Source organism: Phycodurus eques, chromosome 4 (assembly GCF_024500275.1).
Source record: "Phycodurus eques isolate BA_2022a chromosome 4, UOR_Pequ_1.1, whole genome shotgun sequence".
NCBI lineage: Eukaryota > Metazoa > Chordata > Actinopteri > Syngnathiformes > Syngnathidae > Phycodurus > Phycodurus eques.
The window spans coordinates 22202122-22335213 of record NC_084528.1 but is presented as its reverse complement, the minus strand read 5'-3'; the positions used below and the strand labels follow the sequence as shown (position 1 = coordinate 22335213).

The following is a 133092-nucleotide window of genomic DNA, read 5'->3' as shown; positions in this document are numbered from 1 at the left end:
TAAGTGAATTAGGCAGTGATCAGACGAGCCCAGGGCTGCACGAGGTATAGCACGGTATGCGTTTTTTACCGTAGTGTAGCAGTGGTCTAAAGTATTATTTTCCCTGGTAGGACAGTCGTTGTGCTGCTTGTATTTAGGGAGTTCGTGGTTGATTTTAGCTTTGTTAAAGTCCCCGAGAATAATGAGGGGTGAGTCAGGGTATTTTTTTTCAATTTCGTTGACCTGTTCGGCGAGCGTTAGCAATGCGGCGCTCGTGTTAGCTTGCGGTGTAATATAGACTCCAGCCAGTATAAACGATGCAAACTCACGTGGCGAGTAAAATGGTTTACAGTTCAGAAACAGCGACTCCAAATGCGGGCTGCAGTGTGTGCTGAGCACCGTGACGTCCATACACCATTTTTCGTTTATATGGAGGCATATCCCGCCGCCCTTCGTTTTTCCCGATGATTCCATGTCGCGGTCCGCTCGATGAATGTTGAAGCCGGGAAGCGTGACGGCGCCATCGGGTACAGCGTCGCAAAGCCAGGTCTCCGTGAAGCACATGGCCGCGGAACGTCCGAAGTCTTTACTGGTCTTTAACAGAAGATGAAGCTCGTCCATTTTGTTGTGTAGGGAGCGTACATTCGCGAGGTGGATCGACGGGAACGCCAATCTGTGTCCTCTCTTGCGGAGTTTCACCTGAATGCCGGCTCGTTTTCCTCTGTGGCGCCGCTTCCGCATCCATGCGCCGAAAACCGCGGACGCCGCTCCGGTGAGTAACTCGGGGAAAAAACTGAGCGGACTTTCGAAAGTTGGTGACAGAAAGTCCGGAGTAGCCTCCTTGATGTTTAGCAGGTCTCCCCCTTGTGTAAGTGAGTCGTGTAAGGTCTCCAAAGACGGACGAAAAACACAAAAACAAAGACAATACTAGAGAGCGCGTTACCGAGGCGGCCACACTGGTAGGCGCCATCTTGGAACTTACGCAAGGGAAGACTTGCTAAGCATTGTGGAGTTTACTTCGGACTTTCTTTCACCAACTTTCACAAACCAGCTTAGTTTTCTTCTTTCTTTCTGCCTCAAAGTCTGCGTGGACCAGCTTCCTCAAGTCTTCACAAAGATCTTCAATAGATCTCTGGAACTGTGTGAAGTACCATTCGGTTTCAAACGCTCCACCATCATCCCAGCCCCAAGAAACCTGCAATCTCGGGTCTAAATGACTACAGGCCTGTCACCCTGACATCTGTAGTCTTGAAGTCCTTTGAACGTCTCGTCCTGGACCACCTCTAGAGCGTCACCAGTCCCCTGGTGGACCCTCTGCAGTTTGCCTACTGAGCAAACGGGTCTGTGGATGACGCAGTCAAGATGGGACTGCACTTTATCGTACAACACCTCGTCAGCGCGGGGTACGCGAGGATCCTGTTCGTGGACTTCAGCTCAGCGTTCAACACCATCATCCCCAAACTCCTCTCCTCCAAGCTGCTCCAGCTCAGCGTCTCGTCTGCCGTCTGCCAGTGGAGTTACAGCTTCCTGACGGGCAAGACACAGCAGGTGAAGCTGGGGGACACCAGTATCTGCACCATTTGCACAATTGACACTGTTCCAGATTATTGCACACCTAGTCACTTTAAACTGCTTAAAATTGTTGAAGTCTCTGCGCCATTTGTACAATTGTCATTGTACCAAATTATCGTTCAATTAGTCATTTCAAACTGCTCTAAATTGCTAGAGGACTGCATCAATTGCACAATTGTAAAAAAAAAAAAAATTGTATCAGCATTACCACACTACCGGTAACTTTTCATTGCTCAGTGATTCTCCATATTGTTGTATGGTTTTTTTTTGTCTCAAAAGTATTTTCTGTCCATTGGCTGTCTGTTGTCGTACTAGAGTGGACCAAAAAGTGGACCAATGAAGCCAAGATGGAACTTCAAAGCTGTTTAGACTGCACAGACTGGAGTGTCTTTGAAAATTCAGCTGGCAGCCTGGATGAATATACGGACACTGTCACATCCTATATCAGTTTCTGTGAAGAGGTTTGTGTACCAACAAAATCATTTCGCACATTCAACAACAACAAGCCGTGGTTCACTGCTAAACTTAAGCAGCTTCGCCAAGCTAAGGAGGACGCATATGAGAGCGGGGACAGGGCCCTGTATAATCGAGCTAGAAACCAACTTACTAAAGAAATTAACATTGCAAAGAGGATCTATGCAGCAAAGTTGGAAAAACAGTTTAGCGCAAACGCGCTAAATCAGTCTGGCATGCATTCCAATTGCTGACTAATTACAAGCGAAGATCCCCCCAAGCTGAGAACAATAGCACACGAGCCAACGACTTGAATACCTTCTACTGCAGATTTGAAAAGGACAGTTTCACACCACACACCCACGCGGCCGCACCCGCGACCACAACCACAGCTCTGACTTCTGCGTTAAGCATCCATGAACAGGATGTGAGACGCATCTTCAAACAACAGAAGATTAACAAAGCGGCAGGCCCGGACCATGTGTCCCCATCCTGCCTCAAAGCTCAGCGTCTCGTCTGCCGTCTGCCAGTGGATTTACATCTTTCTGACGGGCAATTTTTTGACTTGAGTTCGTTGTCACATTTCTGTGGGGCCAATTATGTATTACTCGTGCACTCGCCATGCTGCACTATTTGCATATACTGGCCACTCATGCCAGAGTAGCATCTGCTCCATTTGCACACTGATTGAGGAGTATCTGTAACATTTGCACAACCAACATTATCCCAGATTATCACACTACTCGTCACTTTAAACCGCATACACTCCTTGAAGTCTCAGCGCCCTTTGCACAATGGTCATTGCACCGGACTATTGCAATATTAATCATTCGAACTGGTCCAAGTGCTAGAGGACTCTGCATCTTTTTGCACAATTGTTTTTTGTCAATGTCTTTATGTCTCCGACCACTCTACCAACTGAGCCATATGCCCCCTCATATGTGGATCTGTTGTTTCAGTACCGACCGCATCTCATGATCACATGCTCATTCACGCAGATGTAGTTCAGATCACGACCACTGTAATGTTTCTTTCGCAGTACTTTATCAAATTAACTTCCATATAATGTGGGTTGTTGTCTGGTATTTGAAAAAAATACTGTTCAGAATGCAGTGGATGGCTACGTTGTTGTTTTCATTCTGTCCCAAAATTTTTAACTTTACCTCATCCATGTCGCACTATAGACGTTTTCATAACGTGCAAACAATAGGCGCAAGGGCACTTCCGAGTGGCAGAATGTGATTGACTATCGCTGACTTGAAATGAAAACGATGACAACAACTTGTTGTGTTTAGTATAAGGGATAATATATTGTAAAACATTTCACATCTTTTCTATTTGGGAAAGTGCAACATAAATCGCTTTTTTTCTTTTTAGGAAATTAAATACGTAGACAAGTGCAACAAAACAGTGTGAGGAGTGTGAATGATTATGCTATAAAAACCCTATGGCATTTGTTGTGATTACATTTGCAGTAGGCCTTTTTCGTGCTGCACTGATATTTGGCATTTCAAATGAGATAAGTTTGACATACTGCCAAAAGCACATCGCTAGCCATGACGTCTGCTAGCTAGAGGCTGAGCTGCACTGTGTTTGTTTACGGCAGTTACACTTCCTGTCCCTAACCGAATAGTTCCTAGTGGGAACTCAATACAGAACAGAGGCGTACAGATTTGAACTCCTGGAACCTTCTTTCTTTGAGGTACTAACCACTGAATTCCAGTGCTGCCCACAATAGTCAAAATGTCAGGGGCAGGCAATAATGTGAAAGTACAGGTTGTTCTCTGTGTCATCGCGTAACAGATTTCAATTGTGAAGGTGACGATAAAAGACCTTCCTGTGATAAGGATCAAGGAAGGTATAAACTGTACTTCCCTCACAGTTCATTATCAAAGACTTTGTATTGCATCCTGCTGGAACATAAGTCATCGTTTTACCTTGATACCTTGTCTGATTTGGCTCATTTCTCAGCACAGTTCAACTGTTGGACCGTTGATCTCATTAGTAAAGGTTTTTCTTCAAGCTCGATTTAACTTCAGGTGTATTACCTTGCCTATAATTACATTCACCTTAGAGCCAAGAGCACAAATGATGACTTTAATAAAGTCCACTTTTTACACCATTTGCATGCATAAGCGGACTCGCAACTGACACGGAAAGATGCGCTTTGCCTTGGGTTTAGGGCTCCCCAGGAAGGCTTCTTGGCCTTTCTCCTTTCAGTTTGTTAATGTCACAAAAAAAGAACAAATAAAAAAAACATACTGCCAAGTTCAGAAGCACCACTTTGTCTTTGGCTGTAATCTTTACGGTATCACATCTCTTGGTCTCTATCCATGCACTTTCTACACCGCTGATCCAGATACAATCTTTTTGGTTAACTGTTACATCTGCTTAGAGCGTCAGCCTCACAGTTCTGAGGAGTGGGGTTCAATCCCCGGTCCTGCCTGTGTGGAGTTTGCATGTTCTCCCCGTGCCTGCGTGGGTTTTCTCCGGGCACTCCGGTTTCCTCCCACATCCCAAAAACATGCATTAATTGGGGACTCTAAATAGCCCGTAGGTGTGAATGTGAGTGCGAATGGTTGTTTGTTTCTATGTGCCCTGCGATTGGCTGGCAACCAGTTCAGGGTGTACCCCGCCTCCTGCCCGATGATAGCTGGGATAGGCTCCAGCACGCCCGTGACCCTAGTGAGGAGAAGCGGCTCAGAAAATGGATGGATGGATGGATGTTACATCTGCGACGATTCCCCTGTGATTCAAATTTCAAATTGCAACACAAATTGTGGCCAATGGTTGTCTATTCATGAAAAGTAGCTGCAGATCCCTGGAGATTGTGTGACTGTTCTATCACGTTCGGCCGTGTCGCTTGGTGTGCGGCAGGTCTTCATTTTCAATGAAACTGTACACAGAGAAACCCACCCAAGCATCGTGAAACCCAAAACCTCACAACTGTGGATGTTAACTACTAATGTACTGTGCTGCCCTTGTCATAGTCTAATACTGACAAACCTCTACAAATAACACATACAGCGGGATGGAAAAAGGACATATAAAGCATCCTCGTATTTCAATTGAGTGCGCTTGGCTGAGTTCACATTTCCTGTCTATTTTTCTGTCAATGTACGTATCAAAATGCTTGACTGGCAGCCACAGAGATCAAGTGATATGTGCAGCCGTGCTTTAAAATGCAATTCCCCCCCTCGCTTGGCACTGAGATGAGGAAAAACAAACAGGCTGTGGTGTAACTTAATTCTCAAGACAAATCAATCAGCGGGAGCGGTAGTCATTTCACGCTGCGGCCGGATAAATGTCACATTCTGAAATGGAGATGAGGTTTCAACAAAAGCTCCTCGATAATCAGTGCTGTAAATAATCCTGTTGTTGTTTTTTGTAGTATGGTACTTCAAGATTGTAACGCACCAAAGGTCGTAACACTTTTTAATTGAATATTTCGGGGAAAAATATACCTTTGCGTTTGAATTGTCGGCATACAGGATTATCGCGTGAGATGTCAAATCTCGCGGGAGTTCATTGTAGCTCAGTGGAACTCAGGTCAGGATTAATTGCGCATGTGTTATACTTTTTCATTGGCTTTTTGTAAGCCAACGATAGCTAAAGATTGCGTCTGTCTGTGTTTTGAAAATCATAATGAAAATCTGTATATTTTTACCAACAAAAGTTGGTTTAAACAGAAGTAAAAGTGTTCGAAGCAAGGCACACACGAACCGATTTTAATTGGGTTTAGAGACAACCAGGCCAAAGTCGAACATTTTCCCTCCGATTCCTGAATGTTTCTAAAGAATTATCCTATCCTAGTGATTTTTTGTTTTCTCCCTGATCTGCTCTGATAAGGTCATGGCTAGCTAAAATGCTTACATCGATTTTTATAATGACAGAGAATGCACATACATACATAAAAATAAATAAACAAACAAAAAAAAAATCACCCTATTTGTTCTTACTGCTCTTATGGTGTGCTGTATGGAGTTTGCATGTTCTCCCCGTGCCTGCGTGGGTTTTCTCCAGGCACCCCGGTTTCCTCCCACAACCCAAAAACATGCATGGTAGGTTAATTGAAGACTCTAAATTGCTCGTAGGTGTGAATGTGAGTGTAAATGGTTGTTTGTTTATATGTGCCCTGCGATTGGCTGGCAACCAGTTCAGGGTGTAACCCGCCTCCTGCCCGATGACAGCTGGGATAGGCTCCAGCTGTCACGTACGTGGTTAGGGCGAGGGCGAGTAACACAAGGTAAGAACATGGTGGACCCAATTGCAGGGAAGCAGGGAGGCAAGGCAGGAGTGCGGGAGTCTCAAAATAATATTTAATCTTAGAAAAGGGAAAACTGAACAAAGTCCCACAACAGATACCAATCAAATCAAAGTAACAAAGAAACACTCGAATATCTAAAACTGGAAAAAAACTATGACCTGTGAGTAAGACGTGGAATAGAAAGGGAAAATGACACCTGACAATGACATACCACAATGATAAAGACAACTGACGACTATGACATGGCAAAGACATGTGACAACGACAATGAACCGACAACTGAAAGAAACCAGGGAACTAAATACAAACAGATAGACGAGACAACGAGGAACACCTGGACAAGACATGAGTGGCTGGAGAGAGCTGATTGGTCGACACAAAGCAGACGAGAACAGGTGGACACAACAACTTAATGAGCACACGACAAACATGGAACACAGGAAAACATGGAACAAAACTAAACACAACCCAAACCAAAACACAGACCATGACAGTACCCCCCCTCTAAAGGAACGGATCCCAGACGTTCCCCAAACAACAACCAAAAAGTCACCAACCCAGGGTGGGCGGAAGGGGGCCTGGAGGAGGGTACAGAGTCCACCCCTCAGGTCAGTCTGGTGGCCATCCAGGCCATCCAGGGTGAGGTGCTTGGCTGAGCGGTTCAGGAGGTCGTCCAGGATGCCAAGCACCAGGGTCTTTACAGGGCCATTCAGGCGGACGGCCACGGTGCTGAAGCCAATGGTAATGCAGGGGCCAGGCAATAGGGTTGGGTGGCGGCCGCTGGACGAGCGCCGCCGGAGCTGGGACGGATGGCGGCCGCTGGACGAGCGCCGCCGGAGCAGGGACGGGTGGCGGCCGCTGGACGAGCGCCGCCGGAGCTGGGACGGGTGGCGGCCGCTGGACGAGCGCCGCCGGAGCAGGGACGGGTGGCGGCCGCTGGACGAGCGCCGCCGGAGCTGGGACGGGTGGCGGCCGCTGGACGAGCGCCGCCGGAGCAGGGACGGGTGGCGGCCGCTGGGCGAGCGCCGCCGGAGCAGGGACGGGTGGCGGCCGCTGGACGAGCGCCGCCGGAGCAGGGACGGGTGGCGGCCGCTGGACGAGCGCCGCCGGAGCTGGGACGGGTGGCGGCCGCTGGACGAGCGCCGCCGGAGCAGGGACGGGTGGCGGCCGCTGGGCGAGCGCCGCCGGAGCAGGGACGGGTGGCGGCCGCTGGACGAGCGCCGCCGGAGCAGGGACGGGTGGCGGCCGCTGGACGAGCGCCGCCGGAGCAGGGACGGGTGGCGGCCGCTGGACGAGCGCCGCCGGAGCAGGGACGGGTGGCGGCTGCTGGACGAGCGCCGCCGGAGCAAGGACGGGTGGCGGCCGCTGGACGAGCCTGGACGAGCGCCGCCGGAGCGGGGTCGGGTGGCGGCCGCTGGACGAGCGCCGCCGGAGCGGGGTCGGGTGGCGGCCGCTGGACGAGCGCCGCCGGAGCGGGGACGGGTGGCGGCCGCTGGACGAGCGCCGCCGGAGCAAGGACGGGTGGCGGCCGCTGGACGAGCGCCGCCGGAGCAAGGACGGGTGGCGGCCGCTGGACGAGCGCCGCCGGAGCAAGGACGGGTGGCGGCCGCTGGACGAGCGCCGCCGAAGCGGGGTCGGGTGGCGGCCGCTGGACGAGCGCCGCCGGAGCGGGAACCTGGCGCAGCTGCCGAGGAGCAGGAGCGGGAACCTGGCGCAGCTGCCGAGGAGCAGGAGCGGGAGCCTGCCGCAGCTGCCGAGGAGCAGGAGCGGGAGCCTGCCGCAGCTGCCGAGGAGCAGGAGCGGGAGCCTGCCGCAGCTGCCGAGGAGCAGGAGCGGGAGCCTGCCGCAGGTGCCGAGGAGCAGGAACGGGAGCCTGCCGCAGCTGTCGAGGAGCGGGTGGCGGCCGCTGGACGAGCGCCGCCGGAGCGGGAACCTGGCGCAGCTGCCGAGGAGCAGGAGCGGGAACCTGGCGCAGCTGCCGAGGAGCAGGAGCGGGAGCCTGCCGCAGCTGCCGAGGAGCAGGAGCGGGAGCCTGCCGCAGCTGCCGAGGAGCAGGAGCGGGAGCCTGCCGCAGGTGCCGAGGAGCAGGAGCGGGAGCCTGCCGCAGCTGCCGAGGAGCAGGAACGGGAGCCTGCCGCAGCTGCCGAGGAGCAGGAACGGGGCCTGCAGTCGCTTCCTCAGCCTGCCGCCATTGAGGTTTGGGAGTAGAGGGTACGGGAGTGGAAGAGTGCACAAGGTCTCGGAAAGGTGAACTAGGAAAAATGGCTGGTACTGAACATGGTGGCTTGGGGGCAGGTTTGACTGGACGTGACTTAATTGGAGCTGTGGAACAACGTGTGGGAACAGGTGAAAAATTAAGTGACTTGTGAACAGGGAAAAAACGAGGGGGCAAAAGTTGACCTTTACTTGGGCGCCTCCGTTGGCCACCACGCGGCGGTCCCGGGTAGATGGCCAAACGGGTGCCCAAGAAAAGGTCCGAGGGAAAGGTTTTGGACTCACTGGGGTTGGAAACGGGGAGACGTGACAAAAACTGACGAGGACGGGATAAAGTAGGGAAGGAACCAGAAAAATCTAAGTCTGTGTCAGAGTCAGAATCAGACAGAAGGTTAACTAAATCGGGGCCATCTTCACTATCAGAAAAATCAGAATCTAAAGAAACGTGGATGTAAAATAGTAGGGCATGGTGAATAACTAGGACAAGTGGGGGGACCCGATGAAAAGGACAGAAAAGACTGAACGATAGGGTTTACTGGAGGAGGGTAGGTATGGATGGCAGGCTGAGGACGGTGGGAGGCAGTTTGGTGGTGTCCAGGGTGACGCCATCTTTTTCCCGCTGGGTCCTGTTCTGGTCGGTTCATTCTGTCACGTACGTGGTTAGGGCGAGGGCGAGTAACACAAGGTAAGAACATGGTGGACCCAATTGCAGGGAAGCAGGGAGGCAAGGCAGGAGTGCGGGAGTCTCAAAATAATATTTAATCTTAGAAAAGGGAAAACTGAACAAAGTCCCACAAATCAAAGTAACAAAGAAACACTCGAATATCTAAAACTGGAAAAAAACTATGACCTGTGAGTAAGACGTGGAATAGAAAGGGAAAATGACACCTGACAATGACATACCACAATGATAAAGACAACTGACGACTATGACATGGCAAAGACATGTGACAACGACAATGAACCGACAAGAACTGAAAGAAACCAGGGAACTAAATACAAACAGATAGACGAGACAACGAGGAACACCTGGACAAGACATGAGTGGCTGGAGAGAGCTGATTGGTCGACACAAAGCAGACGAGAACAGGTGGACACAACAACTTAATGAGCACACGACAAACATGGAACACAGGAAAACATGGAACAAAACTAAACACAACCCAAACCAAAACACAGACCATGACACCAGCACTCTTGCGACCCTTGTGGGGATAATCGGCTCAGAGAATGGATGGATGGATGGAAATAATTAAATTTCATATACTGCAACTATAAAATTAAATCAATTTGTACAGGGGGGCAGAATTTGGCTATATTTTTTTAGGTGACAAAATTAGGTGAAAAAGACAAATTTAGCGGAAACAAAGATAATCAGACACTTCTCCCCTTCCGATCAAAGTCAGTGAAGGCCCGATAATTGGGTGACTGTAAAAGGTTATCCTTAACGCTTATCCTGTAGTCTGCGGTGTGATATGAGTGTTCAGAGCTGACGGTCGTAAATTACGAATTAGTTTAGTTAAAAATGTTAAACCTGTTCATTTTTATTGATGGCAAATCCTTGTGAGAGTGACACTGAAACCACAAAATGACTGTACCCATCATTGACTATGGAATGTATCTTGCTCATCAAAAGAAATTTATTCAAATCCAGTGTTGCCTTGTGATACGAGTTGAATTTGTTTCGTGACAACACTCATATCTCAAATCATCTTTCCCTATTGAAATGAATGGACATGCCATTAGACTATTACAACAAAACAACAAAAATGTTGTAATGTGTTTTCATGTAATGTGTTAAAATGGCACTCTATAATAATGTACTTTATAAAAACATTGAGTAATGAAATAATCAAATAGAATATAAGTAATGAAACAGTTTTGGCCACAGTTTTTGCTTCAATTCAGTGGAAATTATGCTGCTACTTCTGGTGTGTGTGAATGGGCCACCTGGGAGCAGTGTAATACAAACGGATATACATGGAGCCCATCAAAACTCCTGAGTAAGCCGCAGTAAAATTACATTGATTGTTGATTTTATATATATATATATATATATATATATATATATATATATATATATATATATATATATATATACACACACACAGTTTTATACATATATATATATATGTGTGTGTGTATATATATATATATATATATATATATATATATATATATATATATATATATCCATCCATTTTCTGAGCCGCTTCTCCTCACAAGGGTCGTGGGCGTGCTGGAGCCTATCCCAGCTGTCATTGGGCAGGAGGCGGGGTACACCCTGAACTGTCTGCCAGCCAATCGCAGAGCACATAAAAAACAAACAACCATTCGCACTCACAGTCATGCCTACGGGCAATTTAGATTCTCCAATTAATGCATGTTTTTGGGATGTGGGAGGAAACCGGAGTGCCCGGAGAAAACCCATGCAGGCACGGGGAGAACATGCAAACTCCACACAGGGGGGGCCGGGGATTGAACCCGGATCCTCAGAACTGTGAGGCTGACGAGGTAACCAGTCGTCCACCGTGCCGCCTCTCTCTCTCTCTCTCTCTCTCTCTCTCTCTCTCTCTCTCTCTCTCTCTCTCTCTCTCTCTCTCTCTCTCTCTCTCTCTCTCTCTCTCTCTCTCTCTCTCTCTCTCTCTCTCTCTCTCTCTCTATATATATATATATTAAAAAAAATCATTATCATCAGCAGCCATTTTCTATCCATTGCGGGATGAATTCCAACGACTATAGCAGTTTGCAATTTGTTGCCAGTGTATTCCAATGTGTTTAATTATTTAATCTGTCCATCCATATCCAAAATCCATCTAAAACCTTTTGTACTTCCATGAGTATTTAATTATAAAGTGAGTTTATTTCATTTTGCAAGCAGAATTGTTGTTGCATATTGACACTGTCCGATAGGGATTAATTTAAAAACTGTTTATTATTGTGGTTGTGGTCTGCACTGAATCATACTGAGAGGTGTTTCAAATAGTTTGACCTTTTTGTATAACTCACTTAAGCAGCCATACCTCTTTTATTTTACAGTTAAAATTATTTGTCCAGGTTTATCTTATGTTTATTATTACATATGATGTACTGTATATTATAGATGAAAAGCATATGACTGATTATTTTGTCTTTCTATAAATGCTGCAAATAGGGCTGTCACTTTAAAATATTTTGAGAATCAATTATTCTATCGTGCGCGCGCGAATGGTTGTTTGTTCATATGTGCCCTGCGATTGGCTGGGGACCAATTCAGGGTGTACCCCGCCTCTCGCCCGAAGATAGCTGGGATAGGCTCCGGCACGCCCGCGACCCTTGTGCCTTGTGGGGATAAAGCGGTACAGAAAATGGTTGGTGGGATGGATGGAATTATTCTATCGATTATTTCAGCGATGAATCAAACAATGCAATAAAAAAAAATTATGTATATGTACTGTAGTTTAGTGTTTAATAATTAAACAAAACCAAATGAACTATATATATATATATATATAGATGATATATTTAATATCATCAAAAGGTTCAGAGAATCTGGAGAAATCACTGCATGTCAGCGGTAAGGCCGAAAACCAACATTGAATGCCTGTGACCTTCGATCCCTCAGGTGGCACTGCATCAAAAACCGACATCAATGTGTAAAGGATATCACCACATGGGCTCAGGAACACTTCCGAAAACCAATGTCAGTAAATACAGTGGGGCGCTACGTCCGTAAGTGCAACTTGAAACTCTACTATGCAAAGCAAAAGCCATTTATGAACAACACCCAGAAACGCCGCCGGCTTCTCTGGGCCCTAGCTCATCAAAGATGGACTGATGCAAAGTGGAAAAGTGTTTCGTGGTCCAACGAGTCCACATTTCAAATTGTTTTTGGAAATTGTGGACGTCGTGTCCTCCGGGCCAAAGAACCATCCTGATTGTTAAGGATGCAAAGTTCAAAATCCAGCATCTGTGATGATATGGGGCTGTGTTAGTGCCAATGGCATGGGTAACTTAACATTAATGCTGAAAGGTACATACAGGTTTTGGAGAAACATATGCTGCCATCCAAGTCCTTTTCATGAACGCCCCTACTTATTTCACCAAGACAATGCCAAACCACATTCTGCACATGTTACAACAGCGTGGCTTCGTAGTAAAAGAGTGCGGGTACTAGAATGGCCTGCCTACAATCCAGAAGTGTCTCCTATTGAAAATGTGTGGCGCATTATGAAGCGTAAAATACAACAACGGAGACCCCGGACTGTTGAACAGCTGAAGCTGGACATCAAGCAAGAATGGGGAAGAATTCCACCTACAAAGCTTCAACAATTAGTGTCCTCAGTTCCCAAACGTTTGTTGAATGTTGTTAAAAGAAAAGGTGATGTAACACAGTGGTAAACATGACCCACCTGTTCCCAATTAGCATTTTCACCGTTGGGATGTTCCAAACAGGTGTTTGAGGAGCATTCGTCAACTTTCTCAGTCTTTTTTGCCACCTGTCCCAGCTTTTTTGGAATGTGTTGCAGCCATAAAATTCTAAATGAATGATTATTTGCGAAAAACAATGAAGTTTATCAGTTTGAACATTAAATATCTTGTGTCTTTGTAGTGTATTCAATTAAATATAGGTTGAACATGATTTGCAAATCATTGTATTCTGTTTTTATTTATGTTTAACACAACGTCCCAACTTCATTGGAATTGGGGTTGTATAATAATGTACTTTATAAAAATGTTGAGTAATTAAATAATCAAATAGAATATAAGCAATGAGACAGTTTTGGCCACAGTTTTTGGTTCAATTCAATGGAAATTGTGCTGGTGTCCAGGAATTGGCCACCTGGGAGCAGTATAATACAAACGGATATACACGGAGCCCGTCAAAATTCCTTAGTAAGCCGCAGTAAAATTACTTCTTTGCAGAGGATAAAGTATATAGGCCTGTGAGTACAGGATTTTTCTATTACTGTCTACTTGTGTTGCTCCACCTTTTGTGCTTAAAGGGTTACAACACTGCGACACTGATGGCTATTTGTTTTCCTGTCTATGCCGTTTTGCATTGTTTGTTAGCATTCAGCTAAACAGACACAGCAAAGCTATGTGATCGTTTTAAATATGCATGTAATTCTCTTTGTTTTGTTTAATTTGACAGTAAACTTCAACTGGGAGTGGTATGAAACAGCTTGAAGCCTTTTTTTTTTGAAGAAATAATCAATCTCTGCCAAACTCCTGCTTGGAGTTTGGCAGAGAGTTGAGTTGACTTCAATGTCACCATACAGTGCTCATATCGCAGATTTCTGCTTGCAAGTAAAAAATAAAAATAAAAAACTACGGTCACTCAAACCTCACGGCACGACTGTATTTTGAAAACATTTTTAATATTGCATTCTTATTTAATTTTATTCATGGTAATGTGGTGAGTGGTTGGCCAGCCCCAAAGCACCCACTACCGGCTGGCTGCCAATTTATAAAGAAATTAATTCTGTGAGGGAGGATTACTCTAAATAACTTCTTTGTTTTTTATATTTTTAAAAATAGATTTAACTGCAGTGCTATGGTATGCAAAATTGGATCAAATGTAATGTTTATATTAAAACAAAAATCCAAGAACCGGAGTCACATGCGGCGTCATCTGGGACGCGACTATTAAGCCTAAAATATATGTCATTAAATTAAAGAGAGTATTTAAAGACTGTTTTGTCACGTTTAACAGTGGTTAGCATCTTTTTACATTTGTACGGCAGTTACAAACGTAGAATATTACTTCAATAATTGTTTTAAACCATGCATATAAATATTATTAGGCACTGTAATTCAACTTGATACACAAAGTGAAACTATTTGAAGTTAAACGACTGTGCAGGACAGTTTTTCTTTCATCTGAGTGCAGAGTTTGTGGGCGAGGCTTCCACAGGTCCTGGCAGCTAGGAGAGTTGGATGCAAATATCACCTCTATCTCACGCTCTTTCACACACACTCCCTCACCCGAGTTGCAGCAGTTAGAGGCAGCTGACGCTCCAACAACTTTGGATTTAAAACCCACGGGAAAGCTTCATTAAATCAACATTAAAAAATAACAAATTGAACTGAAGACAAAAGGAAAAACATCAGCCTGTCTCATTCCAATGGGAATACAATTATTTTTAATTCTCTTTTTTAATCTGACTTTTTTGGGGTCACATTTTGAAATCATTCAATTCAATTTCTATTGTGGGCAGAGTTGTATTAATTAATGGGAGTATTTTTGTCATTTTGTTTTGTTTGATTCTTTTTTGCCAAACAAGCTGTGGATTTTTAACAAAAGGAAAATTTTAAAGTGTGACGAGTGGACCCTGGTACGCAGGTGGGTTGGTCCTTATTTAATATTTAGACTTTTTGCACTTTCATGAGTATTTAATTATGAAGTGAGTTTATTTCATTTTGCAAGCAGCATTGTTGTTGCATATTGGCACTTTCAGAGAGGGATTAATTTAACAACTATCTTAATTACGTTTGTTGTGGTCTGCACTGGATCATACTGAGAGCTGTTTCAAATAGTTTGAGCTTTTTGTATACTTCACTTAAGCAGCCATACCTTTTTTACAGAGCTTGCATTATATGTCCAGGTTTATCTAATGTTCATTATTACATATGATATACTGTATATTATAGTTGAAAAGCATATGACTGATTATTTTGTCATTCTATAAATGCTGCAAATAGGGCTGTCACTACCAAATATTTTGAGAATCAATTATTCTATTGATTATTTCATCGATTAATCAAATCCAGCCAGCCATCCATTTTCTGAGCCGCTGCCCAATGACGCCCAGCTGTCATTGGGCAGTAGGCGGGGTACACCTTGAACTGGTCACCAGCCAATCGCAGGCCACATACAAACAAACAACCAGTCGCACTCACATTCACACCTACGGGCAATTTAGAGTTCTCAATCAACCTACCACGCATGTTTTTGGAATGTGGGAGGAAACCGGAGCAGGGACAGGGAGAACATGCAATCTCCACACAGGCGTGGCCGGGGATTGAACCCCGGTCCTCAGAACTGTGAGGCAGATGCTCTAACCAGTCCTTCACCGTGCCGCCGATTCATCAAATCATTTGAAAAAATTTTATTTTGCATCAAAGTTTATTGTTTCATAATCAAACAAAACCAAATAAAGAATAATTCAGCAATATCACACGAGAAGGAGTGATATATTGATATCAATCTTTTGAAACTGAGAGCTACTTCTTGTGTACTGATTAATAGGAAGGGCTACTAGTTTGACATACACTTGTGAGGCTGCTTCAGGTTCGACAACATGCCAATTACAGGTTATTCATACTACGGCTGCAGATAATTATTATTTCCGTAATAGATGAAACTGACTATTATTTCTTCCAGTAAATAGGCAAAAATGTTGATAATTGTTTTCCAAAGTTTGAAAATGTCTTATTTTGATTAACCACAAAACTAATCAGTCTACCTTTATGGAGGACTACAGATATCAGAGAATAATTACTGTTGAGACAGTGAAAACAGAGGATTGGGACAATTGTAAGCTAAACAATGGCTGTAAACAATTCACTGATTTTCAAAATAGCTGTCCATTAAATCGATTAATGATCGATCAGTTGTCGATTAATTGATGAATTGTAACACATCTGGTTGCAAAGTCTGTGAGCAATAAACTTCATTCACTCACAACTAAGCTTTCAAACGGAGATAAAAATGGGAGGAAAGCCGAGAGTAACATGATAACAGTGAGCCAGAAGATTTGTTAGCTGAGTAGAAACCTACCACGATAAGTGTACAAGACAATCTCGAGTGTCGCTGTGGTCGTTTATAGAGACGTACTGGTAAGACTGCGGAAGAGGGTTGACAGTAAGAAAAATTAATGGTGCATGTGGCTGGCATCTTAATGTGAAACGTTAAGCCGCCTCACAAGAGTGGTCGTTTGGTTTGTGAATAAGCCGAGTCGGCTAGTTTGTTTCCATGTTTTCGCCCGTCCACTTGGCTCAGTCTGTGTCAAGCTGCCTTAAGCTCCCATTAAATTGCTAAAAGCGGTGCAAAACAGACTGAAGAGAACTGACAATAGTAGGATATCGGTTGCTAACCAAGTTAGTATATAGTACACCTTCTTGTTTCTTTTGGTCGAAACAGTGTGCAAAATTTTTAGAAGATATATTTACCTGTTATTGCTTTTTATGGGTTTTTACAGTATACATACTTACTGTCCGGCCCTCCCGTGGAGGAAAGGCGAGCCACAGTTGACTGCATTTTTCAGCTGTTTGAATGAATGCTGGGAGAACAAACACAATAGCCACATTCACGCAGAAGCTCCTGTTGGCTACAGCTCACGCTCAGACACTCACACGCAGACTTGAAGACATCACATGGCACACACCCAGGCCCCGCCTCTTAAAAGATATGGGATGCCATTTGTAAAGCTGCTCACGCCAAAAATAGCTAATTATTTTGTCAGATCTAGCTTCAAAACATGTTTAAAAAACTGGTGTGCATTTTTGAGAGTCACTTTTCTGCACATTTAGAACCATATTTGTCAACTTTTTAGTGAAATCCAAATATTAAATGTTACACCTAAATCTCAAATCTAAATGTTAAATATATATTTAAATGTTAAATATATATTTAACATTTAAATATATCTAAATATATATATATTTATATCTAAATATGATCTTAAATCTAAATGTTAAATATATATATATATATATATATATATATATATATATTGTAAAATATATATGTCTTAAATGTAAATCTAAATATACATGTTACTAAATCTTAAATATAAATATAAATGTTAAACCTATATCTAAATATAAATCTTAAATTATATATATTTAAATATGAAAATTAAATATAAACGTTAAATGCTAAATCTAAATGTTTAGGGTTGAACTTAATATTTTGTTAAATATACTTTAATATACAGTGCTTTCCACTGGTCTGCCCGCCTCAGAGTTCTTGCGCGCCGCCCGCTAGAGAGCGGACGTCAGCCCTGGAGGTAAATTTGGAAAAACAAGTGGCAAGGGGTGTGAGGGGAGAAAGAAAGAACTGTTGCTGCTGCTGTGGTTCTTTTTTTAAAGCACAAAGCGCCCCGCCCCCACTTCCCTCCTTGCGCCCCTGGCTCCCGCGACGTCCACACGAATGGCTGCTTTCTTCTTCGGTTGTCCAGCGCTGAAGGTGGACGGCGGCCGATGGCAGAGGCACTGCTACCGATGCCGGTGGCTGTGTTAGCTAACTTCCTTGCTTGAGAAAGGAGGCTGAGGTCCCAGCCAGTGAGGATTTCCAGAGGGAGAAGTGGCATCTTCCAGCTGCACCCAGCCATAACCCATTGCAGAGCTGTGGCGAAGAGGCACTTCTTCATAAAAGTGGCACTAAACACTCAAAGTACTCGTCAAATAAAGTTTTCCTAGCTGGTTTGTTATTTCAGGTAGTGATCATTTACTGTATGTTGAAGGGTCCATTTCCCTGTATAAGATGTTTGAAGATTTATATTTAAATATAGATTTAACATTTAGATATAGATTTAATATTTATATGTAGATTTAACATTTAGTTTTGAGATTTATATTTAAATTCACATTTGTATATATATATATATATATATATATATATATATATATATATATATATATATTTAACATTTATATTTAAGATTCATATTTAGATATATGTTTAACATTTAAATATATATTTAGCATTTAGATTTGAGATTTAGGTGTAACATTGAATATTTGGATTTAACTATAAAGTTGACAAATATTGTTCGAAATGTGCAGAAAAGTGACTCTCAAAAATGCACACCAGTTTTTTAAACATGTTTTGAAGCTAGATGTGACAAAATGATTAGCTATTTTTGGTGTGAGCAGCTTTACAAATGGCACCCCATATCTTTTAAGAGGTGGGGCCTGGGTGTGTGCCATGTGATGTCTTCAAGTCACACCATTTTTTTAAAAGACTGTTTGAAGCTAAATGTGACAAAATGTTGCTGTTATTTTCAGTGTGACCCGCTTTACAAACGGCACCCCATACACAGACACTACGACTTGTACTGCATTTAATGCTTGTGATTTTATTTTTTAAAAATGTTTTATCACGTCAAAATGTGTTTGCAACCTGTGGGAGGTGTAAAAGAATATTTAAAAAAAAAATAAAAGAAAGTATATGGTTTCTATAATCACGGATTTTCATTTTTTGCTTCTCTGGTGCTCTCTGGAACATGTCCACCATGAAAAATAGGGGTTCACTTTACCCTGCTTTATCTTCTACTTACAGGTATGTGTATGGTGTGCTATGTTGGTCTTTTGGAGTCCAACAGACACTATAAAAGCAGTACGACGTCTGTATGTGTACCCCATCTAAAGAGTCTAGTAGTAGTCATGTTCTCGTGCTCTATGAGGTACCAGAAGGTTTCATTTGAACTCCAATGAAAGTCTCAGTAGAAAGGCCGAGGCTGTATAGTACATACAATACATGTTGAGAACATGGGAAGATGCTTCAAGCCATGCAGACGCCACATCTTCTTCCACAAGTTTTCTAAATCATGCTTCAGGTTGGCTTTCTTATGAAGTTTACAAATATCAAAATTTGATGGTACATAAACTGAAACTTTGAAAACTTACCCCAGCTACACAACTTCACTCTTGTTGTACATGTTATTAGGATTCCCACATAGTTTCTAGGCAGGACACGCCGTGCTCTAGTATTACTGGCTCCAGGACATGTGCCGCTGCACTATGATTGGCTGTTGTATCCCTGTAGAACACTCCCTACTGCTTCCAGATGGGAAAAGATGTGACCTAATTGTGGTGGTGTTAATACAGTATGTTTCCCATTAACCCTACACCACCCTAAACCTAACCTTAACCCATCCTAAACCATCTTAAACCCTAAACCTAGCCCTAAACCTAACTGCAGCATACATCTTTGCTTATATCGCGTACAAATGTGACACATGTTTGGGATGGTCATGTCGTTACATCTGCGTAGCCTATCATTCCCGCGACGCAGGAGGCAATCATGTTGAAGTGGGGTGTGTCCTGGCCAGAAATTATGTGCGAATCCTAAAAATGCTTTGTGTCCACATGACAAACATCTGTGCCACAACAATTTCCTACTGAAGACGTGATAAACTTTGAAGGGAATGTTTTGGTCGCAGAAGAATGGATGGAACATGCTCCAAAATGGTTGTCAATAATGAAGATCAAAACTGATGAATGGAAGATTTGTGACTTTTGTATCTCAGGAATATAAAAAAAAAAGCACACGTCATTTTAGCAAAACCTATCACGCAAGTATAATGTGAATGTGAACTAATGTAAAACATAACACACACATAGGACACTACCTTTTGATCACAAATTATAACAAACAAATGACTCACTGGTGTAGAATGCGGCAGTCTCCAACTTAACTCAGACCTCCTTCTTCTCCTTCTTTGAAAGACTATCTTTAAATCATAATTGACAAATCTCACACTCACACCTATGGTCAATTTAGACTAGAGTCTTCCTTTAACCCAAGAAAGTTGTAGTATGGAATACCGGGAGAACAGGCAAACTCCACACAGGAGATTCGAATCCAAAAGCTCTCAACTGTGACTGTGACTACATGTACCACTGTGACTTGTGGAGGATTTACTTAGGGATAGGGTTAGTAGGTTACGGTTATGGTTGGAGTTAATGGGTTAGGACAGGGGTCCTCAGCCAAAGGGCCACGGACCGGTACCGGGCCACAGACTGTTTGGTACGGGCCGCACTTTAACCACACCTTAAACTAAACTTAACGTGAATTGGTTAGAGTTCTATAAATTCCAACTGTCTGCGAGGTAGTGAAGGTGTCTGAATGTGATTGGATGAGCGAGTTGGGGGGTGGGGCAAAGTGCAATGGGAAAGAAGAGCATGAAATGTGGAGGTGGAGAGCAGACGGTTGAACGGACAACTTCATTGTCTTCAAATGTTCATTGTCTCAACATAGAAGTTGTTGATAGACCAATGCTAGTCCTTTTTTCATTCTCTGAGAAGGTGCTGTATTGATCGGCACTATCGGAAAGAAGTTTTAGTTTGAAATTCAATTACATCCACCTGTGCCTGTGTCAAAATGCTCATCTTGATCACGCGATAAGAGAACAATGTAAGCCCGCAAGATAGCAAAATTGAATTAAAAATAAATAAATAAATAAATAACGCTTTTGGAGAGTTTCTTCAAACTGGGAAACTGGCCAAATAATGAGAAAGAAGAAGAACCGATAACTTCCATGATGGCGAAAGCTATATTTTAAAGACTATATCGGCAGTTCTAAATCCATCCACCCATCCATTTTCCGAGCCCCTTTTCCTCACTAGGGTCGCGGGCGTGCTGGAGCCTATCCCAGCTATCATCGGGCAGGAGGCGAGGTACACCCTGAACTGGTTGCCAGCCAATCGCAGGGCACATACAAACAAACAACAGTCACACCTACGGGCAATTTAGAGTCTCCAATTAATGCATGTTTTTGGGATGTGGGAGGAAACCGGAGTGCCCGGAGAAAACCCACGCAGGCACGGGGAGAACATGCAAACTCCACACAGGCGGGGCCAGGGATTGAACCCGGGTTCTCAAAACTGTGAGGCTGACGCTCTAACCAGTCGGCCACCGTGCCTCCCAGTTCTAAATCTTACTGCTTTATTGCTAGTTGACTCCGTTCTTGGTAATCTCTCTCCACAGGCTCGCAAATGAAGCCATCAAAATTGTTTGGCCACATGGAGCCAGGCATTAAAAGACCAGCCTTGGGAGTTTTTCGAAAAACAAAAAGATTACACCACTGGGACCAGAGACAAAGACAAAGCACTGTGCTCCCACACATTACAACAACTAAATTCAGATCAATGGAGTAATGGTGAATCATTTATTTAATCTACAATCTTAATCACGCAGTGCCTAATATAATTTTACTGAATTTATTTTTCTTTACTTCTTTTTGAAGAACTTTGATGGACCATCATAGGCTGGTCTGTCAAAATACAGTACAGTATGTCTTTAGGTGAAAATAGTATGTGTTGCAAAAAATGTTGGGGACCGCTGGATTAGTGGGTTAGGGTATAGGTGTTTAGTGGGTTAGCAGGGTGTTAGGATTAGGGGTAGTGGTTTAGGATTAGGGTGTTAGGGTGTGAGGGTTAATGTTAATGGTTTAGTATGTTAGGGTGAGATGTTTCAGTTAGGGTTAGGCTTTGGGGTTATGTTTAGGTTTAGCGGGTTAAGGTTACAATGTAGTCAAAAAGGGAAAGACAATCCCAACACGACAATCCCTCTTAATTTGATACTGACTAAAATGAGATCTAGTGAGTTTTGTGTTATTCTGCTTATTTCTGATCGAGTCATTGGTCAAATTCCAAGTTTTACACATTTTGGGGCATTTGAATTTCAAGGTACTACTGTAGGGCAGCATGGTGTCCTTGTGTTTGGCATGTCTCCGTCACACTTCTAAGGTTGGGGTTTCAAATCTCAGCTCAGGCCTTCTTGAGTGCCGGTTGCAAGTTCTCGCTGTGCTGTGTGGGTTTTCTCCAGAAAACACAACTCTCAAACTCTGAGTGTGAATAGTTGTTTGTCTATATGTGCCCGGCGGTGGCTGGCTGGGGTGCACTATGTCTTTTACCCAAAGTCAGCTGGGATAGGCTGGAATAAGGACAAGTGTTATAAAAAATTAACAGTACCACTGTGTTATTTCCTCCCCACGACATAATATACACATCAGCCACTAGGGTTCACCCACAGGTAGTCTTGAATTATTCAATAGATTCCTTTTCAGTGCTTGAATAAGGTCCCCTTCCATCCATTTTTTTTTTCATTTTTCATAATCGTTGATGTTCTTTTATCGGGTTTGCAAGATAATTCGGGTTGGAAATGTCCAGAATGTCCTTTGTCAAGCTATTCTAGTTGGTCTTTTACGCCTCGCAGTTGAAACAGCCAGATTTCTCATTAATGTGCAATATGTAAATAAGCTTTGCTCTGATTAAATCGCTCATCTTCTCCAATTTCATCCATCCATCCATTTTCTGAGCCGCTTATCCTCACAAGGGTCGGGGGAGTGCTGGAGCCTATCCCAGCTATCATCGGGCAGGAGGCGGGGTACACCCTGAACTGGTTGCCAGCCAATCGTAGGGCACACATAAACAAACAGTCATTCGCACACACATTCACACCTACGGGCAATTCCGAGTCTTCAATTAACCTACCCTGCGTGTTTTTGGGATGTGGGAGGAATCCGGACTGCCCAGAGAAAACCCACGCAGGCACGGGGAGAACATGCAATCTCCACACAGGCGGGGCCGGGGATGGAACCCGATCCTCAGAACTGTGAGGCAGACTCTCTAACCAGTCGTTCACCGTGCCGCCTCTTCTCCAATTTAAATATGGAAAACAGCTTGGCACTGATTGGTCCCTATGGCGTCTAATAGGATCTAGAAGCTTCGGGCGGCCAAACATTCATTAGGATGTTACATCCTTCGATGTCTTACTATTATTGTGAAGTACATTTCACCAAGTGTTGCATTGTTGGCCCACTAATAGGGAACGTGCTCTGAAAGGGGACGTGGGTGAAAACTAAAAGAGAGGGGGATATTTTGAGGTTATGCTTGTCATCCGCTCCCATTAATTTGAATTGAACCTACCACAACAATCATCGGTGGCGACAATGAATGCAAGCTTCGCTATTTTATCCACCACAGTTACATCAAAAATTATAAATACAGTTAAGTATTGCTGTAAAACACAACACATGTATACTATAGACTGTAATTTAGTGGCTGAGACTCGCTCACTTAAAACCCAGAAATGCCATGTTGCCGTTTAGCTGAGTGGGTGGGGACCAACCACGAAGTGGATAGGTACTGGAATATTAATTGATGAAACTACATCACAATGACGGTGATTTCACATTAATCCGTTTTGCAAGCTTTATGGCATTTATTGCCTTTTGCATTCAATCAACACACCGCATAGATGTCAAACTTAAACCACGGCACGACTCATTTTGACCTGCATGGTATGCATAAAACAGTAAAAAAAAATGAATAAGTAAAAATAAAAAAAAAATGGAAGGAGACCTTTAATGCATCTCACTAGGGTTTTACAAAGGAGGCAATTTAATCTCCTTTTTGATAGGCTTTACCAAGTCCTAAAGGCTCGATGTTGGTGGGCTTTTAAGACTAAAATAAAGTTTCTTTTTTTCCCCTCTGTCATATAAATGTGCACATGAACCTCATGCATTGAAGTCATCCCAGTAATTATGAGCCATGAGCCAGAGCCCCTTCGGTTATAGCCGGCTTTCTTTATCACTCATTCCTGGCTGTACCTTTGCAGTTTGGGTAACATTGTGCAAGGTTATAAAAGAGGTTCTGGCACATATGTAGAGTTACTCAACTGTTTTTCTCTTGCCATGCGCTGGTCGCCAGTTATCGTCCTTTCATGTAACAAATGAGTGCTGCATTTATTTTTTGCCTCTGTCATGTAAATATGACTTGGAGCAGAAGGATGACACTGATCCGCTTTCATTATTAAGACAGAGTACCGTTTAGCAACAGCTCAAGATTATCTCGGGACATTCTGAAGTTAATAGGGAAAATAATGTATGATGAATTTCATGTGCCATCCAGACTAACTCTGCAACATGCACGTTTCCATTACCATTTGTTAGTGGTCGTGTAATAATAATACAAATATAAAACCCAATTCCAAGGAACTTGGGACGTTGTGTAAAATGTTAATAAAAGAGAATACAATGATTTGCAAATCCCTTTCAACCTATATTCAGCTAGAATACTAGATATTTAATGTTCAGATTAATATGTTTCATTGTTGTTGTTTTCTTCAAATATTGACTCATTTTGAATTTGATGCCTGCAGCATATTCCAAAGTATCTGGGACAGGGGCACGTTTACCACTGGGTTACATCACCTTTCCTTTTAACAACACTCAATAAGTGTTTGGGAACTAAGGAATTCTTTCCCACTCTCGCTTGATGTGTAACTTCAGCTGCTCAACAGTCCGGGGTCTCCGTTGTTGTATTTCGCGGTTCATAATGCGCCACACTTTTTCAGTGGGAGACAGGTCTGGACTGCTGGCAGGCCAGTCTAGTACTCGCACTCGTTTACTATGAAGCCATGATGTTGTAAGACATGCAGAATGTGTGCAGAAAAACAAACAAACAAAAAAGAACATGGCTTGGCATTGTCTTGCTGAAATAAACAGGGACATCCCTGAAAATGACCTTGTTTGGATGGCAGCATATGTTGCTCTATAACCTTTAAGTGCCTTTGAGCATTAATGGGGCCTTCACAGATGCAAGTGCCCAATGCCCTCGGCACTAACACACCCCCATACCATCACAGATGGTGGCTTTTGAACTTTGCACTGATAACAATCCTGATGGTCCTTTTCCTCTACCCTTACAACTACAACTTCCATGATTTCCAAAAAAGAATTTGAAATGAGGACTCATCAGACCACAGCACACTTTTCCACTCTGAGTCTGTCCAATAATGAATAAACATTATTTAAATAAAACGATAATAATAATAATAATAATAATAATAATTAATTAATTATTATTGTAATGCCTTTCAACACACTCAAGGTGACCTTATTGAGATCTATATATAGATCATACATATATTATATCAGATGTATATGTATGCATCTGCATATACAGGTACGTGTATGTACATGTGCGTGTATATATATATATATATTTATATATATAATATTTCGTCACTAGGGACGCGGGCGTGCTGGAGCCTATCCCAGCTATCTTCGGGCGAGAGGCGGGGTACACCCTGAACTGGTCGCCAGCCAATCGCAGGGCACATAGAAACAAACAACCATTCACACTCACATTCACACCGACAGGCAATTTAGAGTCTTCAATCAACTGAGCACGCATGTTGCATGTTTTTGGTTTATATATATACACGTGTATCTTTAATCACACTTTAGGTGAGTGCACTTAGGAGAATCACTCATTATCTTAACGATCACTTCAGTATTGTTGTTGTTTTGGAATGTTTTGATGCACCCAAAGGCATGATGCCATATGGCAACAAGCACAACAACCTAATATGGTCCTCATTTTCTTTCATTATCTTGCTAGTGAGGAAGGACCACCCATCATCAGGGTCTTCATGTCTTCTTGGTGTCCTCTTCATACCCGTGCTGTAAATACACGTTGACCTTGCCACTAAAGATGTCCCGGGTGTGTTTTGACTACAATTAATATTCCAAAGATAAACACACTCTGGTCATCATCATTATCAAGTCCAAATATAGTTGTGTATGGTGTCTGTTTGTGGTTTGTTTGCAACGACAGGAATGATACAGTCATTTGTTTGATATTTTGCTAATGTTGCTAAGACTACATGTTATCTATGTGTTGATATGTTGTTGATAAGAGATGGCAAGCTTATAGTTCATACCGACAATACAAAGTCCCGATTCCTTACAAAATTTCACACATGAAGTCTAATTTGAGCTCACTAGCAATGCAGGTCAACAGAATATAGTCCCCCCCGTGACCCCCTGACCACATCATTCATTTGATTGGCCACTTGCTGTCAGGCTGTACTCATTGGGGCTGATACAGTATGCCAATAGCCCAATTGAAAAATGGTAAACGCTATTCACGCCCACTGTAGGAACAAGTAAAACAGCCACATGCTTCCACACACTAATCTGAAAACAGAACGGCAAGGATTACTGGATACGCTTGTTCAGTGGTGTCAAACGTATGGCCCGCAGGCCTGAATCGGCCCGTCACGGGGTCCAATCTGGCCCATGAGGATAGAGAACACATTAACTGTAAGTTTTCAATAAAGGTAACTTGCTGCTAATTTTGTCCACTGGAGGTTGAAGTGACAACCATTTAAATGACGTAAATGTCATTCTGAAATTGGCTGGTGGAAATTGGATTTGACACCTGATATTGATGCACTTTTGAAGGCTAAAAAGATGCCAAGTATCAGGAGCAAAGTAAGCCTACTTCATAGAAAAGGCTGTGCCACCTTTGCACTGTGGAGAATACAGTTCTGTGAAAATTAATACCTTCTGTAGAAATATTTTCTCACGGTAAATATTGCAAAATATCAGTAAGGTCAAATTGGGGTCAATGTGGTCCCTGAACTTAAATAGTGTTGACACCCCTGCATTAATGCCTCAAATAGTGGCGTCCTCTCTAATAGACGCTCTGCCTTAAACTGACCTCCTGACTAAATCTTGTTGTAACTTCAATTAAGTGCTCTTGATTGTCTGCTTTGTGTCTCTAACCCGTTCTTACAAATAAAGGCCTCCTCTCAAATAGACACATCCTTCATTGAAAGGCCTCTTCCTGTCACTTGGGTAAATAAATGCCTCAAGTCATTGATTGAGGAAGTACATTATGCATCCATCCATTTTCTGTAGCGCTTATCCTGTTCAGTGTCACGGGTGAGCTGGGTATACAATATTCCCTGAAAATCCATGAGTAATTGAGTGTCCACCCAAAAAGGTTCGTAATTACCTATAGAAACCACAAAATCTTTAATTAGACAAGGTTACGGCCTGACTAAATGAAGCTCCTCACCTCACTGCAACAGCTCGCCTTGGCCCGAAGATGACACAAGATGGCACCAAAGCAGTATTTTTACATTAGACATGGCTTTAACCTCAGCACAAAAGCAATGAATAGGTGAGACAATAGCAGAGGATAATTTCTGAATGCTGAAGCGCGAATATGCAGCTTGTTCACTGTAGAAACACTCAAATAGGGTTTGGAGTTAGGAGTTAGGACTTTGGGTAATATACAGTCTTCCATTAACATGGCTAGGTTAATTTAGAGACTTTAGTTAACCTGGTTAGGAGTTTGGGGTGAAGGGTAAGGTTAATATGGAGTCTTCAATTAACCTAACATGCATGATTTGGGGATGTGGGAAGAACCAGAGAATATGCCAACTTCCCACATAAAGGGCTGAGATTTGAACTCAGAACCTTTGACTGTGGGGCAGATGTGCTGACAACATACTTCATCATGCTGCCCAGACATATGGAATTAATGATTTTAGCTGCTAAAACCGTTTCTTAATTCTTTTCATTTTTCCTTCGCAGCTGTCATGAGGAGCATGCCTGCATCCTTCTATCAATATGTGAGCCGTCAATCAAGTTAATAAGACCTGTGAGCGCTGACCACCAACAAGGAAGAGGAAGTGTAACTACCCTTCAGCTTCATGGGTTGAAACGCCAGATGTTCGACAGCTTCCATCACCATTTTGCTTCAACAATGCATCAGCCACTAGATTGAAGGATACCGAAAAACAGAGGGGGTATAAAGACATCGAGATACACGACAAATCATCTATCCAACTCTGAGACGGGACGGGTTTACCTGCCCCACCTAATCCACAGGGGACCCCGCGTCGTCGGAAAACCAACAGGGACTATGCAGCTGGGATGGGCGGCGCTGGTGATGGTCTTCCTCAGCACCATGGGTGACAGTGATGTTGGAAACCTTTCCAAGACCAGAAAGCCCAGACGGGGTGAGTGACCAGAGGTGGCAAAAATAATCACACTCCTTGCTTAAGTAGAAGTACAAGTACTGGTGTACAAAAAGTACTCATTCAAATCCTTTACCTAAAGCCTGGAACACACAAGGATTTTTCAAATTTTAAAAGATTGTTTATCTGTTACAGATGCCACACATGAAGATAAAAAAAAAAAATCTGCCATTTAACAGTTTTGGTTGTACGGTGTGCGGTGTCCTCTGATAATCTCAACACAAAACACCACACATATAAAGATTCTGTTCCACCACCGATCTGGAATAAAGTCCTTCAAGACACAAATCTGGCATGATCCAACGTAATCTAAAAAAAACCAAAGAAATGACGATGAAACACTACTGGATATGTTGTGCCTATATTTCCCGAGAGTTGCCCAAACGACTGGAGGTGGGTGTGTTGTAGAATTGTGATGTCAATAAAAAGGCCTGCGTTTGAAAATACTTCTTGCTGTCTGGTGAACCCACTTAAACAAAACACGACACTGAGTAGGACATGTTTATTTCTATTTATGGCCACTTCCTTGTTCATCAGTCACTTCTTGATTGGCTACATTCCGTTTCACGTCACAATTCACGGTGTCATGACTCGGCAGATGTCGGCTTTCTCGGCATACGTCAAGATTTTTTGTCGTAAATATTAAACACGTTTAATCTTTAAGATTTTTTTTAGACTATTTTGAGAAAGAAAATGACTTTATTCTGGAAAGATTAAAAAATATTTCCTCTAATACGACTTTGCATATTTTTTTTCCATTTAAAAATACAATTGTATTCTTTTAATATCATAACTTCATTCACAAAAATTTGTACAATATTCCTGTATGCCTAATAGCATAATTGCCCAAGTCATTTTTGAATGTTTTGGAAAACAAGACAAAAACAAACAAACAACAAATTCATCAAACAAGAACAGTCCAGTCTACTCTACTCAAGTCTACTTTTACGGGTTAATATGACCTGGATGACTCAGAATCTACACAGGCATAAAGAAAAAAAACAACTATTTTTATCAAGCACGTGGGTATGTTTTATTGATATTGTGAGTCAAAATTGACTTAAAGCAATTAGCAATTATGCTTTCAGGGTGAGAATCCTGTTTGTAAACTGAATTGTTCAATAACTAAGGTGTTCATGAACCAAGGTTACACTGTAATGTGTGTTTTCAGTTAAATGCTGTTTCACATCCGACTTTATTTTGATGGTCGGTGTTGCCCGTCTGCCGCCGACCCTATGGCCAGAATGAGTCAACACTCGAGACAAAACACAAGATTTGTTTGGCACCATTTCAAGATGCTGCTGCTCGCATTTTAGCTCAAACCTCATGCCGTGGGTATTATTTATCTGGGAAGGAGTTCCTGACGTTCTTTCCTTTATGGGTTTGTCTCCGCGGGCCCATAATAATCCTGACATTAAAATATGATAGTTCAAAGGCGAATACTTTCTTCAAAGAATTTTCAGGAACTTACACCAGGCCACCAATGTGTGCGTCCCAAGTACGGGAAACGCACGATGCGTTCCGAGGAAGTAGTAAAACTTCATCACCGTGTTTCTTTCTGTTTGTCTTCTGTGAATGAATGAGCTGTTGACTATGAAGTTCTTGAGGTCAGAATCACAGACTGGTATTTCTTTGTTGATGTAAATGGACGGACAGATATGGGGTGTGACCGATTGACGTGGTTTCCTATCAACACAATGAGATTCCTTTTAGCATGCATCAATGTGACCGCGACCCATAGCCATTTAAGATTTTTTTTCAACAGATGTTTACCATATTTGTGTGCGTCAATGGACAGACACTTTTGTGAATCCACAAACTACTGTCAGTAGCCAATTATGACATTTTTTTCAGACAGATATTTCACAAACACATGCGAGATGCGACAAACTTGACATGGTGGTACAGATCAATGCAATAAAATTCCTGAGCGACCATGACCGTAGCTGACAAAGACTTTTCTTTTCCAGAGATGCTTACCATATTTGTGTGTGTGAATGGAATGATTATTACATTTTATTCTGAAAAGAAATGTTTATTTTCTTGAATAATATGCCATACAAAAGTTTCTCCAGAAAATATGACTTTATTCTTATAATATTAAGACATTTACTATTAGTTATTAAAGATATACAAATTTATTCTTGTAAAAATAAAAAATAAAAATGTATTCAGGAAGAAAAATATATTTTTTTCTTAATACCTGGTAATATGAATTTTTTTTCTTGACAAAATACATCTCATTATAAAAAGAATTTAAAAGATTATTCTGTAAAAACCTTTTTTTCATGATTGTTTTTTTTTTGCTTTTTTGCTTTTTTGGAAAATGTATGACTTGCAGCTTTGGAAAAAAATATGACACCAAAAAAAAACAAATTACTGGACCTTTTTGGGTGTTTTTACAATATGTTTATTTATTTATTATTATTTTTTATTTCTGCACATAAATGTTCTAAATGACAGTATTTGCGTTATGAATTTGGATTATGATTATGCTTATTTTACTCAAATAAACAGAAACCTTGAGATACGAGCCGTCTTTTGACTGCATCTTTGCTTTGATTTGCGAGCGCAAACTTGATTCAGTTCAACTCACTTTACAATGAACACCACTGTAACATTTAATCAAAAAAGAGGTTTCAAGCTATTTAATGCCAATCCCATTTGAAGTTTATGGTCAAACTAAGCATAAAATAAAGTGAATTACAAGTTGTGGATGCAAAGCCTCAGGAAAGTCAGCTATCTTAATGATAACAAACCTCCACCAAATGAATGGAAAACGCCGTTGACATGCTAACCGTTAGCATCAACAACCACTGTTTTAGAACCCTTAAAGAAACGGATGTTTGAACGCATTTGGTGGAGCAACACATTTAACAGATAATATAACATTACTCACAGTCATTTATTCTTCATCCTTGACAAAAAATGACAAATATTACAACAACTTCAAGTGCATCTCCAAAAGGCACACCCTTGCGCTTACACGAAAATAAAGAGGCAACAGCTTTTATGCTCGACTCCAGTTACGCCATCTAGGAAAATAGAACCCTAGATGATGGATGACGGGGTGAAAAAAGTACAAATTCTGATAATTTTAGCAGAGCTGTTGTTACTGGCTGCCACTTATAGGCGCTTCTTTCATCAAATCAGAGAAACAGATAATTTTGCTGTGGTCTCATTACTTTTTCCGGAGCTGGATTTTTTTTTTTCTTGAAAAAGAAAGTTTTTATCATATTTTGTTTCTTTTCAGCATGGCCCTAATACTCCTTCGTAAATGTCTGTCTGTTGTTGCCCCTATGCGTGGGAATGCCGGTAAAATATGAAAGAATCATGATGTTATTTTAACAGGTCAACTGTGAGCAAATGTCCCTTGTTAAAGCACTACAAATATACCTGGAGAGAATGTGATAATTTTTCATGTGGTGCGAGTGGACTCCGTTCATCATATTTGTTTATTTATTTTTCAGCATCAGTGGGTAATGAGGGCCTGCCATCTTGCCCCAAAGGCTGCGAGCGCTGCTCTGAGTACAATGGCTGCATCAAGTGCAAGGCCAAACTATTCATTTACTTGGAGCGCAACGACATCCAGCAAGTGGGCGTGTGCCTGACCTCCTGCCCCATGGGATACTTTGGCATGAGGAACCCGGAAGGCAACAACAGATGCACCCGTGAGGCCTGCTCGCTCAATCCCAGTATTTTTTTCAAATGTCAATTTGTTATTGTGAAAAACAAACAAACAAACAAAAAGCCTCAGTCTATTTATTTACAAAAAAAAAAAAAAAAAGTTGGTTTGTGAGGGCGGCATTCCTGTATTTTGCAGCCGAGGGGAGCCAACAGCTGAGTGTGCAGCTAATGTGCTTCTGCTTACCTCCTGGAACTATTGACTTTACACATCCATTGTTGTCTGCTTGTTTTTTTTTTTTTAGGGAACCTCAGTGTTTTCGATTTGGCCTTCATTTGAACAGCAAATACCAAAGAAAGCCACAATCCATGTTTTTTTCCCCCCATGTGGCTGCGTTTACAAATATTTTTTTTTCTGTTTTTTAGACAGATAGTGCTTATTATTATTATTATTATTATTATTATTATTATTATTATTATTATTATTATTATTATTCAGTAGTTGTAGTAGTAGCAGTAGTAGTAGCAGTAATAGTAGCAGTAGTAGTAGCAGTAAGAGTAGCAGTAGTGGCGGCACAGGGGATAACTGGTTAGCACATCTACCTCACAGTTCTGAGGACAAGGGTTCAAATCCCAGCCCCGCCTGTGTGGAGTTTGCATGTTCTCCCTGTTTTCTCCGGGTACTTCAGTTCCCTCCCACATCCCAAAAACATGCACGGTAGGTTGATTGAAGACTCTAAATTGCCTGTAGGTGTGAATGTGAGTGCGAGTGGTTGTTTTATATTTATGTGCCCTGCGATTGGCTGGCGACCAGTTAACTGTGTACCCCGCCTCTCACCCGAAGATAGCTGGAACTCCAGCACGCCCGTGACCCTAGTGAGGATAAGCAGTACAGAAAATGGATGGATGCTTGGATTAGTAGTAGTAGTAGTATTCATCTTCTTCTTCTTTTCCTTTCGGCTTGTCCAGTTAGGGGTCGCCACAGCGTGTCATCCTTTTCCTTGTAAGCCTATCTCCTGCATCCTCCTCTCGAACACCAACTGCCATCATGTCTTCCCTCACGACATCCATCAACCTTGTCTTTGGTCTTCCTCGAGCTCTCTTGCCTGGCAGCTCCATCCTCATCATCCTTCTTCCAATATACTCACTATTTCTCCTCTGGACGTGTCCAAACCATTGAAGTCTGCTCTCTCTAACTTTGTCTCCAAAACATCCAACCTTGGCTGTCCCTCTGATGAGCTCATTTCGAATTTTATCCAACCTGGTCACTCCAAGAGCGAACCTCAACATCTTCATTTCCGCCACCTCCAGCTCTGCTTCCTGTTGTCTCTTCAGTGCCACTGTCTCTAATCCATACATCATGGCTGGCCTCACTACTGTTTTATAAACTTTGCCCTTCATCCTAGCAGAGACTCTTCTGTCACATAACACACCTGACACCTTCCTCCACCCGTTCCAACCTGCTTGGACCCGTTTCTTCACTTCCTGACCACACTCACCATTGCTCTGGACGGTTGACCCCAAGTATTTAAAGTCCTCCACCCTTGCTATCGCTTCTCCCTGTAGCCTCATTCTTCCCCCACCAGCCCTCTCATTCATGCACATATATTCTGTTTTACTTTGGCTAATCTTCATTCCTCTTCTTTCCAGTGCATGCCTCCATCTCTCTAACTGTTCCTCCAGCTGCTCCCTGCTTTCACTGCAGATCACAATGTCATCTGCAAACATCATGGTCCACGGGGATTCCAGTCTAACCTCATCTGTCAGCCTATCCATCATCACTGCAAAAAGGAAGGGGCTCAGGGCTGATCCCTGATGCAGTCCCACGTCCACCTTAAATTCTTCTGTCACACCTACAGAACACCTCACCGCTGTTCTGCTGCCCTCGTACATGTCCTGTATTATTCTAACTCTCCAGACGTCCGCATGCAGTGCCACAGTTCAGACTGTGGCACTGCATGTATGACTTTTTCACGAAAAATACATACCTTTTTTATTAAAAACAAACTTTTAATTCTGGTAAAAAAACTTTTAATTCTGGTAATATTTTGACAATTCATCGTTAGATAATATTTTGACAATCAAGTTATCAATTCAAAAAAATGCTGCTTTTTCCTTGTAAGATTATGACTTTTCCATGAAAAATACACCTCATCTTTAAAAAAAACAAACAAAAAAGAAAAATCCCCCAAAATCAACTTCTTTCAGAAAAAAAGTACAACTTTATTCTAATAATATAATGACAATTTATCGTGGAAAAAATATATAACTTTATTCCCGAAATATTAAGCAGTTTTCGGGTCGGTGGGGTGTAGTGTGACTTCTGGTAAGAACATGACTTTTTATCATGGAAAAGGTCTTAAGAACTCGTCTTGTACAATTCTGACTTTTTTTCCTTGAAAATATGACTTTTTGACACAAAAACAAAAACTTTTTTGAACAAAAACATGACTTTATTACTTTTAACTTTGCTCTTGACTTTTTTCTTGAAAAATACAACAAAAATTAAGATTTTGTATTGATAAAATATGACTTCATTATCCTAATATTGTGTGTTTTTTGGCTTGAAAATTGTTACCGTAATTTAGTCTTGTCAGAACACAACGGTTTTCCCCCAGAGTATTATTAATATAGATTTTTTTTCTAAAAAAAACATTGACTTTCTTCATAATAAGACATTTTTAATTTAATAATAATGACAATAATAAAATCATTTCCCCCCCCCAAAAAATACAACTCCTGCCCTGCGAATATTTGTCATATTTGACGCTGAATGCGAAATGACAGTGGGCGTTCACTTTCACATGGGAATGAGTTTATTATTCATTGAAACAAATGTTGTTCTTTCAAACACTGCGCTGTGTTTAGATCGTGTGTCCTCCTGGCAGTGAGCCACACGCAGCATATCGAGTCAGTGCTCTTTAAGCTCATCACAGAAACACAAACATTCCATTGAAAAGTGCCAATTGGCATCATGGGCCAAAGCGTCGCAAGATTCCCAACTTTTTTGCTGCTCTTTTCCTGGAAGTCGGGGTTCCCAAAGCCAACGCCGGCTTCGTGAGGAAGTAGCGCTCGCTCGATCGTTTGCATCGTCTGCTGCTTTTAATTATATGCGTTTCAACACGTTGTTTGTTTGAGAAACAAAGCAAAAGCCACACCCTCACAAAACAACCTGTGTCCACTCTTGTATAAAGGTCCTGGAAGCGATATTTGAGTAAAATTTTGCAAATGTTAAAGTCACCTTGTAGAATATTATTAGCGAAAATCCGCGGATAATTGACATCCGTTATAATTGCATTAAAAAAAAATTGAAACCCCCCAAATTCTTGAATAGGTGTTGATAAACCGCCAATCAGTGTATTCAAAGTTAGTTCTCCCTTAAAAAAGAAAACAACTAAGAAAAACAAACAAAAAAGACAAAGAAAATCGAAAAACTAAATCCACTAATAGGTGAATCCTCGGGTGCCAAACCATGAGTATGCAGGCGCTCGCTGTATTTGACATTTGCTCTTCTTAATTCTATTCTTTGACAAATAGGTTTCAAGCTATTCAATGCCACTCTGAAAAAATAATTACACATTACACACAATTACACATTGTAGCTTTGCCTTAGAAAAATCTGTCTAACAAACAATGCAAAACACCATAGATGGGCTAACTCATAGCATTGATGTCACAGTGGTATAACCATTTAACCAACAAATATTCTAACACAAACGGTGAAGCAACAGATTGACATATAATAACAGAATACTCCCAGGCATATATTCTCTATCCTCTGCGAAAAACGACTAATATTGCTGCGGCTTACTGCGGAGTGATGTCTCCATTTATAGCTGTATGTCTGTATTATACTGTCTAACACACCAGAAGGAGCAACACAATGTCCATTGAATTGAAGCAAAACTGTGGCCAAAGCTGTTTATTTCTTCACATTCTATTTCATTATGTTATTACTGTATGTTTTTATAAAGTACATTATTTCTATTAATAAGGTATTTCCATTACTTTTAACAGGGAAAGATGATTTAAGATCTGAGTGTTTTAAGTTACGAGTGTTGTGACATAACAAATTAAACTTGTATCTCAATGCATTACTGTATATGAATATCTTTTTTTAGGTGATCAGGATAAATGTGTGCCTACCGGTACGCCCATATAAAGATGTTAACGTCAACTAATAATTTCTTCAGTTTTTATTTTGTCATAACGACTCATAAAGATGGTCAGGGTAAATGTAAATGACTATAAAACAATGTATACATTGCATTGTAATGAATCAGTGTAAAAGTAGACATTCATTTAGGAAATACAGGTGAATAAAAATTGCCAGAAATATAAGTCATGAAGTAAACTACAGATATTTGAAAATTCTACTTGATAACAGTACTGAAGTATTTGTTCTTTGTTAAATTACAAGGGTGCCTGTTTTATGACCGTGTTGTTAAGTCATTGAAATCGTTTTTCTGTCTTGCAGAATGTAAAATTGACAACTGCGACTCGTGTTTCAACCACAACTTTTGCACTAAATGCAAGGAGGGGTTGTATTCGCACAGCGGACGGTGTTATGTTAGCTGCCCTCCCGGCCAGCTCACCGCCAACGACACCATGGAGTGTGTGGGTGAGTCACCCAAAAACTCCCCAAAATAAAACTTCAAATCAATATTTAATGTCACAGATTACAAATAAGTCACGCTAAGAATGTGACAGCCGTGTTCCCGTGAGTGCGCTGCAAATGATTGATACCTCGTCAGTCAGTAACGCCTTCTGATTGGTTGTTTTTCCTAAGGCGATGTGTTTTCTTGCAAATCAAGCAAGAGGTCCAAGATGGGACCAGAGAGGGACGATTTATTTTTTTCACAGATCATTTTAATCGCGTATTACTGTCAAGCGGACAGTATTAACAATTCTTTTTTTTTAAATTGAAAACTGGCCAAAGAAAAAGCATGGGCGAAATAAACATTTTTTCTAAAAAACAATATAACAATATTAAGAGAATTCATCTTGAAATAAAATATAGCATAACCTTACTGCTGGAATATTAAGAATTGTTAAATCAGAAAATAGAACTTTAGAGATTTTGAATTTTTAACAAATATAACTAGTCTTGTGGAATTCAGATTTTCTTTCACCCCCCCAAAGAAATAACTTTTTCCCAAAAATACACATCTTTTCGAAGATATTTTTTTATCTAAAAAAGTAACATTTATTTTAGTAATATTATGATAGTGTATCTTGAAAAAATTTTTATAACCTTATTCTCAGAATTTTAAAATCAATTTAGCTTGAAAAATATGGTTTTATTTTATAAGATTAAAAATTCATTAAAATAAAAAAAAGGGCTTCATTCTCATAATATTCCAACTATTTTTCTTAAAAATATTACAATGTTTTGCTTGTAATATTACAACTGTAACTCACAGTTGTTGTAACTCCTGCTTCAAAATGTATTGCACAAATGTTAAATTATTTTTTTTATTTTAAAAACAAACAATTTTTAAAGATTAAAGGCAACGTGTTGAACTTTAAAGTAAAATATAACTGAACTGTACTTCGGCAGTGATTCTTTTGCATACCAGCAGAGGGAGTCCACATGCCACCACACTACGAGAATCACTGGTATATGACATTTTTAAAATTTGTCATTGGAGCAAAAATAATCACAAATTATGCCTAGCAATGAGTAATTACATATAATTAAAAAAAAAAAACTGCTGTTCCTCACTCACCTCAGGCCAGTGTTTCTCCTCTTCTTCTTTCCCAGAGTGCCAACTGTCCGAGTGGAGCCAGTGGGGTTCCTGCATGAAGAGGAACAAGACGTGCGGCTTCAAAAAGGGTTCGCAGTCGCGGGTCCGCCTACCACTGCAGCACCCCCGCAAGCGGGACCCCCCCTCGGGTGCCTTGCAACACTCTCAGCCGTGCACACCGCAGACCGAGAGGCGGAAGTGCGTCATGGCCAAGACGCCCTGCGTGAGCGGTAAACGCACACAGTCACATTACATCGCACAATACTCCATTTTCATTGATGGTTTTTAAATTTTACTTTAGTTTCTTCATTGAGCCTTTGTGGGTGGTCAGAATGTTAGGAACTGCTCCGTATGATACAGTGGAGTTGTACTGTACATTGGTGGAACACAATAAAGAACATATTGTTATTGTTTTTCTTTGGCTTTTTGGACACAAAGGTACCATCCAAAAGTGTGATAAGAACAACAGAACAGGACACGGAATTTAATTTAGTAAACTATAACCCAGGTCAAACATATGGCCCATTGACCAGAACTGGCCTGTCGGGGTGTCCAATGTGGCCCGTGGCCTGCATTTTTTCAATAAAAGTAACTGTTGTTACTGAAAACACTTAATATACACATAACAATTGCGTTTGACTTTTTCTTTGACTTTATTTTTGGCGTTTTCATGGTGACACCTGTACCATAGGTTAAAATGTCAATCAAGAGTGAGCATTATTATCTGTGTAAAAGCACCATTTTTGCATTTTTTTAAATTTGCAGTTGTTTTGCAATAAATGACATGTTTGCGCCTGATACGTCGTTGGAAGGTTAGTTTTATATATACAATTAATCTTCAGTTATAGTTGGAAACTTTAGAGAGGTGTAAACAAGTATATGACAGGGGTGAGTAAACTTCTGTGATCATCTTCCCATCATGATGCTGATCATCTCCGCTAAAATCGCCTACATCCTCAGTTTACCCAGATAATGCAATTCTACTGAAATAAATAAATAAATAAAAACTCCTAAATATATTATATTCAGTATTTGGTTCAGTTTTTGTGTGTGTTGTCTGAAAAAGTGAAAATTTACTTCGGCCATTATTTTAGGAAGGTGAAGTTATGTAAAAAAAAAAACTTTAACTAATGATGATTACTAACTAAACTAATTTATGTAATTTAAAAAAAACAAAAGTATTTACAATAAATCAATGAATGCATTATTTTATTGAGCTGAATGAAAACAGAAAATAAAAGATGTATTTTAGTACAATAATAATTCATCCTATCTTTTCAAGTAGCGTATATTATTTATACTTAATGTTATGATCATTTATTAAGCAATTATTTAATAAAATAAAAGAGTTTAGTTGTAAATCAGACCTTGGCAAAGTACAGCCCATGAACCACATCCAGCCCGTTGATAGTCTCTGACTGGCCCTCGCTGTCTTTGTGAAGTCAAAATAAAATGTAAAATCTGCAACGCTTATATTTTGAAAGTGGTGTTTTTATGTTGATGTGCATGTGTCGGTAGAACAAGCCAGCAAAAACAACGACTTGTCTTCAGTGTTGCCAACTTAGCGACTTTGTCGGAAAAGCTAGTGACTATTTAAAAAAAAAAACGAGGAGCAACAATGCCAACAGTGCTCCTCATGTTAGCAACATTGTCATTTTGTGCAACATGGAAAAAAAAAACCTGAGGAAAGCGCAACATCAATAGTTTGTCTTTTTATTTAGGAAAAGAAGTGTACCTAATATCGTGGCCGTGTGTAAATTTATTCCGTCTGGAGGGAAGTCGGCTGTTCGGTGGACAGCTGCCGTTGAGAAATTAGTTCGTGTGCGAATTCACCCGGGAAAGAATTTCATCTCGGGGCTTGAGAAAACAATTAGCGGTGAAATATTATAAACTTCATAAAAACCTCCCAGGTGTTGAATCTGCAGGAGGCTCTGAATGAAGCATGAGCAGGTGTCATCTGATGAGCCATCGCAGATGTCGTCCTTGTGCCAACATGCACAGATCAGCGTATTTCTTGTACGTTAGTTACAGTGGTTCGCGCCAAAGTAATAATTTTATTGCTTTGGTCTAAGCACAAAAAACAGTGAATAAACAAGATTTTCAGCTAATAACAGAAGATGGCTCGCTATCTTGTGAATGGCAAATCCCGAACATGCGCAGGTTCATTGTTATCTTATATTTTTAGAGAATAAATTTGTCTTTTCTAGAATAAAAAGTGTAATTCACAAGAATAAAGTTGTATTTTTGAAATTCACATTAAATTATGACTCTTCCCTCATTACAGTTGTCTTTAATGTTGTAATATTGCGACTTTTTCTTGGGAAAATACGATTTTATTCTCATAAGATTTAAAATCTGTCAAAAAACTGTCTTTACTTGTAGTAAAGATTAGTATTCCCCCACATATTTGTGATTTGCTACTCACCTATTTAGCAATTCGCTGAGTTTTTTTGTGAAACCGATTGTCATTATTCACTAAAAAACTCATTCTCTGTTTTTGTACTCAAGCCAAAGCCCTGTCAAAAATAAAGGTAGTGCTTTGGCACCATCTGGTGGCAACTTGGTGCCAAGGAACTATAGCGGTACCTCAACTTACGAATGATCCGATGTAGGAGATTTTCGAAACGAGAGCCGTCGCTCGGCTGAATTTTGCTTTAACTTGCGAGCAAAACTGATGGATGTAGCGAACTCGACTCAACTCATTACACAGCAAGCGGCAGTTTGCCAGAACAATTCTTTAAAAAAAAAGGTTTCAAGCTGTTTATTGCCACTCCCAATTGAAGTTTGCTGTCAAACTAAACAGAAAATAAAGACAATTACACCTTACTTATTTAAAACTACATAACAGGCCCTGCAAACGTCTGCTAGCTTAATGCTAAAACACAATTCCAAAAGCCACAGACAGGCTAACGAATAGCATCAATGTCACGTTGTTGTAAACCTTTAAACAGTCGATATTTGAACACAATTTTCTATCCTGGACCCAAAAGTCTGAGAAGCCCTGCGTTACATCGTCAGACCACGATTGAGGTGACGCCCCAGGGAGCAGCTGTGGCTTGTTCTGAGGTAGTGGAACACAGCGTGGGCAGAACTTGTATAACAGTGCGTGATGTAGTGCCATACACATCATCCTCTCTCCTTCATTCGGGGGCCTCAGGCGGGGGCAAAAATAAGCCCTTTCTCTGAAGGCGATATTCCATTTGTCAGCCATTTGTTGTTTGGACTGGATGGAGAAGGATGAGGTGCAATCAGGGCCGGCATAAATTGATGGAGCACACCTCTCCGACTCAAACCACCTCGACCACATCAGTTACTTGTTTGAGATGTCATTACATCTTTACACCATTAGTTAAAATTGTCTTATGAGGCTTCAACCCCATGAGCTTATACACTGCAGGATCAACTCCACTCCAAATGTGGTTGAACGTTTACATTTCATGAATTTATTAGTCCTTACTTCCAGCAGTAGTGATAATAGATTTTTTAGATTGGATTATAATTTTCTATTTTAACAGTGCTTTATATTAACCTTTTATTTGTACATTAAAACATTTCTTTCTTTTATTTGATTAATCGCTGAAATAATCGAAAGAATAATTTATTTTCAAAATATTTGATAGTGACAGCCCTATTTGCAGAATTGATAGAAAGACAAAATAATCAGTCATCTGTTTTTCAACTATAATATACAGTATATCATATGTAATAATAAACATTAGATAAACCTGGACATATAATTTAAACTCTGTAAAATAAAAGAGGTATGGCTGCTTAAGTGGGTTATACAAAAAGGTCAAACTATTTGAAACACTTCTCAGTATGATTCAGTGCAGACCGCAACCACAATAATAAACAGTTTTTAAATTAATCCCTATCTGACTGCCAATATGCAACAATAATGCTGCTTGCAAAATGAAATAAACTCACTTTATAATTAAATACTCATGAAAGTAAAAAAGGTCTGAGATGGATTTTGGATATGGATGGACAGATTAAATAATTAAACAAACTGAAATACACTGGCAAAAAATTGCAAACTGCCGTAGTTGTTGGAAATGTGAAGAAGAGGCCTTCATCCTGCAATGGATAGAAAAGGGCTTTATATATATATATATATATATATATATATAGCTATACACACACACACATATGTATGTATATATATATATATATATATATATATATATATATACACACACACACATATGTATGTATATATATATATATATATATATATATATATATATATATATATATATATATATATATATATACATATATATATATAAATATGCCGGCACGGTGTACGACTGGTTAGCACATCTGCCTCACAGGACTGGGGACCGGGGTTCAAATCCCGTTCCCGCCTGTGTGGTGCTTGCATGTTCTCTCCGTGCCTGAGTGGGTTTTCTCTGGGCACTCCGGTTTCCTCCCACATCCCAAAAACATGCGTGGTAGGTTGATTGAAGATTGAAGACTCTAAATTGCCCAAATGGTTGTTTGTTTCTATGTGCCCTGCGATTGGCTGGTGACCGGCTCAGGGTGTACCCTGCCTCCCGCCCGAAGATAGCTGGGATAGGTTCCAGCAGCCCCTGACCCTACTGAGGAGAAGCGGTAAATTTTTATTTCATATAGTTTTGTTTTGTTTTGCTTTTCAGTTCTTATTTTTAATTGTTAATTTAAAACCATGTATATTTTGACCTTTCTGTTGTCACCAGCGTGCGAAACACTCTCCAGCGCTTGGCACGTGTGCGCTTGTTTTCCAGGAGGCGCACGGAACCATAACAAGTTCATAACAGACATTCGTCAGTGAAGGGAGCTCGCCCGCCTCGGCTAAACAAAACGAGTGCAGCCTGAGTAATTACCACAAGGCACTCGACATCGTGTTCGCTTTCACTTCCAGGACCCTTTGACGATGTTTACTCATTGTGTTTGTGCATTTTAAAAATGCTTAGGGAGGCCAATGTGGTTAAATGAGCCAGTAGTGTTTTAATTCAAGACTGTTCAAAGTGTTTCTGCTTCACTTGTTTGCATAGTTTGTTTCCTAAAAAGAAGACAAACTATTGATGTTGCAATTTGCTAAAAAGAAAATATTTAAATTTTTGCTGCTAGCAGTTTGTGTGTGAACAGATTTGGAACCTTAAAATCAAGGTATAAACCGTAGATTTTACACCTCTAATTAGTACCATTCTTGCTTGTCTCATCAGAGAAGACTCGGGGAGGCCGTCTCGAGAACGTGCCAAGAATCAAAGAGGGCGGCAGCAGTGGCGGCGGCGGAGGTGGGAGGAGGCGAAAAGCCCAAAGCAGGACCACTGTCGTTCCCAACGTCACGAGCAGCTCCGTCACTTAAACTCGGAAGGATTGTGACGAGAAAAACCTACCGAGATGACGTTGACGTCAAGCTGACATCTTGATGAGAAAACAATGCGTAGGGCCGCTTCTAGATGCTGACTCCGCAGGTTTTCCCAGTCACCTAAGACGTCCGATCATGTGAAATCCGTTCCTCGTTGGCTCTGGATTGATGAAAAGATAAACAATGTGTCTTTTCCGTGACTGGGAGCAAATGGAAAGCAAATACACAGTGCAAGCCACTGAATATGAACAATTATTATACTGCTTTGTTTGCAACAGGGTTCTGATGTTTTTGCACAGTTGTGACTTTTTTACGTAAACATTTATACGTAGACAATATTCTCATATGTCTGTTGCTTTATGTGACCGTACATAAAATTACAAAGTATTTGTAAAGTTCTATCTATCTATCATAGTTCCAGTAGAAAGTCCAAATAAAAAGAGGAAGCTTGTTTAACTTTACTCGGATACCTCATTTAGCAGGATACAATCAGTCAGTTCACACCACATTTAAATACAGGTTTTCTCTTCGGCACTCGAGCAGTCAAAATTTTAAAACGATGTCCACCTTTCCGGGACTGTTTTGTCTCATAAACAACTCTGATTATATTGAGGGCTACTTAAAATCAATGCGTGTGAGGTAGATGAGATCAGAATCAGAATCAGAATCAGAATCAGAATCAGAATCATCTTTATTTGCCAAGTATGTCCAAAACACACAAGGAATTTGTCTCCGGTAGTTGGTCATAAAAAAGTCATAAAGCCTGAGTATATGTTTCTATTCGGCCCTCGAGAAGTCACAGAGTCAGCTCTCTTGTAGGCGTGATTTTGAAATTATCTCCAAATTTAAGGGACTGTTTTGTCTCACAAAAATCACTTTTGATTTTTTTTGTACAAGTTTTTTTTCGGCGTTGGAGCAGTCAAAAATTTTGAACTGATCTCATACTTCTGGGGACTGTTTTTCCTAAGTGAGCTTATTTTGAAGACTACCTTCACCAAGGAGCCAAGATCAAAAGTTATGCAACCTTTCATTACATGTTTCTTTTCAGCGCTTGAGCAGTCACAGTTTTCATTATGATCTCACACGCTCACGGATGTTTGTCTTCATAAAGATCTCTTATGATTTTGAGGGCGATTTAAACCAATGTGTTTGAGCAGCTAAGACAAGGTCATACAACAGCATGGGTAAATTTTTTCTCTTCGGCGCTCAAGCAGCTACAATTTGCAACTACTAATCTAAAAATTTCAGGGACTTTTTTGTTTAAAAAAAATACACTTTGAAGAATACCTAAAACAAGGTGATTGAAGGAGTTGGGATCAAAGGTTAGAAAGAATGAGTGGTGCATTTCTCTTCAGTGCTCGAGCAGCCACACTTTTCAAACCATCTCACAATTTTGGGGACTTTTTTTAAATCAACAAGAGCCCTGTTGATTTTGAAGTACGGGAAAAAAGTGGATAAACGAGTTGAGATCAAAGGCTCGTTTTGACGCTTGAGCAATCACAATTCTTAATTGATCCCCCCAAAAAACAACCTTGAACTTTCAGTGAATAGTTTCTCTCCCAGAGCCCTGTTTATCTTTGAAGGATATCCAAACCAAGGTGTGTAAGGGGGCTGCGTTCAAGGGTCATGCAGCATGACTACGTTTCTTTTCGGCGCTCAAGCATCTGCACATTTTAACCGAGTTTTAATCTTAAACTTTTTAGGGACCATTCCTTTTTTTTCTCATAGAAATTATGATATTGAGTTATATTTAGGCAGAGGTGGGTAGTAACGTGCTACATTTACTCCGTTACATTTACTCAAGTAACATTTGGGATATATTGTACTTGTCAGAGTGGTTTTTATGAAGGATACTTTTTACTTTTACTCGACTATTTATGTTAAGAAAAAACAGTACTTTTACTCTGTTTCAATAATCTACATGCCGTTCGCTACTTTAATTTATCAATAATTGCATGCGTGATCTATTTTTAGACTTCCGTTTTCAACTTCCGCGCCGTTGCTCCAATCCACCATGATTACCACAGTGAGGTTTGACTCAACTTCACCAATCAAACGACACAAGAAAGTTACATCTGCACACAAAGTCTTCTATTGGGCTTCGCGGGCCAATCAAAGTGAGTTGTGACAGCCGCAACAGACTACGAAAAACAACAGCTTTAACATGCAGCGTAGTTTTGTCGCTACCCAAACCTGGATATTTCAGCCCCCTTCTAACTTGAGAAAAAACCTTGCTGTAAGTTGCAGATGTTTTTGGTGTTGTTTTGGCTGTGCATATAGCAACATTAGCACTATTTTATGGTCACAAGTAACTGTTAAACATGCATCTTGTTCTCTCTCGCGCTCTCTCTTTAACACACACTTTCTCAATAAGTCTGGTCAGCAAACAGCTTGTTCATTCAGTCATTGTAGTGGGTAAAGCAAATAATGTTTCTGTAAGGCCCTATGCATGTGTTGTTGTTGTTTTTTTTACTTGAAAATTTAAATGGTGGCATTTGTGCATGGACTTTGAACATGAGCTCTGACTTTGAACATGAGCTCTGAACACATCCACATGCCCGTTGTAAGAGGGTTTACATCCTTGTGCAACCAGATCTTTTTAAAATTTTATTTTATTTCAACTTTATTTAACCAGGTAAAAGACCAGTAAAAACACAACATCTCTTTTGCAATGGTGACCTGGCCAAGAAGGAAACAAGTTAAACCTCAAGTCCTAGTCCAAGTTTTTTTCACTTGTTTATTTTCTCCTACCCTCTCAAAAATATACAAAATTAAAGCAGTTAAGGCAGCACGGTGAACGACCGGTTAGCACATCTGCCTCACAGTTCTGACGACCGCCGTTCAAATCCTGGCCCCGGCTGTCTGGAGTTTGTATGTTCTTCCCGTGCCTGTGTGGGTCTGGTTTCCTCCCACATCCCAAAAACATGCATGGTAGGTTGAAGACTCAAAATTCCCCTTTGGTGTGAATGTGTGCGCGAATGGTTGTTTGTTTATATGTGCCCTGCGATTGGCTGGCAACCAGTTCAGGGTGTACCCCGCCTCTCGCCCGAAGATAGCTGGGATAGGCTCCAGCACGCCCGCGACCCTTGTGAGGATAAAGTGGTATAGAAAATGGATGGATGGATAAATCAGTTAAGTTGTACCAATTCTAGGTCACATTAATGGTGGAAAAACTTTGAAAATGATTTATCTTGGTCAAAATTATTTTACAACACAAAAACCTGGCATTTGAACAGGGGTGTGTAGACTTTTTATATACACTGCAGGTTTGTTCCAGGTTTTGTAATCTGCCTGGTGAACCGACATTATTGTGCTTTTATTGTGCTGTTTAACAAGTAGAAACAACATTTGTTAGCTCCATTTCTTGGAGCTAAATTTGCCTTAATTTGTTATTTTACAAAGATTTGATTTCATAAAATTGTATTTATTATGTGATTAAGTGATATTGTTCAGCAATATCTGAATTTGCAGATTCATATTTTTATTTTATTTGATGTTCATATTCTGATTTTAAAAATAAATTAGAAGTTATTAGTTACTCAGTACCTGAGTAGTTTTTTCACAAGAGTAACTTCTTATGCTTACTCTTACTCATGATTTGGAGGACTACTTTTTACTTTTACTCGAGTCATATTATTCAAAAGTAACAGTACTCTTACTTGAGTACAATATTTGGCTGCTCTACCCACCTCTGTATTTAGGGCTGTGGGGGACTTAAAAAATAGTTCGACGCCGAATTACTGCCTCAAAGCTCCACCCGGACCAAAAAAAAAAGGAAAAGAAAGATCCTCCCGGAAACATGGTTGTGCCGCCGGATCCAATGTTTCACACGGACATTTATTGCAGACGGACGCATTATTGGGCCGCTGATAAACTTTGGCAAAAACGACAGAGGAGTGTCGGTAAGTACTTTTTTAAAGACACTATTAGATGTGTAATGTGCATATAACATGATGTATGAGTGAGCTGAATGGTAGTTGGTGTTTTTTTGTAATTACCTAAAAAGGTAATAGCTTGTGTGTTAATGCTAATCGCTAATGCTAATCGCCAATGCTAACCGGTTAGGAAAGGCTGATTTTGTTGTCTCAAATTCTGTACAGAGTTCATACCATACACTCAGTACAAACAGATGCAGTTTAAGGATAGAAGTCCAGCCCTCATAAATGAAAAAAAAAAAAAAAAAAAAAAAACATTCCGGGGATTACTGGAGCACTCGACGAAATATCTATAGGATAATAAATTCTAATAAGATTCGATTGTGACAACCCTTGTGACATTTAAATCAAGGTGCTTGAGGTAATTGGCATAAAAGGGTTATGCAACATGTGTCCATGTTTCTTTTCAGCACTCGAGCAATCACAATTTTCAACCAATGTCACGATTTTGAGGGCTTGCCCCCCCCCCCCATCCATCCATAAGAGCCCTATTGATTTTAACGGATCAAAGGTTTTTTTTCAGTTCTTAAGCAGCAGCAAACTTCAAGCGATCTTCAACTGATCTCAAACTTGGAGGTTTTGTCTAAAAAAAAAAACCTTGTTGATTTTAAATTACTTTTAATACACTGTATCATAACTTTGAGGCTAGGTCGAAACAGACATTTCTCGTTAGCAAATGAGGGGAGGACATTTTATGCACAGTAAATAACACGTTCATCTTCTCCTGCTAGTTCATTTCAACCAGACAAATGGCTCCCTCTATTTCATGCTCTCCTTCCACACTCCCAAAGTGTTCCAAGACAAATGAATGGTCAAGGTCTTACCACTAATACATTAAACTTGAACACCACCCTCTGGTTTAGTTGGAATGCGACATTAAAGATCTATGTTGTCTAAGTCCTGACACAAATGAGACAAAGCTTTGATTGTGCTGCTCTCTTTGGTACAGATTCAGCACTGCAGTTCCAGCAGTTCCTAAAGAATTAACAAGAACTGTCAAACACATCAAGGTAAACTAATGCGCATCAAGCAATTGTATTGTTTAAGATATGACAAAATCTGTGCCGCAATTAGGAGTCAATGTATGTGTAGTTAAAGAATTTGACCACATGTCGGCGCTATATGTGCATTAAATACAATCACCATTCTCAGAAACAAGACATGACATGCTATAGGTCCTGGCTAAAGATTAAAGTGCCCATAGGTCCATGGCTAAAGATTAAGCTGCCCATAGTATTACTGTTATGCAATTTGTAGTCGGAAATTGCTTTATAAGGCAACATAACATGGTAAGATGAAGGTATTAGAGGTGTTTTTGAAATAAATGGAAGACAGGGTGTCTAAATTGCATGTTGACAGCAAGAATGTTCAACTTCATCACATGAATTAAAATCATTATACTTACCTTGAACTGGGAGGATTAACAGAGACAGGCAGGGAACATCTGGGAATGATCCGGATGAGATCATCCACCTTTCCTCACCTTCTTTAAGCCCGCAGGATCTGAAGTGGTTTTAACACAGCAGTTCTATTTTATCAACTGGTAGCACTAACTAACTTTATTACCTGAGAGTCAAAGCTAGCCCAGATAAATCACCTATTTGAGGGCTTTCCCATTCTCAAAAACTCAACAGATTTTCTTGATAGATTAAACAAAAATTCAGCCCGGATTCGGAGCCAGTTTCACTTAGCCCCATGAAATTTGGTAAACATGTCTGTCATGAGTAGACGCACAAAAAAAGTCTCAAGAAGCCATGCTTGAAAAGACGCAGGAAGTCTGTCACTTTGTTGTGAAGCTGACATTTTAGTGTTATTCTGGCCTTTTTCGAGTGTCCGGGGGATTTTGTTTTAATTGCTACCTAATTTAAACTACGTATACTAGACAGATGGGTGACCCTAAATTATGAAGATTTTGAGTTGTGTCATTGCATGTAGGTGGAGCATTGTAGTGAAATTTGATGACTCGCCATAAAACATGAAAATCAACAAAATCAGCTGGAAAGAAAAAATTTGCCCACGATTTCACCAATTGACACGAAATTTGGTAGACGTATAAATGTACACACGGAAAAGACTCATGGACCCATGCCCGAAACGGAGCAGAAGGCAATTCAACAAACTCCGACTAAGGAATTCATCAAATGAGCCCGAATTGGACAGAGATATCCTATAGATGGATGGGTGACGCTAAATTGTGAAGTTTTTTTTTTTGCCTATGCTATTTAATGCGAGCAGAGCATGGCGTCAAAGATTAATGGTCGTTTTAAGGATTCTCGGAAAGTTGTAAAAATTAGCCAGTGACACCACTTTCACCCATCAACATGAAATTGGGTCGACAGGTCTATCATAACAGGACCCACAAAACACGTAGCTTGGTGCACATAACAGGACACACACAAAAAAGTCTCAAAGAACCGTGTCTGAAGCTAAACAGGAAGTCGCACATTTTGGTTTGAAATAGACATTTTAGGCAAATTCCAGTGGGTTGGAATTTGCCCAATTGAGCCCCAGTTGGAAGCTGGTATACCATCCATACATCCATCCATTTTCTGTACCGCTTTATCCTCACAAGGGTCGCCGGCGTGCTGGAGCCTATCCCAGCTAACATCGGGCGAGAGGCGGGGTACACCCTGAACTGGTCGACAGCCAATTGCAGGGGACATATAAACAAACAATCATTTGCGCACACATTCACACCTAAGGGCAATTTAGAGTCCTCAATCAACCTACCATGCATGTTTTGGGGAAGTGGGAGGAAACCGGAGTACCCGGAGAAAACCCACGGAGGCATGGGGAGAACATGCAAACTCCACACAGGTGGGGCCAGGATTTGAACACGGTCCTCAGAAATGTGAGGCAGATGTGCTAACCAGTCGACCACCGTGCCGCCCTGGTATACCAGACAATTGTAAAAGCTTTTTGCCTATGACATCTAAAGCAGGTGGGGGATGTCGTCAAATTTTGATGATCATTTTGAGGACTTTCAATAAATTAAAAAAAATAATCCCACAAGAGTTTCACCCATCAACATGCATTTGGGTGGACATGTCTATCATAACGGGAATAATGGAAAAAGCCTTAAGAACTCATGCCTGAAACTAGACAGGAAGTCAGCCATTTTGGGTTGGAAACAGCCATTTCAGGCATGGCGTCAACATTAGATGATCATTTCGAGGATTTTTGGGAAGTTCGAAAAAAATTAGCCCCCGACATCCATTTCTCCCATCATCACAAAGTTTAATGGGTATGTCGAGCATAGCAAGACACACGAAAAAGTCTCAAAGACCCATGCCCGAAACTAAACAGGAAGTCAGCTATTTAGGTTTCAAGCAGCCATTTCGGGTATGACATCAACAATTGATTAATCATTTCGAGGAGTCTTGGAAAGTTAAGATACATTAGCCCCCAGACACCCATTTTTCCCATCATTACAATTGGTGGGCATGTCTATCATAACAGGACACATGAAAAAGTCCCAAAGACCCATGCCCGAAACTGAACAGGAACTCAGCCATTTTGGTTTGTAGCAGGCACTTCGAGGCTCACTCCAGGGCTCCTATTTTGACGAACTCCTCCGTTGAGTATTTCGAGGGCTCCCATTAATGGGTGCTTGGCATAGTTTTGTTGAGGTTCTATTCAAGGGGTTGCCAGCATATGTTAGCATGTGTAAAACATGCTGGCTTTTCTCACTGACCCTTCCTCCTTCCTTCATCTAGTCTCCACCTTCCTGCCAATAAACCCCCCCCCCCCCAAAAGAAAAAGATGACCCCCCGCTGAAAGTGTCTACTCCAGATGTGAACATCCTCCCTCTCTTCCTCGCTCCCACACTTCTACGCCCTCCTCCTCTTCCTCCCGAGCTGCTCCAAGTTTTCCATTTCCTTTTTTGGTGAAAATATCTCAAACTGCGGCAGGGAGTGTGCATCTGTTATTCCATGTGTACTTCATCGAGGTGGCGAAACAGTGGACTCAGCATAAATATTGCAGTGTGTGTTATATATTTAGACAAACTAATTTAAAGCTTGTTGTCGCTTTAAGAGCTAACACACAAATATGTCGAAAACTTGTGTTCCTCTAAAATCACAAAAAGTCTTATGCCGTCATAAACTGCAAACAGCTATTTCAAGACAGAAAGCACACAAAGTAATCCACACAATTCCATTTATTTTCCACTCAAACGTACACACAAGCGCTCCATCACCACCATTGCAGGATTGAGTCCCGTCTATTAACATCGGGATTTATATGAAACAATGGCTTATTTCCCCATCATAAAGACAAGACAAACAAATGCACATTTGCCAACTCTGACTCACCAGCATCAAAGCTGAAATCGTGAAATATATTGATTTTTTTGTAATACTTTGTCACGTAGAATAAGAAAAAATAAAATAAAAAAAAAGTGTTACAGAAAAAACAAGAATCTCAAAAGTTTGTTGGTTTATTTTTTTTCTCCAACATGATGATTTCATTCGGTACTACTTAACAATAAGGGTACCCATAAGAAGATTTTTTTGTGTGTGGTTATTTATAGTTTTCAAATGCTTAAAAACTACTTGAGGCAAGAATCGATTGCTTGCCAAATCGTGAGCCCAGCTGCTTATGTTAGCCTCAAATGCTCATGGCAAGTTGGTTAATTATGAGATGTCTTATTATATATAATATATTTTTTCCCTCTACAAAAACTATAATAAAAACTAAATATAAACACATAAAGATAAATATAAAATAAAAACAACTACAAAACATGTAAAACAAATAAACTAATAAAAACTAAAATGAAAAACTAGAAGAAAAAACGAAATATAGAAACAAACACATATGAAAAGAATTATAAAAACTAAAAGAAAAAAATAATAAAATAAAATATATTTTAAACTAAAAGAGAATGAACTAAAAAATATCAATACTAGAAAAAATAAAAAGGACTTTGACCTGGCCAAATAGTGAACTGCATGTTTATTAATGATGTAAAAGACTTTGCAATAATTCACAAAAGCCTTTATAGGGTACACTTATCGTAAAATGGTATCATCCATTATTGGTTATGAAAAATTTGTTTTATGTATGTTGTTTTTTGGATAGAAATAAAAAAAAAACCCACAGAATTCTGAGATCCAGCGACAATCAGACAAATACAACAAATGAAAAAAAGTAAGACATGCATACTCAGACATTACATAAAAATAACGCAGCATCTTTTGAACTAAAATTGCCAGATGCTTGAAAAAGTACAATGTGAAGGAAAATAATTGGGAAATGCTCCAAACCAATAGAGGGCAGCAGAGTGCCAGAATATTTTTATTTCAGACACAATTCAGACTTTTTGGAATGGAAGCTAACCAAAAATGTCACTTGATGAGTGTCTTTTTTTTTTTTTTTTTCCTTCCCCGGTCTTGAACAACACTTGGTCCCAAATGTAGAGGACATATTTAAGTCGCTAGAATTCTTCTCACTCGCGAGCACCTCATGAGGAACAAACTAGTATTACAGGACAAAAACAAATTCCCTTGAAGAAATGGTGAAAAATGTCCACTTATAAAATTTGCAGAAAAATTAAAACTAAAAAACAAATAAGAACATAGCTTCAGCAATTAGATAAAAAAGTGGTTTTGTGCCAAGTTTTTGAATTGTGTGTGTTTTTTAATTTATGTGCACGCAACATGGTAGCAGGAGACTAGTCCAAAAAGTGCAAAGTATACCTTATTTTTTATAACAACAAACCTGCCATGAAGTTCTTTTTTCCTCTAAAGTTGATTTAGTATTCATTTTTGTGTCATTATAATCAGCAAGTTAGTCAAGATGCATAGAGGTAATGCATAGTGATAATTGTGTGTGACATTCAAAATGCAGTTACAGCGTTAAAACAGGAACCTTATTATTAGGGTGCCTCTTAGAATTGCTGTTTATTATTCTTCGGATAAATTAATTGCCTCTTGTGGGAGTCAACATGCCAGAAAACTCACCAACTATTGCAAGATTATATTGTATTTAAGGGGTCCTGAGCACAACACCCAAAAACTCAATCAGTAGCACCCCATGAAAACATATTCGTTTGACCGATTGACATGAAATTAGGTGGCCATGTCTATCATAACAGGATGCGTTAAAAAGTCTCAGGAACTCGTCCCCGAAATTGAACAGGAAGTCAGCCATTTTGGTTTAAAGCAGCAATTTGGGGCGAATTCCAGGCGGTTGAAATTCGACTCAGATTTGGGAATTCATCCTAATTAGCCCCAATTGGAAACGGGCATACTATACAGATACTTTTTATGCCTATGCCATCTAATGTGAGTGGAGCATAGCGTAAAAGTTGATCTTTTCGAGAATTTTCAGAAGGTTTGGTAAAAAAATCAGCTCCTGACACCAATTTCACTGAGCAACACGAAATCAGGTGGACGTGTCTATCAGAACAGGATGCATGAAAAAGTCGCAATAATTTTTGCCTGAAACTAAACAGGAAGTCAGGCATTTTGGTTTAAAGAAGCTATTGTGGGCGAATTCCAGGGCTTGAGCTCCTACTTAAATTGTAGATAGATAGGCGATGCTAAATTGTGAAGCTTTTTTGCCTACACCATTTAATGTGGGCAGAGTATTGTGTCGAATTTGATGATTATTCAAGGATTAGCCATGAAAACTAAGTAAAATGAAGATGTTGAGGTTCTCTCTAGGAGTGTACAGGTTGGATAAAATCAGATATTAGCTCATCAGAGGGACAGCCCAGGTTAGATGTTTTGTAGACAAAGTTAGAGAGAGCAGACTTCGATGGTTTGGACAGGTTCAGAGGAGAGAGGGTGAGTATATTGGTAGAAGGATGATGAGGATGGAGCTGCCAGGTGAGAGAGATCGAGGAAGACCAAAGAAACGTTGATAGATGTAGTGAGGGAAGACATGAGGGTATTTGGTGTTAGAGAGGAGGTTGCAGGAGAAGGCTCACATGGAAAAGGATGACACGCTGTGACGACCCCTACCGGGACAAGCCGAAAGGTAAAGAAGAAGCCATGAAAAATAAGTCCAAGGTCCCATTATTCTTAGTTAGTGAGGACTATAAACTGCACTGTTGTGTCTCTTGAAGAACATTATTGATATCAAATATTGTACAATATCGCATAACGTCATGTTGTTTTGAGGAACTAACTATATAACGTAGCTTCAAGGTGGTCCATTTTGGAAAAACTGCATTAGTTTCCCTGTTACCTTGCTGGGTATAAAGACTTTGGCTATGACACGAGTCGAGAAGAATTCCGAGGGGGAGTCTGGGGGGTATTTATAGGCTGTTATGGCAGTCGCGGCACAGGATGCGCTCGCCGTCGGGGAAGAAGCCGGCACCCACCAGCGACACAGAGCACTGCGTGCAGGTGAAGCATGGCTGGTGCCACTGGCGCTCCTCAAACGAGATGTACTTGCCTCCGCCGAACCCTGGAGAAAGAAAGAGTACATGGAGGTTATGAATGGTCGACAACATCAAAATGAATTATTACTATATTTTAGGTTGTGCAGGTTGAAAGGTAAATTGATGAAATCACGTTTTCCCTTGCCCGGATGCGGGTCACCCAGGCTCCCCTCTGGAGGCCAGGCCTGGAGGTGGGGCTCAAAGGTGAACGCCTGGTGGCTGGGTCTGCACCCATGGGGCCTGGCCGGGCACAGCCTGAAAGGGTAACGTGGGTCCCCCTTCCCATGGGCTCACCACCTGTGGGGCCATAGGGGTCGGGTGCAGTGTGACTGGGGGGTGCTTGAAGGCAGGGACCTTGGCGGTCCGATCCCTGGCTACACAAGCTGGTTCTAGGGACGTGGAACGTCGCCTCTCTGGCAGGGAAGAGCTGGTGTGTGAGGTCAACAAGTTCTGACTAAACGTAGGGCTCGCCTCCACACACAGCTGGGGCTCTGGTACCAGTCCTCTCGAGAGGAGTTGGACTCTCTTCCACTCTGGAGTTTCCCACGTTGAGAGACGCCGAGCACGTGTGGGTATACATATTGCCCCCCGGCTCGGTGCCTGTACATTGGGGTTCACCCCGGTGGACGAGAGACGGTAGCCTCCCTTCTCTTTCAGGTGGGGGGACGGGTCCTGTCAGTTGTTTGTGCCTATGCACCAAACAGCAGTTAAGAGTACCCACCCTTTTTGGAGTCCTTGGAGGTGGTGCTGGAGAGCACTCCCAGTGGGGACTCTATCGTTCTGCTGGGGCACTTCAATGCTAACATGGCCAATGACAATGAGACCTTGGGAGGAACGGCCCCACTGATCAGAACCCGAGCTGACTTCTGTTATTGGACTTCTGTGCTCATCACAGATTGTCCAAAACGAAGACCATGTTCAAGCATAAGGGTGTCCATATGTGCACTTGCCACAAGGACACACTAGGCCGCAGTTCAATGAGCGACTTTGTGGTTGTGTCATCGGACTTGCTGCCGCATGTCTTGGACAATCTGGTGAAGAGAGGGGCAGAGCTGTCAACTGATCACCACCTGTTGGTGTGTTGGCTGCGATGGTGGGGGAAGATGCCGATCCAACCTGGCAGGTCCAAACGTATTGTGAGGGTCTGCTTGGAACGTCTGGCGGAATCCCCTGTCAGAGGGAGTTTCAACTCAGAACTTTGCTCATGTTCCGGGGGAAACAGTGGACATTAAGTTCGAGTGGAGCTAATGTTACTATTCCCTAAACGCTTGGCCGAGAATGACAAGTGATGACGACGGGAATAACAGTTAGCTAGTTCACCCCTGGTTAGCGAGCAAGAAGCTAACTTAAGCGGTCGATAAAAACAACTGGCTAATCATAACAAGTGACGACGCATATACCAGTTAGCCAGTTGGTGGGTAGTTTGCGAGCTAGCGGCTTATGTTTGCGGTTCATCAAAAACTGATGATGTTAACAAATGACGACATGCACAGCAGTTAACTAGCCGGTGGCTGATGATTAAACTATTAACTAAGATTAGAAACTAGTAACTAAGATTAGAAGTCAGTCAAATGCTCTGAAGATAAAAATTGACAACCAGTTAGTCACATTTTCCCCATTAAATTTTCAGCTGTTTTCCAAGCATGCCTGCACCCAAAATGAGTGTGACTCACTTTAAATTAAATTTCAAACATCACGTAATCATTTCCGCACAGTGTGGAAACTGAGCTCCAACTCTCTGTGAAAGATTCCACAGCAGCTCACCGCATTCCTGACTTAACACAAGTGGGAAAAGCCATCAGGGAACCTCCGGTCTTTCGGCGCGACATGTTTATTTCTGGATGACGCGCCCATGAAAGATCCGCATATAAATCCCAGAGAAGTTATTTTCAAAAGTTAAGAAGGCAATACAAAGAAACCTTAAAGCAGCCTTTTATTGTACCCAGGCTCCCCCTACAATTGAGAAGAGTAAATGCCAATGGGGAGGAAATAAATTGATATTGCGATGTATCATACAGTTGTTTGTTATGATACAGTGTTGATATGCCAGCATTAAATATCGATATCAGAAGATTATCTCCTTCAGTTTCAGATACGGATCGTAAAGAATTTCCTTCTGATATATCGATAATTGGGCGGCACGGCATGGTTGCTGATGCTAATATCGCATTGTGAGTTAGTGTACTCTACAGTTCAAAATTTCTTCCAATAAGTATAGCTTAATTGTTATGTCATGATATTATTATGTTTGTGAATATATCGTAATATTATCCAGTTAGTTTCCCTGTGATTCAAATTTTTTTCTGCTTTAGTGATTTTTGCTTTCTTGCTGTATCATAATACCATTAAAACATTGTGAAATCATGCTGGAAGCTACTTTGCGATTCCGATTTTCTTCAAATATAACTATCAATTATTGCTTAAACGCTGTATTGTGATATTGTGTGTTTTCTCTGCGAGTTTGAGTTTCATCCCAGGTATAGATTATTGTAATTTCTTATCCATCCATCCATCCATTTTCTGAGCCGCTTATCCTCACAAGGGTCGCGGGAGTGCTGGAGCCTATCCCAGCTATCATCAGGCAGGAGGCGGGGTACACCCTGAACTGGTTCCCAGCCAATCGCCGGGCAGACACATAAACAAACAACCATTCGCACTCACATTCACACCTAGGGGCAATTTAGAGACTTCAATTAACTTACCATGCATATTTTTTTTGGGGGGGGGGGGTGTGGGAGGAAACCAGAGTGCCCGGAGAAAACCCATGTAGGCACGTGGAGAACATGCAAACACCACACAGGCGGGGCCGGGGATTGAACCCCGGTCCTCAGTACTGTGAGGCAGACGCTCAAACTAGTCATCCACCGTTCCACCGTAATTTCTTATGATGAAATCATATTGTGATATCGTATGATGAGGTGTTCTGGTTTTCTTCCATCAACTGGACGACTGCTTCATCGCTGTATCGTGATACTGTATATTGTTAAAATATCACTATAATTCCGATATTTAGGTAGGGCGATTACCAGCAACTACCCCCGCCAAGGGGTTGACGGAACTTGACGTGTTTCCATTTGGAAAACCAGGTACTACAAATTCGTAGTATTTGTTCAATTGTTCGCATGTGGTCTAACATGATTATACGACAACTACTAAACCGAAGCTTGTGCTTTTGTAAACATCAAGTGTAAACTTCGGACTAGTCCACAAACATTATAGACCATCTAAGTGGTCCCACTGTTAATAACAAGAATCTTGCCTGTGATGGGTTTGCTGCAGGCCTCACACTTCTTGGCGTAGAGGCTTCCGAAGCACTTGAGGCAGTACGGGCTGTCGTCACGCGAGGTGAAGTGCTGGCCGGCCAGCTGTGTTTTACAGCCGCTGCACACGAAACACTCCTTGTGCCACGGCTCGTCCCGGTAGGTCACACCGCCTTTCGCCAGGGTCTGAAAAGACGAGGATACGTCAGCGATCTCAACCCATGTGAATCATCAAGCGGCGTACACGCATATCAACAATCTGGTGTAAATTGAGCAATCTCCCCACCCCCTTTCGATCAAAATCAGAAAAGATCTGACAATGGGATGTCCTGAAAGATGATCCTGAATGATTGTGTGGGGTCTGGTGAGAGTGAGTGTTCCTCCTCGATCTGCTTTTAAATGCTCTTCAAAGCAATAAGCACACAAATACTGTTAATCTGGCAGAATTTGAGCATTTGCTCTCAAATGAAAGTGGTCACAATGTCCATCTTGGCAGGCTACTGCCATGACAGATGGACTTTAAAATGTGTAAAGACCATTATTATGTTACTATGTTTTTCCCCCTTCTTTTTTACATAAAGTTAGCACCTCCCCTCAGTTTTCGAGTGTATTTTAACCCAACCAAAGGGGGAACACCTCCCCATTCAGGTTTTGGGCGTTCCCTCACCTTTTTACAGCGCGTGCAACGTGGTGCGAACTTGTCCTCGTAGCACGGCACACAGTAGTGCTCATCCTTCTCAGGGATGAACGACTTGGAGCCGATGGGCTGCTCACAGGCGTGGCAGACAAAGCAGCCCTCGTGCCATGTAGAGCCTGCATACTCCAGCTTCCTGGTACCTGAGGGACAATAGAAAACATGCAAAAATCAAACACAACAACAAAAAAAACACTGGTGTGTGGTAACTTTCCTGGACTGCTTTGAATAATGTGCTAGAACTGCACAAATGCATGAAAAAGCTGGTTTGATTTATTGGAAATGAAAACACCGCAGGCCCCACACACTCTGTTGGAAACTGGCGGCTGGCCGTACAGGATGGATTAATGCAATTTCCCCCCCCCTCCCATAGTTTGTCTCACTGAATAATCCATCTTCTCCCACTTTGGCTTTTGTTTTTTTATTTATTTGATTTTACGTGCTGGTTCGTCCTACGATGACGCTGCGGTTTTGGGGTCGGACCAACTTTTTCTTCTCCATCCGTGGAAAACTCGCGCGTGTTAGAGTATTACATGATTGGAAAATAACAAAACAGATCATTCTTCCATTTGGCAAACCCAACATAAGGTACATGAGCAGGGTGGGCAAAGTATGGCCCACGAGCATTTACATTATGAAGATTGCTGTTCAGGATGCACCGATACAACATTTTGGAGACTGAGGGCTCTACTGTATTTTCGTGTACTGCGAAAGCAACTGTGCCGTAGTGCAAAAACTAGTCTATCTTGATTTTCGTGCATGCACACGTTTGCCAATTTGGCAGACAGGTCTGCGCCAAGCAAGGTGTATCGGCGCAGCAAGGGTGGCACTGGTATCTCTAATTCTTGTATTTATTAAAGTTACGTCTTGGGTGCTTTTTGTTTTAAAGCTTTGCTATTCACATTCGTTGATTTATTATACACTTGCATGCACAACATGTTGGCCAAAATAATTTCTCTTCCTTAAACCCTGTGTTGTTTTCACTGTTATCATATTTTTTGCTCATTACCTGTGAGTCCATTTGTTAAAACCACTTCATAGTGTAATGTGTGCAGGGTCCATTATGAACGCTCAAGGTACAAAATAGGTTTGCTTAACCAATAAAGAGTTAATGTAAAAGAGGCTTTCATTTTGACCAATTTTGGTCAAAGCAGCCAATGACTTTACATGTTCGTCACCAAATCATAGCACCGAATGAGCAAATAACCACTTCCCCACTCACCCGGCATGACGATCTTGTCGCAGGCGACACACTTGGATGAGAACTCGTTGCAGTAGCAGTCGTTGCAGAGCAGCGCATCCTCCTGGTTGGTGAAGGGCTCGTCCGCCAGTGAGCGGTCGCAGCGGAAACAGCGGAAGCAGTGCTCGTGGTAGTGTCGGTCCTCATAGAAGAGCTCCTGGAGCAGGGCGGCATGGGAACGGAATGCGAGGCATTTATATAAATAAATAAATAAATAAATAAATAAAATAAAGAGAATTTAACAACCCTTATTCATGGCTTGCAGAGTGTTTTCAGCAATAAGAGTGCGGGTCACTATTGGTTAGATTAAATCTAGCGTTGCATATTACAGTCATATCAATTGTGCAGTCACTTTAAGCTGCTACCAATTAAAGCTGTGGAGCCGTATTGTAGAACTTAATATTTCCTGCTGCTATTTATAAGTCGCACAGGGTTAAAGCAGTAGAGCTCAATGTGGGCTCACTATTTGGCAAGTAATAAGTCATGCTCTTCCTGTATTTAAAATGTCCATGAATACGTTTTCATGTGATGACTCGCCAATGAAAATAATGTGTCTCCAAATAAGGGTGTATGTTTGTACTTGATTTTTGGGACAAAGATTACACTCTACTTTTTGACCAAAAGTGACGAGTCATGGGAGAAGCTAACGGAGCAGTCTATATCTTCACTTTGCACAAACATCCATCAATCCATCCAGTTTCTACCGCTTATCCGAGGTCGGGTCGCGGGGGCAGTAGCTTTAGCAGGGACGCCCAGACTTCCCTCTCCCCAGCCACTTCCTCCAGCTCTTCCGAGGGGATCCCGAGGCGTTCCCAGGCCAGCCGAGAGACATAGTCTCTCCAGTGTGTCCTGGGTCGTCCCCGGGGTCTCTTCCCGGTGGGACATGCCCGAAACACCTCACCAGGGAGGCGTCCGGGAGGCATCCGAATCAGATGCCCCAGCCACCTCATCTGGCTCCTCTCGATGTGGAGGAGCAGCGGCTCTACTCTGAGATCCTCCCGGATGACTGAGCTTCTCACCCTATCTCTAAGGGACAGCCCGGACACCCTGCGGAGGATACTAATTTCGGCCGCTTGTATCCGGGATCTTGTTCTTTCGGTCGTGACCCACAGCTCGTGACCATAGGTGAGGATAGGAACGTAGATCGACTGGTAAATCGAGCGCTTCGCCTTTCGGCTTAGCTCCTTGTTTACCACAACGGACCAATACAAAGTCCGCATCACTGCAGATGCTGCACCGATCCGCCTGTCGATTTCCCGTTCCATTCTTCCCTCACTCGTGAACAAGAACCCAAGATACTTGAACTCCTCCACTTGCACAAACAGATGGACTCAAATACATGACACCACTAACAGATGATCGGATTAAAGTGTTTTGTTCACAAAAATTTAGTCAAAAGCACTTTAGCTGAAAGGTTTATCGAGTCAATGAGATTGAGGATATAACTAGTAAAGAAACAAAACATGGCTTAACAGAAGCAACGATGGACAAAAGTTGAGCAGGAACTTTACTGAAAAAAAACCTGTTGTTTTAATTCCTTGGTTTTAAGGTCACAGTTGGGTTCATATGCGGTACAGTAAGGGAACAAAATGCTTAACATAAAACTCTTTTGTGCAAATGGATTTAATGACATGAAACGGGAAAAAAGAAAAGGCTTAAAATCTTTTCTTTTGATACCAATGAATGAGGGCACAAGAAAATTTATGTACTGCCAAAAGCATATCGCAATCCATGACATCCGTTAGCCAGCGGCTAAGCTGCACTGAGTTTATTTACCGAGCCCTTTCCTAAAGTGTTCCGTGTGTACCGATGAATCAGAATGCGAATACAGTAAACCTTCGATATTAGCGAGGGATAGGGACAGATCCCTGCTATGAATAGCAAAAAACGTAATTGACGCCACCTCTAAAAATTTATACGATTGCCGATATCAATGATTCTCAAAGTGTGACACTGCGCATAATGTTTTAGTAGCTTACAATAATATTAAATATGCTTTTTAGGAATAAAACTTCTTTTGTTTTTGACTAACAGTTTGGCCTACTACGCTACTATATTTTAATGTTGGTCATGATGGTGCTATTTAGAGAGTATTTTTTTGAGGTGCTACTGGGTGTAAAAAGAACCACTGGCCTATATTAATAGTTTAAACTGTAAATATACCCCAAACTATGATCCAAAAACAAATATTGTTTAAAACTCATCGTACAACATTACCCTTAAAAATGAAAGGCTTACAGAAGATTTTATTTTGAAAAATTGCACCGTAAGTGCACATCTACATGCACATGTGGCGAAGACTCTCCGTAACTGGCACTAACAACACAGGCTAAACTTAGCTCCTCGTGACATACAAAAATCTTAGTCGCTCTGTTGCTCACTGCCACCTACTACCTTGACACCAGTTACTACTTTCAGGACTTTGGCGCCATCTTGTGGCATATTAGAGGATTATACAAGGAATAGTAGAAGATACATTCCACAGAAAAACAAATGCGAATCGTGAATCGCTTACTGTTGTTTTTTTACTCAAAACAAATCAATCCCATCCCGTCGGAATGGCCCCAACTTACCCGGGCGTCGTGACCGATCAGCTCCTTGCACTCATCGCACGTGTTGGAGAACAGGCTGTCGTAGCAGGGGATGCAGTAGGGGCTGTCGTCCGATTGTATGTACTTGCGACCATACAGGGACTCCTTGCAGTTGTCGCAGTCGAAGCGGTCGGCCATTGCGGTAGTCGGTCGGTCGGTTTGTCAGCCTGCCTGCGAAAGAGAAGAAAGGGGAAATGTTGTTTGAAGGTACTGACAACTCATACAGGACATGACATAAAGAAAAGGGGCAGGGATAATGATGAAGGCCTGTAATATTGAAAGTTGTAATTACTTAAAATGTGGCACTCTACAAATAAAAAAAATATCAGAAATGAAGACTAAGAAGATGCTTTTTTTCACTAAAAGAAAGTTCCTGGTACTGTTGTTTCAAGTAACTTAAAATGTCCCCTACAATATGTCTGAGAACAGCACTGCACCTCCAATACAGTAGGTGGCAGTAGAAAGAAAGCCAACGATATCCAGCAACGATTATACAATTTAAGGGACTTGGCAGTTATCATCAGGCTTGGATTCTTATGTACTATATCAAGCTTGGAGGAGCTGTGATTATCTGTGCTGTAATTAGTGCAGTATGATTATCAGTGGTGAATGCAAGTGTTTAATATACCCTGTCTGAATCTGGAGAAGATCCCGTACTTCCCTTATGAGTTGAAGGTTGAAGTGTAACCTCTTTAAATTTTGACCATTTCAGTGCTTGGAGTGCCGAGTAATAGGTTTGGTATTTCATCGCAAATCATCAAACTTCACCGCCAAGCTCCAATCACATTCTATGATGAAGAGTCATAAATTTTGCAATTGAGCATTGATTGAGAGCTGGTAAAAAATAATATAACTCGGCTAAGTCAACTTCAAAAATAGGTTGATGCAAAATTTCTGTGTCGAACCTCCACCGGCCCAAAAAAACAAAAAACAAAACAAAAAAATTTGTTTCACACAGACATTTATTGCAGAAGGATGTAGTGTGGGCCCAGTGATAAACCTTGCCAAAAAAGACTGAGGAGAGCCTGGAGAAAACCCACCCAGGAACGGGGAGAAGATGCAAACGCCACACAGGCGGGCTGGGATTTGAACCCCAGTCCCCAAAACTGTGAGGCCAATGTGCTAACCAGTCATACACCGTGCCTATTCATCCATCCAGCCATCCATTTTCTTTACCACTTATCCCCACTAGGGTCGCGGGCTGCTGGATAGTCGACTAATAATCGATAGAAGAATCGATTCTAAAAAGATCTGATAGTGACAGCCCTAGCACATTGAGGATCTGGCATTGATGGGGTGAATTCCCTTGTGAGGTGCTTGTTTAAAAATCCCATACAATGGCATCTTCAAACCAAAATAGCCAACTACCTGTACGTTTCACAGCATAGGTTCGTCATAGATTTTCATGTCTCCTGACATTGTGAACACGTGTGGTAGATTTCATGTAAATCGGACACACTTTGTGGCGGACTCCACTATTTTCCAGCATGGACCACCTCCAAGTCCATCCTGTCAGCATGTAACACTGGAGCAGCATGTGGTATGTCTAACAACACAGCAACCGTTCATTTGGCATGGGACGAAGAAGCGGAACAATGGCTTAAAAGAGCGCCAACAGTATCAGGTTGCCTAAATGACTGCACGACTGGAGGGGAGCCCGGCGATAAGTGATGCGGACCCTCCTGCGTTGCCACCGCACCACTGATGAGAACTGCTGCTTAATTTTAATGGTAATCAAGTGCTGGGAGGTTTCATCAAACAATGGTCTCACTTCTGTGTGAGGCTTTTTGTTGGCAGTCCTTGCATGTGCACCTTGTGAAAATTAAAGTTTGTTATTACTTCTCCCTTGATGATCCTCATGTGAAAGTGGTTTGTTTGTGTTAAATCATTTAATTATTGAAAGCAGTCGTTTATGTAAAATAAGGTTCATAAATTGAATTAAATGATTAGATGCAAGGTGTTGATGCTTTATCATTTCAATTTTAAGAACTTTGTATCATCTTGTGACATCCATCCATCTATCCATTTTCATCCGCTTATCTGAGTTCGGATCGCAGGGACAGTAGCTTTAGCAACCGAACCACTCCAGTGAGAGTTGGAGCTCATGGCTTGAAGGAGCCAACAGAACCACATCATCTACGCCTTGGCCTAGACATTCTGTCCATAAGTTATCAAAAGAATCTGTGACAAAGGGCGGCCTTGGCGGAGTCCAATCCTCACCAGAAACGAATCCGAATTACTGCCGGCAATTGGGACCAAACTCTGACACCGGTTGTACAGGGACCGAACAGTCTGTATCAGGGGTTTCGGTACCCTGTACTCCCGAAGGACACCCCAAAGGACTCCCCGAGGGACACAGTAGAACGCCTTCTCCAAGTCCACAAAACACATGTAGACTGGTTGGGTGAACTCCCATGCACCCTTGAGGACCCTGCTGAGGGTGTAGAGCTGGTCCACTGTTTCACGGCCCGGATGAAAACCGCACTGCTCCTCCTGGATCTGAGATTCGACTTCCCAATGGACACTCCTCTCCAGCACCCCTGAATAGACCTTACCAGGCAGGCTGAAGAGTGTGATCCCCCTGTAGTTGGAACACACCCTCCTGTCCCCTTTCTTAAAAAGGGGGACCACCACCCCAGTCTGCCAATCCAGAGGCACTGTCCACGATATTGCTGAGGTGTGTCAACCAGGACAGCCCCACTACATCCAGAGCCTTTAGGAACTGAATGTTATCCATGTGAAGGGCATCTTGTGACATCCATATTTAATTACAAACCCCTTTCAGGGATAGCGTCAATTATTTGCAAGTTTTCGCTATTCGCGACAAGGCTTGTTAGCTTTCCCCTTAGGGTGTTCATTGTACAGAATAAAATAAAAAAATCATCTCAAATCTTTTCAGGAAAGTGCATCAATAGGTTGTCTTCTTTTTTGGAAAGGAATACAGCAGACAAGAGCAACAGTAACAATTGATTAGTCTGAAAAAAAAATATATCTGCTAGCCAGAGCCTTATTTGTTTATGGAGTACACGTGTGGCTAGCTAGCGTATACGAATCTGTACCAGAAAATTTTAATATATGGACCATTACACCCCCTCATATTATTGTCTTTTTACATTTTTTTACAGAACTGCCAAGTTATCAAAAGGGGTTTTGTTTAAAATTGACAGCAAAAATGAAGTTCAGTCTGCAATTTTTTTTTTACACTTTTACTTAAGGAGTTGAATCAGTACTTCAACTTTTACCAGTCAAGTATCTGGACTTGTAAGTACAGAGTGTGAGAATTTTTGCCACTTGTGCCTGAGACATGACTCACATTCATTGTCTTTTTGCCAAATACGACTGAAAATTTGATCGTCTTCAAGTCTTAATTTCAGTGTTCACTTTTTTTACACCTGTGATAGTTTAAGCCAAGAACTGATTCCTTGTCTTAATGTTTTTTCCTATGGAAAACTACAAACAAATCAGAAGAATGGATTGTGTTTGACCTCAGTGGCTCCACTGTAGAGTAGGGATGTTTTCCTTGGCTTGATTCCTGTTATTGTTTGTAATTTGACTCCCGTCATGATGGCCAACATGACTGGACAGAACGTTCTGTATTTCACCACCGACTGGAGTCATTTGTAGTACATCATGTCTGAAAGGAATCTGCGCTCAGCCTGTGCCACGTTAGTCAAACTACTCTTGGTATTGGAATACATTTTTTTTAACAATCGGCGGCACGGTGGCCGACTGCTTAGAGCATCAGCCTCACAGTTCTGAGGAGCAGGGTTCAATCCCCGGTCCTGCCTGTGTGGAGTTTGCATGTTCTCCCCGTGCCTGCGTGTGTTTTCTCCGGGCACTCCGGTTTCCTCCCACATCCCAAAAACATGCATGAATTGGAGACTCTAAATTGCCCGTAGGTGTGACTGTGAGTGCAAATGGTTGTTTGTTTCTATGTGCCCTGCGATTGGCTGGCAACCAGTTCAGGGTGTACCCCGCCTCCTGCCCGATGACAGCTGGGATAGGCTCCAGCACGCCCGCGACCCTAGTGAGGAGAAGCGACTCAGAAAATGGATGGATGGATGTTTTAACAATCAATTTAGACACATTTGACACTCCGTCTATCAGAGAACCCCAGTCGCGCTGTCATCGACCCGCAAGATTAAATCAACACTGTATTGGGTCGAAATTGGAACACTTTGCATGATCTCCACATTGCCAGTACTGCCAGGTATGCAGCAGGGACATGCTCGCCAGATACGAAAACAAAAAAAGAAGCGTGACTCACAGAGCTGGAAAGGTGCGCTGACAACTTACTGTCATTTTTTATTTTTTTAAAGCAAATAAGGCTGCTGATAATACATAAAAACGAAAATTTTAAGAAAGAGTGAATTACTGTGGCCATCATTAAAACCTCTATCAAACGTACTAGTAAGTGGCAATCTTTTAAGGTGACATATTATTATGGATACTAATATCTTCAGTCTTATATATAAATAATTGGGTCTCTGACGTGCCCGCCCACCCAGCAAGGGTGAAATGAAGCAACCATCTTTCTATCTGCTTATTTCTAAAATTGTGTCTGTGAGCAAGCCATTCCGCACTTTCGCTCCACTGTGACATAACAGTGGGAATTTTGTACATATTAAAGGTCAAGTCCCCTTTCATCAAATTTTTTATTTTTTATAATCTTTGATGTCCTTTTATCGGGTTTGCAAGATAAATCTAGTTGGTCTTTTTTGCCTGGCAGTTAAGATGGTCGGATTTCTCATTTATATGCAACATGTAAATAAGCTTTGCGGAGATTGGATCGCTCATTAGAGGCTGATATTGTCATGAACGGAACAGAGGATAGGACCCAAAAATGCACGACTCCCAAACAAATGGACAGTTTCCAAAAAGAGAGGTTTAATAGACGGGCATAGGTCGGTACACAGGCAGGCAATCCAAGAGAGGCAACAGTATCCAAGAACATGAGGCAAAGAGGCAAGGTTGATAATCGGAACAGGGTCAAAGTCTTACTGTGAGTCTGTGACAAGGAATGCTGGAACGTGACGACAAGGTACAACGAACTGGCATCGAGAGGGAATGAGACACAAGGTTAAATACAATAAGTAATTTGGGTGAACGAGGCACAGGTGGTGAAGATGCTCACAGGAGCAGGTGTGTGTGAAACAGGGAGGGGAAGACAAAACCTGGAACACACACATACACACACACACACACACACACACACACACACACACACACACATGACAGATATTTTCTGGAGTTTCGACGTGTCCCATGAGCCGAACGTTAAGCAGAGTTGCACTGAGTTTTATGGAATGCACAGGTAAGAGTTAACTAATAGCGTTATCTTCTGATAAGCGGCATATACTGTACCTAATTGCTCGGTGAAGCAGTTGCAGCGAGAGGTATTTGCACTTGGTGCAAAATATACACTGTGTATGAACTGCTGCTTCCACGAGTTCAATCGCTTTTATTGTCTTTATGTACACTCGCTTTATTTTCTTCACACTCTGGATTCTTCTTACGCAAGTAAAAGCAAGAAGCCGGATGCAGCGGACACTCTCCGGTGAGATTCAGCTTGCTGTTTACAGTAAAGCCTCGTTCATCGTGGGGTTTACGTTCCAGACCAACGACTAAATTGCCCGTGGGTGTAAATGTGAGTGTGAATGGTTGTTTATGTGCCCTGCGACTGACTGCTGCAACTGGCTGGCGACCAGTTCAGGGTGTGCCCCGCCTCTCGCCCAGAGTCAGCTGAGATAGGTGCCAGCACGCCCGCGACCCTGCTGAGGATAAGCGTTACGGAAAATAGATGGATGGATTGATTTTAAAGCAAAACAATATAAATGTGATGTGCAGATATTATTTTTGTTCACTTGAGGTCGCCATCCTCACATTCTACAGTACTTTAGTCTCTTGACTATGACTGAATGGGTGACTTTAAAAGGTTGAACCTCCCTTGTTGAGGTTACATCGGAGTCAGCGAATGAAAGTGTAGAGTTGGCTGGCTGTTAAGTGGCTAAACTGTTAGCCACTCTGTGTTGAGTCGGCATCAGTTGTGGCAAACGGCAGGCCATGTGTGAATATGTGCTTGAGTTTATTTTGTTACCTTTGTTCAATAAAGCAATTGAAAGTGCACCGGTGGCTGTGTTTACACTTGACCTCTGATAAAGGGATTTCAATTTGTTCTAACTAGCTGTTGGGGGCTATATTAAATTAGCTAACAATGTTTACCGTGCAGTTGCGTAACTTAAGTCAGTTGTGTTTTGCATTGCACTTTAGCTTCTTTTATTAAGTGTGAAATGATCCCAAACTTTGGACATTCTCTGTCTTTTATGCACACTTTCTTCCTGGTGCACGCTTATTGCGCTGCAGTAACAGTCCATGTGGAAAAGTAATTACCGCAAAATCCTGCGATTCAGCAAAAAATCCACGATCTAAAATTAGATATGTATGTAAAATCCCCGATACAGTGAAGTCACAAAAAGTGAACCACAATAAGTGAGGGACGACTAATTTCAGCAGGACAAGGAATATGATGTGTACCTTGGGATATTTTGACAACAGCATTTAGCAGACATGTTGTTAGAGTTTTGAAATCATGAAAAAAGCATATGTTTACTTTACGACTTTGCCTAAACCATTAATAAAGGTTTATGCCAGTGACAGTTCATCACAAACACACACACACACACACACACAGACACACACACACACACAAAGTCAAAGAAAACCGAACACACATTTTTCCAGAAATTTGTGATTGAACTCCAAATTTGAACGACTTTTGAATGGTACAACTCAACAAGAAGTACGTCATTAAGCTTTTTGTCCTAATTCCTGTGACAGGACTATTTCCACCTATGACACCTGGCGTACCTGTAAAGGCCCATCAAGGCCATTCCCAGGGCTGGCTTTTCTCACCACAGTGCTTCCACAAAGCCTTGGCTTGTTTTTGTAGTTTTCCCAGAGAGCCGTGGCTCAGAGCAAGAATAACTAACAATCACATCCGATTAAGTATCCGTCAACCTCCTCGAGCAACAGATGAGAACGTCTCAAAACCTGATACGTAAATATGTTACTTTAGAAAACAAAAGGTCTTGTTTTGACCTGTTTCCATTTTGAGTTGGAGTGGCCAATGTGGGGGTAAATGAACTCCGGATGGCACAAGCCCCTGACCCCCTTCCACCGTCCACCAAAAAAAAATAAAAAAATTTAAAAAAGGCAGCGTGGGGGCTGGCCATGTCTTCAGTGTGGTGACCCTTGAGATGCTGGATCTGAGTCACAGTGAACTCTGTATTCCAGGCCTCACAGGGCTTTTTGGATCTCCTACAACTACTGTATATGCGCAAACTTCCCGGCAAAGCTCCATCTTCCTTCGTGTCCAGCGGTGACTCAGAACCTCGGAGTGCGTGAGGAACGTTGTAAAATACCAGAGCTATGACCGATTTTCAAGGAAATAAGAGCTGAGGAATCCACGCAAATCGACGTACAGAGTTTAATTGCAGAATCGCAGCAGTAAAACGGGGCTCAAGATCAAGAATTCCTTTCGGCGCAGTGCTCCCCAAGGGAGTTCATCCAAGATGGAAAGTCAGATATTTAATGCAGCTATATGGGCCAGTGTGATTGACTCTGCTAGATGGTGATAAGGTTTTCTTCTCCCTAAAGTGTTTGAACATTGAACATTAGTCTGCTTATTCACTACAAATGTGATTATATCAACTGGGAATTCACAGTCTCCAAAGAGTTAGGCTGGATTTACATAACGCGTCTCAGTGCACAATTATGATTTAGGGTGAACTCAGAGTAGATCAGTGATTCCCAACAACTGTACAGTACCTACCTAATTGGTCCGAAAATGATTATTTACCCCAAATAATGTATCTTTGCTCGTCTATTAATGCCAGTGACATATAGGGCTCTATTTTCGTGACCGCAGTAAATCCGGCGTGGCAGGTGGCATAAATCTGCTTGAAGCCGGGAGAGACCCGTTTTTAGTAATTTTCCAGACGTGCGCAAGTTTAAAAAAAAAAATAAAAAATAAAATAAAAAAAAAAAGGGTGGTGTGCGCCTTTGAATGCAGCCGTATGGCTGGCACAAGCCAGTGCAAACTGTAGGCCAGTACCAAGCCCGGATAAATGCAGAGGGTTGCATCAGAAAGGGCATCCGGCTTAAAACTTTGCCAAACAAATATGAGCGTTCATCCAAAGAATTCCGGCCGTGGCCCGGGTTAACAACGTCCGGCGCCGTTGGAAATTCAGCTACTGTAGGTCGAAGTCGAAGAAGAAGAGGTGGAAAGCGGGTTCTTCGGCAGAAAGAGAAGAGGAAAGCACAGAGCCGAGAACTGAATGTGGGGACTTTGAATGTTGGGACTATGACAGGAAAATCTCGGGAGTTGGTTGACATGATGATTAGGAGAAAGGTTAATATATTGTGTGTCCAGGAGACCATGTAGAAAGGCAATAAGGGTACAAGTTTAGGGGCAGGGTTTAAATAATTTTACCATTGTGTAGATGGGAAGACAAATGGAGTCGGGGTTATTTTAAAAGAAGAGTTGGCTAAGAATGTCTTGGAGGTGAAAAGAGTATCAGATCGAGCGATGAGGCTGAAACCTGAAATTGAGGATGTTATGTATAATGTGATTAGTGGCTATGCCCCACAGGTACGATGTGACCTAAAGGTGAAAGAAAAATTCTGGAAGGAGCTAGACAAAGTAGTTCTGAGCATGCTAGACAGAGAGAGTCGTGATTGGTGCAGATTGTAATGGACATGTCGGTGAAGGAAATAGGGGTGATGAATAAGTGATGTGTAAGTACGGCATCCAGGAAAGGAACTTGGAGGGACAGATGGTGGTAGACTTCGCAAAAAGGATGCAAATGGCTTTAGTGAACACTTTTTTCCAGAAGAGGCAGGAACATAGGGTGACCTAGAAGAGCGGAGGTAGAAGCACGCAGGTGGATTACATCTTGTGCAGACGATGTAATCTGAAGGAGGTTACAGACTGTAAGGTTGTGGTAGGGGAGACTGTGGCTAGACAGCATAGGATGGTGGTGTGTAAAATGAATCTGGTGGTGGGGAGGAAGATTAGGAAGACAAAGGCAGAGCACAGAACCATGTGGTGGAAGCTGAGACAGGACGAGTGTTGTGCAGCATTTCGGGAAGAGGTGAGGCAGGCTCTCGGTGGACAGGAGGAGCTTCCAGAAGACTAGACCACTGCAGCCAAGGTGATCAGAGAGGCAGGCAGGAGAGTACTTGGTGTATCTTCTGGTGGGACTGCATCAGGGATGAGCCCCTTCCTGATTGCAGTGGTGATGAATAGGCTGACAGATGAGGTTAGAATAGAATCCCCGTGGACCATGATGTTTGCAGATAACATTGTGATCTGCAGTGAAAGCAGGGAGCAGGTGGAGGAACAGTTAGAAAGATGGAGGCAAGCACTGGAAAGCAGAGGAATGAAGATTAGCCGAAGTAAGACAGAATATATGTGCATGAATGAGAGGGGTGGTGGGGGAAGAGTGAGGCTACAGGGAGAAGAGATAGCAAGGGTGGAGGACTTTTAATACTTGGGGTCAACCGTCCAGAGCAATGGTGAGTGTGGTCAATAAGTGAAGATACGGGTCCAAGCAGGATGGAACGGGTGGAGGAAGGTGTCAGGTGTGTTATGTGACAGAAGAGTCTCTGCTCGGATGAAGGGCAAAGTTTATAAAACAGTGGTGAGGCCAGCCATGATGTACGGATTAGAGACAGTGGCACTGAAGAGACAACAGGAAGCAGAGCTGGAGGTGGCGGAAAGGAAGATGTTGAGGTTCGCTCTCGGAGTGACCAGGTTGGATAAAATTAGAAATGAGCTCATTAGAGGGACAGCCAAGGTTCAATGTTTCGGAGACAAAGTTAGAGAGAGTAGACTTCGATGGTTTGGACACGTCCAGAGGTGAAATAGAGAGTATACTGGTAGAAGGATGATGAGGATGGAGCTGCCAGGCAAGAGAGCTAGAGGAAGACCAAAGAGAAGGTTGATGGATGTCGTGAGGGAAGACATGAGGGCAGTTGGTGTTCGAGAGGAGGATGCAGGAGATAGGCTTACATGGAAAAGGATGACGCGCTGTGGCGACCCCTAAAGGGACAAGCCGAAAGGAAAAGAAGAAGAAGAGTGCGCCTTTGTGGGAGTGGACACTGCCGACTTCATTCCCTGCCAATCAAAGTGGCTTCTCTCATTCCCTTTAAATGCGGCGCAATGAGTCTCGCATGGAGACATCTCTGTGCCGAAGAGGACGCAGTGATCCATGCATGACTGGAGCATTGTCGCTGCTTTTGTCCCATGTGGCAACAGACAACATGAGCGGATACCCTTATTAAATACAGAATGACCTGGTGATAACCGCTGGTGACTTAAATATGTTCTAAGTAGCGATCCCCACCCACGATCATCCGTATGCCCCCCGACCCATAGCTACGTTGCGGCCAGTGGGATGATTTAAAAAAATAAAACAATGATGATGATGATAATGTGTTCAATTAATTGATATTGACAATTATTCAGAGGGTTTGATGCCCACTGTTAACATATGAAGTGCATCTTACATCTACCAGTCATGTCCGCGGAGCTCAGACTCTGTCTGCCAAATTCAACAAAATCGTGTTAGACTAGCTGGGCCAAAATGTTAGATATGGTATTAGCAGGCCTCGGTGTAGATCATCTTTTTGCCACCAAATTGTCTCATCTGCCGAGTGCATGTCGGCGGACCCGCCCTTGTTGCGCCGGTATGGCCAGCTTGTCGCAGACACGCACTTGCAGGAAAAACAAAATACGCCAATTTTTGCATTCCACTGCAGATCAAAATAGAGCCCACAATGACAGGCAAAACAAATAAATAGTCTTAAACTGTAATTAAATATTAATTCAATTAAAGTGTATTGTACATTAAAGTAAAATACTAATTGTACTTGAAAAATGTTCAATATCCCACCCAAAAAAAAAAAAGATTAAATGCAAATGTACAGCATGGTACTAAAGAGTTAAATACAACTGAATTGTACTGGAATTAAGGTAAAAAATGTTCTGTACATGAAAAGCAACATAGTGTATTGTACTGAATTTTAAGAAAAAAAGTTCAGACAAGCTGTATGCATAGCTACAAGGTTCACACTAATATTTTATTATTATTTCATGTTTTAAATATGCATTTCATTAGTAATTCAGTGATGTTGATTAATAATTCAGTGATGCTTTTGTGTATTTATGTGTACCATAATACGATGCTGGGTAACTTCAATTTTCCTGACTATGTAGATTATTTCCATTTCTACAAATTGAACTGAACCTCTCGGTGGAAATGTGACAACGAACCAAATGTAACTCTGAAAGGAGACATATTAGGATATTTTTCCACCAATAAAAACTGTTCCCAAGGGTCTACATGTCTTTCTTTCGTCAAATTAGCCGAGGTATAAAGAATTACAGTACGTTCCGTTGAAATGAGCCTGTTTAGAGGGGGCGGTCCTCTATGGCTTTGCGTCACCATGGCAACAAGGCTGAGAACTAGAGGCTCCCTGGCAGCTACTTGGGCTCAAGTGTCAGAAGAAAAAAACAAACTTGCATTAAAAAAAAAGAAGTGTAAAAGCATGGATTGTATTTCCAATTATGGAGGCAGCACTTTATCGCCGAGCTGCCGAATTATGCTTGTGTACAGATCTGTGTTTGTGTCACATGCACCAAAACAAAGAAACTCCCCAGTCCTTGCAGAAAATCATTCTGCTTTGCCTTTTTGTCAGTGAGAGAGTAGATACAGTATGTCTGCAGTCGCTGTGTTTTTGCAAGACTCAGTCACGCCTGTTGCGGTCAAGATGATCTCTCTGTTGATACAACAGGCTGTCAGATGCTTTGTCTACTCGTAAAAAACGTTTTGGTGGAGAGGGGGTTGACTATTTTTACTCAACAGTAGGGAATGAGGAATGAGCAGCCAGGCTTTTTACCCGTTCCTGCAGGGAGTAAACACATTTGTAATCAAACAGAGTTTAAGAACAGTTTGGCTGCTGGCGATTAACAGGCTCGCTAGAGGGACCGGGCCTGACCGACGGGGCTATGCTGCTCAGTGACAGCATACATACAGTCTGCTTGCTGCTTTGTGGTTTCTTCCGATTGGCCCTGAACCTTTCCTTGTTTGCCAACTGGGAAGGGATTGTATTGACTCGTCTAATCCCTGAGCCTTGGCATTCCTCGTCTATTTTACGGACGGATATTTGAAAACAAATAAAACGTAGAAAAAGCCGGGAAGTCGCAAGGTTCATGGCTAAATTAAAGAGTTGCGAGGAAGGAATAACATGCTGAGGCTTTTTCGTTTTCCAGAAGCCGCAGTGGCAAGGCCAAAGTGCAACATGTGCTTGAGGGAAAAGGCCACAGACTCAAAACATGGAGCATGGGCGTGCCGGGTGAATTTCATTATGAGAAATCTCTTGTAAACACAGCAAGTCCACTAAAAATCTCAACGCTATTATCTGTAGACATTTATACTATATACATATTTATTCATATAATTACTGTAGTGCGATCAGTATTCGCCAGTTATTGATAACCACCACTTTGCATAATATAAAAAAAATAGAAAAAAATAGAACGACCAGAAATACCCACAGAGTCAAAAAAAACAAAACACGCTCAGTCACAAACGGTGACAATTTACCTGTCATATGATTAAATGGATCGCTTCTCTATCCAGTTACTAACGATAACCCCCACATTGCACAATAGAAATAAAAGAGAGAGAGTAAAACTCGAAAATAATCCAGTCAAAAAAAGAAGTCCAAGACACGCTTGGTCACAATGTACAAGACATATTATTCATGTAAAAGATTCTCCCTCCAGTCATTAACCCCCAACCTGCGCAATATAAATTTACAAATAATCCACAGTCAAAAAAGTTTACGGCACATGCGTAGTAACAAACGATAAGAAAAGAAACACGTAATAAGAACAGTCATGCTTTAGCTGCCGATGGCCATGACTCAACATGCAAACAGGTTCATGGGTTAGCCAACTACCAACCAACGCTACACTCTCATTTTCTGATGCCTATGTCACTCACCTGGACAGGGCTCACCTTTTACAGCCAAACACACTCAAAGTCATGGATACCAAGGGGAACGCTGAGTAGGTCATCACAGCATGTGACTAAAACGGACCAATCACGAGAGATGATCGCCGTGGCATTCTACGCGCAGCAACAATTTTTGCCGTGTGCGGTCACGTGATGCAATGCGGGCGTTGTCGGCCGCGCGAGTGCGGGAACATAAAGAGGCCTTTACATGTGCACACAATGTTCATGTCATGATTAACACAATCGCTCCTCTCTCCAATTATTAATGCTAACCACCACTTTGCATAACATAAGTAAAACAAAAGACTAGAAATAATCCACAGGCAAATAATTCAACGGCAGACTAGAACATGTGTGCGCGTAATGCAGGCATGTCATACTATAATAACTGTAAGGCAATCATTCCTTGTCAGTTATTCATAATAGACAGCACCTTGCATAATCATCATAAAAACGGCTAGAGATAATCCGCAGTCAAATCAGTCAATGGCACGTTCAGTCATGCATTGGCACCTGCCCGTGTGCAATGTTGATGTGAAATTGTGCTTTACATTCCATTATCAACATGGAAGTGACAATTTCCAGGTGACCAATCAGTGGACAGTAGACCATATTGAAATACTGCAACCACAATACAATGATATAGGTTTTGTTTTGGGATGCGTTAAAATGGAAATATTGTCTATATGTGCTCTGCCATTGGCTGGCAACCAGTCAGGGATTTAACCTGTCGCTCGCCCAAAGTCAGCTGTGATAGGCTCCAGCTCTTCTGGGACCCTCATTAGGGTCAAGCACAATAGAAAATGGATGGAGGGATACAATGAAAAACACTGAACTGAATTGAACCCTACTGCATGCTGGAAACAAGGATTATCGATCCCGATGCATAAAGAGGCCTAGACCATGCCCAGGACATATCATAACGGTCTGTAAGCACCACAGCTTTTAGTGTTCTTGTGGTTAGGTTTGCCTTTTTATGATTGAGCTCCTTTAAAAGACTTTCAATCACCTTTAAGTGCTTGGATGTTTTGGCACCGAACTGACTCACAAAAGCCCTCTTTAAAGAGCCAAACGTTATAAAGAGTCACGAAGGAAATCTCAGTGGGAGGAAACTGAATGCGAGGAAACTGAAGACGGGCACATTCAGAGGTAAATCAAGGCTGAAGCAGGAGCTTAAACCGGAAGGCCGGTCTTAAATCATATCTTAATGAAAAAGAACAGAGAAGAAGGCTACATTGGGATAAACACATACCATCACTTTGCGCTCTTGTCTGGTGCCTGGACATCTTCCAGAACACAGTCAAGCTCCTTTGGCTGACTTTTAGCTGGGTAAAAAGTTCAGAGCTGGACACATGAGTATATCATTTGACGGCCTTGATTGAGCACATACAAAATAAAGGATTATGTCAAGAAAACAACCACAAAAAAACACACACACATAAGAATGTTGACGTGTTACTTTTTCGAAAAGAATGGAGATACTGTATTTATTTCTCCAAGAGCGTGGAAGACGTTCCATGCGGTGACGAATGGGAAAAGTCAAGTGCGCAAAGATCTTAATGGTTCAGAACGTGTGTTTATGACTCACTGTCCTAGGGATTACGTGTATATTCTTCTTCTTGGAGACCGAGGCCTGGTTCTCTGGGACAAATGAGCGCAGTCATTCTCCTTAGCGTGACAAATGGCTCGCAGAAACGTACACTTAAAGCTTGTCAGGTCACATCGAATGTTCGGAAATTAGTCAGTTATAGTTTTGGCATAGGGGGTCTGGCCCCTTTATCCTCCCATTATTTGACAGAACCAACAGTGGTATCTCAAGACCAAGAGGAAATTAGAAATGAGGGGAGATCATTCATCAATGTGTTTTGATTTAAACGGTCATAATGGTCACTGGTCATTGCAATTGAACAAGTACATGATCGTCCAAAACGTACCACAAAGGTAATCCTGCAATTGGCCATCAATGATACTTGATTCCTATTGGTCCATCCATCCCATCCATTTTCTGAGCCGCTTATCCTCACTAGGGTCGCGGGCGTGCTGGAGCCTTTCCCAGCTGTCATCGGGCAGGAGGCGGGGTACACCCTGAACTGGTTGCCAGCCAATCGCAGGGCACATACAAACAGACAACCATTCGCACTCACAGTCACACCTACTGGCAATTTAGAGTCTCCAATTTATGCATGTTTTTGGGATGTGGGATGAAACCGGAGTGCCCGGAGAAAACCCACGCAGGCACGGGGTGAACATGCAAACTCCACACAGTCGGGGCCGGGGATTGAACCCGGGTCCTCAGAGCTGTGAGGCTGACGCTCTAACCAGTCGTCCACCGTGCCGCCTTCCTATTGGTCACTTGGGCAAATTCCCAAGTAGGAGTTTAAATATGAGCCATGGATTTCACCCAAAAAACAAAATGGCCGACATTTGGTCTAACTTTGGCCCTGGGTCCTTGAGATTTTGACGTGTACTGTTATGATAGACATCCATTTCTGAGCCGCTTCTCCTCACTAGGGTCGCGGGCGTGCTGGAGCCTATCCCAGCTGTCATCGGGCAGGAGGCGGGGTAGACCCTGAAGTGGTTGCCACCCAATCGCAGGGCACATACAAACAAACAACCATTCGCACTCACAGTCACACCTACGGGCAATTTTAGAGTCTCCAATTAATGCATGTTTTTGGGATGTGGGAGGAAACCGGAGTGCCCGGAGAAAACCCATGCAGGCACGGGGAGAACATGCAAACTCCACACAGGTGGGGCCAGGGATTGAACCCGGGTCCTCAGAACTGTGAGGCTGACGCTCTAACCAGTCGTCCACCGTGCCGCCTTATGATAGACATGCTCACCCAATTTTGCATTGATAGGTGAAACTGGTGTTGGCGGCACATTTTCTCCCAACTTTATAGGGGTAATACACAACCGTTCAGGACTCCGAAAGTACAGTACATAAATATATTTTTTTTAAATGTAGTTTTCGGGCATGTTGAGGCTGAATAAAGGCGCTCAATTTCTCGAAAGAACAATATAAACCGCAAGGATTCCAAAAGGGGTCTTCACACCGCCTTGGTGCTGACCTGACTTGAACAGGCTTCCTCTATCTATGCTATTGGACACAGCAATATACATCAGGAAGAAATCTTTCATTCAAGATGACAATACTGCCATGGAGTTGCCACTATCCTGATGCAAAAAAATTATTATATTGAGAGCCAGCCCAAGCACAGATATGGCTTGTTTACTTGTTAGCAAGTTAGCTGTAAGTTAACTGCTATCCACTCTTTTTTTTGTCAGTTGGGATAGGCTCTTGTCTCAACCCCTAAACGGAATAAATAAACAGGACCTGGGGTAGAGTGGGAGGCAACGGAGGTACGACATCGTAAACACACAGTAAGAAAATGACCGTCTGCGGCTGTAAAACACCACCGTGTCCTTTGTAATTTGCGCTAAATGAACCTGCAAGTGTCGTGGGACCTTGGTGCAACTGAAGGATGCTATGGAAGCTCAGAAGAACTGAATTTAAAGGATTGATTTTAAGGATTTTATTGGTCCTTCCAGAATTGGAGGTCATTTTCTGCCACCCCCTTACAAAACTGTATTGCGTTAATACAGTTGACTTGAGACAAAATGTAAATGTTGCTGTAGTAAAAGTGATTCCTAATTATTATTTAAAATATTGTAGCTCTTGAGCACCCTCTAAAATTGCTTTTTTTCCATATTGTCCCTTCCCTTCATCCTTTTGATGATCAACTTAACAAATATAACAGAAAACTGACTTTTAAATCGGCTTTTCTTTGTTACGATTTTGTTGGTCATCCTTGTTAATGTGATCACATTTTGTTATCACAGATATTTTAAACAGTAGAAATTATGCTCTGAAGTTGTATCTCTCAACATACACGCAACCCTTTTACAAAATAATTTTTAGCCATCTAGAGAGAGAGGAAAAAAACTACATGACTCGGCAGAAATGACATAATTGAGCTAAATGCTCTGACCAAGGGTACACCAAAGGTAAGTCCTCACTTCTATTATTTATTACTTGCTTTTTTTGGCTATTCGTAAATAGTGGGGTTTAACTGTATTCTTATCAGAAGCTAACACTAAATGTACACCCAATAAAACTCAATGCAGCGCTGCTTACTTTTTGGCTTTGACATGATGTCACATCAATAGGGGATGTGGATATTTCAGACAATGTCGTCAGTGTCCATTGCTTGAAAGTGGCTCTGGATCTTCAGCTAGCCTATCTAATCATGTCAAGGGAAGCGAATATCAGTGTGGGGAAGGTTTTCATGTAAATTAGTACCACTCTTTTGTAAAGGCGGGGCAGAGTAGAAGGGCTTGATATCAGACACTTTCAGAACAAAGCAAATAAAATGTGTTTAATTTCATACTTGATGGGTAGGCAGGTGCTCCAGAGACCCAATTGTTTGTCTTCAAACAATTAAAAAGTGAATTTTCCATAATATGTCCTCTTTAAAAAGATTTAAGAGTCCAGAAGAAAAATAGCATTACACTAATTTATTTATACTTGGAATAAGTACATTTGTCATAATCACACTTGACCCAAGACACTTGGGATACATTAGCACAAAAAATGCTGTTGTCTCAATGTCAAACAATAATAATCACAGCAGCTCTAAATCATACTTTTCCTGTCAAACCACCATGAAGGAAGTTTGGGGATCTGTGGAATGAACGTGAATTTATTTTTACACTGACTGCATTTTTGGCCTACATTTGTCTTCCTTTGAGTAAAAAAAAAAAAAAAAAAAAAAAATGCTGCCATGCATTAGTGCCTGACATCTGGTTTGCGTTGGAGAAACTATGCAGCGGACTCCTGTGTGCCTTGCAGATTTTGAGAGCGTCACTGCCTGGAGAATCCAAGGTTTTCTTTTTTTTCCCTATCTTTTATTTCCTGGTATAGTATGTTTAGAACCAACATAAGGACCGGAGAGGGACAGAAAAGACAGGAAATCTCAAAAGCAGACCAGAGGAAATTTTTAACAGGCCGCTAACTGGTCTACTGGATGTGCTTTGAGATGGTAAACGCACGAAGATGGTTCCTAACAAGTAGGATGGCGTAAAGCTGTCAGGCAAAAATATACTAGCACTGAGTTGAAATGGAAAAATTGGAGTAAAGGTAGTGAGAGTTAAATTTCTACAGTTCTCACTCACAGCTGATTTTAGAATAAAAAGAGGAAATATTTTATGTTTATTTCTTTAAATCTGAGGATCCTCTTTTTTGCCTAAAACCTGCAATTGTTTAACGGGGACATAATTTATTATATTATTCCATGCCCATGACACAATCAGCTAGGCTGGGTGAAGATACACAGCAGCTTTTAGGCAACGTCCGGAGTCTGAGGCTATTAGGTATTTGTGCTTGGTGATGTGTCCACATACACATATTGTAGTGTATTAACTGCTGCCTCCATGAGTTAAAAAGGTTGTATTGTCTTTACAGGTATTTTTTTTTACACCACACTCTGGGATCTGCTCTTGCAAATAAAAAAAAATAGGCTGTTTAAAATGTTGTATAAATTTTGATCTGCACTAATTACACTATAACAACCCTACCCAGAGTTTCTCAGACAATGACTTGGCAGCTAGAAGTCTCCAGTTCCAGATCGAAAGAGCCACTTTCAAGTTGCAGCCAAAGCGGTATCATGTCAACTTGAAATTTTCCAGAAATTTACCAGAAATCTTCCACCCCTTTGCAAACCTATGTATTTATGTTGGCTCTTAGAGGATCCCCTGTACTATGTATTTAACATAAATGTTGTACTGATGGTTGGATGATTTACACACTGCTTTCAAAATGTGAGAAAAATTGAGTATAAAACAGTGCCGAGTGCAGGGTTAAGTTCCTCTGAATATGATTCACCATCAAGCTTCATGGTGAAGCGCATGACATCAAGACTAACTGCGAGACACAGACCAGTCATTCGCCGGTGGTCTCCTGTTGTTGCTATTGCCGAGTCAGAACAAAGAGGCCTGGACGTAAAGGGGGTGCAGGGCTAAGGTCTCAAAGGCCCACCGACTCAGCAATCTGACCTGCATGCGGCACACACACTGACACAACTGCTTGCAATTACTTGTGGCTCGTGGCTTCAGTGATGGAAGCTGACCCTGAAGGTGAATGCCTCCACAAGAATTTATTTAGAAAGCATACATTACCACGTACCCCCCATATGTATAAGCAGTAAGGCTCTCAAACCCTCTGATTTGCTCATTAAAAAAGATTCCTTGGGAAATACAGTGATCCCCTTTTCATTGCAGAAGTTGTGTTCCACTCCCACCCGCAATTGGGAGTCTTGAATTAACATACAATGCCATCCTTTTGACCCTTCCAAAGAGACTTAATAATTCATCCATCCATCCATTTTCCAGACCGCTTATCCTCACTACAGTCGCGGGTGTGCTGGAACAGCCTCTAACAAATAACAAACAAAAGGCCTCATTTAGCCATGAGGTGGCTACACAACTTCTTTTATTTTTTAACAACTCAATGGACTATTAACGAGGGTGATTCCACCCAACGACTGCTGTTGGCAGGCAGAGGTCTCTCTGGAAGACATCTTAATGTCTGTCGTTTTGCCTCCCAAAAGAAAAATTGCATTTGTGGTTTGGGGCGTGCCTCTAATTTAGAGGATAAATAGTTGGGTTTCGACACCAACACCTAGGTTAGCTATCCTAACTATCCTTGCAGATTCATGAAGCCTGCTCAGATGAGAAGCAAAACATCTTCCAAGAGAACCACAACAGTCCAGTGATGATTGATTAAATGCCCTGAGAATGAAATGACCTGGGTGAATGAGACTATTTACAGACACATCTTCAATTAACCTAACATATGCGCTTGGTATGTGGGAGGAAGCTGGAGTACCCTGAGAAAACCCACGAACAAGCAAACTTTACTCAGGAAGGCCAGAGCCCGGATTCCAACCCTCCCTCCTCACTCCCATCTTGATGTTGTCCACATCTGCAAAACGGGTCACGTTAATGACACCCTTGAGTTTGGGAAAAAGGAGAAACAAAATCACATGGAGCTAGGTAGGGTGAGTTGGGAGGTTGCTCCAGTGTGCCCATGTTCTTCTCAACTAGGAACTGTCAGATGCTCAGAGAGTTGTCCTGCAGGATCTTTTTGTATACATGCTGGTTAATTGTCTGGCCTACACTGTAGGGGAAGACTTAGAATTTGTAGTTTGTGACACCAGTCCTGGAACTTTTCTTACACCCCTTGTATTCCTCTTCTTCTCTTAACACACCTCATTGAGGCTGATCCACCTTTAAAATAAGCGCTCAAAGAAGCTACCAAAAGCCAAAGAAAATGACACACAGCGTTAAGATGAAGAACTGAGATCAGTCTCTCCTTTTTCCTCGTTAACCTCAGAATAAGGGTTCATACCAAGAGACAAAGTCATTGTTGGCCTTGCAATCCACAAAGTCACCTGCCAAAATGCGCAACCAACAGGATGACTATCTTCAAAGTAATTTCCAGTACGCGCGGACCATTCCTCCCCCTTCTCGCAGGCACATCACCGTGGTAACGTGCAAACACCGTCCTCACACCACACAGTCATAAAGTCCTTGGCCGGTGACGTTCGCCGCTCATTTCACAGCAAGGCACTTGGCCCACCGTTTTATGCGGGATGCTGTGGCCATGCACAAACCGACGAGTCGTGCCATAAAAAAAAACACACACACAAGCACATTTATCAACACATCCTGAAACCTGCGATGCATATTCAGGGAAAACTGGAGACGCATAAATATGTCAGTTTAGCAAGGCGGGCTGTTAAACCTTGTGGAGTTAAAGTGTAAAATCTTTCAAGCTGAAACATCCCCGTGGAGCACTTCCAAATCATTAGGATACAATTCTGAGGATTTGCTTCGAGGGCTAAACCTGGGCCTCTAGTATACTGAACTCCTGCATAGTCAATTTCACTATTCACAAATTCACTTATTTGCGTTTTGTTCTGTGGAACCAATCCTTTGCCAACCATCGATCCATCCATCCATTTTCTGTGCCGCTTCTCCTCACTAGGGTCGCTGGCGTGCTGGAGCCTATCCCAGCTGACTCTGGGCGAGAGGCGGGGTACACGCTGAACTGGTCACCGGCTAATCGCAGGGCACATATAAACAAACAACCATTCGCATTTACATTCACACCAACAGCCAATTTAGAGTCTTCAGTTAACCTACCATGCATAGTTTTTAGGATATGGGAGGAAACCGGAGTACCCGGAGAAAACCCACGCAGGCACGGGGAGAACATGCAAACTCCACACAGGTGAGGAGTTTGAACCTGGGTCCTCAGAACTGCGAGGCAGATGTGACAACCAGTCGACTACCGTGCCGCCAAATCCTTAACTATTCACTGAAAATCTCACCTAAAATGGCGCAAAGTGTTGAGGTAATACATCACCACTGAGAGACTAAGATCTTGGTATGTCATAGAGAAGCTAAGTATAGCCTGGGTTGTTAGCAGAAGTTACGGAAAGTCTTTGAAATGAAATAATCTGTAAACCATTTATTTTGAAGGGTAATGAGCTGAGATTGAAAGTTTGTGGTATATTTATGGTTTAAAATATTAAGAGGCAATTATGAATCATTTTAGGAGGGGAATCAATTACTGGGCTTGGTCCCTATCCCCCACGAATAGCGGTGGTTCACTGTAATACTTCATAATGAAGATCTGTAGCCACTAGTACACATTTAGGCTATGATGCAAGCGCGTGAACACACAGAGGTTTAAGTAGAAAAACAAACACAACAGTCCGAAGGGTGGTAGTGGGGTGAGGGGGACAACACAGGAATAAACTACAGACAGACAACAGCTGCATACACATGCACCAACCATTTGTTTAAAACGCCTTTGTTGGGACTTCCTTTTGGACAGAACCACTAATATTTACTTTGCTGGCTTTTGTTATCATATAGATCAGTGGTCTTCATCCTTTTTACACTGAGTATCACCTCCAAAAATACTTGGCTCTCGAAGTGCCACCATACTGACTGAGTTAAATACAACTGAACTGCGCTTAACAGATGTACTGTTCTGGTTCTGGAAAAAAAGGTGAAGCCACTGTAGCATTATGTACAGTTTGAACAACTATTTCAGTGATTCTTTCGCGTAGCACTAGAGGCAGCCTGCATACAACGCATTGGGAATCACTGACAGATGAATACGGTACGATCAAAACAATTTGATTAAGGATCTTCTGTTGCCACTCTTCCACTGCAGAGTATTAGTCGCCAGAATCAAGAAAAGGTTTCAGGGTAAAGAAAAAAAAGATAATTATTCAGTATTTCTGTGGTTGGATTTTCTGCCCCATAGTCAACGGTTCTGGGTTTGAATCTCAGCTCAGTCCTTTCTGCGTGGAGTTGATTTGTTCCGGGGTTTGGGGTCACTGGAAACAACAAAAACTACACCAGTTGAAACGAGACACGCTATCAAACCTTAACGGGTTTCATGGTATGTAGTGATTATTCTCAAGGACACTGAGGGCAGGAAAACACAGTGCTGCCGCAAAGTGGCGACTACGTGGTATAGCACTTTAGCATAAAAAAGATTAGCTGTTAACGTGTTTAAATTATTTCCTTGGAGCCTCAAATATTAATGGCACAATGGTGAGAACCAATGAGGAACCAGCAGTGGTTAGTATCACAAATTGGCTAAAAGCACGGGCTGCTAACCCACTGGCCAGTGCTACTATTAAGGCTTTCAAGGAGTAACTTTTGACTAACATGCTTTTGCACAGCGCAAACTAGCATCTGTTAAATTAGCACTTGTTTTCTTTTGCCATTTCTAGCTGTGGATCCTCAAAAATTAATGGCATGATTATGAGAACCAGTTAGGAACCAGAAGTGGTTTGCTTCACAACTTTACCAGCTAAGAACCCAGACTGACCAGGTATAGGGGGTCTTGGGTTTACAACAGTCCCGACATACGACGTTTTGAGGTTACGGATGGCACATAATGAACTAGCTTGCAAAGCGGTGTAGGAATACTTGGTCACATGGCACAAGAAGCCAAATTTAGTTACCGTGTAGAATAGTTATATACTACACTGCGTTCCGACTTACTTACAAATTTGGGTTTTGTGTTTTAGCCATAGGAGTGTAACTCTATTGTAAACCAGGACCCTCTCTACTACAAAAAGTACCTCGTCAATATCGAATTTTAGCTTAACAATCATAACAATTAAGGTTTAATTAAAGGATGTAAAGATATGAGCTTGTGTCACATGCCTACGGGTCGCCAGGTCGACCTGGTTCTCTCATTCCGTTTTACCTGTTTTATGGTCTCCGGGCTTTCGCCATTGTTTTAATTTACCACATATCTGCTTGTTTGTCTATACGCCTGCGATTGGCGCATTTCAATGATTGTCCGACCTGTCTGCTTATATCAGATTTCCCATTCATCTGTATTTTTATTTAGACTCGCACTGGAGAACATCCGATTCCATGTTTTGTCCATGACGCATAAGCGAGGAAGGCCACAGGGCAGAACAAAATAGGTTCAAATGAAAACCGTAAATGCAGGCTTTATTGAGTCAATCACCAGATTTTGTGGTGACAGGGTGGAATATGTAAACATAAAAAATGACCTCAAAGTGATTACTGCTATCAAAAAGCAAAACTCCCTTCGGTGTACAATAGATCACAGCAGATTTATCAGCGGTTTTGTTTTGGTCTCCAGAGGCGCGAGTACCGAGACTCTGACTTTGTTGACTTTGCCAAAGCGGAATTGCAATCCATCAACTCCTTATCGCTCCATTGTCACATGCATTTTCTTTATCATGCAAGCATGCAAAGCACCATTCATCTTCCTCACCTAATTCATTACTGGTGATAAAATGCAAAAGTCCCTGCGTCTTAAGAAAAAAAAAAAAAAAAAAAAACAGGTGCTTGAGTGAACACTAATGGTGGCAGGGGTCTCTGTTTGGATATATTTACTACCACATTTGATTTTTTAAATGAAAGGACGGGCCAGGTCATTCATAAATTACGGGGGGAAAGTTGTGTCTGGAAAATATGATAAATGATGATTAAGTAATTATTTTTACCTTTTATTATTTCCACATTAATCATAGTTAATGAACCAATTATTTAATACAAATAAATAAATAAATACATAGTAAATATACAGTAGAGAGTGCCTATACATAATAGCAAACGTTTGCGAGTAGTGTTTATAATTGCTTATATTAATACTTTAAACCCTAAATATTGTACACCCGAAATTATCCATCCATCCATCCATCCATTTTCTGAGTCGCTTATCCTTACAAGGGTCGCGGGAGTGCTGGAGCCTATCCCAGCTATCATCGGGCAGGAGGCGGGGTACACCCTGAACTGGTTGCCAGCCAATCGCAGGGCACACATAAACAAACAACCATTCACACTCACATTCACACCTACAGGCAATTTGGAGTCCTCAATCAACCACCATGCATGTTTTTGGGATGTGGGAGGAAACCGGAGTGCCTGGAGAAAACCCACGCAGGCACGGGGAGAACATGCAAACTCCACACAGGCGAGGCCCGGGATTGAACCCCGGCCCTCAGAACTGTGAGGTAGACACTCTAACCAGTCGACCACCGTGCCACACACAGTTGAAACTATGAGCCCAAAATACTATAATTTCACATTCATTTTAAAACTAGCCTTAAGAATGGTTTACAGATGATTTGATTTGTAAAAAAAAGAAGAAAAAAAAATGCATATGTCACGGCTTCGCAAGCTGTAAAAATACCAATTACTACTCTCCTATTAACCAGCTCTTTGGCGGCAGTTTGTGACATATTAGGACATTCCAGAAAGAGCACAAAATACAGCCACAGCCAACTGATACTTTTGAACAATTAGATCCCTGTCGTGCCATGGAAGCTTTCTGCTGACCATGGCGTGTGCTGTAAAATATGACTACAAACATGTCAAGAAAAGCTTACCAAAACATCTAAACTTCATTTGGGGTTAATCAGAGACACTTTATATTGGGGGTGTCAAACTATTTTTTGTGGCTGGGTAATAAAAAATGCTTGCAATCTCTCAATATTATAAATAGTGAAGACAGTTTGCAATTTTTGAACATATTTTAGCAAGAAAAATGAAATAGACGCACATGATTTGTTTTCGCGGGCCACATAAAATTATGTGGTGGGTCGGATCTGGCCCCCTTGAGTTTTACACCTGTGCTTTAAATAGTGGCAGATGTGTGGTGACTCCATTCAACATGGGTTTGAATGTGATTGGTTAATTCTGAACAGCTGTAATCCCAGGTATAAGCGGGTGTGCCCATTTGTGCAACCATCCACATTATCTTAGTTTATTTTTGCTCCCTCTCTTGAAAAGATTTCAAAAAAAACAATTGCGTTGTACAGGTTGCAGGTCACATAATGGTGGAAAAAGTTTGGAAATTATTTACTGTTTTTTTTTATAAACATACATCACAGAAACCGGGCATATGAAGAGGGGTGTGTAGACTTAATTATGTCCTCTGCATGTAAACTAGTTTATTTTACTGATCATTTTTATTTTAGTTGATTGAAGACTCTAAATTGCATGTACGTGTGAATGTGTGTGCGAATGGTTGTTTGTTTATATGTGCCCTGCAATTGGATGGCGACCAGTTCAGGGTGTACCCCGCCTCTCGCCCTAAGATAAGGGATAGGCTCCAGCATGCCCGCGACCCTAGTGAGGATGAGCGGTACAGAAAATGGATGGATGGATTTTTATTTTATTATTTACAATGAATCAATTGACACATTATCTAATGAGATAAATGAGTAGGAAAACATAGGAAACTGAAGGAAAAACGGGACTTTGGATAATGTAAATGCCCGGTGGGCTGCGTTAAAGAACAGAATGGATTGTATGTAACCCACGAGCCATACCTTGCCCACCCCTGATTTACCTCATCTCTGTCCCGACCCTGACGCCTCTTTCCTCTAAAAGGGCTTTCTAGGTTCCAAGGGATTGTACGATCCTGTTGCACAAGAAGGTTCAAAAGAAACACTTTGGTTAACACTCCCCCTGACCAATCAACCCGCAGTCATTGATTATCATCATGCATGACTTGTCAATTCGGGTACTTGGCCTCCATTCTTTCAGCAGCGGTAATTAAACCCTAAACTGTTTCCACTCACCATGCAAAAAGGATGTGGGGCGGCTGACGTTGGTTGGGAGGAGGGGGGGTTGAATACTTCCACAGTGAAGTCATGGCGCTTGTGTCATAGACCCTCTCTCTCTTTGCTTTGCTCATCGTCTGGCCCTTATTTTACTCATTGATCTCATTTCCACGGCCTGCGTTGGAAGTGATTTTTTATTTTTTTTTCCCCCAAAGCTGGGATGTTTTGGCCAATTAAAGCGGGGGTGGGGGGCTGGAGCCAGAATTGCTAACGTCTGAAGCAAAGACATGGAGGTGAAAAAAATTTCGTGATGTTTGCCAGACCTTTGAGAGGAATGCGGATCACAATGTTTTTCTTTTGCACACCATTGTTTAAGAAAAACCCACAAACCAAACATTTAACTAAAGACTCTTGCAATAAGATAACAACAAGAATGTGGCTAAAAGATTTGCCACTTGTTTCCAGTTTGGTTTCTTCTCCTTCTACTGCAGAAATGTGTTACATCTGTACTGTATTGACCTATCTTCGTCTCTGTTGGTGTTCTGGCCCACTACCCAAAAGGTATTCACTCTATCAAGTTGCCAGTCAGAATGGGAGTGTGTTGCCATCACATGATTCCACTGAGACCAATTCATTTGGACTCCTGCACACAAAAGCTTCAAATTGATTACTGAATCTCTTAAAAAAAAGAAAAAAAAAAAACATTTAATTAAAAACAATATTTAAAAAAACCTGTAAAGTGAATTTAGAGTGGTTTCTAAATACACTAGTTTAAAAAGAAAGAAAGAAAGAAATGCAGCACAAGAGTCATAACAGTAAGACCTGAAATGTCTGTGGCTGCGTTCAGATAACCGGTACGACTTCCCACATTCAGATAATTAGATGCAAGGTTATGTCAATGTCAGCGTCTGGTGGGGGAAGGTCGGGAGAAATTAGTCTTGGGTGTTGAAACTTCACAACCAGGTTTCGAGCTTTCTGCTAGCTCTCCCTCTCTACATCAGTACCTTATACATGAAGAATAATACAATAATTGATTCTAAAAATATTCGATAGCTGCAGCCCTTATGTTAGGTAGCCCCCTTCACACTGCTTTTCTCACCAATTGGCACATCAGAGTCATAAAAATAAATTTAGGACTAGTTTGGCTCTTCCTTTCATACAAGCTTGCCAGAACAGGACAAGTGCACTTTCACACAGCCGCTGCATCTTTGCGCATTTCCATTTTTTTGTGAATTAAGCAAAAAAAAATGTATTTTCATTTATTCATGGTCTCTAGGATGAAAGCTAATAACTTGTCCATCCATCCATTCATTTTCTGAGCCGCTTCTCCTCACTAGGGTCCCGGGCGTGCTGGAGCCTATCCCAGCTGTCATCGGGCAGGAGGCGAGGTACACCCTGAACTGGTTGCCAGCCAATCGCAGGGCACATAGAAACAAACAACCATTCGCACTCACAGTCATGCCTACGGGCAATTTAGAGTCTCCAATTAATGCATGTTTTTGGGATGTGGGAGGAAACCGGAGTGCCCGGAGAAAACCCACGCAGGCACGGGGAGAACATGCAAACTCCACACAGGTGGGGCCGGGGATTGAACCCCGGTCCTCAGAACTGTGAGGCTGACGCTCTAACCAGTCGGCCACCGTGCCACCCTAATAACTTGTATTTAGGGATATTTTAGTTAATATAAATTTGGGGGGAAATCTTTTATTGAAAAAGATTTCAAAGAGGTCTTTGAAGTCATTTTATTGCAAAACTAGACACCTCAAAGAAAAAATATTTTCAGCTCTGATGGGCAGTGTGAAAGGAGCTGTGGTGATTGACTTTCACTCCTTTCATAATGCAGCTCATCAAGCGTTCCAGTGTTTGCGCATCTGTGACTTTGTGGCTTTGACAAACAGAATTTAGCAACGAGCGGTTTGCGGTCCACCGGCCGGCCTGCGAAATACAATCTACGAGTGATTACTTTCAAGAAATGTGGTGACAGCTGCTAAGCGAGCAAGCCTCCTCCTGCGTCGTTTACTCAGCGAGCGCCGCCTTCTCCATTATTCAAAGATTTCACTTAGTCTGCAGAAATTCCAGGAACTTTTCCTCCTCCCCCCAACCGACACACATGAAAAAAAGCTACACCATACTATGTGAAGTGCGACACAAAGCTCGGGCAGATGGTTACGGTGAAATACGGCACTGTTTGACATGGTGTGTTCACAACCTGCAATTCATACTGAGCTTACACGTATTCCATGTAACCCACTTACAAGAGGTTTGTGAATGAAAAAAAGTTGGTTGAAACTTGGTTGCTCATGCAAACTCCATGGTGCAGGACTTGCATTTGACGTATCTGTACTTCTACTTAAGAACAGAGTACTTTTGCCACCTCTGGTAGCAGATACAAGTGCTGGAAATAAGGATCCCTAGCTCAGTTCAAGACCTTCTTCGCCTCAAGTGTGCTAAGTTGTTGAAACCTCTCCAGTGTGAAGAGATGGTACGCGCTGAGTAAACTCCATGGTGCAGGACTTGCATTTGACAACTATTAAGCTTATTTTTTCCCCCTGACACGGTGATGACAGACGCCCCTGCGGGCAACAACCATGTGCCCGGGCCACTCCTCTCTGAAAGTCATCCCTTCATTCTCCCCTATTAGCGCCCTCAGTGAAGCCAAGAAAATCCCTGTTTAGCTTGTCCCTGTCGTAAATCTGAAAAGCATCCACTAGTAGAGGAACTAAAGTCCTTTTATAGCCACGCCAAGGACAATTTCTGCCATTTATGGAGGCTAAGACCAAGATCGCATGAAGGTGGGGGAGACGGATAGAAGTGCGAGAACCATGGTGTGTGCCCGATTTACAACCAAGCGAGCAACTTAAATGCGCATCTCGGCGTGCCGCACAGAGCTTGTCAAAGCATGCCCCTCACCGCGTACCGTATCTCAAACAAAAAGTGAGAGCACAAAACCAAGAGCTTGTAAATACTTGACTGAAAGTGCGGCGGCCCTGGAAGGGATGCGGCGAGAACACTTCTGGTTTAGAAGTCACATTCTGGTTCTAGTTTCATCATGCCGAGCTGCTATTGTGCTGTCACTGAGAGGAACACTCATGCTCCAGCAAACATCACATATCTCAGGGAATCAACCTAATATTTTTGTATTTTTTTAAAAATATTTGTTTATTTTTAAACATTTTCATCCATCCATTTTCTGTACCGCTTATCCTCACTAGGGTCGCTGGTATGCTGGAGCCTATCCCAGCTATTTTCGGGCGAGAGGCGGGGTACACCCTGAACTGATCTACAGTCAATCGCAGGGCACATATAAACAAACAACCATTCACACTCATATTCACACCTATGGGCAATTTAGAGTCTTCAATCAACCTACCACATATGTTTTTGGGATGTGGGAGGAAACGGGAGTTCCCGGAGAAAACCTGCGCAGGCACAGGGGGAACATGCAAACTCCGCACAGGCGAGGCCGGGATTTTTCAAACATCTTAATTTTTTATAAAATGTGTGTGTTTCTAATAGGTCCAGTAATGTTTTTTCCCCCAAAATATTTTGTCTAATTTTGTACCATTTTTCTATATTTTTCTAATTCCTCTTTTTTTTCAACATTATCTATTTTTCCATATTTTTCATATTTTCCATTTCCATCAGATATTTTCCCCAAAATTGTTTTTTTCTAATTGTTCCAATCTTTATTTTTCCAATATTTTTCAAATTGTTCTATTTTCATTTATTATTATTATTATTATAGGCGGCACGGTGCACGACTGGTTAGCACATTTGCCTCACAATTCTGGAGACCGGGGTTCAAATCCCGTCCCCGCCTGTGTGGAGTTTGCATGTTCTCCCCGTGCCTGCATGGGTTTTCTCCGGGTACTCCGGTTTCCTCCCACATCCCAAAGACATGCAGGGTAGGTTAATTGAATACTCTAAATTGCCCATAGGTGTGAATGTGAGTGCGAATGGTTGTTTGTTTCTGTGTGCCCTGCGATTGGCTGGCGACCACTTCATGGTCTACCCCGCCACTTGCCCGAAGATTGATGGGATAGGCTCCAGCACGCCCGCGACCCTAGTGAGGATAAGCGGAACGGTAGATGAATGAATGAATGAATTATTATTATACTCTGAGATGCTGTTTGGTGTCGAGGCACCAGCAACAGCCAGGACACGTACTCCCACTCGAAGGCGGACGGAGGCTAACCTCTTGCCCACTGGGGTAACCCCAACGTACAGGCTCCGAGCCAGGGGGCAATATGTGCCCACATGTCCTCAGCACCTCACATGGTGGGCAAGTCCAGAGAGGAAAAGACTCCAACCCACTCTCAAGAAGACTGGTACCGGAGCCCAAGCTCTGTGGTGAGGCGAGCCCGACTATATCTATTTAGAATTTCTCAACCTTGCACACCAGCTCTAGCGTTCCACATCGCTACAGTTGGTTTCTGTAGCCGGGAATCTGACCAGCAAGGTCCTCGCCTTCGGCTGTGCCCAGCTCACACCGCACCCGACCCCCTTGACCCTTCCCACAGGTGGTGGGTCCATGGGAAGGGAGACCTACGTTGCCTCTTTGGGCTGTGCCCGGCCGGGCCCCATGGGTGCTGACCCAGCCACCAGGCGTTCGCCATCGAGCCCCACCTCCAGGCCTGGCTCCAGAGGGGGCCCATGTGACTCACGTCCGGCCGAGGTAAAACATTAGCCACATATTTTTCTCATCATAAGGGGTCTTTGAGCCATGCTTTGTCTGGTCCTGCACCTACGACCTGTTTGCCATGGGTGACCCTGCCACAGGCATAAAACCCAGACAACTTAGCGCCTCGGATAATTTGCACACACAAACCCCTTCACCACGAAAAGGTGACAGGTCAAGGAGGGGCTAATATTTTTATATTTTTCCAAAATTTTTCAAACGTTCATCTAATACATTTTTTAAAGGGTTTCCTTTAGTTATACCCTGTGTTTCCTTATCTGCAGTATTTCTGGCGGCTTAATGATTTCCCGGTTAGGCAAGAGTTGCACAACAAGGACGGAATTCTGACAACAAAAAAAAACACAGATGCACGTTGAAACGTCTTGCTCGGCATTCTCGCAAGTGCCACATGATTTCACAGTCTGACTTCTGGTCCTTTGCAGCTGTGCGCGCCAACACTCAATGTTGCTTGGGTAAGCAGTTAACACGACTCGTTACTCAAGTTACCATAAGGCCATATAACAGCAACATCCAGTAGGGGTGCAGTGGCATTTTGTAACAAACAAGATGACTGAAAGCTATGTTAAATTCCCACCGTCTTGTCACGTTTAAAAAGTGACTCATGGGCCTTAGTTGAAGCCTGGATAACACATGTTCTACCAGTATTGCAAAATTAAGTAAATAGGCAAGAACATCTCACGGGGGAAGGACAGTGACAACGCTACTCTCTCGGTATGAAACAGTTTACGGTCAACCAAGATAATATTTGGTTGGTCCGTACTTCAGATTAAAAAATTTTATCATCGTGACTAGGTTTGCAACTAACGATTATTTAAATAATCTATTAATTATCTTTTTGCTTAAGCGATGAATCGGATTTTACAAAAAGGTTTTAATTTCTATCTCTATATTTAAAAACAAGACATTATTTCAAATTGACAGTGCAGAAAATGTACACAAAAATAAATAGGTTATGATTCAGTTCTTGTATGGTCTCCCCGTGCCTGCGTGGGTTTTCTCCGGGCACTCCGGTTTCCTCCCACAACCCAAAAATATGCATGGTAGGTTTGATTGAAGACTCTAAATTGCCCGTAGGTGTGAATGTGTGCGTGAATGGTTGTTTGTTTATATGTGCCCTGCGATTGGCTGGCGACCAGTTCAGGGTGTACCCCGCCTCTCGCCCGAAGATGGCTGGGATAGGCTAAAACACGCCCGCGACCCTTGTGAAGATAAAGCGGTACGGGAAATGGATGGATGCATGGATGATTCAGTTACTGGCTTGGTCCATAAAATGTCAGAAAATAAGCAAAAATGTTGATCATTTTTTCCCAAAGTAAAAGCAGGTATGTTCAAATGACTTATTCTGATTAAACACAAAAATAATCTTTTGGGTTTCATGAAGGACTACAGAAATTTACTGAGAGGCTGACATTCTGAGGATTTGGAAGAAGTTAAACAAGGTCTCGAAAACAATTACTGATTATCAAAACACTAGTCGATTAATTTGATAATGGATGAATTGTTGATTAATTTATTTATTGTTGCACCTCTCATCATGACTGCCATATCAGAATCATCTTTATTTGCCAAGTATGCCCAAAAAACATACAAGGAATTTGTCACCGGGAGTTGGAGCCGCTCTCGTACGACAACAGACAGTCAATTGACAGACAACACTTTTGGGACATAAAGACATTGACAAAAAACAGTCACTGAGCAATAAAGGGTTGCTAGTTATCTGGTAATGCCGGTACATTTCTTTTTTTGTTTTTTTGACAATTGTTCAAAAAGTTGCAGAGTCCTCTAGCACTTAGAGCAGTTCGAAAGACTAATATTGCAATAGTCCGGTGCAATGACCATTGGTATTTAGGATCTCTAAGCTTAGTAGTAGTGTCTTTTGACTTCTCGCATTTTGACTGTCCTGCAACAGCAAATCAAAAGAGAAAGAAGACGCAGTGATATTGTGATATTTTAGTGATTATTTTTTTTGTCTAGGATTTGTTTAATTTTTTTCAATGGTCAAAATTTTTTCTAGCATTTTCTACTTTTTGTGCAACATTTTTTCCTTATACATATTTAGTATTTTCCATGTTTCTTTTCTAATATTTGTGTATATTCTAATGCATTAATTCAGTAGATTGTATTTTTTGTCTATTTCTATATTTAATTGTAATATTTTCCACATTTAATAAATTTCTGCATTTTATTTTTAGTCTAATATTTTGTAAGTTCTCCAATATTTTGAATTATTAGCGCTTATCCTCGCTAGGGTCGCAGGCGTGTAGGAGCCTATCCCAGCTATCTTTGGGCGAGAGGTGGGGTCCACCCTGAACTGGACGCCAGCCGATCGCAGTTTTTTTGTTTCACATTTGTTTTATTCTTATTCTTATTCTTAACTTTTCAGTTTTTCATGTAATATTTCTTTCTTACTATTCTTTATTTTCTATATGTAGTTCTTGTATTTTATGTTCTTATTTTTCACATTTTTCACTTTTTTTTATATTTTTGAATATATTTCATTTTTAATCCAATCATTTTGTATTTTTTTTCCTCAATCTGATTCCTTATTTTCTTTATCTCTGTTTTATGTAGTTTTGTTGTTGTTGTATGTTTAGATATATAGTATTTTTGTAATATTTTTAATACCCTTTTGGCTCTTATTAGACTGTGCAATTGTACCTAATATTTGGAATCCTGACATATTTCTTTTTGCAGTATCGTGATAATAGTGCTCGCTGTTGATAAACTGCTGAAATGAAATAATACTTATCATGATCATTTAGCTACACTAATCGTGGAATGACATTTTCTTAGTGTTTCATCTCTCCTATGCTCATGCAAATAAAACAGCATTGACTCATACAATAATGTCATATACAGTAATAGCAGAGCAGACTGGGTAGTAAAATCCTTGAAAAACTAAGGTCAATAAACTCGTAATCCCCTCAATCCAGTATTAGCCAGCGGGGGGGGGGGGTTGCTTTCTTTGACTAGTTATAACAATGTGGTGTAACAATGTCATGCACAATTTGTTTCCTGGCAGGGACGGGGGGGCAAAAATTGCATCGTTTGACCTCCTTTATGCGAGGAATTCTCTGCACCCAGCAGTATTTTTCCTCCATTAGCCGTAGGTTGTGCTATGATTAGGCCATTAGCCGCGGTCCGTGGTGACTATTACGCGTCAAATTACAGGTTGAGTATGAAAACACTGCAAATTATTTGTAGACTTGCCTCAAGACAAGTTATTTGTAACAGCTATCCCAGCATGTTTTCATATGATAACATAATTTATACTGTGGTTGCAGACATACCTAAGCAGATCTCTGTACATACACATGCTAAATCAGAGCAGGGACCTTTTTTAGCCCCTTTCCCACAAAGAATATTTGCTTTTTACACACAGAATGTGGCAAAGAGGGGGCATATATTGCCATAACTGTCTCCAAAGCTTGAGACATTGCCAGTTTTCCTTTGAACACCTCACTAGGGAGGCTCCCAGGAGGCATCCTCACCAGCTGCCCTAGGCACTTCACCTTGCACCTTTTGGAGCTCTACTCTGAGCCCCTTCCAGATGTCTGAGATTCTCACCCTATCTCTAGTGTAGACACCCCACGGAGTGAAATCATTTCGGCCGTCTGTATCCGCAATCTTTTTCTTTTGGTCACAACCCACAGCTCGTGACCATAGGTGAGGCTGGGAATGTAGACAGACCGTCAAATAAAGAGCTTTGTCTTTCGGCTCAGCTCCTTCTTTCCCACGGCAGACCAATACAGAGTCCACATCACTGCAGACGATCCACCAATCCACCAGTTGATCTCCCACTCCATTCTTCCCTCACTCGTGAACAAGACACCAAGATACTTGAAGTCCTCCACTTGGGGCACGATCTCCTGTGATTCCACTTCCCGGCGGACCATCCTCTCCTGAACTCCTGAATAGACCTTTCCAGGGAGGCTTAGAAGTGTTGACCCCTTGAGTTGAAACACCCTCCGGTCCCCCTTATACACCTGGTTCTCTTTTTTCCCTCAGCTCTCTGAAGCTGGGGAAATTTCCAGGTTGTCTTGGTGTCCACCCATTCCGTGTCGGTACCTTTCACACAGAAGAGCATCACTGGAAAATCTGGCCTTGACGGGCAGTATGAAAAAGGCTTCCCTTTATATTGTCCATCCATCCATCCATTGTCTGAGCCGCTTCTCCTCACCAGGGTTGCGGGCGTGCTGGAGCCTATCCCAGCTATCATCGGGCAGGAGGCGGGCTGGTTGCCAGCCAATCACAGGGCACATATAAACAAACAACCATTTGCACTCACATTCACACCTATGCGCAATTTAGAGTCGTCAATTAACCTACCATGCATGTTTTTGGGATGTGGGAGGAAACCGGAGTGCCCGGAGAAAACCTACGCAGGCACGGGGAGAACATGCAAACTCCACACAGGCAGGACCGGGAATTGAACCACGCTCCTCAGAACTGTAAGGCAGACGCTCTAACCAGTCTCCACCCTGCCGCCCCTTTATATTGTGACCCAGAAAAAGGATTGATAAATCCTGGCTTGAAGGGGCTGCGTAGAAGTGGCAAAAATTCCCTCCTTCCTTCAGGCCAAGCTGCAGAGAAAACAGTCACAGCTGACTCATCGACAACACAGTGAATCAACAGACGATTCCCGCATCCAAACATCTGTTTTATGTGAGACAACTGATGGGGAAACACTGATTAAATGTAAGCCATTAATTAAGTGTCTTGCACGTGCGCCAATTTACTGACAGTATTCATGGTGACAAACTGAAGCAAGGAATGAGCTACATTCACATGCAGTTTTCTTAAAATTGACACATCAGAACTGAACAAGTAGACCCACCTGTGGCTTTCACACAGACCAGCGACATTGAAAAAAGATGGTTTTGAAGAGACGTATTCATACGTTTTCACAAATCCATCTATTTAGTGCCAAAGACGTGTTAATACGTATTCTGTGTTAAAAATAAATAAATAAATTATGAGATTGTGGCCATATCACAGTCCACTTCCCCCGAAACGTGGTCTGCCAACGGATATTCGGACTCTGATTACAGACATCCTGATCGGGATTCATCCTTATCTGGGAGCAGCAGGGCGTCATCCCCAGAGCCCACAGAAAGTCACGGAAGAGGTAAGGACTTGCTTACGTTCATAGCCTGAGCGATTACTCCTTTTACCATTTTTATCATGCAACATGCACAAGTAACCATGACAGTTTGTCCTACGATACTACACGTTTACAAATCATGCATCCTGTAGACGAAAAACATGGAGCATCTATAGCTAGAGTAATTGAATAGATTTTTTTATTGTCCTTCTTTTATTTATAGACAGTAGTGCAAACATAAAATTTTCAGACGTGTGTAATGTATAATTTATTTTATCTTTCCTCATCGCACTGTAGCAACATCATAAATATGTTATGTTAATTGTACATATTTCTACAAATTACAGTTGGTGCATGCAGCAGCAGATGGACATCCACACCTGTTGGCAAGAAAGCTGGAAAAAATATATTTTTCTCCACACTGCAGCTATAATATGTTTCATTTTTATGCTAATTGTTTATTTTTTATCATTTACAGTAGCTGCATCAAGCAGTGGTGAGGCTGTTCATGGCTGGTCGTCTGCTGACTGGGAACCCACGAAAGTCCCACAGGCACGCACCCACACATCCAACCACACGTGTGCACGCGCAAACCCACACACACATACGCACACACACACACACACACACACGCGTACGCACGCACACACACCATTGACAGGCATGTAAAAGGGCTTTCATTACAGTTCTGAGACAATCTCGAAAGCTGGGACATTGCAGAGTGCCCTTAGTACTCTCATTCTGTGTCGGTACACAGTGACAGTACCTTCACACAAACAGGCTCCGATAACCTCCAAAGCCAAAACATTTGCTGGATTGTTGTTTTCTCTCATTCCTTGCACACAGAATATAATCAGTGGAAAAATGCCACCTTTTGACGTGTATGAAAGGGGTTTCTTTTAAATCTCTGAGACTACCTCCAAAACCCCATTTAGTCCTCCCATTCCATTTCAGTACCTTTTACAGAACAGCAAATTGGGGAAAAAGTGGCTTTGGTGGGCAGCATGAAAGGGTCTTCTGTTACACCTCTGACACTGGGGAAATTGTCAGATCGCCTTTGTGCCCCAATTCCATGCGACTTTGAAAATTTTAAATTTGAAAATTACAAAACAATTGCAGCATGGTGGTAATAAAAACGAAAAAGGTAGCTTTGACAGGAACCGTGAAAGGGTCTTCTGTTACAGCTCTGATACCACCTCCAAAACCGTGAAATTTCCGGGTTGCTTTGGTTCCCTCATTCCATGTCGGTACCTGTTACACAGAATGGTGTAGTGGGAAATAGCTGGCTTTGAGGGACAGTGCGAAAGAAGCGTCAGAAACACCTCTCATACCACTTCCACAAGCCAGAAAACTGTTGGTACCTTACACACACAACAGCGGCGTAGTACAAAAATGAATGCCAAAAAGCTGGCTTCAACGGGATCTGTGAAAGGCTCCACTGTTAGTACCTCAAAAGCCAGATTTCCATGTCGCCTTAGGTGGCCCAATCCATGTCAGTAACTTTCACATAGAATTGCAAGACAGAATGCTGTCAGGGAAAAACTGGACTTGATGGCAGTGTGACACTACCACCGAAGTCGGAAATTGCCAGGTCAACTTCAATGTCAGTACCTTTCAATGCAATGTCAGTACCTTTCACACAGTACATCAAAATGGGAAAAAAAGCTAGCTTTAAGAGGTGTGCAAAGTATCTTTCTTCTTAAATAAACATAAAATCTGCCCATATTAAACAAGTGTCTGTAATTATGATATACCCTACAGTTCCCATAATTTGTCATTTCCAGCAAAAACAGCGTTTCTTTTAAAATGAGCAGATAAGTGCTAGGTAAAGGCCTGTAATTACATCCCATGAGAAACCTAATTACAACACAAGCGCAGTCAATGACTTTGTAAACTATATAACGCTTATGCTCCTTTTAACTCCGAAGCGAGTGCTGGAAAGGATGAGAGGATTGTCGAGCGGGTCAGGGGGTGTTTTACCTCCCACGGGGGCGCCCCGGCTGGACGGATCATGTTACGTTTACCAACAAGAGCTTCCACAAAGGAAGTCTCGCGCCCTTGTGGTAACACCCCACAGCACCTGGCCATGCTCACCCACACAGGAAGCCTGAGGTCACTTCCCCCACTTGCAGGGAATGCAGACGCACTCCTGCCGCCAGCCACGAGCCCCCGCACACAACCGAAGAAAAGGTGGAAAAGAATCTGCACTAGAATCAGTGATTCCTGACATAAAATAAAGTCGCCTTGAGCCTAGATTCTTAGGCTTAGTACAAGGCGTAGCAAGGCATGTAATCAAATGGAAGTAGCTGACAAGTAATGATTTTTTTTCATGAACATAACCGCGTTAGGGATACGGATATAGTTAGGAGTTAGGGTTGGGTTTAGGTTTAGGGAAGAGGGTTAGGTTTAGGGGTACGGGACAGGGCTAGAGATAGGGTTGGGGGATAGTTTTAGGAGTTGGGAATAGGGATAAGGTTATGGTTAGGTGGCGTGGTTATGGATAGCGATAGAGTTACGGGTTAGTTGTAGAGTTTAGTGATTAGAGTAACATTAGGGTTAGGGATAGTGAGTGCTTAGTTTTAGCAGTCATGGTTAAATGTTGGGGATAATGTTCAGGGTTATGGATAGTTCTGGGTTTGGTTTAGTGGTCAGCGGTTGAGAAAAAGTTAGGTTAGGGTTAAGGGTTGGGGGACAGAAATAAAGGGTCAGGGATGGGGATAAGGGTTAGGTTTAGACGTTTCGGGGTTACTGATGGGGATAGGGATATAATTGGTATTAGGGGTTAGGGATATAATTGTTATTAGAGGTTACGGTTAGCATGAGGGATAGATTTAGGAATAGAGTTGAGGGTTATGGCTAGGTCTTAGGTTATGGATAGGTTTAGGTTCTGGGGTCAGAAGCAGGAAAAGTCGTTGGGGATGATGGTTAGGTGAATGGGTTATGGCAAATACTGCATCGCGCAGCCTCTTCAATAAACATCCCCCACATTGCCACTAACAGTTGAAGTCTCAACTACAAATGCAAACACACCCACTTGGTCACACTGCTGTAGATCTGCAAGTGTGGATGTAGTTGAAACAGATGTTTTATGTAACATGTACTTCATGGTAGTCATTCATGTCATCTCCTTCGTTGAATATTCAGTTGTGGGAACTCCATTGTTGAATCCACGCCATCCATGATGGCCAACACTAAAGTTTTTCGCCTTATGGAGTCAATAAAGACCAATTTCAACTCCCACTTTATAACCACCTGCAACCACTTGACGGCCTTTTGTCTTTTGAGGGCTGCTTTCAAATGATGCCAACCCATGACCCGGCCGCCTGCCAGCTATTCAGTGTCTGGCTCGCTTCCAGCCACCATGCGGGGCTGACCCTTGGAAAACGCTGAAAGAATATGAGCAGCAGAGGAAGAGGAGACAGAAAAACACATTACAAAGCTTCCAAGATGCTAAAACGGGGACAGAATGACAGGCTTTTGGCAGCAAGGCCGGCAGTCCAGAGTGGTTAAAAAGCACTCAAAGTTCTTAAAATGTGCGCTTTCTTTTCTTCATAACAACAAACAGCAAGCTCACAACACCCAAACTGTTATACGTTATTTCGATGTCATAAGCAGCTAGCACTAATAGCTAGTAGGGGTTGAAATGACTAGTCGACTGGTAGATTATATACAGTAGCGAATACAGACCCTGCAATTGTGTTATTTTATTTTTTATTTATTTAACCTTTATTTAACCAGGCTGCTCTCGTTGACATTAAAGATCTCTTTTTCAAGAGGCCAAGACAAGTTACAGACATACAAGGAAAGACAAAGTACAGTTTATAAAGCTCAACAATTTGGATTCAACCATCAATGAATCATATCATATCAATCAATTGTTCAAGCAGATGAGCTAAAACATCGACATTCTATAGAAACTGCTTCCAATTCTTTCATTATATATTTAAAAACATTTAAGGACACCAGTTCCTTGATCTTTAAGTCATTCTGTAACAGATTCCAGGTTGAGGGTGCAGAGTATCCAAAACCCCTTCTCCCAATGTCTGTCCGAGCTTTTGGAACAGAGAGCATGAAGAGGTCCTGAGAACTGAAGTTGAATTTGAAGTTGTTAGTGTTTTACAAGTTCCGACTCTCTTTGAAGCCATGAAGGTATCTGAATGTGATAGGACAAATGAGTCGGTGGGTGAGGCCAGAGCAACTGAGGACAGGCGGGAAAAATGAGCGCATGATCGAGCTTATTTGGAGGCGAAAGCAGCGCGCAGCAACTTGACAACTGAAAAAGAATATCAATGATGTCATTGATTAATCGTCAACTCTACTATCATCACCTTAGTGTCGTGCGTTGACCACAAAATAAAATCTGGATTTGTTCACCCCCTTCTAGCTAGCCCTTATGTAGTGTTTCACCAACCTTTTTGGTGCCACAGACCGCTTTCACATAAAGGGACAGGACAGACAATGACATCCTATGTGTGTAACTTATGTACAGCCTACTCCGTAATTTTTGGGGGGTCAGCGCTTAACCAAGATAGGACGTTGGAAATCGAAGCAAGGAATTCAGTGGTTTTTAGCAATTTAGCAATGTATTGGATTTTTTTTTTTTTAATTACTGGATTTAAAAAAAAATACAAAAATAAGGTGAAAGCCACTGAAACATTATCTCCAGTTTGAACATTTAATTCAGTGATTGCATTATGCCATATCCCACTTCCTGCCTCAGGATGAAAGTAGTTCAGCCCAAGGGCCTTCTCCTGCACGCCTGCCCGGTAGCTCGTGTCACACTAACGTGTGTCGCGCTATGAGGAGTTTTGTATTGTACGTGCACAAACATTGAGACATAATAGCAGAAAATAAAGAATTATTAAGAAAAAGAAAACACCAAGGCTGAGAAGATGTCCCCTGCACTCTTCACAGGAAGTGTTTTTTTTGTTCCTGATGAGCCAGTGCAAATTTGACTAAGCTCTGACACATTACCAAGCCTTGGCGTGCCTGTGCCTGCGTTTATTGAGCCAAATGTTACCATGAGGAAGGAAACAATAATACCAAGTGGTTGTCGAATGAAAAGCATGTACAGTATCTCCAAATTTCTCCAAGCTTTTTTTCCCTTTTGATCAGAAGTTTTCATATTTTGGATAAAATGGATTAAAAACATTATTTTAATTGTAAAAATGTTTTGTAAAAGTGAAAAACAAAACAAAAAAATTCAAGGATTCAATAATTCAAGGATTTTTATTGTCAATGCTTCATACAGTATATCCAGGACATAATCTTTCACATAATCTTGTAATTTTTCAGGCTGAACATTTTCTGTGATTTTAGAAAACAATAATGGAAAAAAAAACCAACAATCTTTAAGTTGAAAAAAAATATTTTGAGGTTTTTTTTATAACATGGAATGAAAAAATGGGTCTAAAAACTGTTTCAAAATATATAATATAAATATAAAAGGTAACAATATTTAATCCAAAAAAATCTATAAAATATATATATATAAAAAAAGAAAAGGAAATAAGAGAACATGTTTTTATTTTAGCCCCAAAACATCTTTTATTTTTTTTTAAAAATGACATTATTTTTCTTCTCTCAAAAGAGAGGAGGGAGTTTCTTTACCACCCAAAAATATTTTTTAAATAAAAAAAGGGCGGAAAAACATTCATGTTTCAAAGAAAAGGAATGAAGGACTTTATAATGTATTTTGTTTTCTTAAATTAGAAAACGTTCCTGTAGTAATAAGAAATAACGCTCCACGTTTTTTATCTTAACATTCTCAGTATCTTTAATAATGTCTATATGCATATTATTTTTAATAATATTTATAATATTAAATGAATGTATTTTTTTTGTCAAATTAACTCCCGGCATCTTTAGTTTTTTTTCCCCAACCTTCTTTTTTTTTTTTATAAAACAGGAAATAAGTCACAACAGTTGGAGATACAGTACATGATTTCTGCGGGTGTGGAAAAAAAATAAAATAAAATCAATCACAGTCATAGATCGATAACTTTGCAATCATGCCACAACAACTAAAACCAACACAATAAATCATGAGGATAATTACCATAATATTGTGCCTTTAAGGTCACCTCCATTGGGGAAGTCTAGTTTGAATGAAGTTTACTTATTATATGCATGTACTATTAACAATAAGTGTGTTACACGTGAACCACGAAGAAACACAAGTAAAAATCGAACTTTCCTACCAGGTATGAAGCGGGAGCTGACAGCGTGCCGCCCGGGTGTCACGTAGCCGTCAGTCGAGCACTGCGGGGCGGGCTTCGGTGTGGAGGACGCTCCGGTCCGGTATCGCCCGCCGCCTGCTGCTGGTGTTGCAAGAGAAAAAAAAAAAAAAAAAAAAAAAAACTTTCTGCGAGTGTGTGCTGGACAAAAGTTGCCGGCTCCCTTTTTTTTTCTTTTTTTTTCTTTTTACTATTCAGGAAGTGACTCACAAGAGCCCGCCCCCTTCTCCCCTGTCACCCCCCGCCCCCCTTCTTCCTCCTCTTCCTCCTGTGTGAAGCAAATTGTTTGTTTGTTGCGAAATTCTAAATTTTATTGTCATATGCACAGTATAAACACAACGGTAACACTGAGCAGTGGAATTCCTAATTTGCTAGTCTCCCTCCACTTATACAAAGAATATAAAAGACATTCTAGAAGCTAGTTTAGCAAAGACTCAGGCTTTCGACTTCAAGTATTGCAGGTTGATGTGAATTGATGTGTAATTGGTGATGATATGAGAAACTAGAGGTTGGCTGTAAAAGTGTTTGCATGTGTGCAACTGCACACTCACAATTCGTTATTGCATGTATTCATATGTATATTCCATTTGAATTAAATAGCTATATTAGCGGTTTGAAAGGGAAGAGGAAAAAACGGTGAAGCGATTTACGTACAGTGGGAAATAAACTGCTAAAATTATCATTGTGTAGCATTTTCTTAACGTCTGGATAACCTTGATAATAATTTGTTGTGTAATATATATATATATATATATATATATATATATATGTGTTGAATGTGTTGTTGAATTACATACACCTGGTATGCATTTAGCATGCAAAGAAACTGTTAATATTCATTATATGTTGGCAGTTATGAAGGTTATTTTGACGAGTCAAGCTCAAATTCAAGTCTTGTGTATTTTGATATCATCATTTCTTCTCTTTGTACATAAAATACAGTATGTATGAGCAGGATTGTTTCAGACCACTGTTCTTTTTCACTTTTCTTTTATTTACCATGAAAGCGGGCGCTGTGTTTCACTTCTGTCATGACTCAATCAGGCCGGGCCGAGTGTGCTTATGTGTCATCCGTGCGGAAGGAAAGGTACATTACGGCTCATTTGACTCATTACGGTTAAACACAAGAACATGCTGGATGCAGTGGTGTTGACAGATGCCCCACCCCGTTTGATAACATCGTTACAGAGTTAGTCATGATGACATGAAATCATTCTAGGATCCAGCACACCGTACAACATCACTGGCTGCTGTTTGCAGTCAAGTAACAAGTCACCGAGAATGGTTCACTGTTTGTTTTTCAGGCAGGTGCTGCACTTCATCTGCATATTGGTATCGTCAGACACCTTGTGCAGTCACCCAACACTGTGAAAACTAAGCACAAGTGAACACCATATCAGTTCCAAGATCAGGAAAAAATAAAATTTTTATAAACACAAGGAAAATGAGCTCGTCCAGCGTGCTAATAAAAGAGCTAATATACTGTAAGGATCCAACACTTCGGCTCTGTTTCTTCTTTCTGGGGCTTCGGTTTGGTTTGTCTTGAGATTGAGGATTTATGTGTCTGTTATGTCCGTTGCGTCCTGAAGCTCTTCTTCGCTTCATCACTCTGCTTTATTTGCATAACAGTTTGTTGATCGCTTTTACCACACGACTGGAGACTTTAAATTGCTTGAGATTCTCTGCATCATTATCACAATTGTCGTTATATCGGGATTGTCGCACTCCTGGTCAATTTACATCCCCAAATGATTCTTTGTACTTGTGTGGAGAGGTAAACCGATATAGTTTTTTTCAGAGTCTATACCAATTGTTAGTAGTCAAGGAGGCCGATACCGATTTGGAGCTGATGTTCATTTGCTGTAAAAGGGAAAATATTGGCCTCCAAATTTGGAATAATACAACCTTCAACACTAAACTTTGTTTGAAAGTCTTTTAGCATGTTTATGAAACAGCTTTTTAGATTTGCAAAATGTTGTTTTTTTGTTGTTGTTTTTTTTTGTATCTTGGACAATAGACATCTTTGTTTTAAAATTACAACAAACAGCAGCATGTTCAATGAAAACTTAAATAAATAATAACTCCCTAAAGTTTTCTAGAATAAGCAAAGTTTTCCAAAATTTCATCCATCCATTTTCCGTACCGCTTATCCTCACTAGGGATGCGGGCGTGCTGGAGCCTATCCCAGCTATCTTCGGGTGAGAGGCCGGGTGTACGACCTGAACTGGTTGCCAGCCAATCACAGGGCATATACAAACAAACAACCATTCGCACTCACCATTCACACCTACGGGCAATTTAGAGTTTTCAATTGACCATCCATGCATGCTTTTGGGATGTGGGAGGAAACCGGAGTACCCGGTGAAAACCCACACAGCCACGAGGAAAACAAGCAAACTCCACACAGGTGAGGCCTTCTCCAGCTCAGCGTCTCACCTGCCATCTGCCAGTGGATTTACAGCTTTCTGACGGGCAGGACACATCAGGTCAGGCTGGGGGAGGCCACCTCATCCACATGCAGCATCAGCACTGGGGCGCCCCAAGGTTGTGTCCTCTCTCCGCTGCTCTTCTCTCTCTACACGAACGACTGCACCTCAGCGAACCCGACTGTCAAGCTCCTGAAGTTTGCAGATGACACCACTGTCATCGGCCTCATCAAGGACGGTGACGAGTCTGCATATCGACAGGAAGCGGAGCGGCTGGAGCTGTGGTGCGGCCGACACAACCTGGAGCTGAACACGCTCAAGACTGTAGAGATGATCGTGGACTTCAGGAGGCATCCTTTGCCACAGCTGCCCCTCACGTTGTCCAGCTGCCTTGTGTCAACCGTCGAGACCTTCAAGTTCCTGGGAATTACAATCTCTCAGGACCTGAAGTGGGCGAACAACATCAACTCCGTCCTCAAAAAGGCCCAGCAGAGGATGTACTTCCTGCGGCTTCTGAGAAAGCACGGCCTGCCACCGGAGCTGCTGAGACAGTTCTACACAGCGGTCATCGAATCGGTCCTATGTTCTTCCATCACAGTCTGGTTTGGTGCTGCTACAAAAAAGGACAAACTCCGACTGCAACGGACAATCAAAACTGCTGAAAGGATTGTCGGTACCCCCCTACCCACCATTGAGGACTTGCACGCTGCCAGAACTAAGACAAGGGCGTGCAAAATCCTCTCGGACCGTCTGCACCCCGGTCACCAGCTCTTCCAGCTCCTTCCCTCAGGTAGGCGCTACCGATCAACGCAAACTAGAACTAGTAGACATTCCAACAGCTTCTTCCCTCTTGCGATCAACTTCTTAAACACCTAACCTATAATTCCATTACAACAAGCTGGCAATTTTTTGACTTGAGTTCGTTGTCACATTTCTGTGGGGCCAATTATTTATTACTTGTGCACTCACTGTAGTTGTCTCGCCATGCTGCACTATTTGCATATACTGGCCACTCATGCCAGAGTAGCATCTGCTCCATTTGCACACTGATTGAGGAGTATCTGTAACATTTGCACAACCGACATTGTCCCAGATGATCGCACTACTCGTCACTTTAAACCGCATACACTCCTTGAAGTCTCAGCGCCCTTTGCACAATGGTCATTGCACCGGACTATTGCAATATTAGTCGTTCGAACTGCTCTAAGTGCTAGAGGACTCTGCATCTTTTTGCACAATTGTTTTTTGTCAATGTCTTTATGTCCCCAAAGTGTTCTGTAAATTGACTGTTGTTGTACTAGAGCGGCTCCAACTACCGGAGACAAATTCCTTGTGTGTTTTGGACATACTTGGCAAATAAAGATGATTCTGATTCTGATTCTGATTCTGATTCTGAACCCCGGTCCTCAGAACTGTGAGGCAGATGTGGTAAACAGTCGACACCGTGCCACCTAAAAAATGTCAATACAACTAAAATGTTAATCTTTCACTTATATTTGTTTTCAAACAAAAACAAAAAACTGCAGGCAGTTTACTTACAGTATGTGTTCATGTTAATATAATGGCTTGTTTGCTGGCTAGAGTGGTTTCAACTACCAGAGACAAATTCCGTGTGTTTTTATAACATATTTGGCCAATAAGGATGATTGTGATTCTGATTCTTTCCAAATTCTCAGGCTTGCCGCACACCGAGTGACGCAGCTGAAAGCGACTGAACTGGACAACCGTGACAAAAATACAGTCGCTGACATTCAGATTTCACATATCTGGCGAGTGACACTCAAACATACTGTATAACCAACTCGCTGCCATGGAAAAACTGCGACAGCCGATGTTCTGAGGCACCACATACACTGTACAAACAACATGGCGCAAGAAGAATTGGATTGGCCTGGCCACTGTAGCTATATTACAATACAAATAAACTTAATTTTATCCAAAGTACAGATACCTGAAAAAAAAATCTACTTGAGAAGTGGAATAGAGTATTTCTGCTTTGTTACTTCCCACCACTGCTGTGATGTACAAACAAGCATTGCGGCATTCTTTTCTTTGGTTTTGTAGCATTCAGGCGCAAAGGTTTGAGTGTCCATAATTTCTAGTTAGCCGAACACTAATTATTCTATTAACTAAAGATTCACTCCTAAAATATCACATAACATTATTAGCCTTGTCAGACATTTATAAATCAACATCATACCCACACACTATATAGAGTATATTTATAGTCGATCGATGAGGACTGAGGACTACGCTGACATCTTTGAGTCCAAAGATTGTCTGAACTTAATACTTAAACATCAGTCTTTTCAGGCACGGTACATTTAAAATAAACTGTCTCTGTGCCAAACAGCGACATGTTGAAGATGAAGAATAAAGGAAAAGCCAGCCATCATCCGGAGTGGAAAAAGCAATAAAATGCTCTGTCCATTTGTAAGAAGAATATATATCTCCTGGTGAGCCTCAGAGAGCCTTCAGGCATGAAGCTGCTGTGTGAAAACAGGAACTAGTATGCAATCTTGGCCAAGGCTTAGTCTTATTTCTCTTTGGTGGTGGCTCCAGCCTTGGAGGGACTCAAATTGATATTTTAGGAGAATGCAAAACAAGAGAGCTTGAAAAAGATGTCAAGCGCTTCCTCCTTGACCTTCACACTTGAAAGGAGGGGGCACGATTTCTGGATGTTGGTGGTTGGTGTGCAGTCTGCTAGGACCATGAAGCATCAAACCAAAATGCACTTGTTTTTCTTAAAAGGAAAAACAAATAAAATTTCAGAACATTGAGGCTCTTCCTCATTATATTTCAACTTCTTTGGCATATCCTTCCACCTTGATTGTCATAATATTGAAACTTTATTCTCCTAACATGACCTTTTTTTTTCCTTGTAAAAAGTTTTTCTCGTAACATCCATCCATCCATTTTCTGAGCCGCTTCTCCTCACTAGGGTCGCGGGCGTGCTGGAAGCTCTCCCAGCTGTCATCGGGCAGAAGGCACGGTACACCCTGAACTGGTTGCCAGCCAATCGCAGGGCACATACAAACAAACAACCAGTCGCACTCACAGTCACACCTACGGGCAATTTAGAGTCAACAATTAATGCATGTTTTTGGGATGTGGGAGGAAACCGGAGTGCCCGCAGAAAACCCACGCAGGCACGGGGAGAACATGCAAACTCCACACAGGGGCCGGGGATAGAACCCGGGTCCTCAGAACTGTGAGGCTGACGCTCTAACCAGTCGTACACCGTGCTGCCTTACTCGTAACATGATGATTATATTCTTGTACACTTACGTTTTTTTTCCTTCAAAATCACTTTTTTCCTCATAACAATTAGACTTTTATTCTTGTAACTTTACAATTTCATTTAAATTACAAACACCTAGTTTAACCCGCCTCCTCGCAGAGTTAGACCAAGTGCAGCACTGGATTTGCGCTAGTCACTAAAATAGAGCCCAAAGAGTGCATTCTCATTAAAGTATAACTTTCTTTCATTTTCGTACCTTTATAACTTTATTCTCATAACATTCCGACTTTATGTAATAATATGATTTAAATATAATAAAATTTTTTTTTTACTTTAAGTATTAAAATTGTATTCTCATAACATTATGGCTTTGCTTCTCGTAAATTACAACTTTATTCTTGTAACATTACGACATTTCTTCCGTTCTTAATGCTTCAGTTTTGTTACATTGTGACTATTCTCATACGACTTAGAACTTTATTCCCGTTAGCTTGCAATTTTTTCCTCATAAAATTTACTTTTCTTGCAATACTAGTACGTTGCAACTTTTTCTTCATTCAACTTCATTCTTGTAACCTTCTGACCTCAATCTTGCAACTTTACAACTTTATTCACAAAACATTGACTATTGTAATTGTACATCATTCCCATAATATTCTGAATTCATCCTCATAAATTTGACTTTATTGTCACAGTATTACTTTTATCTCGAAACATTACTTTTTTCTTGTAATATTCTGACTTTTGTCTCGTACAATTACGACTTGTAACATTACGACTTCATTGTCATCACACTACGGCTGTTTTTTTTAACTTTATGACTTTTTATATGTAAAATTACAACCTATTTCTCATAACATTATGATGTATTTGTTGTATTCGAACTTTATTCCTCGAATGCACGTTTTTGTTGAAAAAATACAACTTTTATACTCATAACATTCTGACTAGCCTTATAACATTACAACTTATAGTACAATCTTATTCTCCTATATAAAAAAAAAAAAAAAAAAAACATCTTTACAATGTTGCCATAAGTTTGCATTCAGGCTCCAAAAGGCTGTTGTCATGTAAATTAATGACAATTTTTTTGCCGTTTAAGTGGCAATTTTGACATTAACTTTTTAAGATTGAGACTTTATTTATTGCATAGAGTATATGGTGTATTTGGGTTTGGCCTAGTCGATACTGTTCTTAATTTATTTTGTGCTGAAAGTGGTAAATGGAACATCTCATGTATTCCACCAAAAGAACATATTCCCGGCTGTGGATACTACTTGAACGTAATGAACTGTTATGAGCATCATGACCCCAGTCGACTAATGGAGCAGACCGTTAAAAGCAGTAAATCAATAACGCAAAGGTGCGACTTGTAACACCATGTGTCTCTAATGGCCATGAGGTATTTGCTGTTGTACAACAAAACGTCCGTTCTAATGACGCGTCATCAAAACACCAACGTGACTTTTAAATGCCAACTTTTCTCGCACTTGATCCCGATGCCACCCATTGCGTATCCACATCACAGTGCAATACACACTTTCAAAACTCAAGCCGGGAAAATCAGCACTACATATGCACTTAATTGTAGACAATTTCTGCTTTACAAGATTCTGCGGTTTTAGAGGCTCTCTCTCTTGGTGAGAAAATCCCATCCAGGGAATGCGCCTACCGGAGCGGCCGGCAACCAGCGGGCATCGAACCAGTGGCTGGCAAAGGCCAACGAGCTGTGGAACAAGTGTGTGAGTAGGCATTAAATAACCACAATGTAAATATACTCCAAATGTCAGGGTCGCACTATGATTCCGAATCGTATAGTTATGTCATCATTTTTTTTTTTTCCCCATTAGGGCGTACCAGGTTGTGTGAAGGACTTAGTGTATTTGAATCACTGGTTATTACTCTTCAGGCGAATTAATCGCCTTTCGGGGGAACTCTACATGCCTGTAAACTCACCAATTTTTCCAAGTGTGTATCCTGTTGAAAATGTACTGTATGTATTTTAGGGGTTCCGAAATCACTCGGTAGCAAAGCAAAGCAAATTTATTTATATAGCACATTTCATACACAAGGTAACTCAATGTGCTTTACATGATTACCAGCATTTTAAAACAAAGAAGAAAAAAACAGCTTATAAACATTTAAAACAAAGACAAAAAAATATATAAATACAATTAAAACAGTGTACAGTGCAAGAAATATAATCTATAAGCGACTCCTAGCGACTCCTGGAAAGTTTTAAATAATCAGCCGGTCGGTGAACACCGGTTTCACCGATCGACACTAAATTGGGTGCACAGCTCTATCATAACAGGATGCATGAAAAAGCCTCAAAGAACCCATGTGTGAAATTGAACAGAAGCCAGCAGCAATTTTGGGCAAATTCCAGGACTCAAACTTTCACGAACTCCAACTAGGGAATTCAACCAAATGAGCCTCAGTGGGAAGCAGGTACATTAGAATACTAGATAGCTTGGCAACCTGCAATTGAAACTCCTTTTTACACCTTTGCCATCTAATTGTAGCAGAGCATGGCCTAAAAGTTTGATGAGCTTTTTAAGGCTTCTCGGAAAGTTTCACATTTTTTTGCCCCCATAACTGGAAAGAAAAATTACCTTTTCAAAACACGTAAAAAAAACATTAAAAACAAGACATTTTTACCCCCTAGAATAAGTGAAAACAAATCTGCCAATGGCAACTACATTTGTAGTATAAATTGACTTAAGATTCTTAAAATAAGATATTGTATCTTAAAACAAGTCTTTTTGTCTTGCTTAAAATTTTGAAACAAAATTCAAAACGGTCTTAGAATAAATACAGTAAGATGTTTTCACGAGAAATAAGATTCACTAGGTAAGATTCTACATTTTTGCAGTGAACACCTGTTTCACCAATCGTCACAAATCTGAGTGGACGTGTCTATTATAATAGGACGCAGTAAAAAGTCTCAAGAACCCATGTCCAAAATTGAGCAGGATGTCAAACATTTCGTGCGAATTGTAGGGCTCAAACTCTGAATAAGTCCTATTAAGAAAATTGTCCAAATGAGCCCCACTTGGAGGTATTCTAGACAAATAGGCAAAGTTAAAAATTGCAAAGATTATTTTTAACTATGTCATTTAATGTCAGCGAACCATGGTGTCAAATTTTGTTTGAAGGATTCTCTGAAAGTTTGGAAAAAAATATTAGCCCCCAACACCTGTTTCAGTGATCAGCATGAAACTGGATGAACATGTATCTATACCTGAAATTGAACAGGAAGTCAGTCATGTTAGTTTGAAGCAGCCATTTTGGATACATTTCTGGGCTCGAACTTCGGCAATCTCCGACTAGGGAATGAGCCCCAAACAGAAGCTGGTATCCTCGACACATAGGTAACACTAAATTGTAAGCATGGCATCAAAGTTCAATCCTTTTGAGGATTCGCCATGAAAAAAGGGGTGCGAGGGTCTGTGCATCGCTGCTCGCAGCTTTCATTCTCGTGTTATTTTCGATGTGAGTTGGTCACTAGCGACGAGCCCTCCTGCTCATACAAGCGAGACATACCAAAGCCCTGAGCTCACACCACACTTGCTCTGATCCAACAAAAAGTCAACACTGATATTTCCTCGGCGTTCACTAAAGAAAACCGAGCGTCTCTGCATTGGCTCCACATGCTCTTTTCCACCATTACGCCAGACATTTTTTTTTCCTATGTGTAAAGCCAGCAGCAGAGTGTTTTAGTGCGCAACTTCTTTTTACACTTGTGTGACTGACCACTGTGTGTGACTGACCACTGAGAAGAATTGTTAAAAATGGCATTACACCTTTGTCACTAGTTATTCTGGCAATTAAGACTGTTTTGTTTTTAATGACTGAATAGTGGGTTTGACTTCTTTTAACGCTACAAAATTTAAAAAGTGACTTAAAACATGTATGCTTAAATCCTTCATAAAAGCTCATTTTGACAGAAAGCGGCAAGACTAAAGCGTCATTTTATGCGTCATCAATTGTTATTAAAGTTAAGGTTTTTCTTAATTACACTGGGTAACTTATTTTTTTTACACTTGCATGACCATTGAGAATGTTAAAAAATTATTTGACATAACTTGATGATTCACATTTCATCTTTCTCATCTGTCAGTTAAGAGCGAGGAATTAATTTTTTTGACGTCTTGATAGTGCGGTTGATAAGATTGAGGCACATCGGCATGGAGATGCAGAAAAGGCATAACAGCCCTGGCCTCACATTCAAGCTACAGTATATTCACTTTACACACTGCAAAATAGAACAGCTTATGTCATGCGCTGCCATCTGGGTCTGCCTAAAAATGCTCGCATTTCAGCCTACAAGAGCCCCACTTCGAACTTGATTCTCTTTTTCTATTTGTTACTTGGTGAGCCTATTGTACTGCTTCACAAGTGTAAGCAAAAAAAGTTGATTCCAGACCATTTCTTGTGTCTTTAAAGTTACTCATTACTCAGTACTTTGCCCACCCCCTGCGTTAAACTGTTGGTATTCGCCCCCCTCTCAACATTTAACATGTAAACTCCTATGACTTCAAGAGCAAGGGCTCTGATTAAAGACATTATAAGTGGGCCTGAAACGTATGCGCGAGGTTTCGGGGGTTATTAGCCGGCAGCGCTGATGACAAACAAAGCATGTGACATCATGTGGAAACACTGATCCCATTCACTGGTCTCATCAACCGCAAACATTCTGCATGCTGGGCAAATTTCACACATGTAACAGACATTCCTCGCGGTTGTAGTGAGATGCCATTTAGGGAGGCTGGGGGGTGACTTTGTTGGGATATCACAGACTTGGGAGACAGGGTGAGATGAGCTCACTGGTGCCATTGCAGCTTCTCTCAAATATATTACACCAAATAGTCCCCCCCATGCCACAAGTCTTATCTCAGAGGATGCTGCATCTTATAAAAATGTCATACATATTTATGTTCCCTGCCTGCTAGGTCATACTCTTTTATTTCCTGTTGTTTATGAGAAACATCAGGGCTCATTCCACTATGAGTGGAATTACTTGAAACATGAGGGGGTGAAGACAGAATAAGAAGTTGTGAGTAGAAAGAGGCCTAACCAAAGTTGGATTCTAAAATCCAAATGTCTCTGGACATTTGAAAGTAATTTTACAATTAATAATTTTTATGAATCATATGAACTTTTATTTATCTTTTTATTGCCAACAAAACGTAACTAAAATGTCAAATATATTGTAAAACGTTGTAAATATAATGACAGTAATGGTTAAATATTGTATTGTTTAATAATCATTTCCAGGCAAACTGATATATTACAAAATTGAAATCATGAAATGTTGGACCTGGTTTTAGTTCTGAATAATACCTTAATCATGCTAGTAGCATTGAGGGTTATTTTGAAGAAAAACCCCAGCTGAAAACTTTAATGGGCCTGCTACTTGTTTCAAATCTGTAAAGCGAAATTTGTAGATTCATAGAATATTGTGGCTTGCCCTGTAGAGCTATTTTAACTTGGGGCCCCAACGAAACATCAATTCTTACAATGAAAAGGTAAGCTTTTTTTTTACAGTTAGATATTTTTTTCTTATATTTAAAGAATACCTTAAAATGTATTTTTAAAGTGAAACATTATAAAAAAATAATATTGATGTTTAATTATTGTATTGTTTACATATTTTTCAAAATGTCTAATATACTTTGCTTATGCCCACGTATCTTCTTCTTTAACCCAAATTTGCCTAAATGCAGTCTTTGAATAGTATTTTTTGTGGTCAATTGACCATTTTATGGTCAATTGTAACCCTTACAATTGAAACCAAAGGTGTTTTTTTTTTTTTTTGCAAGACAAAACTGTGAAACAGGGACCTCTCTCGCCTTTCATGCGCTACTACAGAATTAAACAAGTGACTTTAAACATTTCTATTATACTATAGCGCATAGTTTAGAAAATGTTAAAAAAATATGATTTAGTGCGCTGAAACTCACAATTAACAATCAAATGGTTTTAGGAATGTTTTTTTTTTTTTTAGTGGCGAATCTGTGAACAGGAAATGAGGAAACAGGAAACTGCGTGTGCCAGTTTAAAAGGGAAACAACTTTTGTGGAGGGGCACTCGTGCTCGGCTTTAATAAAGACTCAAATTGAACATTTGAAAGGGTTTGTCTTATTAAAGTAGCTGTTTGGGACACTTCTCAAACATGTCGTCGTTCAGGAAAGCGCTGAAATCCCGACAAAGAAACCACCATGAAAGATCCCAGGTGAACTTTTCGTTCCGGTAGCTTGGGCTAGCGGCTAGCCGACCAAACTAAATCGTGTACACCCTTGACGACTTTCAACATCTTAACCGATTTTTAAAATGTGAGAGACACCATACATGAGCAGGAAAATAAATGCGTTTTGTACTTACTGCTCTGCCAGTGTGTGGTGCAGTGGAGATAATGTTAAAACGCTGTGAATGTGTTAATTTTCGAAGATTAATTGATTTACATGAGACCACCATTAAGACAGATCTTTTAAAGACTGTTCCAGTAATATAATCATCATTTAACTGTGATAAATATTATTTAAAAAGTTATGAATCTGTAAAACCGGTCAGAATACACCAATTTCTCGCCAACTTCTTCATACTAGACTGACAATGGAGCTCAAGATTTTAGATGCCATCTTTATCTGAGTTTCAAACAATCATCACATTCTTAATCCTCATCCTATTTTCAAAAGTATCATAGGAAAGCTTGGTAAGCACAGAAACTGACAATATACACTAATGATAAACGTAAAGTACATTTAAAAAATTATAAGACATTTTGCAAAATAAAGGTCAGGAGCCAAACAGTTTGCACATGGTGGTCTCATTATGTGTGGTTTAATTTGTTATGCAAACATGCATTAGAAAAACAAATTAAGATTCAAGGACAAACAAACACTCCATAAATTAAAATACACAGTATGGAATAAATATAGCACATTTAAGAGTCATTTGCATTGGATAAAATTAATGAAATCAACATTGGAAGTGACATAAAATATGTGCCCTCAATGCAGATTGACAAAACATCACAAGCGACCTGCCCAGCAGCTGTTCCAAAAAATGTCACATTTGGCAGAAGCATAGAAAAATACACAATCCAGATTGTTTTATGGATTTGAAAAATTATTTTACCTGATGAATAGTGGGAACATAGTGAAACATAAGCGCAGCGGTTCCATTGCTACTCAAATTGAGCGATGAAGATTGTAAATCATTGAGTGACACACATACCTATAGTAACGGTTTTTCTTTCATCAGCCTGAATTTAGGAAGCACTTGGGCTTACTGGAGAAGAAGAAAGACTACAAACAACGTGCAAAGTAAGTTAAATGAAGTCGAATAACGTTTCAAGCCAAATAACTCTTCAGGATGTATATTGATTGGTTGTGTTGGTCTGTAACAGTGACTACCATAAGAAGAAAAACACACTCCTCGCTTTTCGCAAGAAGGCTCTGGAGAAGAACCCGGATGAGTTTTACTACAACATGATCAATTCACAGCTGCAGGTAACATCGACCACAAACGTGTTCTTACCCTTTGACGGTTCCCTGAGGTTTAGCTGATGATGTGTGATGTTGACAGGACGGAGTCCACCTGTCCAAAAAGCAGAAAGATGATGAGTCGGAGGTGACGGAGGAGCAGAAGAGAGTGATGACGACACAGGATATTAAATATGTGGAGATGAAGAGGGTGGCAGAAGCGAGGGTAAGTTCCTACATAAAATCAAATGAATGATAAAGTGTGATAACCATGGAGCTGAAAGTGGAACCTAGTATGATGCGGGGAGGCCACTGCTCTTTCCTGAAAACAAATAACAGCAAATCACCAATGTTCGTCTTTTTCATGTTCCATTCCGAAATGATCATTCTCTGTCAACTAATCAACAGATTGCAATGGCTCTAGCCCCTTTATGTACTTGACCGCTATGGTCTAACATGCCCTTGACCCTTGCATATCTTTCATTTTTCAGAAAATTGAGAGGCTGAAAGGAAGTCTCCATCTTCTGGATGCGGTCAGCAAACAGAAAAACAAGCACACCTTTTTTGTGGATTCCAAAAAAGAAGGTAAATATTCACAATCGTGAGCAGGGATGCTCCCATTAAGGGTTGCTAAGGTCCTGCAAGATGAGGACTATTCAGTTTGACCATGGAAGCTAATGAGAGTTGATTGGAAATTTGCAGTAAATATTCATAAACTATCATTTAAACCCAATAATGAACAAAGTGTTTATTTTTGGCAGTTAAAAATCTTAGCCTTAAGACTATTTTTTTTTATATTGGACCTATCGGTGTGATGTAATTTTTTTCCACAGTCATAAGAGGTGATGCAGGCGAACTGCAATCTAATTCAGTGTTGTTTTTTTTACACCAAGGACAACCTGGGAAAAAAATGGCTCTCCATTTACCATAACTGATGACCAACAATACAATACAGGCACCTAATAGGCCTAAATATTTATATATTTAAATAAAGACATTGGTTGTTATCCTAAAGTTGTAATATTACAAGAAAAATCGAAGTAATTTTCCATGAATAAAGTCATATTATGAGGTGGAAAAACCAATTGTATGACAAAGTTATGATATGGGAAAAACAACACCCTAAGGTTTAAAGAAATAGTCAAAATTTAATGAGGAAAAAGATAAAAATGATCAGAGACTAAAGACAGAATACTACAAGAAATATCAAAATATTTTACAAGTGGGAAAAAATCTAACAAAGTTGCTATGCCTCATGAAAAATATTTGTAATTTGACAGTCAAAATATAAGAAAATAATAAAAATTTTTGAGAGTTTTAAGCTAAAACTGTACTGATTCATTTAAAATGTATAGCATCCATCCATTTTCTGTGCCGCTTATCCTCACTAGGGTCGCGGGCGTGCTGGAGCCTATCCCAACTATCTTCGGGCGAAAGGGAGGGTTCACCCTGAACTGGTCGCCAGCCAATCGCAGGGCACATATAAACAAACAACCATTCGCACTCACATTCACATCTAGGGGCAATTTAGTCTTCAATTAGTCTACCATGCACGCTTTTAGTATGTGGGAGGAAACCGGCGTGCCCGGAGAAACCCCACGCAGGCATGGGGAGAACATGCAAACTCCAATGTATAGCATATAAAAGGTAAATAAAAATTGTGCCTAAATAAGTTTAAAAATAAACAGTTCTTACATATTAAATGCAAATGTGTTGAACTTTGTTAACTATAAATGAACTATAATTGGGCAGGGATTAATTTGCAGACCATTAGAGGTACCTTTAGTGGTACTGGCTAAATCATTAAACATAAGATGTTGGACCAAAGTGATACTGGTACCACACTGAGAATTACTGATCTAAATAATGAAACATGAGATGTTAGACCTGAATTTAGTGGAAAATGCTTCCTTAAAACTGAAATTCTTCCAATACTAAATGCTAACAAATAGCTTGCTCACCTATAGCGCGACCGGGAACCCGGTCTCTTGTCTCAATACGAGTAAGATGGCATCTGGAATGTGAGAAAAGACATTTTTCTGGACATTTTTCATCATTCCCTGTAGTCTGGTAATATTTTGATTGGGAATTGATCAAGTGCCACGGTGCACAACTGGTTAGCACATCTGCCTCGCAGTTCTGAGGACCCAGGTTAAAATCCAGACTTTACTGTGTGGAGTTTGCATGTCCTCCTTGTGTCTGCGTGGGTTTTCTCCAGGTACTCCTGTTTTCTCCTACATTCATAAAACATGCATGACAGGTTAATTGAAGACTACTAAATTGCCCATAGGTGTGAATGTGGTTGATTGAATTATTGTTTGTCTGTATGTGCCATGCAATTGGCTGGCGACCAGTTCAGCTTCTCGCCCAGATAGGCGCCAGCACACCTGCGACCCAGGTCAGGATAAGCGGTACAGAAAATGGATCAATGGATGGATGGGTGGGAATTGATCAAATTGATCATGCTTATGAGTTGGTATGCTACCAGATATCCACAGTCACCAAATGTCTCAGTGAACGTCGGCATATGTGTATTACAGTACAGTCGTTCGACTTGGCCAACCACCTGAACACCGTCCCCGAACTGCTGGATCGAGTGTACAACAGACCCACAGTGGCCACGCTGATGAACGAGCGCATCCTGGGAGCCGTGGAGCCTCGCAGTCAAAAGGTTTTTCACTCATAAAAAGCTTCCTGTGTTACGACGCCTTCACATTCTCCCACACGGGCGTTGCAGAAGCTGTCCAAGCAACGCAAGCACGAGTACAAGCTTCTTGCCCAAAGGATCGACCGGGAGAGGAAACTGTTTGTCATCAGCCAGAAGCTTCAGACGCGCAAGGACCTCCAGGTGAGGACTCGTAGCATCTAATGTCCCCATTATCAGCTTCACACTGTTTATCTATTGCGGCTACGCTATATCGCAGATTATTTATTTATTTCTTTGTTTATTTATTTATTTATTGGGGGATGGGGGGTGGAATGTATCTGTTTGTCTGTCAAGGAAATCTGTAGTTTATAACAAAAAAAATTTTCTCCGAGAGCCACGTACAGAAAAACGGAAGGATGCTTGTGTCACTTTAACGGTCCCATATTTTGGCTATTTAGACCTCCTAGAGTGACTTTCGAACATGGGGTTAGTGTAAAAGTGTCAATTTCATTTTAAAAAACACCTTGGTTTTGTCATACTGGAGTCCAGAAAAAGCCCTGACAGCTACTTCCGTTTGACACAGTTTTGTATCCGCTTCGTCCATATTTGGCTCAGACTGCCCCCTTTTCTCTGATTGGTTGTCTCCATGTAGAACAGCCAACCCTCACTACTTGCGAGAGCAAGGAGAGGCGGGGGCGGATCAGACTGACTAATGAATTGGAAAAAAAAAATGCATGGAATCGGAAACTTTACTTAAAACGAGTATTTCTGAAACTATGAATTTCAGGAGTGACCAAAGTTGGATTTACATTACGTACTTCAAGTGATACAATTCCAATATTTTTTCCTCTCAAGTGGCACAATTCAAGATGTCAGCGATAACAGCAAAAAAACAAAACAACAACCTGGTATTGGCTATATTCAGAACGGAATTAGGCCTCTTCAAAATGTGGATTAAAAATAACTCGTCTCAACGCCTAGTTGATGTTTACAGTTAAACTAAACATAAAACAACACTATTTAACCAAGCCACATAACTGCCTTACGGAAGTCTGTTAGCTTAATGCTAACGCAAAATGCATAACGATCATTAACGTATCCCCCGCCATAAACGGGGGTTCACTGTCATTGTAAAATGAATGTTTGCATGTTTCCCACAGGATAAAAGCAAGAAAATCAAAGTTAAGAAGGAGACGCCAAATGCTCCGGCCATCTACAAGTTCGAGACTAAGAGGAAGCGCTGAGTCGCCACTCAGTTGACGAATCGAGTCACCACAAAGTTGACCAATCATGGACATTATCCTTCAAAAAATGTCACAACACATTTTGTACATACATATTTGTTCCCAATTAAATATTAAACATTATAATGACTCAATTGTGATTGGTTTGTCAGAATTAGGAATTGAAAATGGGAACCCCTGGCAATGTAGCTGTAGGTTGTCTTTTGTAGCGATAGATGGCGACATTGGGCTTTGTGACAATTGGGTCATGTCGCCCAAAATGAATGCTGATTGGACACAATATTAGGTAGGCATTCTCAATCATGAGATGGAAAAGCCACAGAACAAAAGTTAACCTAAATATTAGCAACCGCTTTCAGTATTATGAGATACAGTTGTACACCACTGTAATAATAAGTATGTTATTTTAAAAAAAAGACCATTATCTTTTAAAGGCAGATTTAGTGATATAACTCTTCCATTGATCTCATTAGTTTAGAGTGCTGCTGTACTGGAACCATGTCCACAATTATTACATTTTTGACAGATGTAATAGGATTTATTCATCATGATGAGCCGTACTAACATTGTGCGTGTGTGTCCACCTGCTGTACAGCTTTTATACAGTCCGAGGGTGAGCTCAAGTCCAACAGCATATCACGAGGATCGAGGTGTGATTGATCGCCGCGGTGGCAGCGGCTTCATAAATGCGGCCGATCCATCAAAGTCTCCCGGGAACCCCTGTAAGGGAAAGGAGAGAGAGAGAGTGAGGCAGAAATGTCAGCAGAGAGAGAGAGAGAGAGAGAGAGAGAGAGAGAGGAAGCAGAGGCCTCGGTCCAAACATTGATGATCAGACTAAAGGTGAGTTTATGATGGGACAGAGAAGGGAAAGAGTGATGTTGGGTATCTACAAAGACTTTAGACTGAAGAAAAAGCCTGGCATCTCTCCTACTTTATTAAATTTTACTTACAAAATCATCAAAAGAAAGAATTGAGCCGTGCTGTACCATTTTTCAGACACCGTCCATCCTTTAAGCCAGAATAAATGTTGCAAAAGAAAGCCAAAAAAGAAGCAAAACACCTGCGTTCAGCTCTTCATATTCTCAGAGGTACATGACTCTCACGTGATATGTTGGTGTCTCGCGTAACATATATGGCATTGGTTCATTTTTTGGAATAAATGTCACCAATGAAAAGCCAAACGTGCAAGTGAATCCCTTGAGGTGCTTGAGCGGTCAATATAAATTCTCATTCAATATGGTGGTGCCTTGCATGATGTCGTGCCAGGTAAAGCCAAAGGAAAATATAAACAAGCAAGTCCATCTTTTGGAATAAGTGTTGGGGGGGGCTAAACACACATGCAAGTCTGTGTTTTGGAATGAGTGTTGCTAAAAAAATAATTAAAAAATGCTACAAAAAGACAGAAAAAAACTAAACAGTCAAGTCTTTTTTGAATGCGTTACAAAAAGAGCCATGAAAAGCCAGAGATGAAGCTTAACACATGAATAATAAATCACAGCAAAGCCAAACAAAAATCTTAAAGCACAAGTCCAGCTCTTGAAATGAGTATTGCCCCCCATAAAATATATAAAAATATATATGAAAAGCTTTAAGGTAAACGTGTCAAGTATCACCCAAAAACAATTTTAAATGACAAAGCTAAACAAGTACATCTCTTGGATTGTTTTGCAGGGGGGGGGAAAAGCAAGGAAAAGCTAAATATGCAAGTCCATCTTTTGGAATAAGTGTCACAAAAAGGCTGTTTTCATAGATTTTCCTTTAAACATAACTAAACAAAGAACAGCCTTCTATTGTATCCTACTTAACCAAGCTTCCCTCTCAAAAAGCGACTATTTACTGGGGTCAGTGTCACTGACCCCCCTCCTTCAAGTCGCCCGTCTACTTTAAGCCCCCCCCTCCAAAATGTCAAAATGTTTAAAACTTTGTTAGCAAAAATTCGAAGTTATTAACCTTATGAATGGTGACAATGGAAACACTGGAGGAATGCTTGTTTATATCTTTAAAATCAGAAGGTCACCCACTGCCACCATTGCTTCCCAGCGTAAGAGTCCCATGGCTTGATGATGGTGGTAGTGGTGTGGGGGGCAATGCACAACAATGAAAGGACAGCCTGAGCAGGAACAGTAGCGTGTCTGTGCTGGGAGAGATAGCGGGGGTCCGGAACTGCGCACACAGTGTTTTGACCTCCACCCCCTCGGCTTATGGAGGCCAGGCCCGAGGGTCTCGATGCACGCACGCTCTCTCAGAGTAGTGACGTGAAGAAAAGGTGTGGACGTCATTCACACTGGAGACATGTTGCATTCTAGTTCTATGGTCCTGACAACATAAATCATTTGCAATTCATTAGAAAAGTTCACAATTTAAATATAAATTATCTAGCTTAGTGGTTCACAAAGTTTTACACCAAATACCACCCCCACAAAATACTTGGCTCTCCAACTACCACGAACATGACCAACATTAAAATACAGTAGCATAGTAGGCCTAAGTGTTCATAAAAACAGCGACTTACGGTTTTATTTCTAAAAACAGATATAATGTCAGAGGCCACTGTAACATGCGTTTAAACATTAAAGGGGAATGAAACACAAAAACAATTTGGGTAAGAATATGCTGTACAGTGGGTATGGAAAGTTTTCAGACCCCCTTAAAATGTTCACTCTGTTATTTTGCAGCCATTTGTTAAAATCATTTAAGTTCATTTTTATGTACACACAGCACCCCATATTGACGGGGGGAAAAACGGAATTGTTGAAATTTTTGTAGATTTATATATATATATATAAAAAAAAAAAATGAAATATCACACAGCTATAAGTATTCAGACCGTTTGCTCTGACTCATATATTTAACTCGGGTGCTGTCCATTTCTTCTGATCATCCTTAAAATGGTTCTATACCTTCATTAGAGTCCAGCTGTGTTTGATTATACTGATTGGACTTGATTAGGAAAGCCACACACCTGTCTTTATAAGACCTTACAGCTCACAGTGCATGTCAGAGCAAATGAGAATCATGAGGTCAAAGGAACTGCATGAAGAGCTCAGAGACAGAATTGTGGCAAGGCACAGATCTGGCCAAGGTCACACAAAAATATTCTGCTGCACTTAAAGTTCCTAAGAGCACAGTGGCCTCCATAATCCTGAAATGGAAGACATTTAGGACAATCAGAACCCTTCCTAGAGCTGGCTGTCTGGCCAAACCGAGCAATTGGGGGAGAAGAGCCTGAGTGAGAGAGGTAAAGAAGAACCCAAAGATCACTGTGGCTGAGCTCCAGAGATGCAGGCGGAAGATGGGAGAAAGATCTAGAAAGTAAACTATCACTGCAGCCCTCCACCAGTCAAGGGCTTTATGGCAGAGTGGCCCGACGGAAGCCTCTCCTCAGTGCAAGACACATGAAAGCCTGCATGGAGTTTGCTAAAAAAACAAACACCTGAAGGACTCCAAGATGGTGAGAAATACGATTCACTGGTCTGATGAGACCAAGATAGAAATTGTTGGCCTTAATTCTAAGTGACGTGTGGAGAAAACCAGGCACTGTTCATCACCTGTACAATACAGTCCCAACAGTGAAGCATGGTGGTTGCAGCATCATGCTGTGGGTGTGTTTTTCAGCTGCAGGGACAGGGAGACTGCTTGCAATCGAAGAAAAGATGAATGCGGCCAAGTACAGGGATATCCTGGACAAAAACCTTCTCCAGAGTGCTCAGAACCTCAGACTGGGCCAAAGGTTCACCTTCCAACAAGACAATGACCCTAAGCACACAGCTAAAATAAAGAAGGAGTGGCTTCAGAACAACTCCGTGACTGTTTTTGAATGGCCCAGCCAGAGCCCTGACTTAAACCCAATTGAGCATCTCTGGAAAGACCTGAAAATGGCTGCCCATCAATGTTCATCATCCAACCTGACAGAACTGGAGAGGATCTGCAAGGAGGAATGGCAGAGGAGCCCCAAATCCAGGTGTGAAAAACTTTTTGCATCATTCCCAAAAAGACTCATGGCAAAAATCTCATTTTATGTTGCCACTTTTGTCTCCTTTTTTTTTTTTTTTACCAGCTCGCACAATCTACGAATCGATCCTCCACTTAATAGAGTACATTGGCCCCACGCTATATCCCGGTACCCTTTTTTGAGGGTTCAGTGCATTACAGATTTTTTTTATTGTACAATTACTTATATCATGGAATTTTGCTGTTGTTGTTTTTCCCATACAGACTGTTACTGCTGTTTAACAGCAATCAGTGTGAGCCAGAGTGCTTTAAAGACAAAGAATGTCCTAATTTAATAAAAGAAGCTTAAGTGCAATGTGCCTATTGCAGAATCAAGGTGACTTAATTAAGTTACTCCACTGCACGTCTCCGGTGACGTAAACATTGTTAGCTAATTATATATAGTCTACCACCGATTGTTAGAAGTCATTCTAACAATCGGTGGCAAGACAAGAGCGTGCAAAATCCTCCCGGACCTCCACATCCCGGTCACCGGCTCTTCCAGCTCCTTCCCTCAGGTAAGCGCTACCGATCAATGCAAACTAGAACTAGCAGACATTCCAACAGCTTCTTCCCTTTTGCAATCAACTTCTTAAACAGCTAACCTACAATTCCATTGCAACATGCTGCCAATCTTTTTGTCTTGAGTTTGTTGTCACATTTTTGTCGGGCCAATTATATATTACTTGTGCACTCACTGTAGTACTCTCGTCACGCTGCACTATTTGAATATCTTTTGTTGACCAATACTGGCCACTCATGCCAGAGTAGCATCTGCCCCACTTGCACACTGACTGAGGAGTATCTGCAACATTTGCACAATCAACATTGTCCCAGATTATCGCACTACTAGTCACTTTAAACGGCATGTATTCCATGAAGTCTCGGCGCTCTTTGCACAATTGTCACTGCACCGGACTATTGCTATATTCGTCATTCAAACTGCTCTAAGTGCTAGAGGACTCTGCATCTTTTTGAATTTGTACCGGCATTACCAGATAACTCTCAACCCTTTATTGCGCAACCCTTTATTGCTCAGTGACTGTTTTTGTCAATGTCTTTATGTCTCAAAAGTGTTATCTGTCAATTGACTGTCTGTTGTCATACTAGAGCGGCTCCAACTATTAATTTTATTTCCATTTTGAACACCGCTTATCCTGATTAGGGTCGCGGGGCGCTGGAGCCTATCCCAGCTGACTACGGGCGAAAGGCGGACTATACCCTGAACTGGTTGCCAGTCAGTCGCAGGGCACATATAGACACGGACAACCATTCGCAGTCACATTCACACCGTCACTGAGTGGGAACTGAACCCACGCTGCCCGCACCAAAGTCAGGCGAGTGTACCACTACACCAACCGGCTCCAACTACTGGAGACAAATTCCTTGTGTGTTTTTTGGACATGCTTGACAAATAAAGATGATTCTGATTCTGGTAACAGGTGGTTTGGCCGGCACGGTGACCGACTGGTTAGCACATCTGCCTCACAGTTCTGGGGACCGGGGTTCAAATCTCAGCCCCGCCTGTGTGGAGTTTGCATGTTCTCGCCGTGCCTGGGTGGGTTTTCTCCGGGCAGTCCGGTTTCCTCCTACATCCCAAAAACCTGCGTGGTAGGTTGTTTGGAGACTCTAAATTGCCCGTAGGCATGACTGTGAGTGCGAATGGTTGTTTGTTTCTTTGTGCCCTGCGATTGGCTGGTGACCGGTTCAGGGTGTACCCCGCCTCCCTGCCCGAAGATGGCTGGGATAGGCTCCAGCATATAATATAATATATATATATATATATATTATATTATATATAGAATTAATAATATTTAATTATATATCTTTTTTCGGGAACGTGTATGTGTGTCTGTGTGTGTATAGCGGGACGTCTGGCGAGGTCGGGGATCACCAAACCTTCCTTTAAAAAAATAAAATAATAAAAACTGGTTGCTAATGAGCCCTGGCTGGTGACAAGTGCGCCAATTGATTAAATTTGCATGGGAGCCTAAATCGTGACGGGGGCCCGCAGTACTCCCCCCGCCCTGAGGTGCACACACACGCATGCAGCACCCCGTGACTTGCCCCTGCACCTCCGCATCAGGGGGCAACTCTTTGCAGGAGTGTGGAAACTTTACGTGTGTGTGCGTGTGTCTGTGTGTTGGCAGGGCGTGGAGCGCCACTATTACTTTCAGGCCATCATTCAGGGAGATGCCAGGCGTGTGCCTTTGGGAGGTTTCATTAGGTTTTAACTAGCGGATGTATCGTTGTCTCGCAGCCGCCTCATGTCATTGTCTCCCTCTGATTGCGCGTGTGTGTGTGTTTTTGTGTTGTGTGTATGCCTGCAACACCATGTGATGAGGCACTGTGTGTGTATAAATAATCCTTACAATGTAAAATAGACTATAGGACAATGTTTTCTAATTTTAATAGTAAGTTCTGAGCCAACAGGTTACGATGGTAAACACTGACAGTAAATAAAATGGAGAAAAAAGTGTATTATACTAATACAGCTCTAGAATAATGAAAACAAGTTTTTCTCAGATTTTGCTGATTCAGTCATTCATTCGTTTTTGTTTTATTCTATAAACAACATAACTCCCAAATTCTCAAATATTGTCATTTCGAGCATGTTTTTCTTTTCTTTTTTTTTTTTTTTTTTTTTTTTTTTTTTTTTTTTTTTTCAGAATATGAAAAAAGTATGCCGGCTGACTGTTATGACTGGTAAGCACATCTACCTCACAGTTCTGGGGACCGGGGTTCAAATCCCGGCCCCGCCTGTGTGGACTTTGCATGTTCTCCCCATGCCTGGGTGGGTTTTCTCCGGGCATCTCTGGTTTCCTCCCACATGAAAAAAAACCTGCGTGGTAGGTTGATTGGAGACTCTAAATTGCCCGTAGGTGTGAATGCGTATGGTTGTTTCTTTCTGTGTGCCCTGCGATTGGCTGCCGACTGGTTCAGGGTGTACCCCGCCCGGAGATAGCTGGGAGAGGCTCCAGCAGCCCGCAACCCTAGTGAGGATAAGCGGTAAAGAAAATTAATGGATGGATGGATGTATTCAAGTCATTTTATGGTACTTTTGGAGTCATTTTTATAATTTCCTTTCATGTATGTCCCTGTTCCTGCCTCCTCTCCCAGTCCTTTCTTAGCCTTGTGGGGCAGCTGGGCCCACAGCCCCACGTTGTCTCAGAAACAGCATAGCCAGCGTGACTGGGGTTTGTGTGTGTGTTTTCATTTTAAAACATTTGTCAAATTTGGCTTTGGGGCCGGCTGCATGGTGACCGACTGGTTGTTTGTTTTTATGCCCCCTGCGATTGGCTGGCAACCGGTTCAGGGTGTACCCCGCCTCCTGCCCGATGATAGCTTGTTTAGGCTCCAGCACTCCCGCGACCCTTGTGAGGATAAGTGGCTCAGAAAATGGATGGATGGGCTTTGGGGCCAATTCTACCTAGCAACAAGTAACACAGCCAAGAAAAATGATCCAATTTTAAATTTCCATGTGTAATTTGAATGTTTTATCGTGAATGGTAGACTACTGTCTGTGGGGTTAAGACGATGGATTTTGTGTTTTGTCTTTAATGATAACGTGTGCACGTGTGCTTCATATGTGCACAGCAAAGGTGTATTTCTTTTGAGTGTGTGTTTGACTAGATGTGTGGTGGTGAGGAGTGGGACTTTCAGTACAGTGCTTGCTTGGTTGTCCCGGGTGATTGCAGTAATCATACAAGGGAGGGAGGGAGGGGTGTTAATCAGGGTTTGTTCGTCAGTGGCCTGATGAGGGCCGCTGATTGTAATGTGATGCTGACGACAGCGGAGACAAACTGCTAAGAGAATCATTAGTGTGCTGGTGTACTCTTTTTTTTATTTTCTTTTTTAATTTTTATTTTATTTTCTTAAATGTTGCCGGGCCTCATTGGGAACACCACTACGAGAGTATGTAAACAAACAAGCGCTTGTCCATGCTATGTGCATGTTTTCATCCCTGTGGACATGGTGAAGCGGGCTGATATACTGTAACACTATGTAGATGTGGTTGCCACCCCTATTAAACCACAAAAGGCGCAGGGTGTGCGGGTGGAAAAAAAAAAAGGTAGGAGGAGGAGAAAAATGTGTCCCATGGTTATCGTCTCATCTTAAGAGGGTTGCACCCCTTTTTTTTTTTTTGCAAAGGAGGGAGGGAGAACATTCTGGCTGGCTCATCAGCCAAGTCCCTACAAGGGCTGATACAAATTAATTAACCTAATTAGACGCTGTGATTGCGGGTGTGATTATAGGGGCTGGAAGCGGAGGGAGGGATGGGGCTCGGTTTGGGGGCGTGCGGGGGGGGGGGGTTGCGCTGGCAGCCAGGACCAGGGCCGTGATGGTGATGAGCCGTGAGGTGTGGGAGACGAGCCAAGATGCTGTGCATGGCTAATGAGGAGCACGAGCTCGCAGAAAACAGTGCCTCCCTCCTCTAGTTCTCTCTTGCACTCCCTCTCTCCCATTCACGTTCCCCACATTCTGTTTATTCCCATTTCTTTTTTTCTCTTTCATTATCACATTTAATATTTCCTTTCAATTCTGTCCTTGAACCAATTGTTTTATCACATTTGGCATTTGCGCTATACTGCTATACAGTATACGTAATGCAGCATTCAACTCATCATGAATCAGTACTTACCTTATTTTATTGCCTTGGTTCAGTTCATATTGATTACGAGGGCAACAAAATGCTTGCAAAACTGCTTAGATTTTGTCGAAACAGAAAGAGATGTAATGACATCTATAATGAAACCTACAAAACCTTCAAACTGCTATTGCAGTAAATTCTACAATAAATGAATGATTCTCAAATAAACCAAATAATGTATACAATAAAATAAAATTCTCATATGCGGTTTTAAACCTTTCCGCTTCAGAAAAATGCAACATTGTATGCATAATTTCATTGTAGGCAAGTGCAACATTAATAGTTTGACTGCTTTTTGCGAAAGTACATCAATAGTTTGTCTTCATTTTCAGAAAGTGCAATATCCATAGTTTGTCTTCACTTTTGGGAAGTGCAACATCAATCGATTGTCTTCTTTTTAGGAAAGTGAAACATGAATAGTGTGTCTTCTTTTAGGAAAATGCATCATCAATCGTTTGTGTTTCAGTGGAACATCAATATTTTGTCCTCATTTAAAAAAAAAATGACAACATTAATAGTGAGTCTTCTTTTAGTAATTGCAACATATAGTTTGTCTTCCTTTTTGGGAAGTGCAACATCAGCTGTTTGCCTTCTTTTCAGGAAAATCCAACATCAAAAGTTTGCCTTCCATGTCGGGAAGCACAGCATCAATTGTTTGTCTTCTTTTTAGGAAAATGTCATGTTAATCATTTTATTCTTTATAGGTAAGTGCAAAATCTAGATTGTCTTCAACTTTGTTCCTGTGTTGCACTGATTTGCTTTCAAATGATGTATTGCACAAGTATGACAGTTAGGGATGTCAAAACAACATCTGGGCCACATTCATTAATTTTACATTTAGCAATTTTTCTTTTTTTAAGTGTTATTTAACAATTATTAACTTATTTTTACACATGGATCACAGTTAGAAATGCTAAATGTTACTTAAACCATTGGCTGATGTGTTAAAGGTTTTATGTCATCTGGGACAAATTAATTAACGTTACAGTGTTTTTCATAGAGATGTCATTGTTTTTTCAACTTGGAACTCAACCAGTGTCCACTGTGGAACGTTCTATTGTGTTAAACTTTGCGGGACATTCAAACTCTAACATTTCAGTTAGTAGTGCTAACATGTAGCCACTTAGCATCGTGACAGAACACAGATATAGACAAAAATCTGTTTTATTTTAAAATTTTCAATTCACTTCACACACAGATTATTCTCACATCATACACACATAACCACGTAGTATAAACACTCGCATTCTAGAGGAGAAATATTTAAATCTTCATCTCTTTATTGGAAACACAACAAAGACATCCTTCGGGCCTGGGCCAAATGCGCATTTTTTTTTTCTTGCCAGCATCAGCAACTCTGCCGCTCCTAATGAGTTTGAGGAGCGACTCGAAGGGCTGTGCTATTGGTAAATAAAACAAAGTCAAAGAGGGAGAGAAAAGTTGCTCAGAAGTGCACTTTGAGGCGGCGTCTCCCCCTCGTGTACGGCGTCACCCCACCAATAGGATGCTGCCATTACATATCCAAGACACCCCCTCTCTTCCCCCTTAATCACAATCAGCATCCGTAACAGGGATGTGATCGAGAAGTCCCCCAATGCATTCTGCATTGGAAACAGCAAAATAATGGATACATTACATTTCATACAGCCCCTTTCTATGACAAATCCTTGAAATGTTCCTCGAACTGATACTCATTAGTTTTGGGATACCTGCTTCTGATCAGGGCTCATTTGGGGTGAATTCCCTTGTAGCAGTTTGGCGCTCAAAAGGGCTGATTCAAACCAACATGGTCGCCTGCCTGTTCATTTCCAGGCATGGGCCCTTGAGATGCTTTCGTTCATCCTGTTATGAAAGACGCATCCACCCAATTTTGTGTCGATCGATAAAACAGGTGTCTGGGGATAATTGTTTTTAACTTCCCCAGGGTGCTAATGAGTGAGTTTTGTTGGGGTGGGTTTGGGACCCTAAAATAGATACATTTTCACGAGGACATTGTTGCTGGTACACACAGACAATGTAGCCAAACATTTTTTCTTCCATTATTTTCAGAAGCTAATGCTAGTAACACTGTTAGCTAATGCTAATCCGTGTTAACACTGCAGCTCTGCTTATCTTTTACCTTTGACATGACAGGACTTTGGCCACTGGGTCAAAGTGGTTCTCTGGCTCTGGAACCTTTGCAAATCTAGCTGCCAAGACATTGGTGGAGAAACTCTGTGTTGGGGTAATTATTACTGCATGTTAATTAGCCTCACTGTTTCTTAACAGTGGGCCGGAAATGAAAACAGATCTCGCACATCAGAGGCTGACACAGGAGTGGATTTTGACTCCCACTCCCAGAGAAATAATCCTCTTCCCTCCCAATGCCAAGTGAGTATTTATAAAAAATAAAATAAAATAAAAAAACCCGCTCCCACAAGAGAAAATCCATTAATTTTTGTGAAAATAAAATAAATATAACTGCATCATGGTTTCCACTTTGGGTGACATTTTTTTTCATAGGTCCGGCTCCCGTCCACTCTGGGTCTCAGTCGGTTTCAGTCTCGTTCCTGCCCAATCACGTGTTTATTAGTGAAATTTACTCCCATCCTGTGGAAATCCCATGGAACCCTGGGAATCCTGAAAAAATATCAGCTCCAAGATCACATAAGACATTTTCAGAAGTAAGCAGATAATTAAACATTCACTTGGTTATTCAATTTCACACTTGATGGGTGGGCAGGTACTCCAGATACCCTATTTGTATACAAACATTAAATTTTACATATGCATCCCCTTTAAATGTTAATGTTAGACCACATTAGACTGTGCATGTGTACCTAATGTTGAGGCCAAAGCAATTAGTCATCCCCTTTGAGAAGTCTTTGTCTCTCGACTCCGGTTATCTCGCCACAATAATAAGCGCGGGGCCTGTCAGAGCAGAAAACGGTAAATACTTAAAGCCACTTAAGGATTCTTCCCTCATTTTTTCAGTTACACTTTAATTAACACGGCAGATATCCTTGCAATGCTCCGATGCTATCAGGAGGTGAGGGGGTAGGACAATTCTGGGATGGGGGTCTCTGACCAGTTTTTAGTGCGAGAATGCTCGCACGCTCTCAGTGGAAGTGTTGTTTGTGCGCTCTCGAGCTAAACAGCTGTAGCGCACGACGCGATCAGATATTTATAAGCGGCTCATGAATATGGATTGGTGGCGAGATGGGACTGATGTTTGTCCTCTAAGAACGGATGAAAGGGGAACGCGCTCCCTTTTCCCAGGCCGGGGGAACGAGAATGCT

General features: G+C 41.5%; 3 protein-coding genes across 7 annotated transcripts; 2 read left to right on the top strand and 1 right to left on the bottom strand.

Annotated features, from left to right (window-relative positions):
* Positions 1 to 14456: 14456 nt before the first annotated feature.
* On the top strand, positions 14457 to 43120 carry rspo1 (R-spondin 1). Of its 4 annotated transcripts, XM_061675698.1 has the most exons (7): positions 14457 to 14810; positions 27589 to 27803; positions 27886 to 28016; positions 31505 to 31705; positions 36136 to 36279; positions 37423 to 37635; positions 42613 to 43120. In XM_061675698.1, exons 3-7 carry the CDS (start codon positions 27920 to 27922, stop codon positions 42753 to 42755), a joined length of 798 nt encoding a protein of 265 aa, XP_061531682.1. In that variant the 5' UTR covers positions 14457 to 14810; positions 27589 to 27803; positions 27886 to 27919; the 3' UTR covers positions 42756 to 43120. The 4 variants fall into 4 exon arrangements, with proteins under 4 accessions (XP_061531682.1, XP_061531681.1, XP_061531683.1 ...); XM_061675697.1 differs by having other exon boundaries at positions 27589 to 28016; XM_061675699.1 differs by lacking the exon at positions 42613 to 43120 and adding an exon at positions 41947 to 42010 and having other exon boundaries at positions 27589 to 28016.
* Positions 43121 to 50837: 7717 nt separating this feature from the next.
* Positions 50838 to 104212, bottom strand: fhl3a (four and a half LIM domains 3a). Of its 2 annotated transcripts, XM_061674644.1 has the most exons (7): positions 104090 to 104212; positions 61851 to 62039; positions 59260 to 59434; positions 58011 to 58180; positions 57343 to 57529; positions 55154 to 55253; positions 53993 to 54109 (listed from the first exon to the last, which is right to left on the bottom strand). In XM_061674644.1, exons 2-7 carry the CDS (start codon positions 62004 to 62006, stop codon positions 54079 to 54081), a joined length of 819 nt encoding a protein of 272 aa, XP_061530628.1. In that variant the 5' UTR covers positions 62007 to 62039; positions 104090 to 104212; the 3' UTR covers positions 53993 to 54078. The 2 variants fall into 2 exon arrangements, with proteins under 2 accessions (XP_061530627.1, XP_061530628.1); XM_061674643.1 differs by lacking the exon at positions 55154 to 55253 and having other exon boundaries at positions 50838 to 54109.
* An 11640-nt stretch (positions 104213 to 115852) lies between these two features.
* Positions 115853 to 121299, top strand: utp11 (UTP11 small subunit processome component). Its single transcript, XM_061675696.1, has 8 exons — positions 115853 to 116030; positions 117062 to 117123; positions 117207 to 117309; positions 117386 to 117508; positions 117774 to 117867; positions 119823 to 119953; positions 120020 to 120130; positions 121090 to 121299. The coding sequence occupies exons 1-8, from the start codon at positions 115971 to 115973 to the stop codon at positions 121171 to 121173; spliced, it is 768 nt and encodes a 255-aa protein (XP_061531680.1). The 5' UTR covers positions 115853 to 115970; the 3' UTR covers positions 121174 to 121299.
* Positions 121300 to 133092: the final 11793 nt, after the last annotated feature.

What these genes read in the sequence shown, in the direction of transcription:
- fhl3a (XM_061674643.1), bottom strand. Translation starts at nt 62,006, where the DNA reads ATGGCCGACCGCTTCGACTGCGACAACTGCAAGGAGTCCCTGTATGGT. An exon ending in CGACAAGATCGTCATGCCGG is followed by an intron (nt 58,181 to 59,259) that starts GTGAGTGGGGAA and finishes ATTGTCCCTCAG; the next exon opens with GTACCAGGAAGCTGGAGTAT. An exon ending in GTTGCACGCGCTGTAAAAAG is followed by an intron (nt 57,530 to 58,010) that starts GTGAGGGAACGC and finishes TCGTCTTTTCAG; the next exon opens with ACCCTGGCGAAAGGCGGTGT.
- rspo1 (XM_061675698.1), top strand. Translation starts at nt 27,920, where the DNA reads ATGCAGCTGGGATGGGCGGCGCTGGTGATGGTCTTCCTCAGCACCATG. An exon ending in AGGCAACAACAGATGCACCC is followed by an intron (nt 31,706 to 36,135) that starts GTGAGGCCTGCT and finishes TCTGTCTTGCAG; the next exon opens with AATGTAAAATTGACAACTGC. An exon ending in CAAGACGCCCTGCGTGAGCG is followed by an intron (nt 37,636 to 42,612) that starts GTAAACGCACAC and finishes TTGTCTCATCAG; the next exon opens with AGAAGACTCGGGGAGGCCGT.
- utp11 (XM_061675696.1), top strand. Translation starts at nt 115,971, where the DNA reads ATGTCGTCGTTCAGGAAAGCGCTGAAATCCCGACAAAGAAACCACCAT. An exon ending in TGATCAATTCACAGCTGCAG is followed by an intron (nt 117,310 to 117,385) that starts GTAACATCGACC and finishes TGATGTTGACAG; the next exon opens with GACGGAGTCCACCTGTCCAA. An exon ending in AGAGGGTGGCAGAAGCGAGG is followed by an intron (nt 117,509 to 117,773) that starts GTAAGTTCCTAC and finishes TTCATTTTTCAG; the next exon opens with AAAATTGAGAGGCTGAAAGG.